This window comes from Numenius arquata, chromosome 2 (genome assembly GCF_964106895.1).
Source record: "Numenius arquata chromosome 2, bNumArq3.hap1.1, whole genome shotgun sequence".
Classification (NCBI taxonomy): Eukaryota; Metazoa; Chordata; class Aves; order Charadriiformes; family Scolopacidae; genus Numenius; species Numenius arquata.
In genome coordinates, this window is record NC_133577.1 from 659,199 (window position 1) to 779,125 (window position 119,927).

General features: G+C 47.7%; 1 protein-coding gene across 1 annotated transcript; it reads left to right on the top strand.

Moving 5' to 3' along the window:
- Positions 1-48,686: 48,686 nt before the first annotated feature.
- On the top strand, positions 48,687-108,557 carry RSPO3 (R-spondin 3). The gene is made up of 6 exons (XM_074167916.1): positions 48,687-48,774; positions 49,018-49,161; positions 83,540-83,731; positions 86,343-86,489; positions 88,771-88,968; positions 107,524-108,557. Exons 1-6 carry the CDS (start codon positions 48,687-48,689, stop codon positions 107,715-107,717), a joined length of 963 nt encoding a protein of 320 aa, XP_074024017.1. The 3' UTR covers positions 107,718-108,557.
- The last annotated feature ends 11,370 nt before the right edge of the window (positions 108,558-119,927 follow it).

The following is a 119,927-nucleotide window of genomic DNA, read 5'->3' on the forward strand; positions in this document are numbered from 1 at the left end:
ATTTCTAAGAGAAAATGCTCTAAAATTCAGTGCTGTTTGCTTTGGTATGTGATAGCTAAAGACTATTTGGTCCTAGTCCATTACAACTGACTTCTATTTCAGTCTATGATGATGCAGTCACTGCAGTCATGTAGTAACGCAGAGAGAAACAGCACTACACACAGTGAATTTAACATTCACACAGGTAAGCAGTGGGTCAGACAGCAATACATTGTGTGCTTGTCTGACAACTCTGATTGAGGCATAAGTCAAAAATACACTCAGATAAATTACCTCTGTAATTCGTTAAACTGCCTGTGCATGTAAGTCTGGAGAAGCAAGAATTTCTGAATTTAAAGACTTCAAGAGAATGCTGCAGGGCAAGCAAGTAAAGTTGTCACGATTAATGAAGACAAAGTACTTTTACTATAAATTTAATTATGCAATAAAGTGCCAGCGTGGTGTGCAAGGAATTTGTTCAAGGTTCCCAAGGTAGGCTTTCATTCATTTTGTCTTGCATTCTTGAGCACCAGCAGTCAGGCTTCTGAGAGACTAAAGTACGTATAGTACCTCCCCTCGTTATTTGTCCTTTTAAAATGTACCGGAGACAAGGTGTACAAGTTGGTTATTCAAATACAACATCTCACTTTCTTTGAATTAAGAGTATCAGTGGTTTATGTCACTGTTTACACGCTTTTCCATAAACACATTGCTCCACTTCTTTGGTACCTTGATTTAGTTATACAGATGTAGATCTCTCAGATACTTTATCCTCATGACAAATATGATCTTAAACTCAGTGATAATTCCTCAGTTTCTTGTCAGTCAGTTGCTATGAATAGAGGACGTGGGGAATGGCCATGCAGCATTTACAGAAACGCAACTGAAAGGGATGTGATTTTCCCTATTTGTGTCATTTTTAACCACAAAGAGGCTTGTATACATTTTTGGGTACAATGACCCACATTTTATACTGATATATCCTGGCAGAGCCTCACTGACTTCAGCAGAGCTCAAATTCATTTGAACTCCCAGGAAATTCAGCCCGCTTTTCCTTAGGAGCATTTGCAAATATTTCCCTGAGAAGGCAAAAGCTACAGTCTCCGCATTGTCCTTGGACACGGTCCCACGTGCTGCAGCCCCTTTGGTTGCCCATCACGTTGCTCATTCCAGAAGGCCATCAGGTGGTCTATGGGCATCCCACATTTCGTTCCGCGTTTGGCCTGCAAGCTGGTGGTGTTCTGCTGTACAATCTTGTGGCTTGCTATATACGGATTTGGGCTTGGCTTGTACTCACTGTGGTATAAAGTCATGTAGGAAGGATTAGAATCAGACTCTCAAGTAAGAAGATGGTTTAGAGCCCTGCGGAGGTTTTCTCATGGAAGGGAGAAAAAAAACCCCTCCCACAGAACCATCTCTAGAGAGGGGATTACCTGTTGTCTTTTACCACGGAAACAAACCCAAGCGTCTCTGAGCTGGTTTTGTGGGAAATGGCACAGCTGGTGGTGTGAGCAGTGCCGTAACTCCTGCAGGGCTGAATTCTCAGCAATGCCCATGTAAGGCTGAAATGAATCTGCTGAAGGAGGAATCCAGTTTTACGCTGGCATAACTGAGGGTAGGACTTACCCAAACAGTTGAATGTCTTTGTCCCAGTGAAGAGACTAAACATAGTGAAATCTAAGCAGCAAATGAGCACTACTCAGAGGTGCACTAATTGATATCGACCAAGGCGGTCCTTCATATGAGGCCATGATGACTGTGTATCACGAGCTGAAAAGGAGTTTGCAGTCAGTAATACCATGGTTCCCATCTTCCTCCATCACCAAAAGCTGGCAGTGGGATACATGACCCAAGAGCTACATGATCCACAGTGGAAGAAAGCCCAGGTATTATGGAGGCTAGAGATTGCAGTGGGCAATTTATGCAACTTTCAGGAGTCCATAAAACTAGGTAAAGGGATTACCTATGCTTTATATCTAACAAATAAATTATAATAAAGGTCTCCCTCCTTCTTTGTGTGCTTTTCCTGTTCCACATCTCTCTCTTTACAGCTGACAACATACAGAGTTTTTTAGATATATGTAATGGTCTTTTTGCATGTCTGCCTCTTTCCTTTCCCAAGCGGGCCTTACCCCTTGTGCAGATGAGCGCAGCACCGCACTGCTGGGCAGACACGCTTGCTGGGTAAGCAACAGGTTTAGTTGGGACCACGTATTTTTTCAGTTTCATACCAGGACTGCCAAGGTCAGAGATAAAGCTTGCGCACCATGTTGGTTGCAAAACATGTCCGGGTGACTAGAAATGTGCTGGAACAGCCATATCATATACCCTATGGAGTCACAAAGTTTTGCTTCTAGGAAGTGAGTCCTGCTTGGAACAAGAACTTGTACCAACTATTGTGTAGTAAATTACACAATTTTTTCCAGCGTTAGCCTCATACTTTGGTTTACCCTTGATACCTCTGATATTTTCATAGGCCGTGACCTGTTTGCGTATCTCACATAGAGGGCTAGTCTTATTGCAGATGTTAAAATGGCATCATACGGACTGGGAAGTTTCGATACGTACTCTGAAATCAGCCTTGGTAACATGTCATCGTACCTTCTTTTTTCAGCATGCACGTCGCAGCAGGGACACTCCTGGGACAGCACAGCACTGTGGTGGGATATGGTGGCTGTGCTGAAACTCTGCGGCTTTGCTACAGCATCCTTTCAAAAACCTTCACTGCCCGGCGCAAAGCCTGCTCCGGGGAATGGGAATCTTTCCAGGGCTTTGCATCAGGACACTTGGTATGATCAGGAATCACATATGTTTAGGTGAATGTGCAGTACAAGACCTTTGGGGAAAGTCAAGGTACCACAAAAGAACAGGAATTGGGCAGGGATATTAGCCACGTCTATTGGGCAGGACCAGTGAACTCAGGGGACTTTAAGGAGCTACAGTAAAGCACGATTATTTTCACATGGGTGTTTCAAGGTAAGAAACTGGCACTGTGTCTCTGTACTAGGTTCAAAGAGGAAAAAATATCACATACGAATCCAAACATTTATAAATCTGAGACATCTCTTTTCAGAATTCCCTGTCAGAAAACTGGCAAAGTCCTGTCTATGTGGATTTTTCTATATAACACAATGCAATGAGATGAAATGTTTTCTTAAGAACAGAGAGGTAGGTTCCATGAAACCTGTCTGCAGAAATATACAAGTATTTGCTTAGAAATCCATGGAATATATCACTTTGGAGCTTTTGCCTTTTTCTTTTTGCCCTACTTGGCTTTAGCACGTACTCCCAGGCACTCCAGGGCTGTTTCCATATTGCTTTTGCACTACGTTGCATCAGGAAAAAAAGGGACGGTAGTGTTGATGAATCCAGAACACATTTTCTGCAGAGAATTCCTCTCCTTCCCCTTCACGGCGAGGCAGCAGGTGGAAATTCAAGGGTGTTTGAACGGCTTTAACGGAGCTGGTGTGAAGGCAGAGGTAGAGTTTGTGTATAGTTTATATATAGCAACTTAAAGCAGGGAGGGAAAGCAGCGCGTGTGCGCCCGAGGGACAAGGACAGAGCTACTCCCAAACGTCGTAAATTAACAGCGTGTGATGACAAATGAAAAAAAGGGACCTTGTTAAGGAACCAAATTGTTATTACAAGGAATGTTTATTTTTAGAGTTGCAGGAGGTATGTTTTAGAGGCTATTAGTCAAAAAAAAAAAAAAAAAAAAAAAAAAAAAGAAGAAGAAAGGAGTGGGGATTTTGTTCAACATCTGACCCCCTGCTCTGCCCTGCGATGCCGGGGAAGGAGGGAGCGTTGGGTTTCACAGACAGCCCCTCAGACAGCCCTTACGGCCTAATCCAGGGTCACATTTCTGCCCGGCGCTGGCTAACCACCAGCCCAATTTGCTGCCTTTTCTCTCCCCGTGTTTCTTCCTTGTTTCAAGCCACGCAGAGGCTTGTCCTAATAACAGGTCAGCCCTCAGCCAAATGCGTTCAGTTGAAGGCCACCATGGGAGAATGGCAGGATATTGTCTTTCCAACAGCAAGTGAATTTCAGGCAGCTTAAGGCGGTATCCATTTCACTATAATGCTGGTTTATGTTACAGCCCTTTTCAAACTTCTAATTGCCCTGTTCTGCTGACATTTATAGACATCCCCGACTTTAAATGAAAACACAACACTGAGGTCAGGAGGAGGTTCTGGGACAGCAGAGATCCCAGGTGAGACCAACGGAGGAAATTACTTCAAAACTTCCAAATGCCAAACTTGTTGGGGTGGGGGGAGGAGGAAAGGGCCAAGAATAAAATCCCAAGGTGAGGGAGACTTTATACCAGCCGGGAGCCTGGTCTCCCTGGAGTGGGAAGGTGCTCTGCCTCTTACGGAGGAGAAAACTCCTGCATTTTCTCTCTTCTGTTCAGGCATCTTCATCTGAGGAAAACTGATTTATCAGCATCTGGTGGCAGGAGATGCTGTTACATGGGCTGGCTCTTGCGTCCGAACGTGCTGCACAACCTGCCAGCCCCAAGGTGAGGCGAGTTAAAGGGCCAAAGTGAAGAAATGAGACGTGTCTCCCATCCAGGCAGGGATCTGTCAGAGTTGTACACTTTGTCCACTTGCTTCACACCACCCCTGTGGTGTAAATGTCTCTGTTATTCCAGGGGAAAAAATACCTTGCAAGAACAAAAGTGAAGGGATGTTACTGTGTTTTTGTGGAGGGTTATTTGTTCCTTTGTATCTACAAGTATTCTTACACCTTTCCAGGGAGCCAAAACCTGGCCCTTGCTCCCCGGATGCTTGGCATCCCTGGAGCTGAGCTGGGTGGCAGAAAGCAGGGACCATACCGAGGAATGCACTTTCCTCACTCAGAGTATTCAAAGGTTGCCTATGCCTTCAAGACACCATCCCATCCTGTGCCAGGGAAAGTTGCATCAATGAGAAATGATGGAGAAGAAATTTTACACAGCTGCAGCCTCAGTATCCAGGGAGAAAAGCCACAGCTCCTGGATGGGGCACAGAAGGGGTGCATGATACCAGGGTAGCTCACAGACCTGTGGAGCACATCAAGTGGAGAAGACACGGCAGCTGCAGGGTCCCCTTGGCTCTCTATCATGAGTGCCACGGCTCCTCAAGAGGTCTTAACAGGTCATAACTTTGTCCCTGCTGAAGGATTTCCTACTGCACCAACAGGGAATGATCCCCTTCTGCTATTGGACTGAGAGAAATTCAAAGGGGAAAAGGGTAGAGAAGGGACTGCAGAGACATTCCTACTCTGTTCAGCCACATCAAGTAAAGCTGATGCCACTAAGTGATGGTATCCTGGGAATTTATTCTTTCTCTCTGATTTATCAAACACAGACAACCAAGGAATAACACATTTATAATGGAAGGAAAGACTGGGATGTGAAAGTTGGGATGCGCAGTTTGATCTGCTGCTTGGTGTTGTGCTTTACTTCCCTTTTGTCACTATCACCTTTTGATTAACAGGGTCATGAACAGGATCATCTACCCTCCATGTGATGGAGGGTAGATGATATTGGACTAGAACAATAAAACAGATTACGATTTTAGAACCAGACCAAGTTAAGATAATTGTGTATCAATTATGTGAAAAAGATGATGAATGCCAAAGTAGGCAGATGAAAAAACATGGAAAGCATGGCTTGTGTTTCAAATACATTGTTGAAAATATGTTTAAAACTTTCAGGTACATAATTCATTTTTACTTGAAATAAAGTCAGGTTTATATGTAACTATATTTCTGCAATTAGAGGTTGATATTTCTATCAAATATTTATAATGTTTTTATATTGTAATAATAAAAAAAAAAATCTTCCAAACATCCTGTGTTTTATTCTGCCCACAGATACACTTCTACACTTTTCCTGGTGTCCTGCAAATTATCTAGTAGACACGCACCAGCTCTTATGCTGGACAGGCTTGAGAGATGGGCTCGTGCAAATCGCATGAAGTTCAACCAGGCCAAGTGCAGAGTCCTGCACCTGGGACATGGCAATCCCAGGCACAAATACAGGTTGGGTGGAGAATGGCTGGAGAGCAACCCTGAGGAGAAGGACTTGGGGGTGTTGGTGCATGAGAAGCTCAACATGAGCCGGCAGTGCGCACTGGCAGCCCAGAAAGCCAACCACATCCTGGGCTGCATCAAGAGAAGTGTGGTCAACAGGTCACGGGAGGTGATTCTACCCCCCTCTACTCTGCGCTCATGAGACCCCACCTGGAATATGGTGTCCAGCTTTGGAGTCCTCAACACAGGAAGGACATGGACCTGTTGGAACAGGTCCAGCAGAGGGCCACGAAGACGATCAGAGGGATGGAGCACCTCCCCTATGAAGACAGGCTGAGAGAAGAGAAGGCTGGGGGGAGACTTCATAGCAGCCTTCCAATATCTGAAGGGAGCCTACAGGAGAGCTGGAGAGGGACTCTTTGTCAGGAAGTGTAGTGACAGAACAAGGGGTAATGGTTTTAAATTGGAAGAGGGGAGATTTAGATTAGATAATAGGAGGAAATTCTTTCCTGTGAGGGTGGTGAAGCACTGGAACAGGTTGCCTGGGGAAGCTGTGGATGCCCCATCCCTGGAAGTGTTTAAGGCCAGGCTGGATGGGGCTTTGAGCAACCTGCTGTAGTGGAGGTGTCCCTGCCCATGGCAGGGGGGTTGGAACTCGATGATCTTTAAGGTCCCTTCCAACTCTAACCATTCTATGATTCTATGATATTCAGTAGCTGCACAGTGACAGGTTAAAGTACTTTAGGCCAGGTATTTAGGTTGCTAATAATGCTAATGATCCAAATGCACCCCCAGTGGCTTTCAGTGGGAGATAAGTGACAGAACATTTTTAAAATCCTATGAAAAATGTCATGGTGGGTTTGATTCAGCTGCTCATACACATACTCAGTGTCACTCCGGAGATCTTACAACATCTGAGAGGGGATATCTGCCAGGCACAGGCAACAAGGAGACACTCAAGTTCCTTCGACTTGGTCTTTGCCCCAATTTTGAAAATACAGCTCAAGTTTTAAATAACACCTTATTAATACAGTGAAGTTTGAGAGCTAAGTGAAGTTCAGAACCTTATACAGCACATCTGGACCTAAAGTAGCTGTTTCTCCCTGTGTTTGTACCTGTCCCTGTCTCCAGGCATCAGCAAAAGATACTGAAGTTCCTCCTTAGGGAGAGGACAGTCAGGTCCGACAGGTCAGATGTGGAACTTTGTGAGGTGGGACGTAGGTGTGGGAGCAAGTTTCACTTTCTGCCTGGTCCATCCTCCTTCCACACTGTGCAGGAAACTCTGGAATTGGGGAGAAGCAGAGGGAGAGCACTGGCAAATGTATTCATGCAATATCCCATCTTTGACTCTTTTTTTCCAGAGTGGTGACAACCTGAGTCTGTGTTATTAATAGATCCACTGACTGAAAACAAACTCACCTGTTATTTTGCTTTATTTTTGTGAGTGCCAATATTTCCATTAAAAATTCTCCAGCTGAAATTTATTGCTGGAGTACAAATTACATTTTCTATTTCCTCTCTCTTTTCTTAATTTCTGCCAAGCGACAGCACTGTCTAAGGAGGAAAAATGTCATTCTCCTAATGGGATGTGTCCGTTCCCTTAAGCCCTGGTAGGATTTTATCTGATGCTTTTGTTCCTCTCTGATTCTAGCTGTTCATGAAAAAAAGGTCTCTTCAAAACAATGTTTAACATAGAGATATTTATGAATGGGAAACATTTCTAATGCAGCTCCTTGTTCTTGCACTATCATTTCTGAGCAGAAACTCTGACCTATGTTTCCACTGTTTTCAGATTTCAGCTTGTTAAAGGGAGTATTCGGTATGCAGCACAACCTTCAGCCAGCATTTCATTACGTTTTGGGATCCAATTACTCATGCAGAGGGGTTCTTTTTTGTAACTTGGTGTAAGTTTTCTTTTCCTGGGGAGGTTTTATTTTAATTCCCTTCAGTCTGCAATCTCCTACAAGTATTTAGTGATATTTTTTAAATTGTGGCAGAGCTACAAAATAAATATTTTTTTTCCTTCCTTTTTTTTTTTTTTTTTTAACAAATCTGGAAAAGAACCAAATCCAGATGAAATGCATCTCCAAGATTTTTGAGTGAAAGCAACATTAAAGGATATCTAATTAGACCTACAGTAATAACATCACCATCCCTGTTATGGGACATATATATATATATATAAAGGCTTGTGATCTGCTGAGTTAGGAAGTTAGCAAGCTGGAGGGTCTACCACAACTTCTGAGCACCCAATCAGCTACACCACATATTACACACACCATGGAAATTATAACCTACTCTATAGCTTTTGTGTAATCAATTTGGAATGACCAGATTTGCTCTCAAAACAAGACTTCCAGGATGCAAAAACCACAGATCTGAACAAAACCACAACTCCCTATATGCAAACTATCACATTTTTATATAGCACAGTGAATCTAAAGAATTTAAAACAAGATGCAGAAAATCTGAAATGCCAGCAAACTAGTTGTGCTGTTTGCCTATGACCACAGAAAATGACTCTGGATGTCCTATACAGCCTGTAACTTTTAAAGGAACATTTAATGAGTATATAGGAACCGGCTTCTATGAATCCAGGCACAGCCTCACCAAACCCCAATATAGCATCTCCTCTGCCTGCTGTTGCTTGGCTCCTGGATACCAACGCGATCCTTAAATGGCAAACCTCCTTACTGTCTGAACTGCTGATCTGTGCTTGTGAATTTTAAGTAAGATCTGTTCTTAAGAATTTGAATTCCTTTGCTTAATACTGATGTAAATGGTTGGGGGGTTTAGTTTTTTGGGGGTTTTGGTTTGTCTGTGGTTTTGTTTTTTTTTTTTTTCATTTTTTCTGCTTCTACTGCATCTATTTGCCATTTTATGCAACATTGAGTTTTGATGCTTTTATTAATCTTGGAAAAATCCAGGAAGTAGAATATCGTAAATAAGTAAATCTGGTCAATTTGGAATAGCCTGTGGCTGCCATGCATTGGAGGAGACATTATGGACCAGTATTCTAAATTCAACCAATGCACATCACACTATGAGTACCCTCAATTCCAGGACATTTTATGCTGCCATAAATATTAGAAGTTTCTTTGGGTCATGAAACTCTAAAGTCATTTGACTATAGATACCTACACAGTAAATATCAGCCCCTGAGCTGCCCACTCTTGCTTCCCTTTGTAGCTATTTGGGAGAAAAATGCAACACACAATAGCACAGCACCTCCAGATCTTTTCTGGGCTCTGGGAAAATGTTCTGCTTTCTGTTGTGCTCAGTGAAACAGATCTGGGTGCCCGAGTGAATGTTCTGAAGCTTTAAGCCGTTAGTCTGGAGTTGTTCCAATAAATATTTGCAGATAGAGCCAATAAGGAATCAGATTTACCAAGTTTTAGGAAAATACAATGGGAGGAAAGGGACAAGATTTCCTTTTGTTTTTAGTCCACAACGGGCCAAATAACGGTTAAGCCCAAATCATCTCTTCCTCCATCCTGCAGCTCTTTAGAGAAATCAACACTTTTCCTGAGCGCTAACAGGAGGTTCTGGTGGTTCACTGTTCTCAGACAAAACCCATTGCCCCGGGCTGGGGATCCAACCGTCCTGTCCTTGGGGCAGAGCTGTCAAGAGTGAAGAGAATTTGCAGAACACTTCTTTGTTTCACGGAAAGCTTCTCAAATTCATCACATTTTCTTGAAAACAAATGCACACATTACACAGAGACTGTTCTGCCACCAGGAAAATGTTGAGGGGATGTATTCACAGTAAAGAACAAAGGCATAAAGATAAACAAGACCCTGACAAAGAAAAGCATTTAAACATTTTGAAGTATGTGCTCAGAGCCAAGCATCTCCATAACCACTTTGTTGAAGCGTATCCAAAATACAAATCTAACCTACTTATTTTTCTAGAAGTGAAGGTGGAGAGTATGGTCCCGGTTTTCTCGCGTGCCCTGCTGTACTGATGACACAGCTCAGTACAGCACAACACCTCTGTCAGAGGAGAACGGCCACATTTAACATGCAGTTTCAACCCACAGAAATTATCAAGCGCAGGAAACAGTTTTTTCATGAATATATGTGTAGGGAGTCATGTACACACATAGAGTCTACCTGTGTTCACGTTACTTCCAAGGCTGTTGCAAGGCACAAAAAGGAAACCCAGCCAAGTAGCCCACCATAGCACGTCCCCCTCTCAAACAGAACGTGACAGAACTACAGACTGGGGTGTAGCTTCACACAGCTTGAGCAAACGCGTTATTTAGTTGTGAATGCCCAGGGAAGCTGTGGCTGCCCCATCCCTGGAGGGGTTCAAGGCCAGGTTGGATGGGGCTTTGAGCAACCTGGTCTGGTGGGAGGTGTCCCTGCCCAGGGCAGGGGGGTTAGAATTCGATGACCTTTAAGGTCCTTTCCAACCTAAACCATTCCATGAATTTTCTGGGAGGGCTGGTGGGGAGCAAAGGAGGTCCTAAAGTTCCCCTGGCACCAGCACCCGGGGTGGTGTTTCCCCAGGTAGCAGCCACGGCACTCACCAGCTAACTTGCTCCCACCATGTCTCACCCAGCACTGTCACATCTCCTCTATGTCCAGACAGTTCCTTTTGCCATGTTATAGTGTGTGAAGGACACTCGTGTGTGATTTTCAGTCTACAAAGCCAAGTACTCTAAGGAGATGGTCCTCATGTAAGCCATGAACTGAAGTTTTCCTGCCATGGGCCGCATCTACTTGTTGTGGACAGGGGGTGAAGCGTGAGTTGCAGCAGCCACAGCTCGGTTACACCCCGTGCAAACTGCCCTTCTATAGGAATGTATGTGGGAAGATGTGGAGGCAACAACGTGCCACCTTCCCTGTGCCTGGGAACACTTGCTCTTTCACTCATCCCCACTAACTTTAGCCACCCGCCCCTGGCAGCGATCCCCTCCCTCTTCGCTGGCACAAAAGGAAATTCAATAAGTCTCTGCCCATAATTAGGTGGGATGATCCCAGGTTTCTGTGATGACCTGCCACGGTCCACCTCCACCTAAACTTCTAGCTGCAGCTTCAGTAGTGGGACATTTTAATCACTGACATGGTCCTTGACCTGCCCGAGGTCACTGCTGTAAGCGAGCCTGGCAGGTAGTCCCACACGGCTCTTCATGGTCATGTACTTTGGCCACATATCCCAAGGCTTTCTCCTGGCTTCCCCACTGACACAGCAGCTAATTATAAAAGCAAACTGTAAGCCTATCTGTTTGCCCTTGCCTGTTGCCAAGTAATGTTCGGTTTGACGTGTGACAATAGTTTCGAGATGCTTGAACCAAGGTTGATATATAATAAGGGAATGATGTTCAGAGGAAACAATTGCAAGAAGTAACTTTCCTCATAAGGAAAAGAATCACAAAACTATACACAGTCTGAATATTTTAAATGCTTCTTCACTTTTGCAATGGCTTGTATGTTAGAGGACAAATTTCACTTCATGTATTAAAATTACAGCTGTCATTTCACTTTCTTTGATATTTATAACAAATAAAGAAATATGTAGCTCTCTTTATAGGCTTAATCCCCAATAATTTCTTGATGGCGAGACACCCAGCTCTGAAAGATCAGCTGAACCTTTTTGTATACAAAAGAGAACAAAAAGAAGAAGATAATATACTTATAATCTTTCCAAGTATGGGATCCATGACTCCAGAGCTGCCTAGTTACTTTGTCTGTGACTTTGATCCAGCCAATGTCCACAGCTACACATAATTTTATATATTCTGACCTTCATGCAGCCAATGATGAAGAAGAGGTAGTTAATGCATAACGAATTGCAAATTCACATCCTAATCGGCACCACGGCAGCAAAGACCACAGAATCACAGATTGTACATCTGTGATGTACAAACCTTTGTACATCTTTCATACATCTTTCCAAGTTGTGATAACTTGACTAAAATTAACACACTTTCTAAGGCATCGGAAAGCAAACAAAAATGAAGCCTTGCTCAGAATATGTATTCATTTCTGTCTTCAGGATTTCTGGAGAAAAACTGAATCCACCAATTCCAAAATTTCTGAAACTTTTTCCTAGTCTAGCTGTTTATTTTTATATATGTTATGTTCATTTTTATATCCTAAACCCACGGGCTTTTAAATTGAGCCACTTCGATGTATATGGGAGTGTTGAGCTGGCATTGCTATGAACGCTACTCCAGTTCTGACAAGTTCCTGACATGCAATCTTTTGCTTTTTAAATTCTATTTGGTCACCAAACCCAGGCATAGGTCAGAACAATCTGTCCATACATAAGCTTCCTAAATTCCCATTCAGTTGATAACATCATATGGTTTTGGAAGTCCTAGGAATTGAGAATAATTACCATTTTCCTTGTTCAGCAGTCGAAGGAAATCCCTGTGGCTTCTACTCAAGTGACTGAAACACAGAGGAGGAAAAGAAGTGCCACTACCCGATGTTCACATGCCTTTAATGTTAGAGGATACAGGTGTATCTGGTTTGATGAAAGAGTGGTACCAATGTCAAGGTGCTGAGTGCCCATTAATTTCTTTCAGGAAAGCAGACCTCTTCTTCATTCTTTCTAATTCATAACTGTTCCAGCCCTTTATGGCTCGCTCTTTCCATCCAACCTTCTGGAGACATTTGTGCTCCTCATGACCCTTCGGCACTTTCTCTGGAAAGGTAGGATTGGCTTTTGATTTATCAGCTAAATCCCTGATGAGAATGGAAATCCTATTCCTGTTGTGGGTGGAGAAGGAGAGCTTGCAATGGCTTGACCTGCCCTGACAGCTCTCTGTGTTTTAGGAACTTGTCTGAAACATTTATTTTGGGATGTCAGCCATTTATCTCAATCAGCGTTGAAATTTTTAATAGGAGACTACTGGAAAACAGCTTTTTGTTAGCCTTGTTCTACCTTTACACAACAAGCAACAAAACACTTAACGTTCATATGGGAAAAATCTGAAGCAAAATGAATTATATATTTTAAAACTAACTTTATGTATTATTGAGCCTTGTTTAACCACATTTCTAATTTAGATGAACATCTGGCTCCTCACTGCATCCAGAAGAAAAAAAATACTTTCACCTCCACCGTGTTGTGTACAAAGACACAACAGCAGGTTCAAGAGACAGAATAGTCTGTATCTGGATGGCAGATGCTCTGGGGTGTAATGATTATTCATTGGCTGCGAGGATTTTCAGGCAGGCTGCCAAACCACCCATGTGCCTCTGCTTATTGCCACATTTCTTAAAGGTAAGCTTTTTAATTGGAAACGGGAGAGATCGTGTGTGATTTGCTATGCAGTTCTTGACAAGCAGTTTTTAAAATTAAATGCTATGCTATTTTTTCACATGCAGGAAACTTTGGAGAATGTGATCTCCCCCCCGACAATCACACATTAAATTATGAAGCTCCATAGAACACAACTGTTGATAAGAGGAGAGGAAAATGGGAAATGATTTCCCCTGGGCTGCAGTTGGGGCCCTTAGATAAGAACATGGGGAATGTAATGCACATATCCACCATAGAGAGCATGCCATATAGTCACTAATGCTTTCCTTCTCCAGTGCAAAGTGTCCTTACCATGTACCCTTCATCTCTACCAAGACCTGTACCTTCGTCTATTCTGTGTAGAGTACACCCTTTGCATAGGGTAGTGGATAAAACACAGATCTACAGATGAGTCTAACTCCAGGACTTGACGGGTCTGACAAACATAGAGTTTGCATCTTCTAGACCCTGTCTAAGATTTTTCAGTTGTCCAGATCACTGGATCCATAGGTCTTGATCTATAGATAGAGAATGTAGCCCTACTGGGATAAAACTATAGGATTTTGCCTTAGAGGAACTAGAACGTGGTAAAAAGATGAATACATTTCCCCACTGCAAACTTGAAAGGCCCAATTTTAACATTCGAATGTCCAGAACCCATAAATCCATTTCTAGATTTTAGCTTATTTCATGTTTGTGAGACTTGATTTCAGCACCTCCAAATGAAAATGTCATCCAGATATTTACATGTCTTATTAGGCCCTAGTTGGGCTTCCTCTTACTTCACATGTGTGTCAGCAGTCTAAACGTGTAGATCTGAGCAGGTCATCTAAACTCTTCTTCCAGACAGGTAGAGGAAGAGGCTCCTGTCAGGCCATCTCATCTCTTCCTAAAGTAGATTTCTAAAGTAGATCTGTTAACCACTCCTAAAAATGCCTTTTTTTATTTTTTTTTTTTTTTTACATTGACCATAAAGAGAAGTTAAGGAACTAGACCATATCTACACGTCTGCATCATGGATGTTGCACACACCTTGTGCACTAACCCCCAGGGCTAATGAAACACAACTAAGTTTAAAAACTGGAAGGGAGAGGGACAACCCTATGAGGAAAGAGTAGAAATGTGGACACATTCATACGGCCTGGTTAAGCTGTGACACAAGGCCTCCTTCATGTTCTTCAGCATCACAAATACCAAGAAGGAAAAGGAAATTTTCCTGCTCTGGCTTGTCTTCTCCTTTTAGGAAAAGTTGCCTGACTGAAGATGTTGGTCTAAATTATGGAGACCAAATCTGCTAAACTTTCAAACAATATTTTATGAGTAGGTGTTTTCTTCCTCCCCCTTGGAGAACACCACTTTGGTTTTCTCTTGCTTTTGCACCCTGATTATCAAGGCTAAGGTATTTCTTAACAGAGATTTTTTTTAAACTATGTAAAAAATTAGGTGTGTAAAGCCTACAAAGGATGGAGGAGCTCCATTGTAGGCTATGATGCTGAACTGGCATAGGATAGATTTAAGTCTTCATGGGCAAAGGTGGGCTTCTGGGGGCTCCCGGGTGCTATTCAGCTGGCAGGGATTTTCTTGTGTACCTTACAGCAGAAAAGCATCCTACAGGTATAAGCTGGGGGGACAAAAGCTCTTTCCTATCCTTCTGAGAGCATGTTGGGGTATTGGGACTGGTGAGGTATGGAAGGGAGAAGGGGGATGGACCCATCAGTCAGGAACATCAGGAGCTCCAGGCTGCTGGCCTTGCTCCTCGGCTCCCCAGCTAAATAAGGGGTCTGAGATGTTTAAGAAGGAAGGAAAGGAGCATCTTAGAACAAAAGAGTCTACAAAATGTTCTCAAATGCCAAAGAAGTCCTGAGGGAAAACAATAAAAAGTAAAAAAAGAAAAGGTTTGGGGTCTGGTCTAGAATGATTAAGCAGCTTTTTCTGTCTCTAATTTCTATGACTTCATACTGTGTGTTAAAATCCAGACTCCACTGAAAGTGATGATGAAACTCCCACTGAATTCCAGGAGCCAGGCTTTTATCTGTAGTGTCTAAGGAGAACTTTTGCTAATTCTAAATGTCCTGAGTACAGTTTAAGGAATTTCCAGCTGCCACAAAAGCTATTGTTGTAACTGGAAGCACCAATCCATTTGAGAAGAGATCTGTACAAATAGAAGTATTTGTGTAAGCATGAGGCTGCCTTTCTGTTTCTTGTTGTCTTTAACCAGGGATGTTTCCACTGATCAGTCTGAGAGTTAAAAACTAGTTATTTTGCAGATGGGTAAATAAACGTTAATGAGACCAAAGATTGGCTCTCCAAATCTACATGGTCCATATGCTGCCCATTAACTTTTTTAGGCCAACAGTTCCTCCTACTCGCAGTTGACGGCATTGAGTGAAGATCCCAGTCTCCACCGGTCTGTAGCTACAAAGGGAATAAGGGAGATTCGCAGGGAATTTGGAAAAACCTTCACAGACGTCCCCATTGCAGCTACTATGAAATGTGGAAATCAGAATACTCTAAATGGTCCTTCTTTCTCCACACTTGACTCTCTCCTCAGCAGCACTGTGGCCCAGGTGTCCTTCTGGCTTTGGTTTCTTTCCCTGGCTGAAGAAAGGCCACACCACTTCTCCCAGGTTCCTGCAGTTCTCTCATTTTTGGGAACTAGCGACGTGGGTGCAGCATATCATTTCCCTCTAGCTGCAGTGCTTTAACATTTTGTTTGAGGAATGAAATATTCATGAGCACAGTAAGAAGGAACCAGTGTGAGTCCATGTCTGCGGTTTAGTGCCTCTCCCTTGGTGATGGAAGGAAGAGTGAGAACCTTCTCAGGAGCAGGAGGGTATTCAATACTGCTCTTGCTTCTTGAACATTGTCAGCCACAGCGTGTTCTCTGGGAAGGGTGAGAAGGGCTGTTACCTCTCCCAGTTGTCGTGAGGGGGGATGGCTAACAGCACAGACCCAATCTGTGGGGGCATTTTCTCACTTTTGGGTGGGGAAGGCAGAGAAATGTCCAGCCTGTGGGTCTCAGGATCACTCAGAGCATCAGTCACTTGGCCTTTCCAGGCTTTCTGATTTTCTCAGGACACGTATCGTTCTCATAGTGTTTCCCTTTTTACTGGAATATTTCCGGTCCATCCTCTGATGCTGGAAATGCTCAAGCTTCCAGTTCTGTAGCGAGCCAGCTGTTGGTTGGACCAACATCAGTCCTGAGAGGGAGGGCAGGCCCATGGTTCCTAATCTCTGCCCAGGTTCCCGCATCCTCCCAGGCCACGAGGGTAGTCTTAGACAAAGGGTCAATCTCAGCTCCCAAGAAGCAGCAAATGCCCAAAGCAGATACAAAAAATTAGGTGTTCTGAGTCATCTTAGTTTGTAATTTAAGGGAACGAAAAATATGTGCACAACAAGGGTGAGAGGTTGGCACAGCTCAGCCCAGCACTGCCTGGGTGTGCTCGCTGTTGGCTTTATCCAGGAATCGTCATTTGATGGGGCTCCTGCCCACATCATCTGTGCGGCTGCGCCCACAGTCCTTGGGATAATATCTGCATAGTTCCATTCCTACAAAATTCTAATGGCTCTCGTCATTGATTCTTTGCAAGACACTTTTCCAGGTCCTTTCATTTTTAATTCATTGTCTTCCTTCCCTGCCTTGGATCTTCCCATGTGGTTATAATTGCTTTTAGCGAATCCATGCGCCTTAGAAGCAGCAGACAAGTCAGTACGTTGGCACAGGCCACAACGGACAGACTGCAAAGTTGTGTCCGAGTTTGTTGATGTTTCTTTCTTTATTGACAAAACCAGAGAAGGATGTATGAAAAGAGCAAAGCCAGCTTAAGAAAATCCTGGTGACAATTGTTCTGTCCTACGAACACCAACTTAATGTGCCATTTCGTTCATCTGATGTGTAAAATGGTGAGAAAAAACAGATTTGATGAGAACCATGTGCACAGCAATATGAATAACAGATTATATGAATATCATTAATAATCTTTCTATCAAAGGGTTGGGGGATTTTTTTTCTTTAGTTTTCCATTTTATATAAATTTCCGTTATTGCCTGTTTTTTTCAGGCATCAAGGCCTCCCAAAAAATCCTTAGATAAGGATTGAATTTAGCATCCGTAAAGCAAAGCAGATACCTGTTGATGGCGAGGTAGAAGGAACAGTGCTGTGCAGAAAAGAATCTTATATGGCAGCCATCCATTCCATCTACATTTCCCAAGATAAATAACTGCAAGGCCACAGTTTCTGACACCTCTAAATTTATTCCTGGACCCTTCTTCCTCAGATATTTAACATAAGACACATGAATTGGTCAAAATGATACATATACACCAACCTTCCACGTGTTGTGAAATAATTAAACCAAAATGCATTAGATTATCATCATATAAATTAGTAGTAAGTAATTTTCTTGAATGAATTTATATCAATTTAGATGTGCTGCAAGTCTGGCCAAACAAGCAAAAATTCCCTGCTCTGAGGAAATTCCTTGGCATCAGCTCTATCCATATTCTAAGAATAAGCAATTAGATGCTTGTGTTTAAAACAGCAACGAAAAAAAATCATGGAAGCAAATAGCTCTTCCCCACAAATGCTTACAGGCTGGATATTCTGGGAGAGATGCTAACAGTAAAAAAGCATGAGAGAGAAGAAATATTTTTGACCAGAGAAATCAGCAAGAAAACAACCAAAATGATCTCTCACATGTAACAGAAGGCAGAAGTGCCAGGGAAGTTTTTTGCCATATAACAGACTGACTTCTAGCAAGAAGGAAGAGCTGAAGAATGAGAGTTTATGTAAATAAGTCATGAAAATAGACATTAATAAATTAACTTGCATTAACACAAAGTATAAATAAATCCCATGTTTATATTTGGATGCTAAAAAAAGTACTGACACTTAAATGAAAAAGTAAGAGTTTCTCCAGTGCTATCAGTGCTACAGTACCTTAGCAGATTGCCTGGAAAATCATCCAAACAAGACAGCAAAGCCTGGCTGTGCTTTCTGAATTTGCTGGAGAGACCCAGGGTCACGCTACTAAACAGAATTAAAGCTGCTCTGGTGGGTTTAGTAGCCAAACAGCAGAGAACGTGTTGGAAATGTATAGTGTATTTGTCAGCTAGACTGTGGCTTTCTGAATACTTCCAAACTATAGACATGGAAAAAAGCTTCCAGGAAATAAGATCTCACTGTACTTCCCAAAAAACCCAGACAAAATATGGAAAGATATTTATGAAAGGCTTAGATTTCCCTCTTTTTTACATTAGTGTTTGGACTCTATACCCACGAGAAGCCCCAAGGAATGTAGAGCTTACAAGCTAATATGCCATCTCTGTGTGCAATGAGTTATGGTATGGATAAATTCTGAAAATCTCTGTACAAGAAAGTGTGCTGTGATGGAATCAGGGTTGTCTGGGAGAGCACTTGGCTTCCTTTCCCATGAGATTGTCCCTTCCCCGCCATCTCCTCCCTTGTTCACTACAAACTCGCCACATTCTGCAGCGAAGGAGCCAGGAATGGATAAAACCTGTGCTCTTACCATATGATTCTGTTTCCATCTCAGCATATGTACTAGGGCACGCTTAATCTCTTAGTCTGGTTTAGCAAAAAGAGGAGGCAAGGAATGAGGAAAAATGAAAAAATCTAATAATAAAATGAAGTGAAATGAAATGAAATGAAATTAAATTAAACAAAATTAAATTAAAGAGAAAGGGAAAAATTGGAACTTCAGGTAGATTTCCCAGTGTCTTCTTTAACAAGCATCTGCTGGGAGAAAGCAGACGCATGTCTGGGAGAATTTTGGAGTTTTCTTTCCTTGTTAAGCAATTTTATTATTTTTTTTTAATTGGGATAACTTCACAGTAGCTTGATTTATAGTGTGCACCCACAAGCGGCTTTCCCTGCCCCACCTGAAGGGGTTGGATGCGGTGGTGTAATGAGAGCAGGGAAGGAAGCGCAGAGTATGCGCACACTGACTTTGCCATCAAAGCTGTTGTTCATGTAACTATCCCGAGGAAATACAATATTCTAACTACACATGTCAGAGGGCCTTAAAGGTTTTCTGAAGAAGCTGTTGTTTGCATTGTTATTTTCAGTTCCATTCTCTTGGGTATTCCCAGAGCTACAAGTAAATCCACACATGATCTTCTGGAAAACCTGGAATCACCGGTTCTAAATTATTCCCATTCTTGCTCTAGTGAATAAAGCTGAGAAAAAACCCTTGTATTTCTGCTTTATAAAAAATGTAGAAGTTCTCTTATTAGCTTTAATTTAGAATTGCGACAAACGTATTTTTCAATTTCCTATGAAATGCAGTTTTTAAGAAGTGTTGTGATGCTTACTCTGTCAGCAAGGCAAAATGTCACGTCGGAAGTGCGAGAATTTTTGAAGTCTTCACTAAAACTTGGGTTTAGGCAACACGTGATAAAGCTCAGTGGCTTCTGTAATTTGTGTAAACCTAATAGATCAGTTGTGCCATACACAACAAGTAAGACTAAGAGTGGGAACTACTTCACTGATTAAAGGAAAGATAAATGCTGAGTTCTGTTCTCAGATATGTTAACACAAATCTGGAATGATTCCAGTTAAAGTCCGTCAAATTACTTTAGCTTCCCAAAGAAGTTGCGCTGTGATGCAATTGATATCATCACTCAGTTTTCACTCGTGCGGAACATAAGAATACTCTCCACAATCTGCGAGTCTCTTCTAAAAAAATCTATTCATGCAAATCTATACACAAGCGGAAAAGATTTTTGAGGCTTGCATTTAATCATACTTCTCTCTGAATTGTGAAGTTTTGCTGCATTGTATCATGGCCATGCTTTGCATACCAAGAGATATTAGTAATGCCCGTTAAAGTATCCTGTCATTTAAAAAAAAAAAAAACCAACAAAATTACAAAACCGTCATAACATTTGACAGGATTACCATGTGCAAGAAGAGAATTACACAAATGCAAGAAGCTGAAAGGGTGATGGCTTGCTTTATTTCTTCATGTTAACTTCATTGGATATTAGTCTTCCTACGGTGTTTCCAACACAGGGAATTACCATGGGGGTGGGGGGGAACGGACTGTCAAAAGTGGTCTCTGTCTGCTATTAATTGGCTTCTGTCGGTGCCCATGAATTTAGACATTCACTTTAACAGCAGACTTTATCCAGCATGAAGCATATTTGAAAATTGCTCCTGCAAGTTAGTAGTGACTAGGAAAAAAAGTTTTCCTCAGGCTGAGCCCTTCTTTGGTTAAGTATTGTCCCAAAATAGATCCCACAGTGGGACAAATGTGTTTGCTGCCTGGATATGGTCTGCCAGATTTTCATGTGGAATATTTCAAGCCGAGGAGGGAGAATGACCTGTACCGTGCAAGTTCTTCATGGGCGTTTAACACCCACAGCTTGAAACTCTAGCTCTGTTTATTTTCTCAAATAAAAACCGAGTGCTTGTCTCTGGGTCCCAGGTCTGGCCCAGACCTCCCCGCCAGTGAGGGCTGGCAGGAACGACTGAATAAGCAACCGCTTTGGGTCAGGCTGGAGTAACCTGGGGTTACTGGCTGGGGAGAGCGGCCAGATCTCGCAGTTGCTCCTGGGCTGGCTGACAACTGAAGCCCGGTGCTGCTGGCCCTTCCCCTGAGCTCCAGCTCAGCTTTTGGCTACTGACTTTGGTTTCGTCCCTGAATCCAGGTCTTCATCCTAAACGCCGGCTTGGACCGTGTGCGTCCCATTTGCTTAAAGAAAGGTCATGGAAAGGGGTTTCTCAAGTGTGGAGAGTAAATCTGGAGAGCCTCATGTCTTCACAGAGGGTTTCAGGATATGCCACCCCTTGTGAATTTAATTTGGGGTTAGCTGAGTGTGGATGTGAACAGCTACAGCAGAAAGCCATCCTCTCATTACTGCGTCCAGATGTGCACGCCTCTGGGATGAGGTGCTAGGACTCATAAGGACGCATCCTGTGGCTCACAGCGCTGTATGAAGTGGCACCACTCTGATTTTCTTTTCATGATGTGTTAGGAGAGACCCTGCTCCTTTCCAGACGCCTCCCCTGAAGTGCTCACAGCCCACCAGCTCAGCAACATTTCCTTCCCATTTGTTATGCTCCGTATTTCTCTGCAGGATTTTTGCTCTAGCAGATGGCAAGACACAGGCTCTGCAGACCTGTTCTAGCTGTTGACACTGATCCAGCTTTGATTCTGTAGCCCCGGAGCAGATTTCATGACGTGAGGTGTTCAGCAGAGCAACCTGGCATCTGAGGAAGGCAGCTTGGCTTTGTTAGGAAGATCACAGAGATTACAAGTGGATGCAGCGGGTTTTAATAACCACAGCATTTCCTCGTGCTGATTGTCATTATGGGAACCAAGGGCCAGGACTGCACCACCCTGGTTTCTGGGGCAGCCTTTAAGAAGTTGCATGAGGGACACGCTCCAATTCAGGCAAGGACACACAACCCCGTTAAGGCACAAATGGATTCTTATTAAACATCTCCCCATAAACTGTCCTTTAAATGGCCAAAGGCTTGTGGGATACAACAGTTAACGCTGACAATTTCAGGGACTCTAATGAAAGGTGAGCTATTGCAGTGGTATTGGTATCGTTGGAGATGTCCAAAATTCCCGACAGTTTCAACCAAATCAAATACCAGGGCTTCTATCTGTTTTTTTAAGCTGGACGTTGTGAGGGAAGAGAAAATAGTGCTGACATTTGGCGGCTGAGGTGGCGCTGAAGAGCTGAACTTCGCCAAGGAGTAGGACCTTGGTAGGAGTATATCTGCCTGTGTTTGTAGACCTCTCTTGAACGTTGGCGAGCAAGTGCATTGAAAACTAAGGAAATTTGTGTGTTACAGGAAAATGCTAGAGCTCATTCTCCAACACGCTGCCTGGAAATTTCTGCTACAAAGGAAATTTCCCTGTGACCCTGTGCAGGCAGGGATTGAAATTCGGGCTAACAGGATAGGTGAAGTTGCAGGACCCTGCTCATGGCACGCTGTGGTGGGATCTGTGCACTTTGCAAGTGCTTGGGGCTTAAAATTGTCTCAGATCAGCCAGTAGACTGAAGTTACATACTGGGCTTCCAACCCAAATTTCCTCTGAAAACTCAAACTAGGTAAAAAAAACCTGACCATATGGCTCAATATATCTACGCTTGGGCATCCTGCATTTTCATCCACAAGAATTGCTGGATTTCTATCACTAATGCTCACACTGTGCCCCCTTTGATAGTGGGAACCGCTTTTTACATATCTGAAAAGGTGTTTCCTCTACTTAGAGGATGTCCTGAGTCACATCTGCTAGGGACCAAGAGTGAAATAAAGAAAATGCAGATCCTACCCTCAACTTAAGCTTTATGTGAAAAATCTCACTTTAGCCCAGGGAATATTTGACACTCCAGTAAGTGATTTGTCAGTACCAGGCAAAAGCTGGACCAGTTAATGGCCCCACAGTAAGAGTAAAGACAGCGCTCCCCGGGTTGCTGGGTGGCTGGTTTTTCTCCGCTGTGCTCTCCAGCCTGGTCTTCCTTCTTGTCCTTACTGAGGTCAAAGAACCCCGGTTTGGGGTTGTCTTGACTGAAAGCTGCTTGCATCCCTCTGGTCTCAAAGCTGCTTGTGGCTGTCTCAGCTCTTCTTGTCTTTCCGTTCCTAGGTGAGTTTTAGTAGCTCGTCTTTCCGTTCCTAGGTGAATTTAGTAGCTCTCATTTTCAAAAGAACAATGGGCTTTCTTCTTGGGGAAATGGTAAGCAATTTCTCCAGCCTATCACAGTATAGAGGGGATCTTAGTGAGCCACCAGACAAAAACACTGGTCCAGCTTACGGACACCACGAGTGTCAGGTGCAGCAGGTTTGCAGGGATGTCCTGGGGCAGCTCCAAGTGCGAGATGATGCAGAGACAGGCCATTAGGAGGAGTTCTGAGACAGTTTTGGATGAAGTTCAAATCACTGGGATGACTAATGTGTTTCAGATCTGGCTGAGAAGCGGCATTAAACCTTCATTTTCCACAGAAGGGCACCTACCGTTAAACTACGTGTTCTCCCTGACACATCGCTCCTTACCCAGTGGAGTGCTGCAGAGATTTAATCGCTGGTTGCTTTTACTGCCCAGGAGAAGTGTTGTGTGGGGTTTGTGTGCAGATAGGATGGCTCGTTTCGAACATCCAGACTGTGCTTGCTGCAGGCTGGGTTTGCTGCTAAGGAGATAAACCACATCTAAGGCACTAATGCTCTCGTAAACCGGCTTGTGCTTTCTGATCATTTCTTTTAAACACAGCTTCTACTCAGCATCAAAAAACATTAGCACTTTTCAGAGAAACCAGATCCCTCGACTCTGACACATGATTTAGCACCCCCATCATTACACAACACATGGTTTCAAAGCGGCTGTTGCAACTCTGAACATGTGTGATGCTACTTGAACTACACTGTCTTTTTCACAAACTGCCCTGGGGAGTTTATTGAACATATTTTCAGTCAGGTTTCCTGGCACTTTAAGTATAGTTTTCTCAAATAGCAGGGAGCGTTGAAGCACTAGATGAAACAAAATAATGTGGTGTGGACTAAGCAGGTGCAACCTTCATGGCAGCACTGGGAGGTGTTGTGAATTTACAAGTGTTTTGAGTTATTCCGAGTTAGTTTTGATCTGTCTTACCCCATTCTGGCATTTGGAGAGAGTCTAAAAGCAAGTATAACACAAATGGCATGACTGCTGGGAAGCAACAAGAAGTTGCTCTCCGCCACTTTAATTTCCTTCCTTACCTCCTTTTTTTTTTTCCTCCTTTTTCCTTTAAATACCTTCCCGGTCTCCTGAGCCATTTACGGGAGGCAAACTCCTCACAGAGGCAGATCGAGCACTTCCGAAGCAGCACTTGCTCATACCAACACAGAGCTTTTCACGGTCGGAGGAGCGGGTGAGAGGGTTTCGTTTGCAGCGGGATGCCCTCTTTGATCCCGCTCGCCACAGGCCCACATAAGTGCTAGTGACAGCACGAGGGAGGGATGTGGGAGTGAAAGCCTGAGCCCGCAGGACGGGATGAGACCAGCGCTTTCAGCAGCAGATGAGATTTATACCCAATTCGAATGATCCCGGAGGTGTGGGGTGAGTAATACCCACTGCTCGCAGCCGCTGGAAAACCAAAGCAGCCCGGGATGTGCTCGCTGCTGAGTCAACTCCTTCCTCACAGCTTCAGAAACACAAAGCTGTGCTCCTGCCAGCAGCAGGGAAGAGCAAAGCGTGGATCAGAGGATGGAGGAGATGAAGATGTCTGCTCTCTCTTGAGCATCACTGAGTGGGGTGCACCGGGAAGAGAAGCCTGTCGGGAGCAGAGACACTTGGTTGATGGGCGAGCGCTGGCAAGGACTTCTTGACTTGCCATGATGGCTGTCTTGTCGCCTCGTCCCTCCCAGAGACAGATTTGGTGGATCCTGCAACAACTCCCACACTGCAGACAGCTGAGATGGCAGCCTTGCATCCCTGCTCTGGCCACAGCATCTGAGGGGTCAAAAGGGACCCCAGCACCCACCTAACCCCCAGCATCAGAAGGACATGGACCTGCTGGAATGGGTCCAAAGGAGGCCACAGAGATGCTTGGAGGGCTGGAGACCCTCTGCTGTGAGGACAGGCTGAGAGAGTTGGGGGGGTTCAGCCTGGAGAAGGCTCCGGGGAGACCTTGGAGCCCCTTCCAGTCCCTCAAGGGGCTCCAGGAAAGCTGGGGAGGGACTCTGGATGAGGGAGGGGAGCCATAGGAGGAGGGGGAAGGGTTTGACACTGAAAGAGGGGAGATTGAGATGAGATCTGGGGAAGAACTTCTTTGCTGTGAGGGTGGTCAGACCCTGGCCCAGGTTGCCCAGAGAAGCTGTGGCTGCCCCATCCCTGGAGGGGTTCAAGGCCAGGTTGGAGGGGGCTTGGAGCAACCTGGTCTGGTGGGAGGTGTCCCTGCCCAGGGCAGGGGGTGGGACTGGATGATCTTTAAGGTCCCTTCCAACCCAAACCATTCCATGATTCTATGATTCAATGCCAGGCTGGGCTTCTCTGAAAGCCAGCTGGGGACTTCACAGCTGCGGATCAGGCTTTTCCAGCAGAAAAGCTCTGTTCTGTGAAGCCCCTTGATCACATCAGCCTTGCTCCCTTCAGCCAGACTAAGGAAATGATGGAGCTTCTGCAAAAAACACTTTTTTGTTGGAGTGCATTTAGTTCCCACCAACTTCACTACCAAAGTCTGTGCTAAGTGAGAGACAGAATTTAGTCCTACCTATGTTAATTTGGGCGGGTAGTATTCCCAGGGCTATTCCAAAGTAAATGGGGTACCTGCCAAAATATAAACCCCCTTCACCTTGTGATTGGTCCCTGGTGTGCCCCTGTTTCAGGAGGAGTAGTTAACAAGGAAAGAGCCCGCTGCACCACCTTAACCAGCTGTGAGGGGGATACGGTGCCCTCGGGGGTAGCTCCGGCCATCCACCTTTTCCGGCAGACACTAATTGGCCATGAAACTGTAAGACTGAAAGGTGGCTTAGTGAGGTGAGCAAATCACCATGGGCTGCTTCAAACCCGCTGTTCCAGACCTATAGACTGGTGAAGAAAAACCTCTCGCCTCCAAACAACTAAAGCAAATCTCCCCTGGTTGGTGGGAGGATGTGAGGGTATCATCGCCGCTGGTATTTTACTGGGCTGAGAGTTCTATGTTGTGGAGGCTCTGCTGGAAGACAAACACTTGCTTTTTTGGAGACTAAAATGATCTGGCTTAAAATCACACAATAATCAAAAAGTGGCAGAAAGCCGCACTATTAATTAAATCCAGAATTATCAAATACAGACGAGAGTCGTTAGTTTGCATATGCAAGTATAATATAAAGGTTTATTCTTGACTTTTTTTACCTTTTCTTAGGCAAGACATGTAAGCCAGGGATCTGCCACTGGGAAACTTTGACAAAAAATTGTATTTTGAGTCCTGACAGTAAAGGCTACAGATAAGACAAGCTCTGGCACTTTTGAAGCGTCGTCGCCTGACCCTTGGAAACACTTCTTGTCACTCTAAGACTTGCTACCCCACTGGCAGTGATTTATTCTCTTCCGCTGTTTGTCAATAAGGCACATGCCACTGTCACCCCTACACAGATGAGTTGACCTGGTATTTTGCTTCTTGTGTGGGAGAGCTGTTTCATGGTGGGCAGCCAGGGTGGTACAACATGATACAGGGTTGGTAAGACAGCAATCAAATCAATGAAATAATCATCTGGTTGAAGCAGAAAGTGAAACACATGTGAAATAAATTTTAAGCCAGCAGAAAGAAAATCCAGGGCTGTCATCGCCCCGGTAGTCTATCACCTGTACGGAAAGAGCGGGTGTGCACTGGGGGTTCTTGCCACCCACCTCCTCCAACGCTGGGCGTGCTGACTGGTCCTGTCGTGCTATCTTAACGCTGAATTTATGGGTGCTACAGAGACTGTGGCAAGATGCGAACCATCTTCATCCAACCTGCTTTCAGGGAACGTGTGGAGAAAACAATTAAAGGCGTTGGAAGGTTTGGGATCTGATTTCTGAGCAAGTGAGAAGACTTCATTCATGAGGGAAGTGTTCTTTGATATAAATAGCTTTATATCTCTGGAGTCTTCTTCCTGCCTTCATAACCACCTCTCTGCTGTTGAGGACTGTTACTTCTCTGTGAGGAATCCAGCGTCTGGGCAGTGGGTTTTAATTATGGGAGAAACACCACATAACACAGAAGCAGCTATTTTTATTACGTTTCGGTGTCAGATTTTTCTCACAAGGGGTGTCACAGGATGACTGGCTGGATGGGGGTTTGAGCACCCTGGTCTGGTGGGAGGTGTCCCTGCCCAGGGCAGGGGGGTTGGAACTCGATGATCTTTAAGGTCCCTTCCAACTCTAACCATTCTATAATTCTATGATTCTGTGATTCTATGACTGCGAGGCTGGAATTTACCCAGCTAATGTGAAAACCCTGGCTGAGTGAGGTGGAGGGCAATGGACCGACCACTGAGACCCTGACCATGGTGTCTGCCTGGAACTGGAGCCCAGCTCCTGCTCCTCCACTCCCACCCAAGCTCCTGCTGTGCCTGGCCATGGGTCCACGGTGACACCACCAGCTCTGAGCCCTCCCCACTGACCCAGATGTTTGCTCTGGATACAGTGCAGGCATGCAATCCTTCTTCCAACACAGGAACTAGCGCACATTATTTAAAATATGTTAATTTTATGCTTCCAAGGCAGCGATCGCAGGACAGACAGTGTCTGAGCCACATAAGCCCAACTGGTGGAAAGACAAGCCAGTGCAATCAACTCAATAAACTGGTGTCAGCAAAATGAGTTTATTCACTAGAAAAGTTGATCAGTACTTTACATCGTGGTTTTGTGGTACCTCTTGATCTGGTAGGAAGAGCCCTTAAGACAGGGTAGCTACGTTGGTGAACCCCAAAGCCTCAAGCAAAGTCCTGCAGTGCACACGCCTTAATAAACTCTCTGGACCCCGATTTAGATGAGGTCCAGAGAGTTTATTATGGCTTGATAATAAGAGATGAGATGAGCGGTGATATCAGCCAGGGACAAGATAACTGCAGGGAACATCTCCCATCGCAGCTCGTTCGCCGATGTCCCCTGCCATCCCGACATGGTGACGCTGCTTCTGCTCCTGGAGCAGCCTCATCCAGTGCCAGCCCAGATGTCTGGCATTGAATCCCACCACACAGGCTCCTGTTAACGGTGAAATTTATGAATGGTCATTACCAGTCCACATTTCTAATTCACTTTACTGCTTCTGTGTCCACTAAAAGCCAGGGAAGCTTAACCATGGCCCCCTGGAAGGGCTGTAGTTGGACATGTCTCTGAACCTGGAGTTTGATGCACACAGTGAAGGTTCACGTCTGTTAATGTCTCCTATATTTCTCCTCTGCCCCTCATTCCTTCTCCCAGCATATGCTGCCCAGACCTTTTCATACAGGCACCAAACCACCTGCAAGAGGCACCAATGTCATTTGCTCATGGAGTTGGCAAGGCTGCCTGTTTAGTCTGCTTCTAGACACAGCAGCACATGCAACCAACGGGGTCACCGAAACCCTCTACCAGCCTGGTCTGTCTCAGCGGCTCCGATTCCTTATCTCCGGGGTTTTAACAGCACACATTCATTTTACCAAGGCAGGTTCTTTTCTCCACGACACTCACTGAACATATGTCTGTGCCCAGTGGGATGCTCAGCACTGTTTATGCCACAAAACATGTCCCTGGAGGCTTTTGGCAGCAGTAAAGGCTTGAAAGTTGGAGGAATAGACCTACAGCATCACCTGTGTGAGAGCCTCGCTGGTTTGCTGCCTGGCTGAGGAACACAGGGGCTGCACAATGACCCAGAGGCAGCAGGAGTTTTGAGGTGGATTCTGCCACCAACGCTCTCTTTCCTCTGTTGATGGCAACATGACTTATGCGTCCGTGAACCTCAGGGCAAACAAGCTGTGAAAACCTCTGAGAAATTCGGAAGCGGAGGCAGGGTTTTGCGGCATTGAATGCCAGCACAGCGAAACCATCTCTGTAAAACGTTCCAACTTTGCAATGTTTCAACTTCACGCTACTAGAAAGCATCTAATATTAAGCCACACATCACCAGGGGCAGAGGCTTCTCATACCTTTGCTGAGAAGGCAAAAGTAGGTAACTTGCACGTGATTTATAGGGAAAACTCCAACTAGATGAGTGCAACACAGACCCGGTGCCAGCGGCAGTAAATCCAAGCCCTCCGCGCTCTCAAGGGAATGGTTCATGAAGTAGCCTGAAAAATATGTGCAATGCCTTTGAAAACCCTGTGGTTGAGTGTTGGTAGAAGATTTCTCCCCACCATCCTACATGGCTACCTGCCTGCACAGAGAGACCGCTGCAACAGCAGCAACTGCAAAAATTGCCTGGTATCAGGCCTTACGTCAGACTCACCAGATCCCTTTTGCATGTAGTCAGAAGGGTAAAACTTTTTATCTATGTTTATAAAGTCTGCCCTACAACAAAAAAATAAAAAAGAGGGAGGTGATTATATCTAGGCTTGAAAAGAGGAAAACTTTAATTGCAGGACTGCAGCGTTTAAAAGAGTTACTCCAGGACTTTGGAAAAGTCCTGTTCAAATCACCGAGAGGAGGGTAAAACATGCCCTGAGGCTGGCAGAGCACTATCAGTAAAACAAATTTTGCTCCAGCAAGGTCCTGAGAACGTGGGACCGATGAGTAAATAAAGCGGCTGGAGCAGGCAGGGAAAGGTACTCAGGAAGAGGAGGAATTCAGCTGGCTGGCATCAACTGTAAGTTCTTTTCTGTTTTTATTTATGGAAATGGGTTAAAAATATATTTTTTTAGACTCTGTGCTGCCCTGAATAAGAAAAGGAACTCATCCTTGGGATGGAGAGGCAATGGGGCAGAGCACCCGCTCATCCTTGGGATGGAGAGGCAGCGGGACAGAGCATCCTCTTATCCTCCCCAAGGGAAAGGTCTGGCCCTGCTGGGTTCAGAAGCTGCTGCCTCCGCTTCTGCCCCTGCAGCGAGGGTTTATTTCTCCCTCTGCTCAGAACAGGCTGCCCCAGGTACAGTCTCCCGGGAAGATAAAGTAGATGCCAATCTTTAAGGCAGTGGCATTTGTCCCTGCCTGGAGCAACATAACCACGGCTGCAGAGGGGAAGGAAAAATTAAAGCACTCTCAGAAATCTGGGAGATGGCAGGTGTTAGCCTCCTTAATAGCAGTAATAAAAGTAATGGCTTCTATTAATATTAGGTATCTGATTTCCAGTGTTGAACAAGAAAAGTGCAATACCTGCCATTTTAAATTACTCTGTCATGTTTTCATTCCTTCCTTTCCCCCTGAGATCTCAGAAATCTTGACGAAATGTGTACGCAGTCTTCAAATATTTCCTGAAGCCAGTGGGGTCCATATGTTCCTAGGACCAAGTTTTTCACTCTGTGGGTCATTCCTGATGACATTTAGATTTTCTGATGGGTATATATTGGCAGCACAGAGCTAAAAGATGATGGGGATTTCCCCTTGCAAATATAATGCAGTGTTTTATATAGTCTAAGGGCAGCGCAAAAATAATATGGCATTTTACAAAGATTAAGCAGAACTCTTCTCTGTTTGCCTTTTGATTGCAGCCATGGTTCCTAAATTAGAGCGTCATTGTCAAGGTAAGAATGATATTTTATTTAAACTGCCGCTGAACATATGGTGTTATTTATACCTCAGACATCCACAGCAGAAAGAATTCTCTAAGTCTAATTTATGCTGTTAGCGAGTAGCCAGCAAAAAGATGAGACCTCACTGTTTTTACTAGCTAACAGAGTGCTGGTTTAGATTAAAATAGTTAAGGCATGTTTTTTTTCTTTTTTTTTTGAAGGGGAAAAAGTTCTACACGGGCTTGTACAGAAACCATGACTAATGTAGGTGTAGATCTGTATCCTTCCCCGCTGTCAGATCTCGCCCTTGACGCCGCCTCTGGTTGTCCTCAGCTGCCCATCGTACATCCCACCCCCTGACCTTCCCCTCTCCCAGCAGTTCCTGATGAAAGTATTATGTGAACACGTTGGGGCGGGCTGTGTGTGCCTGTGTGTCAGGGGATGGACCCGTCTGTCTTCATCTGGGCACGTGCTGAGGATCCGCTGCTCTTCTGCTTAGATGGAAAATGAAACCGAAGTCGAATTTCAGATCAACCTTAGTCCCAAGCAGTGGCAAATGGTGGAGGAGGTTTTGTGAGATGGTGCACCCTGAGGAATTTTATTTTTTTTTTTAGAAAAACAGAAAATGAGAGAGCACTTTAGAAAAAGGCTTTTTTTTATAAAGAATTTAAATGTATTTTCATTTCTGAGTCCTCTCTCCCTTCCTCACCTTCCCAGTACCCAGGAAAGACTTGAGCCTGTATTTCACCTTAATGCAATTCTGAACTCAGCTTTGTAGTTGGCCTTTAGAGCCACAAAAGCTCGCTTTATTCAAAGTTTGATCCACTTAATCGCTTCCACCATAAAACAGATTTATTTTGCTTAAATGTTAGCACTTGTTCATATTAGAGAGCTAGACAGGCATCTGCAGTACAACAGAGTGTGCTACGGGAAAGCTTAATGCAAAGTTGTGACATTAGTCATTCAAAGGGTGCCAACAGGCAGGAAGAGACATCATTTTACTTTTCAGGCAGAGCTTCTAAGGATTATCTGATGTACATTTTTTTTTTGGTATTTTATTTATGTAGAAAACTTATACATTATTACATTGCTAAGCCACTCAGCAATAGATAAGTGCCCCCAGATACAGCCCTAACATCTAGAGCAACAACTTCCAGCCCTTCTCCACTTTTCCAGCCAAAGTGACTGGTGAGACAGGGTAGCTCCAGGTTTCTAAAGCACGTTTTGTCAGGAGAACCTGCTCATAAAAACCAGGCATAGCAGCGTTTCTGCCTGTTGTTTAAAAGAAAACGCAGATGTTATTGCCACTTATTTCAGCTAATCTTTGCAAAGTGCTTAAGTTTCATTTTCAAAGACATTAAGCACATGTTTATATCCGATTCAGCACCGTTATTAAGAATTTTCAACAGGATACAAGCAAAGTCAATAAATCTGGAGAGCAGCCGCCTGACAAGTCCCAGGGCTCGCAGCCAGGACAGCCGGTAACAGCAGGAACAGGGGCTGTGGTGGCGGGGAAGGCAGGGCAGGGTGACACCGGACTGCCTCAGGAGGTGGTGTCATTGCTCCAGCCACCCCGCTGGCTCCTTCTCACACCATCCAGGGGTAAGGACTTTATTCCTCAAATTACTCTGTTGAACGAGGTGACTTTGGGCAAAATTCTCCAGTCCGTTTCTTAGCAGGCTCCCAGTTCCATCACAGGTGGTTTTGCTCGGGTACCAGAACCAAGAACAGAGGGACAGGGCATCCCATCAGCTCTGAGGGTGAATCCAGACCTCACCTTCCTGCTGTTTTTTATGTTCTTGTTTTTCTGTTTCTTTCCCTGTCCTCTTAATTCTCCTTTGAAGCTTTCTAAAAGGGTCTTTTTATTTCTTTAGAAAATTATTTGTTCAAAATTCTAATGTACAGGATATGCTTTTTAAGTCATTTATCCTCAAATGCTGTGTGCAGAGACAGATGTGTGCCTGTGCACAGCCAGATGTGCACCCACAGACTTGGGCAGAGGGACTCTCAAACGGGTATTTCACGCACCGTGATCCATGTGAAATGGCCAAATTGCATCAGAATCTGCAGTTTTATTTATGCCACGGCCACTATCTTCTAAAATACTTGATTATTTTTGAACTGCAGTGTGTGATTGTATTTTTTTGTTCTCGTTTAGACTGAGGTAAACCCCGAATAACTTCACCGAGAGAGATTTTGGTGCAAATCTGGAAAAGGTGAGACCTGGCTCTGACGAACCTCCTCGGCTCTAGAGGTGAATAATGGTTTAATTCTGTCATGCGATGGGGGTTCCTCTGTCTGTTTTCCCTGCTTTGATGAGCGGGGGTGAATCCGGGGGGCTTTGTTCTGTCCCAGACACCTCCCTGGCAGATCCTGCCAATCACCACAAACGGTGTGAAATTCGTGGGGAATTCGTGATGGGGGGAAAAGTCCACGAGGGACTAATTTGACACCATCAGGTGTGATTTTCCTTTATTACCCTAAGGCAAGATTTAAACTAGTTTCCCGGGGTGAGAGGTTACTGCATTAACCCCGGGCGCCCGCTCCTGCCGGCTGCCACCCAGACAGGCTGGAGCATCCCGAACCCCATGCATTTCTCCTCTTCCCTCAGCCTTTTCTGGCGTTTTCATTGTAGGGTGGCACTGTTATGCTCAGCCTACAGATAGACATCTCTTTTCATCGTGGGAGCCTTTTCTGCAGGCTTTTTTTTTTTTACAGGAGAAAACTAAGATTTAGGCTCCGCCGTTCCAACAGTTAACCCTGTGTGGTCCAGAGAGGGGATGGGGAGTGAGGAGGGCAGGGATGCAGGGTGAAGCTCAGAATAGGAGGGAGCAGAGATGGGTGGAGGTGGATGGAGACAGGGAGCAGAGTCAGCTCAGGTCCTGCAGGGGCACTGCCAACCCCCCCAAACCTGAGCCACCTCTGCACACACCTGCCCCAGGAGAACATCGGCATCCAGCAGGAAAGCAGAGCTTTTGCATCTTCTCTGGAGGTGTTTGCCCCATCCCTGGAGGGGTTCAAGGCCAGACTGGATGGGGCTTTGAGCAACCTGGTCTAGTGGGAGGTGTCCCTGCCCAGGGCAGGGGGTTGGAACTAGGTGGTCTTAAAGGTCCCTTCCAACCCAAACCATTCTGTGATTCCATGATTCTATGATCCACCAGGCCAGGCTTCAACAGAGTATCCGCCTTCGTGTCACCTTGTGCCTGAGGCACCGCGTCCCCTGGCATCCTGGGCCAGCACCAGGCTCTCCCAGCCTCTCCAAGCCCAGCAGATCTCCAGAAGCTTGGAGCTCATCCTCAACCAAAGCAGTTGCTTTACTTCTGGATCCCAGCAGGCGCTGGAAGCGGTACAGCCCCATTCTCCTGAAATCACCCCCGAGTTTTAGCTCTGTGTTTGCTGGTGTGCCTGTTTATCCACAGCGCAGTTCCCCTGCTACCCACACAAACCCCACACCCCGCACACACACAGCAAACAACTGGGCAGATGTGAGTGCTGACCAACACCAGGTGAGATGGCAGAATCATGTCTAAAACCCATCTCATACTAACTCAGGACCCAGTTCCACCAAAGTTCACCACAAAAAGTCAATACCACAAGTAAGAATGGCATTTGCAGAAGAGCTCAGATTGCATATGCGCTTTTTTTTTTTTCCCCTCTAGTTTTTTTCAGGTTTTTTTTCCTTCTTTTTTCAACTTCAAAAAAAGTTGAGTTTAGTTCTGTGACCTTGTGCTTCCCCCCGTCACACAGCCCTGGCTGCCAGGGGACACGCTGCTCCTGTGAGATTTTGCACAGGGCAGAAGGAGAGCACCTCGGCGTTCCCAGGGATGAGTCAGAAAAAGCGAGGACAAAAAAAATGAGAACTTTCCTCTTTAAGCCTGGGGAAGAAACAGGCTCTTCTCGGGCTGCTGCGTGTCGGCGGTTTAGCTGAACTTCTGGTGCAGCGGAGGCAGGACTCCACAAATATTGCAGTGTTTGTCTTTGGCAATAATTTGGAGAAGGCGCTGCAGAGGCAGGAACAAGAATCCCCAGGAGGGCAGATGCAACATTCTCCATGGTTTTAATAGCTGGCATAAATCCCGAATGGTGAGGTAGTTCCGCCTCTCTGAAAATGCCTTTTTAATTGTCAGGAAGAGCTGTGATGTGAACCAAAATGAGCTAGTTTTAAGAAATGAAATAAAAATATTTATATAGGGGCTTGGATGGGTTTGACTTCACCTCTTTAACTAAATTAGGTGAAGGGAAAACATTGGGGATTGATGCTCATTCCAAAATAATCTGGATGAAGACTGGTTATAAATTTGAAGATAATTAGCTACCCCTAAATGGTTTTATATATACATGGACGTTCCTGTCCTGAGGCAGAGAATGCGAAAGACTCTGCAGGCTGGATCACCCGAGAGCAGAAATCGGGGCCACACTCCACTCACCGCATTTCTGCCGTTAACTGGCACCTCGTGGGTCTGACGCTACTCACTGCCCTTCGAGACCAGCCCAACAGCCCCGGGTTCTGCCACATTCCCTCTGCCTTTTCCTCCCTTCCTGTGGGAGCCAGCCCCCGTTGCCATGTACCAGTGTTTGCAACACCCTCCTCCAGGAGGGAGAACACGGGCTTGGAGGCCTCTGCTTTCAAGATCAACAATTGCTTTGGGAGAAAAATTAAAAATAAAACAAACAAACAAACAAAAAAAAAACCAACAAAAAACCAAAACAACAAAAAAACCAAAACAAAACCAACAAAAAAAAAAAAAAAAACAAACTGAAAACCAAACAGGAAAAGCCATTTAAACTGAATTACTGGCACTACTATTTTCACCTCTCCACAACCTAGCCATGACTTACAGAGCATCCTGAGCTAGGAGTTCATAACTCCAGCTGAACTTAATGGGAGTATTTACACAAGAAATGTGTTGCAATAGCTAATGGGCTTGGTGGTGGGCAGGGCTGTTTTGCTGTGGCTGTACTGATTTTCATCCAAAGGACATTCCCACTGCTGCAGTTCCACCGGCAGGTAAGAATAATCCTAAGGCTGCTGTGACTGGTCACAGCTAATTCATGGACACGTTCCTGTTCAACCTGCTCTGGGTGGCCCTGCTCTGGCAGGGGGTTGGACTAGATGGTCTCCAGAGGTCCCTTCCAACCCCATAGCATTCTGTGATTCAACAACCATGTTGTCTGACCGTGGCCAAGGGCAGACTGTGGTGTTTCACGTCCATGCTGATGGCTGCTGATGGCTTGTCCCATCGTTCATGCCACAACTTGTGGGCAGCTTGTAAGGAAAATGTGATTTTCATCAGGTCCTCTCTGTCTCTACTTTCTTCGAACTATAGCAGTAATGGTATTTCTCAAGGCTACTGTGAAGAGTAACAAGTAAATGCTTAAAAAGTGCTGTGAAGATAAAAAGTATGAAACATTCTATTTAGTTATAAAAGCACAGATGAGGCAAAGGCAGCAGCCAACCATCTAACTTAAATAAAATATCCTTTTACAACATCCTAGTGATGCTGGTTTTTGAATGTGACAGAGGGCAGTCAGTCTCTCTGCATAAACAGTGACACCAGGAGATGCACTTCCTCTTCATGAACTTTGGAAAACCCGATCCACCTCATTTAATAACGAAAAGAAAAATAAGGAAAGGAGAGAAAGAAAGAGAGAGACAGAGAAGGAAAATATGTTCTTTGAGCCAATGTGAGGTGTAGGGCGATGTTTCATATTAACCCTGGCTTCCTCTTCATCCAGCTGATTTCTTTGAAAAACACAGCCACAGTTCATCCACTGGTCCTATGGCCCGTGCGGTTCCTCACGGAGGCTCAGAGTTATGGTTAGAAAGAGCTAAAGGAAAAATGTTGCTGAGGAATTTAACTAGATTTTTCAGTCTAGCAGCTCTGTAAGAAAAGGGGATGCATTGAAGTGAAACTTTCTAATGGAAATAGAGGGGTTTTTTATTGATACTATCAGGAAAGTTTGGGCAATTTCCAGCCAGGACCAGAGAGAAACCATTGGATTGCAATGGGTTGGGTTTGGTTGGATTGGGTTGGGTAGGGTAGGATAGGGTGGGGTTATGTAGGCTAGGGGAGGGTTATGTAGGGTAGGGTAGGGTAGGGCACCTTTGGAGGATATGGGGAGCTGGAAATCAAACCCCTGCCCCTCCTGGCTCCGAGCAGGAATCTCAAGGTGGTTCTCCCCTGATGTAACCAGTGATTTCTGATCAATTGCTCCCTTTTTCCCAGATCAGCTGGGACTTTTCCCAGTGGGAAACCCTCCAGTCTGCAGTGAGAGGGATGCTCAGCTGCCATGCAGAGACCTGGTCATCCAACCCTGGTGGTGGTCAGAAGGAGTGAGAGCATCTGAGCAACGTGCTGCTCTGGGGCTCAAAAGCTGGGGAGAGCATTGATGCTGAGCTGCAGATGGTGGGCTGGAAAAGCCACCATTAGGTAAAATGTCTCATTCCATTTCTTGCTGCAGGGTCCAATAGTAAATGTAATGGCACAGAGGGACATGAGCGCAGTTTTCCCATAGAACAGTCAAGTGTCACCCAAGGAGGCACAGGCATAAGAGGGGAAGGGAGGAGCGCTTTCCAAGAGTTTCCAGGGGTCACAATTCCTCAGGTCTGTGAGAAAAAGGAAAAGGAAAAGGAAAAGGAAAAGGAAAAGGAAAAGAAAAAGAAAAAAAAGAAAAAGAAAAAGAAAAAGAAAAAGAAAAAGAAAAAGAAAAAGAAAAAGAAAAAGAAAAAGAAAAAGAAAAAGAAAAAGAAAAAGAAAAAGAAAAAGAAAAAGAAAAAGAAAAAGAAAAAGAAAAAGAAAAAGAAAAAGAAAAAGAAAAATTTTGGAAATCAGAAATATCAATGAGGATTTAATTTCCCATACTCTACCAGTTGCCTGACCTTCCCTCAGTGTGTCCCTCTGTCTACACACAACAGTACAGAAGGGAAGTTATTTCACCTAACTTCAGGCATTTACATATTTTAGGACACAATTCAACTCAGCTTTTAGACAACTATCAGGAGACAAATAGATCAGTCATAAAATACCTGTGTCTTTCCACTGACTAAAAGCAGCTGAGATGACAAGTCCATATGCAGATACGTGGTCAGATCACTTCTAACCCCATGACTCCTTCCCCCACATCCTTCCCATCTCCCCCATGAAAAAATACAGATCCCCCCCCAGCACAAGGCTCGGGGCAGGCAGGGCTCTGCTCGCAGAACCACACCGGGATGTGCTCACTGATGAGTGAAACCAGGTTGAAATTCAACTGCTGGCTCTGGCCTCCCACTCATTTATCTCCACGGGCTGTTTAGATCTCAGGGAATTTGTGGAGTTTCTGGATTTCCAGATACCAGATAGTCCTTTCTGTGAGGCAGTAGATGTAATTCCTTCAATGATTGTGGAGGAATCTCTAGAAGGGAACCTCATGAGCGTCGCGCTCTCTCCCTCTTCTAAGGGAAGAAATTGGATTCATAGTTTTCTGACAAATGCTTGTTTTCTGCGTTGTCAGAAAACCAGGAGACATTGAACAGCTGTAGCAGTGGGAGCTAAATAAGAGCAGAAAATGTCCAGCCTGCTGCTACCCTGGAGATGTTTGCAAAGTGAGGGTTAAGAGGGGCGGCTCTGCTCCAGGAGAGACTGTCACCCAGAATCATTGCTGAAGTGGCACAGCCCTCCCTCTCCTCCCTCCTCCACACAGGTTTAATCCTTAAAAACAGAGCCCCGAGACCACTGCAAAGCAAGGGGGGCTGCTTACTCCAACCACAAATCAGTGTTAAAAGGGGACTCGCTTTTTTAAATAGAGTATGTCCACAGCCTTCATCCTATCGTGTCATTGATGGGATGTTCTATCTGATGCGGTTACGTTTTTAATATACAGTTACCACGTCAAAGACGTAGCGTCTCGCCGGATACTGAAGTCCTACAAAGGGCTGTAAAAGGTGATCTTCAATGCATTCCATTTCTTTGGGATGTGAAACGCTTTCACTTTCTTTTCGTTTCCTAGGCCTCTGCTTCCTTCAGAGCTACAGCTGGCATTTGCTGGTGTCAAGGGCTATTTATTGCGGTGACAGTGACACATCACTCCAAGTAATGCTTCTTAAGTACCATTAGCACGTATCTGATCTGCAAGTGTACAAACACATTCAAACAAAAACGCTGTATTAGTAGACAGGCCTAAAATAAATAAACAGGAAGCAAACAGATCTTTTTAAAAGAAGGAACCGCAGCTGAAATACTTTAAAGATAAATAAACTTTTAGATTTGACTCCCTCTAGAGTATTTTTAAGGAAAAGCTTGATAGAGGAGATTCCTTTTTGGTTGCAGAAGCTCTCACACGGCAGTCCCGCCGGACTTCTCTCCAAATGCAAGAAGCCCTTCGTGCCCGGCAGCCCCCCTCCAGCAGAGCTCCCTGGCTGGTGCTGGTGACCAACACAGGTGGTCCCGGGGCTAACACAAGAAGATCTTCTGGTGCTGGTGACCAACACAGGTGGTCCCGGGGCTAACACAGGAAGATCTTCCGGTGCTGGTGACCAACACAGGCGATCCTGGGTCTAACACAGGAAGATCTTCTGCTTTAGTAAGAGGTGGAAGAGCCATAACATTTCCCAAAAAAGGGACCAAACCCTGCCTGTCTTCATCAACTAAAGGCAGTAGGAGGTCTTTCTAGGAGGGCTTCCACTTGGTCTGGGGTAACCAGGCAGAACACAGTGGATCCAAGGCTGTAGGGGCATGCTGTGGCACAGTTCTGTACTGTAGAACCCTCATCTTTAACCCCTGGGGACTCAAACAAACTCAGACTTCAACATCTGCAGATCCCACATGTCTATTTCTTCCTAGGAGGAGGATCAGTTACCTATTTCCAAACAAGCAGCACAAAGTTGCCAAGGTCTTCGCAGCCCTTTGAGTGAAACTCCCTCAGTCCCGTTGAGCACAACACAACAGACATCAATGTTCCCCCATGCTCTGGATCCTGGAATGCTCCCCCCGCTCCTCAGTCCGGGGGAGCTGCAAGGGATTATAAGCAGTAATGAGATATCAAACAGAAGAAAAGGGAGCACAGAAAAAGCATCTGAATTTTCAAGAAAGAGCCCAGTGGAAACAAGACACAGCATCTTCCGAAGCATTTATTGACGTTTCTAATGAAAAACAAACAGAACATCAAACACGTTCCGTAAGTTTCATATGTAATAATGAAGGGGGGATAAAGGACATGCATAATTTTTCTCCTCTCTTTGCCAGGCAATGAGATGGAAAGATATCTGGAGAAAAAAAAAAAGTAGCTGCCTGGACCTGAAAATACAGAAATTGGATTTCTTACTAACTAGCTCCATCACTTCCCAGCGTGTGATGGATTCTCAGTTACTAGCTTTCTAAAGCCACAAAAGAAAGGAAGGAAAAAACAAAAACAAAACAGAACAACAAACCAACAAAAAACTAGCATCTTTCTAGCTGCAGAAATGTGTAGATAAATTCAATCTGACTACAACTCATGTACTGCACTGCAGGCCCTCCAGGAATAAATTTGGATCAGTATGCCATAGACTCCGAGGGGTCAACATGACATATTGCATCATATCCCCCTACACGAAAAAGAATTCACTAACAAACAACACTTCCAAGAGAGCTCCTTTATTCCCCTTTCACACTATAGTTTCTTATGAAATATTTTAGTGGATGACTTTGGGGCTTTGCCACATTTCTCTCAATCTATTTATAAATGTTTGGTTGGAAAGAAAGTAAACATTGCAGGACAAACACTTTATAAACCTTTGCTATTTTCATATAATACTCGAACTGGAACTGGTTTTGCTTAAAAAAATAATCCTGGAGTGTTGTGCAGAATGACATAAAATCTCCCATGCTTGTTAAAATGCAAAAAGGGGGGAGGAGGGAATCAAAAAGCATAAACAAAATTATTTATAGCTCATCTGAGAACACAGAAATTATGTATTTTATGAGAAAAAAAAAAAAAAAAAAAGCCTGCCAGGTATGCTCCATCCTGCACAGTGTGCAGCTGGTAACAGCCCCCGGGGCAATCGCTGCTGTTTGACTATAAGCAGGATTGAGTAAAATGCCACCAGAAAAGCGGCAGCAAGGATGAGTGTCTGATCCCAACCCCCTCCTCCCCCCCGCCCCAGTAATGGATTAAACAAATGTTTCACACTTTGGGGCTCTGGCTGCCTTTGGAGAAGCACAACCGGTTTCTGAGAGGCAGCAGAGAGGAGGATGAGGAGGATGAGGAGGATGCTGCCGTCCCCCACCCCCGGCCGCCTGTTTATTTAAATGACACTGTTGTTTGAAAGGATGGGGGCTCCTTATCCTCTGGAGTCCTGCATTCTCTGTCTGCCGTCCTCTGCTCAGGCACTTTAGCACCTCATTAATTACCAACTGCAACAAAGTCGTGCTGTTTTGCAACTCCATTGCCTTTGTGAGGAAATCTCAATCCTGTGTTAGAATGTGAAAGGGGACTGTTATCTCCCACATGCCCCGCTTGGCTCCGTATTACAAAATTAGCTTTCTAGTTCCTGAAATACATATACATGTGCTCTTTATAGCCTACCCCATGGCTAAACGGCCTGACTTCTGTTAAACGGCCTGCCGGTAACAACCGTAGGAGCTACTGGTGCAGATAAAGAACACTCTCAGCTCCACACGTTATAAATAAATGTTTTATATATCCAGGAAGATACACTTTCCTAACAATGGTCCTGCTGCAAAATGCTACTTTAGATGCCTTTTTATTATGAATCCGTGGGTACTAAAACCCTCTCAAAACAGTTAACTGTTAAAGATAAGTAACAGATGAAGCAGTTGGAGATTTTATTCCGCTTTGAGTTGGCAGGCTGGTGGGACCGTGTCACCTCGGGAACCTCGACGCTCTCCCCTGCGATTTCCTGAGGGGTGTTGCTGTACGTAATTCTGCAGGCGCACGAAAGCAGGTTGGTAGGAGAAGTTTGACCCAAGCAGGGGCTTTGATGGCTGCGTAGAAAGCTGTGGTCCAAGAACCACCTTCAAGCAGCAGCTTAGCCCGGAAGCACCTAATTAAATTCTCCATGTCCTTCTTTGCTTGGGGTGGATGCTCCTCAGAGTTCAGGCCCTGCGGAGACCCCGAGCCAGCCCCGGCAGGACCCCTGGGCCAGCGGCTGGTGGGCCAAAGCTGAGGGTATTGGAGCTGAATTCATCAAGGAGCTGGACCCAGCCACCAGCGGGACTAGACCCCTCTCAGCAAGCAGCGTGCCACAGCTTCTTCGTAAAACAGGAAAAAGTAAATGGTAACGAGGATGCCTTTGCACAGTGGGTAGGATACATGCAGCCAGGAGACACACGTCTCTGCTCATAAATTTCCGTTTAATGTGAAATGTGCAAGCAATCTTTTAAAAATAGACAGAAAATAAGACTTCAGCACCTTCTTATGGTTTGACACCAGGAGTCTGGTCCCCTTTGCTGGCCGGTGGCACAGCCGCAGCCTGTGGAGCGAGCCCAGCTGAGGAACCCCCTGACCAGGAGCCTGGGCTGCGATGACTCTATAAATCACGGTTGTACTGAAGGTGCACGTGGAGCAAAGTCCACATACACCCTGTCCAAGTTTTATTGCCATTGGGCTTTTATACTAAAGGGGGCTAAAAGAGAAAGCTGACTCAGCTCTTTGAAGGAAAGGATGGGAATCTCTCCCCTGATGGCTGCCTTGGGCGTGGTGGGCGTTCAGCTGGGTGTTCCCTCATTGCCGGCTCCTGCTGGCTCTCAGCTCAGGATGAATGTTGGTTCTTGTAGCATTCTGGAGGGAGACACCCATTTCCACAGCTTATTTGGGGAGTTTAGGCACCTAAGTGTTGAGTGTTGGATGTCACTTGCGAAGTCGTATGCCTAAAATACAAGAACTGTTACTCCTAGGCTGAAGATGCCACCATTTATTCCACTAAATCTTGGCTTTCAAGCTGTAGCTGTCTGATGCCTGGTTGTCGTGGTTTCGGCATGGTGCAGCTTGTTCAATGGGGCAAATGTTGATACTGGCTTAGCAGAAGCTCCACATCACTATATCGTTGCTGTCCCACTATCAATCGTCAGCCCCACATGACCAAGAACTGAGTTCTGAATTGAAGCACAGAGTGGTTCTTCCCAGTCACGAGGAGTGGTCAGAAACAGGCTCCTGGAAGGTACACAAAAATGGTAAGACTCTGACCGAGGAGGATGTGTCTCTTTGGACGCGTGCAAGGGCTTATTTCAGTTCTGATGATGTGAGTGCAACATGTGCTTCCCCTTCATGATCTCCAGGCACAGGGACTAACATCAGCTCGGGCTTAAAAGTTCTTCTCAGCTGAGGACCCTGTCTCTGGTGCACGCAAGTCAAGCGTAGAACATCCTTCCTCAGGTCTACCATTCTGCAGTCTTTCAGGACCTTCAATTTACACCTTGAAATGCCATACGAGAGTATTTGAGTAGAGAAGTGCTTCTTGATCGCTCAGCGTTATCTGCCTCATAGAATCAGATGTTACTGGAAAACCTCATAGAATAAGTATCAGTGACATGTTTCCCACTGTTCAGGGAAGGGACCATCTCCTGTGACATTTCAAATTGCATAATAGTTGTCTTCACCTGATAAAATTCTAGTTTAGTGCCACAAAGTATGACCAGCGGGACAATTCCTCCTCTGGTGCCAACCCTGGCAGCTTGTTTTGGAGGAACAGTGCTGCTGCTTCACTATATTTATTGACATGGGCCCCAAGACCCATTTTGTACAGTTCAGCCAGATTCCTGCTGCACAGGGCAGGTCACCCCACACTGGCACTCTCTGTGCCTTGTCTTGTGACAGTCCCTCATCACAGCACGGCTACTACCAGCCCTGTAGGACCTCTTATGCCTCCAGGTCACCGGGGCTGACCTCGGGCAATGGGATGGGGTTGTTGGGGACAGCTGGAACCGCAGCACATGAGCTCCATCCACACCGAGCACCATCGTCCTTCTTCACCCACCATCATCCTTCACACGCACCCGTTCCTCTCTACGCACACCAGACAACCCACCCCCCACCTGGCGGTGAGTACCCACCTTAAGAAACAGGCTTCTTCTCTTCTCCCTGCCTTTCCAAAGGACCCCACATCTGTCATTTCACCTTCAGTAGTGAGATTGCTCCATTGACCCCTTTGAGATGCTCCCTGCCCTGACTGTTTTACCCCTTTCCTGTTTCCTCATGGTGAACCATATCTGGGAACTGAGTCTGCTGGAAAGAAACCTTTTTCTTTTTTTTGGCAGGACTTCATTTTTTTCAGCCTGATATTTCCTTACCCCAGTGTACGACTGCTAATGCTTGGGCCAGCACGGCCCAGGAAGTGGGAATGAGCAAGTGGGACCTCCTCAGGCTGATGCTACCACCAAAGAAATTCACGGGAAACACCGCCAAAGTGAGAAAACAGCTCCCAGCTTAGGTGTTGTGAGTCACCCTCCCAAAATGCTCAGATGATGGAGGAGTGGTTGCCTGGACAAATGGATGTGTCAGAGTCCTGTGAAACCTTTGTTGCTGGTTACTCACATCCTCCAGCTTTACCCAGTTACAGTCCTACCTTAGGGGCAGTGCACAAACCCATGCCTGACGTTAAACCAGGGTAATTATTGTGGTTCTGCCTCCTGGGTGGTTGAAGTCAGGCTAGACCAAAAGCCTGTTGTGTTTTTTTTAACTTAGCACACATTACAAGATCACTTATGTTAACCACTTCTGTTCTGAGTATTTACACCCAAAATACACAGATACTTCCATGGCAATGGGGAGACTTTTTTTTCCCTTGTAGGTGGAGCTGCTCTAGGCAGGGATTCTGCAAACACAGAGCGAGAAGTTGGTCTGCATCCCAAAAGTTTTACAATCTGATCGCAAGTCCAAGAGACGAACAACTGATAGATGACTACAGGGAAACAATGACTTAGCGAGGTTTGATCATCCCTGTATTAACTGCTAAAACTTCCTCCCTGCCAAAAAGTTCTCAGTTTCATTTTGAGGTCTTCCTGTTGGACTTTCTCAACTGAGCTGCATCTGGAAGGCTTGTGCTGCAGAATTTGCCCATGTGTTTTTCGCTCAAATAGCCTTTTTTTTTTTTTTTTTCTCTACGTACAATAAAACAACACTTCAGCTCTCTCCCAGTGTGATCCAGATCCAAACCTCTCCCGGATGGCCGAAGGGTCAGGCTGACAGCAGCAAGCTCTGAGCCTGGCCCAGGCAGGGGGACAGGCCAGACACACGTGCTAATTTAGGGCCTGATCCTGCAGACTTTGATTACCCTGGGATTTTATTACAATGACAGAATTGCACAAGTCGGAGATGGGAAAAATCAATTAGGTCATCTTGTCCGTTTGCTGCCAGCGTAGGATTGTTCCCTGCTGCTCATACTGTTAGTGTTCTGCCATCACATCTTTTAAATGCCCGACGCGTAAAGACGGCATTAAAGATACCAGGACTGGATCTTTGGGAAACAGTTTATTTTTGAAAAAATATTCTCGTAGGTTTTAACTCATTGCGAGTAAAGCATTTCTCACCACTCACTGCCTTTGGTTTATTCAGACTGCACAATTGTGATCTGCTGTTTGTGCTATTAACAGCTTTTGAGAATGTTCGTGGTGTTACAGGTTATCACCCTCCCAAAGTGAAGGGGACTAAAGCACAAACGGGTTATGGCAGGGAACGCAGAGAAATGTTCCAACTGCCACATTTGGAAACGTGGAAAAGAGTAGTAATACAGACAGATAGATATCTCTGTGTGTGTGTGTGTGTGTGCGCGCGTTTGGGGTAATTTCTTGTATCTCTGCGCCTCTCTGCAGGCCTTGCCCACTCCGCGCCTGCGCCTTAAGTTTGTGCAGAAATTGAAAAAAAAAAAAAAAAAGAAAAAAAATCTGGGGCAAAGACTGTCGTGATTCGGGGTCCCGCGCAGTGCCAAGAATATTATTGGTGTTTAACAAATAGTGGATGTGTCGGATTGTGCAACCTTTACTCGGGGTGACGGCTCCAGTCCCCTAGCCCTTCTCCCCTCGGCGGCCGTCACTGTCCGTGGGGATGCTCCGCGGGTCCCTCCTGGGGGTGGAGGCCTGACCGATGCCACCCGCCCCCCCAGCAGCACCCGGAAAATAAGGGTACTATCGGAGGCAGCAGGCTTCGTTTTCAAGTTATGTATCAGAGGTAATCCAAGGCCTTTATTTCTTTACTGTATTTCCCGAGTTGAAAAGGCAAATTAGTGACCCTTTTGTTCACTTACACAAACTATTTCCAGTCTAGAGAAGAATGACAAAGGGTTAGCATTCAGCTGTCCTCTCCACATGGCTAGTTTTTATGACTAGAGTGCCATTTTAAGCAAGCATAATATCAGCTATTAACTTAATATTGTTATTTTATTTTGGATATAATCTGAGCACCTTGAGCCCACCTCCTTTTTTCCCCAATTTGTTCTCTATTCTGAGAACTGAAATTAACAATTCCTAGCTATGCAAAGCTGCAGAGAGAAACCGCTGGGCGGGGATCGCAAGAGTGAAACCACCACACACTATTCCTCTTCGATCAATTTATTTTTTTAAATTAAAAATAAAAATTAAAAATCACCACCTAGCTGATTTTACAGTTTCCTGCTGCTGGTTTTAATGCCGTTCAGTGAAACAGGGGGCTCGGACATCTTCGGCTTCCTGGCAACAACACGGACCACCAGCCACCTCCCCCCTCCCCACCCTCTTTGATAAGCCCCCAAAGAGAGGGGCACAAACCCCCCCGGGAGCCTCTTCTGATCCATCCGTCTCAGTTGCGGGGAAGTCCCACATCCAGCTCCCTCTGCCGTGTGCGCTGCTGCCGGCTCCTCACGGCCCCGGGCCTGGCGAGAGGAGGGTATTTTACCAGCGGGGTGCCCCCCAATGCTGGTAGCCCCCTGGCCACTGGCCCGTGGGCAGCCAAGCAGCCCCCGCAGCCTGCCCGGCCGCTGGCTCTGCCCCCCCGGGGCTGATGTCAGCCTGAACTTTGCCACCGATATCTCATCAGGATGAGCGACATAAACAGAGCATTGCAGCCCGGAGTTTCGCGCTGGAACAGGCTCCTTCCACACATTTCAGCAATATAAATCTTCTCCTTTTATCACGCAAGGGCAGAAACTGTTTACGGGGTCGGGTTGTTATTGTTGTGGGGTGTATTTTTCTCCCCCAGTGAAGCCGGTGGGGGGGGGTAACCTGGCTCCAGTATCCTCTCACCTTCCCTCTTTTCCCATCCCATCTCCAGCCAAGGCGCAGCTTTTGTTTTCTCCCCCGTCTTCGCCTCTGTCCCTCTTCCAGGGCAAATAAGCGACCTCTCCCCCCGGTGAGGCACTCCTGCGTGCCCTGCCCTGCTGCTGGCCCTGGGCCGGCAAACACTCCACGGGTCGCTTTTGCCGGGGCTCTTGGGCGACCCGGGACCGTCTCCCAACACGTCTGCCCCCCGCATCCCCGCTGCAGCCGGGACACGGGGCAGGGAAGGGGCCGGAGAAGGAGCCGGCGGAGTTTCAGGGCCGTGCTTTGTCAGGGCGAGGAGAGGAGAGGGAGCGCACTCCCTGCTTGTTTAATGTTTTCCTTATGTTTCTGGAGGAGCGTTTATTTTTTTGACATGCTTTCTCTGCCCACTGGTGCTAACGCCGCCCGGGCCGGCGGGCTGCAGGTTGGCTCACACGCGTGTCCCGTCCGTTCCCCGCAGCCGGGTTTATTTCTGCCACTCGCTCGCCTCGCTCAGAACTTTCCGCACGGGCACCAGCGCAGCAGAAGTCTCAGCCTCCCACAAAACAAAACAGAACGCTGAGGCGACGGCACTTTCTCCGTGTCAGCGTAGCCCCTCGGCTTGTCTGCGGAATGACTTTTATTTTATGCCTCTCTGGCAATCCCACCCCATCCGGCTCGAGTAGCCTGGATTAGAAAGACTTTCCCCAGAGTCCTTTTCAAAGGGAGCCTCCCACAGACCTTTAAATCCCCCACATTTTATGGTACAGATATTTAACAGCTCTGAGAGGGGCGGCGGGGGGAGAGCCCGGGGAAGACAGTTACAAGCAGAGTGGCTGCTCCTCGGGCCGCTGGGGTTCCCGGTGCCATCAGCGCCGTCGTACCCGGCGTTCGCTCCCACCGAGACAAGAAGCGAAGCAAGAGAAGGGTTCAGCAGAGTCGCCGGTTTTGCCCTGAACCAGCCTCACCTCCCCCTTCCCAGCCCTTCCCTTCCTCCCCCACTCCCCCCAAAAAAAAGAAACCCTTGAGGAGAAAGGAGAGGCGATACCCCTCTGTCAAAGGGGCGGCCGAGCCCCGCCGAGTGCGGCTGAGCTGCCGGGGCTCCGCTGAGGGGAGGCAGTTGCGGGCACCCCCGGTTCCTCCCGCCGCCAGCCGGCCGTGGGGACAGCCCCCGGCCCCGACGGGACACACGGCTTTGCTCTGCCCGGTCCCGCCGGAGAAGCCACCCCGGCAAATCCCTGTCCCACGGGGAAAAGGCAACGAGGGAGACGATCCCGAGGAGGAGAGGCTGGGGACCCCTCACCCCCCTCCCGCCTCCCCATCTCCATTTTCAGCAGGGATGTGGGGGGCAGATGGAGGCAAAGGGGGGTGCCGCGCCGAGCGCGCCCGCGGCGGGGAAGGGGCCGAGCACGCCGCCCCGTCCCCCCGGCCAGCGGGGGGGCTCCTCCTGGCGCAGGGAGCCGGAGCGCGGGGGGCAGCGCCAGCTCCGCGGGGACCGCGGGACGGCCGGCGGCGGAGGGGAGGCGAGCGGAGACCTCCGGGCGGGGGCTGCCAGCCGGGCTGCCGAGCCCCACCGCCCACCCCCGGCCCCGGCCCGCCCCGCCCCGCCGCGGGGAGCGGCGCAGCCGCGGGGCCGGCGCGGAGCCGGCGCCCCCCGCCCGGCCCCGCCGCTGGAGGATGCTCGGGCGCCGATACTCCGGAGGGGGGGCTCGGCCGGGCGCGGGGAGCCCTCCCCCCGCCGTACCGGGGCGCCGGGGCTCGCCTCCTCCCGCCCCGCCCCGGGGCCTCTCCCCCGGGGCCCCGCTGCGGAGCAGCTCCCGCATGAAGCCCGGGGGCTCCCGTTCGGCGGGCGGGCGAGCCGGGGGCGGGGGGGGGGGGGGGAAGGGGGGGGGACAAGGACGGGGCGGGGGGGGGGGGGGGACCCGGCCCCACCTGCGCCCGGCGGCTGGCGGTGCCCGCGGCGCAGAGCGCGGCTGCTCCGGAGCGGCGGCGGGGCTGGGTCCTCCTCCTGCCCCCCCGCCGCTCCCGCCCTCGCACACTCCTCTCCCACCGCCATCCATCCTTCGGCACCTCGCCCGCCCGGCGCACACACGGCCGCGCGCAGCCGCTCGCACCCCCGGCGCCCCCACAACAACATGCTGCCGGCCACCGGCCCGGCATGGACCCCGGCGGCGGCTGCTCGGCTCCTCTCCGCGGCTGACTCCCCTCTGAGGTTCGCGGCAGGTAGCGGGGCGGGCGGCTGGAAACGGCAATAAGAAAAGCGGGGGAAAGGAAGGAAAAAAAAAAAAAAAAAAAAAAAAAAAAGAAGAAGAAGGAAAAAAAAAAAGGAAAAAAAAAAAAAAAGGCAGAAGCCATCAAGCGAGCCAAGCCCAGCTTCGGATCTCAGTGCAGGTATTTCTGCTGCTGTCTTCATCCCTTGCCGCCTGCCACCCCGGTTTATTTTTAATTGTTTTTTTTAAACGAAAGAAAGAAAAAAGGACGAAAAGGAGAAGTCGAACTCTCAAAGGGTTACTATGCAATTGCGACTGATTTCTTGGTTTTTTATCACTTTGAACTTTATGGAATACATTGGCAGCCAGCACGCCTCCAGAGTACGGCGACAGGGAAGAAGTAAGTGCGAAGAGATTTATACTTTGATAACTTCTGCTTCGGCTGGTTGTGCTGTTCACCTGTCCGGGGGGGGAGTTCTTGCGGTGGCCCCCGGTGCCTTTGCGAGTGCGCTGGGAAGCGAGTTCCGCGCCCGCGGCGCGGCCGGGCGGATCTGCGGGCGGTTTCATGGAGTCGGAGGGAGGGACGCAGGCGATTTTTGATCTCTTTCTGCTTTCCTTCCTCACCTCCCCGGGAGGAGCGGAGCCGGCTCCGGGAAGACCCGCGTCTGCTCCTTTATGTTTTAATCTCTGGTAAAGGGGAACGTCCTTTCTTAGCTCTTTCCGTTTCCGAAAGGGAAAGCGCGATGACACGACAGGTAACTTTTTGCCGCGATGCCCTGAGCTCCTTTCTCCAGCCCGCTCCCCGCGCAGCGCCCTGGGGCAGGAGGGGGAGAGAAGCCCCCGCCCCGAGAACCGGCCGCACAGATCACAGCTGTAGGTCAAGCCCGGCGCCCGGCGATGCGGGGGGGGGGGGGGGGGGGGGCTGGGGTGTCGCGGCGCTGACTCCCGGCTTTCACTCGCCACCGGTCACCCCGGCGGCACCGTTCGGGAAGCCCCCGGGTCACCCATCGGCACCGCTCCGGGGCTGTGGCCCCCGGTATTTCATCTTTGGGTTTTTTTAAATCCCATGGGATGAAGGAAGGGAGTTGGTCCCTTCTGACTTAGCCGGCCCCGACCGATGTCGCCTGGGTCCGCGGTGGCGGCAGGCGGGAGCCGGCAGGGCCGGGGCGTCCCCGCAGGGCGGGGGGCGATGGGGGGTACCCGGGGGTGCTGGCGGCAGCTCCCTGGGCGCTGCGGGAGACCAGAGGCGAGGAGAACCCCCCCCTCCCCGGCACCGGGGCGGGGAGCGAAGCCAGGCAGAAGCGATCGCCCCCTCGGGAAGGCGCCGTCCGGGTCGCGGGGGGGTTCGACGGGCGGTCGGGCTCCGGCGCGGCCGGCGGCACCGAGCAGCTCCGAGGAGCCGGGTCGGCGGGGACCCCCCCCCCCCCCCGGCAGGGCCGGCGGGCTCAGCCCGGCCGGGGCGCCGCGAGGAGCCGCCGGCGGCGGCGGGGGGCAGCGGGACGTGCCGCCGGTCCCCCCTCGCCGCCCGCCCGCCCCGGACCCGTCGCCGTTTCTGGGGAGGCATTTCCTACGCACCTACCGCGGAGGGGCCGCCGAGGGCTGTCCTCTGGCCCTGACAGCTGCGGGTTCCGGGGAAATGTCATAAACCAGGGCAGCCTGCGTTTAATCAGCGAGGAGTAACGGAGTGACTTCCTCGGGGAGGGGACGGAGGGGTAACTATTATTTTAATTTATTTTTTCTTGCTCGGCGCTCGCTCCCTTCCCCTGCTTTCCCCTTGAAAGCCTCCTTTGTATGGTTTGCCTCCCGCACACAAGGTCTGATTCACCTAAAGTGCCCCTAAAGAGGAGCCGAGGAGCGAGACCGGGGCTCCAGCCCTCCCATCCCCGCGGCCGCGGAGCGAGGGAGCGCTGAGGGCTAAGTAAAACATGTCAGGGCATCCGATTTATTATCCTTGGCAAGGGAGGGCTCCGCAGCCTCCATCACTTCCCACCCACTCCTTTAACCCCTGGCAGCCGCGGGCCCACAAGCTGCGCCCCCCCCCCCCCGCCCCTTACCCCCGCCCGCCCCCTCTTCCCCCGTGGGGGCTCCCCGGCGGGCGCGGTGGAGGGGTTCAGCCCCGGGTCGGGGGCAGAGCAGGGGTAGGAGGGCAGGACCCCCTCGCCGTGGGGTGAGGGTCGCGGAGCGGGTCCCCCCCCCCGTCCTTGCTCCGGCACCTGGTGCTCGCCGCGGCGGCCAGAGCCGGGCCGGCGGCGACCTCTGCTGTCCTCCGCCGCGGCGGGCAGCGCTCGGCGGCAGGTGCTCGGCACGGCGGCCGCCCCGCTCCCGGGGGGGGCAAAGCAGGTCTCTCCCCCCCGCCCCCGGCCCGTCCCGGTGCCGGGTGGGCGCAGGGCAGCGGCGGTTTCCCGGTACCGGGGCGTCGGTGGGGTCCTCAGGCCGGCGCCCTCCCGCCCCGGGCCGCCTTGCCCGGGCGTCCCCTTCAGCGGCGGGGTTTCTCCGAAAAAAATTTGCGTTGGCTGCAAATAATGAGGTGATGGGTACAACGTGGGGAAGGGACCGGGTACTTGCGCAAGGTTTTCTGGTTAAAACGCAGGAGTTAAGTCAAATTCACAGCCGACCAAGCGGCTGAGAAATCGCAGCTAGAAAGAGTCAGGATGGAAACCTGGCTCCTAATTTTGGCGGTGGAGACAAATAACTGTCAGAACAGCTCGCCTGGGCACGGTGTACATCGTCCACTGGCCGAGGGCTTCGAATCGGGCTGGTTGTAGAACGTGCTTTGGTGTAATTAGTGTTATTCGGTGTCAAGCAAAAAATAGAGCACGAGTGTTTGGGGAAGTTGCTATAGAAGAGGTTACAGTCACCACTTGCACTGATCAGTTGGGCTTTAAAAGTCTATGAAGCACTATTAGTGAATACGGGAACTTGAAAAAAATGGTAGTGTGCGGATAAAGACGACACCTGTCAGCTTAGTTTGGGACATGCAAGACTTTCTCGGGGTTTCCGTTTCTTTTGCCCGGATTGCCTGCTCTAGGCGTAAGTCCCAAACCCGTTGCTAGGGAAGTGTTTTCAGATTGCCATTTAACATATGCATTTTTAAGTACGGTACAAACCACTTGCCATCAGGCGGTCAGTGAGCCCACGTTACTTCTTTTTGTATAATATCCAAGCCCCCCTTTCTATGTATTGTTTTGTGGACTCCCGCATTTTAAGGATAAGGAATAACGAAGCCTGGACTGTCTAATGCAGAATATGCTGGGCCAGACTCTCAGCCGGTTTCTTTGTTAACTTACCCCATCAGAAGGACCCGGTCCCGAAGAATTACTGATTTTGTATCTATTGCCATATAAGTATTCTTTACCAGCAGAAAAGTCTGGTCTGCGCTCCTTTCACTCCTCAAACTCCCACTGAAGTTTCCCGTTTGAGCATCCTAAATTTCTGTCTCGGAAGCGGCAGTAAGCGCGGAGCTGGCTGCAGAGAGGCAAAACTCCTCCGAGGTCCCCTGCGGAGTGCCGAGGATCGGGTCCGTAATTAGACACAGCAGAGACGAGCAATGAAAGTTCGAAAGCAAACGTACCGTCAGCAAAGAGATTTGGTTTTACCCTGATAAGAGCAATTAAGATGAGCAAATTAAGTTGCTTGTTCGAGTCCTACAAGAGAGATTAATACGCAGCCGAGCATAGACCAGCTCACCAAGAAATAAGCAGTTCTATGTATCTGCCAGTGATTACAGTTTGCTTAGGAGAAAAGTAGGCTTAAGTCAATATTTTGGCTCTGCAGGCCACCACCACCCCTCAGAACTCAGTACTGGCAGTTGTGCACCTTTCTCATTGACCTTTTGACTGACGGAAATGAAGTTCTATTTGCTCTGGGCCTGTGAACGACCGGCAGACCCTCTGCCGTGACCCTGCGGACTACCAGCGAGCCACGGGCTAAATTTGGAAGTCGCTAGAATAAGCGAAGCGATAGAAAATTCTGCATTTGTACCGCAGCTCCTACGTCTGGGAATAAAACCATCGGTACGACCTAGTGGAACTGCAGGTTGGGTGCAGAGCTTCCACAGCGTATATTATCGGTAGCCCATCGGTACCGGGTGTTGGCGATCGCCTCCTCCTCCCCGTTGGCGATGCGCGGCGTTGGCTCCTCGGGTCGCTCCTCCATCGGTTCCTCTGTTGAGGTGGGACTGCTGGTCCTCCAGCATCTGCTTCTGGTCAGGGTCAGGAGCGGGGGGCTCCACGCTGCAAACCCCCTGCCTCTCTGCCTTGCCTGGCACGCAGCTACTTACTTAGGAATACTTGAATACTTGGAAATTAAGCAGCCGCGTAAAACAGAGCTACACAAAAATAAAACAAAACAGGCGAGAACTGACAAAACACAAACTAGTAAAATTATTCCTGCTTTTTATACCCTTGCGGAGAGTGTCATTTACATGGAGGTAAAATGTCAACAAAAGCAGAGGAATTACACTATTAGTTAAAGTAACACTGCATTTTGGAAGCAATTTTTTTAATAGTTCACCATCAATACGTTTATTACTGATATCTACACGGATGTTTAGGGTTGGCATGGCATAGGTCGCAATGCTACATATTCTATATAAAATACAGATTGTTACCAATGTTTTAAAAAAGAAATATTTTAATATCTGAGTGCAGTAATTTAAAGCAGAAGTCAGCCAAGCGAGCAGCCGCCAACTCCGCCGAATCTGTCCTTCCACGGGATTAAATTATATAGTGCCAGTTCTCTTTCAAAGTACTTGAACGCCTCTGATAATGTGTTTCGGTGTGACGCTTTCCTGTTAGCACTGTCAGAGTCAACACTTTGCCCGTGACAAGTGCATCTTTTGTGCAACGAAAGTATATTTCTCATTTTTGGACGAGACGATGTTTGTTTCGAAACAGCCTGAAGATTCCTCTTTGCAGTCGCGAGAAAGAGAAGCAGAGGGAGAGCTGTTTCATCGGGTTTCCACAAACTCTGGACATATTTCATAGCAGCGAGCTCTTAGACGATTAAATGGTAGAAAATGGCGCCCCATGGCTGAAAGGGTTAAAAGCACCGGCGGGTCAGGCCGGTTGCCTTGGTTTTTTATAACTCTGTGCGCGTAGATCTGTGCTTGAAGTCTCCCAGCTGCGCGGGGGACGATGCGCCTTATTATCCCAAGGGACTAAAGGAGGCTACAGACCAGATCCCGTTTCGTACCTGACATACGAAAGGGTGATAATTTCAAATTTTGTTTCTTTCGGCTCCTGAAGACATTTCTGATACTGGTTAAAATTGACCTTAAACTGCAAATACGTGTATCACCGTAACGTCTCAAAGCCATTGATGCAGGACGGTGTATCAGCAAATACAAGTCCTATTTCTCTTTGCAGGCAGAATAAATTATTGCTATTATTAAAGAGATGGTTTTAGAGCCTGAACCTGCCTCCTTCGCTTGCAGTGGAGAAAGTCCCATGGACTCCACTGGAGCTGGAGAGGGCTCTTTTTCGGCAGGACCTGAGGAAACGTTTTGGGTTGGGAAGGATTCCTCTGCTGGAGCACTTGCGGAATGGCACGACCCAAATACGTACGATACCTAGAGAGGAAAAAACAACGCCCTGTACCTTTCACAGCTGAGATATAAAGCCTGCTTGGGAGGCAGTCCCTTTTTTAAACATACAAAAAGAACAGCTATTTTTTCACCTATTGAGCCAACTGAAGTCAATAAAGTTAACTCTGCAATTAATTTCTTCTGTTTAGCTTTGTTATTAGTGTATGAAGCCTTTGCAAATCCCCGGCCTGTTTCTTCTTGCTGTAAGATTTTCACTAAAGCTAATGGAAGTTATGCCTAATAAAATCTGAGCTAGGACTTAAAAAAAATCAGAATAACTCGTTATCCCTTGCTCGGTGTGCTCATTTTGTTCCCTGGTTGCTAGAGCCAGCGTGCCGGTCTGAGCGCTGCTGGTTACCCCTGGCATTAACGAGCTGCCTAACACTTCGTATTCCATCACTTACAGACAGGGACTACAAGGAAAACTCACCCGTTAAAGCTATGGATGTTCTTAAGGACTTTTTTTCCCCAACAGTAGACTGTCCCTTTTGCTCTTGAGATTAACTGAAAAGCTGCGAAAGGCGGGTGGAGGAGATATAAAAGCTAATAAAAAAAATAATATTTTTGTCTCGTTTCTAATTTTGGAGCCTGAACTACTCAAAAGGACTTTGCCAATTTTTTTACCAAAATAACGCAGAACAAAGCAAACTTATCAGATGACAAAAGGCAGCTGAAGCCATGTACGTTTTTACACAAAAGTCTGTCTGTCTGCTACTACCGCAAACAATGCCGCAGAGCAAAACAGCCAGAGAATATTTATTCGTGCAAAACATGTTACGGATCTCGGGGAAAAAAAAAAAATAGAGAAGAGCTACAACTTTTTTATAAATAATAGAATAACTAGCTTCTGGTGATGGCAGAGCAATTACTTATTAGACGCTTTGTCATAATAAAATCCAACAGATTTTATTGATGGTTGCTTTAACCCTGTTTTTGCTGAGAGCAGTGCGATGGGCAGCGCTGCTTCGGAAGAAGGAGGGACCGTCCTGGGGTTATCCCGTGGGGTTATCCCACGGGGGTTATCCCGTGGCTGGGGAACGAACCTTGGTCTGTGTTCCCATGTCTAGAGCATGAGCTATAGACCGTGCACCTTAAAACGCTAGTATTATTTACTCGTCTGGTCAAAAATAGACCCCACTGAAGCAAAGGAGCCCAAAACTCATATTCCCCAACCCCCCCGCCCCGTGCTGGTAGGGAAGAGCCCAGCCACAGGGACCGGAGCTGAACTGGGAGAGACGTGAACCGTGGGGGTGCCCAGCTCCCACCCGCTGCGAGCAGCACCCCGACCCCGTGCCAAGGCTTCAGCCCCACACAACGGCGTCATCAGGGGGCAGAACACGAAGAAATGCGCGGGGGGACACTTCTAAATGAAAGCAAAACCCCTGGCCGCAGGCCTACGCCGAGCCCTGGTGGCGCTGGTAGAGACATTATCCTTTCAAGCCCCTGATCCCCTGTCGGTTTTACGTCCTGACACATTCCGTGTGGGAACTTGAAAGGTCCTGGATGGGGCTTCAGCCGTTTGATATTTCCTGCAGGGCAACGCAGGTTTTGGGGCACCGTGGAATGAAACAGGAGCTCATTGATGGGTGTTGGAACAGCGAGGAGGTGCGATTCCTGCGGCTGCCCGCGGCGTGGGAGGGCAGACACGGCCAGGCTGGGGTCCAGGAGCAGGGCTCGGGGGCCTGAGGTGTGTCTGGGGCAGGATTTCAACACCTGAGCCCCTCACCTCCAAAGCCCCGCTCAATTGCCCCCTCGCCCGGGAGGCAGGGGGTGTTTCTCAGCTGTTTTGTCCTTTCTGAGATGAGGCTCCGGCTTTCCTGACACCGGGTGTCCCCGGGAGGCGCCCGAGCTCAGGACCCTCCTGCAGAGACTTTGGGGTTTTTCTCTTAAAGAAGCCCTGGGTAAAAAAAGGCAATAAACAAATCACAGCAAATGATAAAAATACCAGTAGAAAGTTCTTCCACACGGGATCCTGCAGGTGATTCCATACTGACCCCGGGACACGGGCACGGAGACGCCTGCTCCCGAACACAGACCCCCTCCAGCCCCTTCCTCTCCTCTGCCACAACGGGTGCCAGCAAATGACCTGAGATTACAGGCAGACCCAGGGGATAAAACCTCAGTTTATTGGAGCAGATGCGCACCGGCTGGAGTCACGCCAGACAGCAGAACTCATTCGACTGACATTTTCAGCTCCTGGCCGAATATTTTAGCTGCTAAGGTTTCGGATGCGTTAAGGGCAGCACGGCTGCTGCTCCCTCCTCGTGTGTTTCACCGGAAAAGAGTGAGGTCTCCTTGCTTTTGTTAAAGAACATACTGGCTCGCAGGGCTGGGAAGCGGTGCCGGGGCACCTGAACCCCCCCGGACCAGAAGGGCTGGAGACCATTTCTGACCCCAGCATTTCCCCCTGAGGAGGCTGAGCGTCCCTTGCTCAGTGTCCTGGTTTTTTCTCAGGCCCTTCCGGAGGCGCCCAACTCTTCCCACCCACCGAAAGGCAACTTAAATGCCTCGCTGGGGGCTGCCGACTGCACTTGGATGGAGGCGTCGATGGAGGGCACCGCTCCACAAAGCAGGGTTGTTCAGAACAGCGTAAATCCCACACCGAGCACCAGCTCACCCAGCCCAAATTCTGGGTGAGAAACACCCAGCTTCTCTTCTGATGGAAAGTTACAGCAGAGATAGGGCTTGAGCCTTTTTCCCTCATTTTTCCCTGCAAAGTGAGCTGCTGTTTGCCGGGGAAGGCTCTCCGGAGAGGCAGGGCCGCCGGAGCAGCCGTGCCCATGGAAGAAGATCCCCGCTGCAGTTCTCCACTACCATTTACAAACATCCACACGAACCAGAGCTGCTAAAACCTGACGCTTTAATACGTTTGCAAAGTTTATGCATGTTATCAGCACATATAATACTCCCAACAGGATTTATTACAGGTTTCTTTAGCAACAACATTTTTTTATTGGTAACAGCTCGACTGGTCAGAGGGAGGAAAACAGCCAGTTTCTGCGGCGCGCGCCTCCCACGCACACTTGCCCTGCATTATTGCATTGCTTATTCATGAAGATTACAAACACCAGCGTCGGCAAGTGTTTCATAACCTTGTTTCCTTTTCCTAGAATGTTCATAATTAATTTCACTTTTTTTTTTTTTTTTTTTTCTGTGCCACTGAATAAGGAGTTGCTGGTTTTATTTTACTTTATGTTACGCTGCCAAGGGAAGAGTTTTGCCTCCGAAACAGAACCCAGTGGGACCAAGGGATATTTATTTAACACGGGAGTCACAAGATGTTAAGTGCACACATTTAGCAAATACACGGAAATGGATGAAGATTCCAGAAAGTTTTAGTGTAACACAGAACTGAAAATAGCCAACCGAGATGAGACCTCCTCGTGCCGGGCACGATGGCCACAGATGTCCTAAAACCTAATAGACAGGGTCTCGAAGGCAGGAGAGGAAAACACAGGACAGGACCCGGTGTTTTGCAGGAAAACAGCTTCTGTTCTGCAGTCCAAAATGAAGTCACACATTTGTCTTTCGTGTTTATGCTTTATGAGGAGTTGAGCAATTAAGGATTTTCAGAGCTGAGGGTGTGTTAAAAGTGAAAGTAGGACTCTGGACGAGAGCAGAATTTATAACTTATGCTGTGTCCTGGACCAGCATTTTTAAGCCCAAAGCCCTGGCTTTAGGAATGAAACAATTAAAATGTGCTATTTAAGCTGCTCATTGAGGGGAGGCTTCGGTGGTGTGAGAATTTACCAGCAGGATTCAGTTGCGAGTGAATGTCGGCAAGAGGACATCCGTGTGGCTGCTTAGGCCATGTATTATTTCCTAAGAAAAGACCAAAGTTATTTCAAGGAACAAGTAAATATAAAACCAAGTTCCCCTGGACAGATTACGGATAAAAATATTTCCCCTTTTTCTGTTGGCATCATTTATTTCTGATAACAACCTACGAAATGAGCATGATTTGAGAACGCTTGTTCTCTTCCGTGATGGGCACCGTGCTCTTTCCTCTGAGTAACTCACTGAGATACCAATCACGCTTTAAACCCCCACCTTCTTCCAAATTTATGTCTTAGAACACATTAGCCTTTACATTACTAACTTTGAGCTCACTATATTTCAGGAAATAATGTACCAGATGGTGACATATATTACGGTCGTGTGGTCTCTTCGAGGTCAAAGTGGACTCAATCACTCTATGAATGTGACAATTATGGAGGAGGTTTCAAATAGCCTTCCTTTTACAAATTTTCTGTGTGCTGTGGCTGGATGCTCTGATGAACACAAGCCTCCTCAAGCGTTTCGGAGAAGCACCGGGTGGGGAATGACCAGAGTGGGGGGGATCTTATTCCTGTTTGCCAGGATCTGGCTGGCCACGAAGGAGACTCAACTGTAGCTTTTCAGGATGAGGACAGGCCTCTATTCACCTCTTTCTGAGATCACAGCCCTTCCCAGCTGCCCCATGAGCAAAGTTCATTTCTTCCTCAGTATAAATGACACCCGAGTCCAAATCAAATAGATTAGTCAAAAGAATGGTCTTTTCTTACATTTCCATTCTTCATTGATTGTTTAAAAAAAAAGTATTCTGACCATCGCTGCCACTAGAAGACCACCAGGCATTATGAGAGTCAACCCATAATCCGTTCTGAAGCCTTGCATAACTTGTTGAAAAACAAGTTCCTTGTCTATGGGACTTGCTGGTTGAGCCTTCCACCCCAGTTCCCCCACGGACTGCGGTTACCACTGGGTGCACCAAAAAGAGCCTGTGTTTTTCAGCCGGAAACCTGCAGAGACCTCGGACACGTCTTGTCCAGAAGAGATGGGCCCCAGAAATTGCAGGTTTGCATATAAGAGAGCTTATTCAGGAGAAGAATCTTCCATTCCATACTCCCTGACTCCTACATAAGCCTTCTCTGGCTTCCGTACCTCATCCCCGGGAGCCTCCTAGGCCCACAGCCATAGTCCCAGAGCTGGAAAAGCTCCTTCACTCAAGCCCATGAGCTGCTAAAAATACCTTTTTGATAACCACCATTGTATGTAAAACTTGATAATGGTGTCAGAAAACCACAAACCTACCAAAAGTGCATTCACAAAATATTGACAAAAGTCATAACTTTGATGGAAAATTTAATAACATTTTATAAAAATATAATTTTCAAATTTAAAATACAAATGATAAATGAAATTAATATAAATGCTCATACATTTAGTCATCTCTCCTTTCTCCCCTACACATCCATATCTGTATAGATATATACATTCTATATAGATATACACACAGTCACATACATACATACAATTTCACACAGAGACAAGCAAGAACTAAAGGTCTTGATTTGTTATTAAAATATTTTAACTTTGAAATTGTCTTGAAATAGAGGTAGAAAGGACACCAATAACCCCAGATGGAAGAAATTTTATTTCAAGCCACACAAAGTCCTTTGATTTGTGTGAAAACTCCATCTCTTCTCCCACGTCTTATGGTCTGTTTGGTCATGGAAAACGAAAGCGTTAGTTTTATACAGGTTAAATCAAACACTAAATTAAAAGAAAATAATAAAAATGCACAGGAAGCTGGGTGGGGGACCCTCTGGACCCTTCCCTTTTTGGTTGTGTACAGGTGAAACCTTTATGAATTTTATTTTTTTATTTTTTAAACTCTTTTATGGTATGTATCACTCAGCTGGAAATTGTATTCAGTGAATGAGAAGGAAAATGACGTTCCTTAGGCTGGGCTCTGGGTGGGGGAAATGGGTGGTGCTGGAGAAGGAGCATCTTTCCTCGCCCCCATGACAGTCCCAGGGGATGTCCGTGCGTGTGGGTGTCTGTCTGTACCTCTGTCCGTGCATCTGCTGAGGGGCAGCAAGAAGAGTTCACGTTCCTCCCTTTATCACAGAAGCATCGTGATCACGAGGCACGTGCCCGACTGACACGAGGCTTTCAATCAGAGCCTCTGCATCGGTTTTAATAGCCTTTGGTTCAGGCAGAATAAACATCTCATAAAGGTTAAGGGATTGATTCTGCTTCTAGTTTAGAACCCGTGTCAGGAAGCAAATAACTCACAGTGTTCTGCCAGCATAAAATTTGCACGCGCTCAGAATCCAGCCTAAATGTTTACACAGGCTATTAAAAAAACCACGATAGTTGGTGGGGGATTTTTGTTCTCACTCACCAGGAAAAGGAGCCGCAACGCAATCTGAACGTCTCTCCCGAGGTGCTGGTAACGGTCCCGAGGGTATTCCACTGCCTGTTCCAAGAGAACAGCTGCCTTTTGCCACTTAAAAGTGTGGGAGGGAGATTTTTACTGCTTTCCCCATGATGTACTTATTTACCCTGCCTCGCACTGTCTGCTCATCAGCTTCCTCCTGCTTTGCCATCTGCTCAGTCGCAGTTGTTAAGCTTCTTTCTTCCCTCTTCCTCTTCCCCTTCCCTCCTCCCCTTATCTCTTTCCTCTTCCCTCTTCCCCTTCCCTCTTCCCTCTTTCCCCTTCTCTCTTCCATTTTCCCTCTTCCTTCTTCCCCTTCTCTCTTTGCTCTTTCCCCTTTCCTCTTCCCTCTTCCTTTTTTTCTCTTCCCTCTTCCCCTTCTCTCTTCCCTCTTCCCTCTTTCCCCTTCTCTCTTCCCTCTTTCCTCTTCCCTTTTGCCTCCTCCCCTTCCCTCTTACCCTTCCCACAGGTACTGGATTTGGGCACTGCAGAGCGAGCACATAGAGCAAACCCACTCTGGGGAAATGAGTGAGCGCGGGGACAGACCCAAACCGCTGGGTTCCTGAAGAGGCAGGTGGCAGAGGGGCTCTAGGTGAGCTCCATTCTGCTGCCTGACCTGATCCAGGCATGGCCCGTGTCCTCCTCGCTGTCCATAACCCACCTGCATCCAGCCCGAGCCCGCTGGAAACAGGACCCAGCAGGTGGATGTAGTGAACCAGAGCAGACACACCAGAAAGACAATCTTACGTAAGGCAGAGGATAATGTGCCCTTTGTCAAATTAATTTTTTAAATATTTTTTTTTTCTCATGGTCCTATCAATTCCCGTTCTTCCTTAGTGCCTCCCCAAAGGAGCACTCCCTTGGTGTTCCCCCTCCCTCACTCTCTGTACCTATAAGCAAGGTTCCTCCTCAGCACGCTCTTTCCCCTTGTGATGCCAAGCCTCAGTTCCTGCAACTTACGGTTCCCAGCCCAGGGTTTGGGGGAGAAGCGGTGGGAAGAGAGCGGACGCCCTTGAGCTGTGGCGTGAGGAGCTGACGATAGCAGTGGGTTTCCTGGTGAGAGGAACGCAGCGGCGAACAGCTTCTTTGATTTACAAAGGCAGACTGTAAAAACAAAGCTATGAATCTTTGCGTGTACAAAAAAAAGCTGTGACTCCCCGGAGCCTTTGTCAGCCGTGGCCCGGTAGAAGTTAGGAAGGAGATGGAAAAGTCTGCACACTGGAACAGAGCACATAGATATACCCTGAGGTCCATCAAACACAACAGTACGAGGGGTGGAGTGTGGAAAGTGCTGAACTATTCTAAATGTGTCAGTGGACATCAAACACGATACCAAAATATTCACCCAGCTGGTCTTCTGCCCTCCGAGCGGCAGTGCGGGACCCTTCAGGGACTGGTGGAAAAAGTCCTGTTTGCAAAAATATTGGGGATGGGGGGAAGGAAAGTCCTCTCTGTAACGTTTTCCATGTCCCCACAACTTGGGGAGGGCCACGATGGCTGGCAGGGCAACTGGCTCCCATCTCCTATAACTGAGAAGGTCCTTCTCCTCAGCTGAGAGTGACGTGGTGTTGGAGGAGGGATGGGTGGTGGAGTTCCTCAGCCCAACTGCAACCAGCAGCACCTCTCGCCACACTCCACAAGGCATTTCTAGCCTTTGTAACGCCTGATGGCCCCAACACATTTAATTCCTCAAGGCTCTGCACATCTCTATTCTCTCTTGTGACAGCGGTTGAATAATGTCTACAGATGGAAATATCTACTCCTCCTCTTGGCTTGCACTGGAGCCATAACCCCCTCCCCCAAAAGATCCCGTCTAAGTGGATTTACAGAGTTAGTCTGGCAGTTTCTGAAACAGAAACCCTCTGGTTAAGAGCGGGGTCCGGGCGCTGCTCTCTCCGCGGGCTCTTTGAGATGGGGACGTGGGGACGGGGGAGATCCCACACCCCGTCCAGCCGCCAGCCTCTCGCTGAGACAGCCCTCACGGCTGCCAGTTCTTCCTGAAGGTTTTACAATGTGCACAGTTTCAAACAAACATCAGATGAAAGCAATTTTGAGTCTAAACCAAGCAGGGCCAGGCTTGCGCTGGTGATTTATTGGTGAAAGTCATCAGGCCCTATTACCTATTTCTCGAGCCATCCAGTCCTTTGGCTTCCAGCCATCTCTGGGGCCTGATTCTGTTCTTATTGAAGTTAATGGGAGGTTTTGTCACCGATTTCAATAGGAGGCCTTTAGCTTTCCAACTTTCTGCCTATGGAGGCTTGAAGTGCTTCCAGGTTTCCACCACAGTCTGCGGTTCCTCTCTGTAAGTCAGGTGGACGTTAACGAAGTGCCCGAGCTGAGGAGAGCTCTGGGTCTCCCTCGCCCACCAGCTTCACACCCTGCTGGAGTCAGTCCCCCCTGATTTACCCTGGCAGGAGAGTGGGGTCCTGGGTCACTGCCAGCAGGGTGTGGGGGGAGCTCCAGTCACTTGTCACCCCCTCCCCTGCACCTCTCCATCACGGCGTATACGTATGTGTATACGCGGATATATTAGAATCATCTGGACTCTTTTAAGTCATTCACCATCGAAACCGACTTCAAATTCAAGTTTTAAAGTTGAAATAACAAAGAAGGAAAAAAAGAGCCAGAAGGGAGCCAGCTGCAAGGGTACTCACAATTTTCATCAGTCTACAGGACACTCCTAATAACATATTTTACTACTTTGTAGTGAACTTTCTTTGCTTCTGCCATAAATATATTCCCTATGCTGTAAATGAATAGCTTGCAAGCTCAGTAAAGTTAATATAGAAGAATAAATCTTAACTACCTAATGTCAGGTCAGAAATATAAATCTTATCTAATATGCCAGGTCAGAAGGAAAGAATACTTTTAGCTGAAAATAGCAAATACTTTCCAGTGCGGAGTAGGAACTTATTTTTCTCTTTAAAAAAATACGCTGCCCCTAATAAGATGAGTTGAACAGTCTCCTTTTAGAATCTCCAAAAGAAAAATAAACACATCGAGCAGAGTTAATTTATAAAATGCTCCAAAGTTTATCTTGGCAGAACAGTTCTAGGCAGTGAGATTTCTCTCCCTCTCGCACAAGCATTCACACACACACACACGTCTCAAAATTAGGACAGGCCCTTACAATAGCAAATACTACAGGAAACTTCTATATCTGGATAAATTCAGAGATCCTTACTCAGACAAAGCTTTCGTTTTCACATCAATGGCAATCTTTCCAAAGCAAGACAACGATCCTTCAAGCCTTCGAGCCCCACCAGTGCCCCCCGTCTCAGGTCCCCTCCTGTGCCCTGGGAAATAGCGATGCCCTTGCCGTCCCCTCCTGCCCCGGGGCCCACCTCGTTGGGCAGAGCTGGGAGGTGACCTGTCAGCCACCCTGCCACCGCTGCCCATCCTCTTCTTCCTCCTCCACACGTCTTGTCCAGGCAACTTCAGAGGCTGTGGAGGTGAAGCCCATCAAAGGCTTTCCTTCAGCCTAATGGGCTTAGATTTATTTTATTTTTATGGTCCATATGGCTGCAATCAGCCCGTGCTGGGAAGCCTCAACACCAGGGGGATGCTGGGGGTTCCACCAAGAGACTGCCCAAGTGCAGGGCACAACGCAGCCACCGTGCCCCACGGCGACACCCCCAAGGAGCTGGGAGCTCCTCCACCACTCTGTGGAGCAGCCCCCGGCCTTTCAGGCAGTTTATTGGCTTCGGGGTCAGCAAAGCAAAGAGTCACCTCCCTCCAGATGGGCAAGAAGAGCGGCATTTTCACGTGGCCAAAGCCCAGCCTGGGGCTGGTGCCCACACCGTTCCCTGGACCACCTCAGTGCCACCAGGTTACAGCCCCTGACTCACCAAAACCCCACAGCAGAAGGCAACAACGAGCGGGTTCTCTCTCACTTCTCTTTTTCCTTTCTGGCTGCTGGGGAGCTGCCAGTAATTTCCAGCATTTGGTCTGACAACTGTTCTACTGTAAATATTTAGAAGAATCCATTAGAGATTAAACAAAGTGTAAGTAACTGCTCCTAAGTGATGGCTCTCACTAATGTTTGCAGCAACAGGCGCTTTACAAGCACGTATGAAGGTCCTACCTCCAGGCTGCTGGTAGGAAAGGGCAGGAGAGGAGGCAGCAGCCGGAGCGCGGGGTGATCTGAGCATCGGTGTGTTATCCCGGGAAATAATCAGCGCAGGGCCAGCCCTCTGCAGATCTCCCGGACAGCGCTGGGCAGAGCGCGCCGTCCCCACCAGTGGATTTTACATGATCTCCATCAGGCTGAAAAAGTACCCACAGCCCCAGCTTGGACTTCTTTGCCTTCATCTGGTCTGCCCCAAATATATATATATTAAAAAAACCAACCCAAACCAATCCAAAATTGCCAGGTCCCCTCCTACCCCAAAATGTATCAAGAATTGTGATGTTTACAACAAACGGAGATGAATGAAGATGTATAAGTGTATCTACACTATGGCCAATTTATTTGCTGAAAAAATACATGATAGTCTAGGAACAGAGTCTATATGTTTTTTATATATACATAAAATACATATACATATGCAGGTATATGTCTGTGCATGTACATAGCAGAATAGCAAAATATTCATATTCATATTCATATTCATATTCATATTCATATTCATATTCATATTCATATATTCATACCACAGCAGAATTTTCTCTCCCAACAAATGATGCTGATTTTTTTTCTCCCATTTAAATTACATTATATATTGTCAGTTTGTGGTGAGTAGAGTGTGCTGGTTCCAATGCAGAAGAGATAAAAAATGGATCCCAGGGTTTGGCTCCGGTGCCTACCTTGCACTGGTCAAGAAAAAAGGCCTGGGGCATCTCCAGGCCACCCCTGGTGCTGTGCTGGGGTGGTGGGTCTGATACTCGGGAACAAAGCATGGAAGGCATCATTTCTAGTCTTTTAAGCTGGCAGCCCCCTTCCACTTTCCTGTCCCCTGCCTGGAACTTGATGTCTAGAGGGTCTCTAGGGGCTACCCGTGTTGTTCATCCTCTCATTGTAGTTCCATTGCCACATTTTCAAACTTAAGAGTCAACATTTTCTGCAGACGAATTCAGCTCTCTGCTGAAGGAATGCATAAAGTCAAGCTGGGTAACTGGGAGAGTGGGGTGTGAGCTGCTGAGCAGGAACACGCTGAGTCCCATCACTGCTCCTGGTGGCTTATGGAGTGCCTGGACTGGGTGTCACGGCAGGGAGGAAGGATGAAACTTGTTTAGGTAGTTTGGCGCTGCAGGTTTCCCAGAGAAGTAAAATGGGAAGATACAATGCTTGTCATCACCTGAAGCAAGTTAAACAGCAACGGTGGTGGCAAAGGGAGTTATTGAAGCCTCCCCACTAGTTCAGATGGTGGGCTGGTGTCAAGGGTGAAGAGGAGGGTAACACCTCCAGCTTCCCCTCTGCACGGTCAACTCATACCCAGCACAAATGAAGTGAACTTGCCACCATCCTGTGGCAAGTTCCTGTGCCTGAGATGGACTCAAAGCAGAGCAGATGTGCCTGGCTCCAGATTAGATGAGATCTGAGGAAGAAATTCTTTGCTGTGAGGGTGGTGAGACCCTGGCCCAGGTTGCCCAGAGAAGCTGTGGCTGCCCCATCCCTGGAGGGGTTCAAGGCCAGGTTGGACAGGACTTTGAGCAACCTGGTCTGGAGGGAGGTGTCCCTGCCCAGGGCAGGGGGCTGGAACTCAATGATCTTTAAGGTCCCTTCCAATCCAAACCATTCTATGGTTCTATGATTCTATGATCCTGAGTTTCTTGACAGTGGCAAGGATGGTGAATGCCAGGTAGGATGTAAGGTGATTTATCTTCTTCTCTACCTCCATCTGTTCATATGTGGGAGCTTCAGGAACTCAGGTAGAGGAGATGCTCATGCCTAGAGAAACTACAAAGAGGCAGAGTAGACGGTCTCTTCAAGGAAGAGGGACATTGGTGAGGAGTATCTCTAAGGTAGTGGGCTGGGACAGCTGAGAGCAACTGGAGTTGTTCTGCACAAAACTCCCCTAAGTGAATGTATTCACCTTAAAATGATAACAGTAAGAAGCAGCAGCAAGAATGCACCTTTCAAAACCTGTACAAATATCAGTTCATTTTCCATATTAATCCTCTTGACAGAGGGCATTGTCATAATTTTTCAAAAAGTGGAAAGGAGGTGGTAAGTTGCCGTCCAAGACAAGCCAACAGCTGCCATCTCATTTTCAGACGCACCGATCACCTGCAAATCTTGCTGAACTCCAGCTGGACATAACTCTTACGTCCCTCCAGGAACAAACCTCCCCCTGCATACTTTGGCAGGGCTCTGTTGATTTTTACAGGACAGTGTAAATAAATAATTTGACCCTCCCTCTTGGCCGCAGGCACTGAAAGCACAAACACCAACAACTGGGCTAGTCCTTGGCCACAAGGTGGCAATTCCCAGGCCATCTCAATCCTTAGGCAGAGGTTTGAGATAGTTGGGATGGACTGAGCCCTAGAAGTGCCCGTTTGCTTCCAATGACTACGAAACCTGATGTCCCCAAGCCCAGAGGATCTTCCCCTCTCTGTCCACAGAAAAGTTAAACCCAACAAGACCCATGTTGACCTTTGAGGAGCCTGGACAGCTGGGTCAATCAGGAATGTCCAAACCTTCAGTGCCTACAACCAGGGGAGGATAATCCCAGCATGGGTCCCTAAGTGCAAGCATCTTAATTTTTAAAATTAGATAAAAATCTTTCAGAGGTGCAGTTGAAAGGGAACTGAACCTCTAGAGCTCTTAATTCCTACTCTGGAGTCACGCCTGAATGTTCCAGGGCAGCAGATATTTTGATTACACAGAACAGGAGCCAAGGAGCCACAGTGCAACGTGAAGGAAAGAAATGTGTAAAAAGAGAGGTTATAATTGTTAAGGCAAAGGTAATTTTTCTTCTTTTGCTCACAGCCATGTGGCTGAGGGAACGGGCTGTTTAAGTAATAGTATCTCCAAGCTCAGTATAAGACACCTTAAGTATAAGCACCTCAAACACCCCTCGCAGATGCTCGTCTGAAGAAACAAAGTGGAATGTACGCTGCGGCTCAGAAAAGACAGGAACAGTAAATAACTTGGCTTGTTACTCCTTCTGCTTTTTGAAAGAGGAGAAGCGTTCCGTCGTTTCACTCCGTTTTCACACGAAACAACATTCCATCTTTACTTCCTCTTTAAATTACTAATTTACTAGTGCTGTCTTAATTTCCTCTGATATAAAGAATAAACAAACTGAGGAAGAGCCCATAGTGCTGAGGGATTTTAGATACATGTTTACGTTGCAGAAAATGAAGAGGTGTGTTGCCAGTAATTTCACATGAACGTTAAACCGCGTTAGACAAGTGGCTTAAGGCACAGCAAGAGAAAACGATGTGAAACCAAAAGGATACTTTCTTGAGATTCTCCCCTTCTCTGTCCTGCACAAATACAATCGCGGTAAAACCAACAAGTCTCCTGCCATCTGTTTGCTGACATGATGCCTCATCCCGCAGATGCGCTACACTGAAACCTTAGGAGACATAAAAATCCAATTTTGTTCATAAGGCAACAACGTGGAGTTTGTTTTAAGGAAACTGAAGTTTATTTTAGTTCTGAAGACTCCTGTGAAGCCAGTAGTTCTCAAATCACAAAGAAAATATTGGATCACCACCCTATATTAAAAACACGGCATTTTTATTTGCTTTTATCCACAATTATTTCATTCTCCTTTTTTTTTTTTTTTTTAATGTCATCAGAATCAGATTGATGAGCATCATACACCTCACCACGAGCGAGCCAACAATGGTGTTGCTGATGCTATCACAGATACCCGGCCCCTGACCTGGGATGCAGGGGTGAGGGACGTCTGAAGGAGCTGGGCAAACACTGCAGGAAACTCAGTGGCCCCTTTCTGGGGCACAGTAATTGATGGTGAAGCTACAGCCTGCTCTTAGAAAGACGCCTGAGCTCTTCTCGAGGCACACGTGTGACTGGGGTTACACTGCCTCCCTGAGACTCTTGCAGTGATTGAACCACCAAGGCTTTCTGAAACTTGCCTTGGACAATGCAGCTGAGACTCCCCGATGTCCATTGTCCTGTTGTACCTTTTAATTCTAGCAGCAGAGAGCTTTACAGCACCGGGTATTTCAGGGGCAACCCTCAATTCCAGACTGACTTCTTTCCCACCTAGAGAAGGAGGTGCTGGTTGTGGAGAAAACACTTCGCAAAGCCAGATGCAGTTTTTACTACTCTTTTTTATCTCCAAGACCAGGCATGACCGAGGCTTTAACACACCTGATCTCAGCCCTGTCCTGTGCCACTCTTTTGGTGTTACACTTTCACGGAGCTGGTTTTTGCTTATAAAGCCATAGGAGAAGGATTGGAGCAGGGTCTACAACAGCACTGCTCCTATGCTGTGACCAAGCAACTCAAGGCCATGGAGACATCCCAGTGCCACTTTCCCTCATGGCTGTGTCCCACCTGCCGCCAGCAGCTCCCGGGCATTAGGTAGCGTCAAGACACTTCAAAGCTTAGAGATCTTCTGAGGAAGAAACCAACAGGGAGGTGATGCACTGACCCTTCTGAGTCCTGAGTAGTGGACCATTGCTTCAGCAAGGGCTTTGGGATGGCAAGAGCTGTCAAGCCTTGGAAGAGGCTGCCCAGGGCAGTGGTGGAGTCACCATCCCTGGAGGTATTTAAAAGCTGAGCAGACGTGGTGCTGAGGGACATGGGTTAGTGGTGGTTTGGTCAGTGTTGGGTTGATGGTTGGACTTGATCTGAAAGGTCCACTCCAACCCAGATGATTCTATGAGTCTATGATTCCATTCTATGCTGGGTTTGCTGGTAAAAGCCACGGTTTCAACCCCGGAGGTTCCTCAAACGCCTCAGTTCAGACTGGGTACAGCAGCCGTCAAACAGGTGGTGCATTCCCTGTCTTCTCCGAACTCGTGTTGTCAAAGAGCTGGTGCAGGCACCCCAGAGAAAGGCAATGACACCACCACCCCCACCGCCAAAGGCTTTTCCTACACGATGGAGCTGCATCTCACTTGATCGCTATGAAGTGCCTCGAGGACCAGAGGGTGGAAGGTCCTATGGAACCACACATGTATTTGGAGTCCTACTGCTATTGCTGCTGTTGCCATCTGATTCTGCTACCTTCGTGGGGTTTTTTTAAGGATGGCTGAAATCACAACAGAGTTTGCAAAAACTGTATTTATTCTCTTTTTCACATGCCCGTGAAAATCTCCGCAATCCTTTTCCCCAATCATTTGGCATCCTTTTCACTTGGCTGCCCTTTGAACACCCCTTTCTAATTTTCTGTGAGAACACCTTTCTGCGCTGGCTTTTTTCCATATGGAGCGTTACATGTGCTGTGGGTATGGAAAGTATTACACAGTAAACAGCAGATTTAAGCTGAAAAAGATACTTTAGAGATTAATGAAGGGGCTTTGAGTCTCTCCTTTTATAGGACACCAGTTTGATTCTTCCTGAAATCAAAGCAATGCTTTTCTTCCCATCAGGATATAGTTTAGTAGCCCCTTATGAAATTATTTAATAACCTCAAAGTTGAAAATCTTTATATTAAAAAAGCAATGAAATGATCATGTGTGTTGGGTCTCCCGTCGAGACACAAAGAAACAGGGCTGCTAACTCCAAGCCTTGTAGAAATCTGACTCCCCAATCTAATGGCTGTGATTTAAAATGCATGAACATTAATTTTAAAAAGTTAATACATTAAAGTAGTACTTTTCAATTCACATAGCTATGCTTTTCTCTGCAGAATTAGGGAAGAGAATTTATTTTTTTTAATCTTTTAACAAAGGAGAAAAGAATAATGGTTTTGTTCTCTGGAACACCATGAAAACATGGTCATTATGCTGAAAACCTTTGATATTTCATTTTCTCCACTACGAAATTACCTAAAAATGCTGAAAAGTTAAAAAATGAAAAATAGTTTAAACTTTTAATTAGTTAATGGTTGAGAAGTTCAAGGCATTATTTTCAAAGTTAGTATGTTAAGAATTAGGCTTTTGCCCTCTTTGGGAAGATACGTGTCTGCTCCAAGCACAAGAGCCTCTATTCAAGAATGTGTCCTTAATTTTAATCAGGTATTTGAGTCTAATTGAAGTCAAGGGGTCTGTAACACATGTGTGGAGGTAACCAGATGCTGATGTGCTTTTTCGAATGGGAAGGAATCGAAGCCCGGGTTTACGTGGTAATTGTTGAGGGGTTTTTCTCTTGGGTCTGGGTCTGCAGAAAGCAGCATAAAAGGGATCAACATTAAAGCTTGTGAAGGTGGTGCTCAGCACAGAGCAGAAAAAGGGCTTTTGATTTCCCTGAAATTTCTGACCTTTTTTGCTATTTTTCTTCTCCCCGGTGCTCTTTGCTCACCAGCCACAGCTCTCATTTGCTGTGGACAACTCCCAACACAGGGAACATTCCTTGCTAGAGGAACTTCCCCGGCTCTTTTCCTGGATCCACAGCGAGCCCAGCACTCCTGGCGGAAGGCAGGGCAGCCCCTCTGGCCGCCAGCCAGCCCCAATAGCGTGTTTCCCAATAACCTCATCTCTCCAGAGCAGAAATCAGAGAGTTAAAAGAACTGGCTTCTCCACTCCTCTGGGTCTCCCTCTGAAATCTGGGCAAGGAAAGGGTGCGCGGGTGACTACAATAACTTGGTGCCTCACTGGCACCCGGGGCTCGGTAGTTGTGCTCACAACAACCTGATGTATATGAGAAAAATCCCATGTAAAGCAAGGTTTAAAGCGGTGCCAGGGACAGAATCGCGCGTGAAGGCTTTACATGAGCAAAAAAGGCAGGAATTTCAGCCAAAGCTGAGGACAGATTGCAAACAGCCGTGACTTAAACACCTCAGCACTCCGAAGAGCCAGGTACCATTCCTCCGCTGCAGATAAGAAACTGATGCCCAAAAATGACAAGGCCAAAACTTTAAGTGTGGCTCTAGAAGTGAAGCAGCAGCCCTTTGACTGGGCTCCTAAATAAATAGCTGCATTTTCAGTCCTCTGACCATCTGCCTCTTCCACGGGCACTCTGAAACCCGGGTTATACATGTAGGAAAAAAGCAGATTAGTTGTCTCGCTGGGTTTAAAAAATGTGGGTGCTGACACTTTTAGCTTTCCAGTGCGAGAAGGAGACCACAAACTGGCAACGTCACCAGCCCTCACATCCAAGAGCCCCTAGGTTTCCCCAAAAGCATGTAACTCGGTGGTGATTTGAGGCGGGGGGGGGTTCGAAGGTAGGAGAAGACAAAGTGAGGAGGTGTTGAAAGTTCATCTACTGCTTTTATTTCCTTCCACGCTGTTTGTTCCTTTTCCATCTGTGCCGGGCTGTGTATGTGTTTGCTTTGGGGGTGAGGAACCCACACCGCCACGAAACACAGACCTCTGCAGATGGCAGGATGGTAACTGGGTCCATTGCTCTGCCCCAGCACAGAACCCCCTTTTTGTACAATTTTGCCTCCTCTTGCCGGGGGCACGTGCGTGTGGGGAACCGCTTCCTCTCCGGGAAAGCAAATCACTTCCCTTGCTTCGTGCAGCTCTGCGAGGTCAAGCTAAGAGGGATGTTTTCATACCAGGGCACAGTTCAACCTTTCCTTCTGCTCACTCCATTTTGGCACCCGTTTGTGGCATTTTTTTTTAAATCACAGTAATTGCTGCAGCCGCCCAGCATTTGGAATGATGCTGTTGCGGTCGCCCCACATCCGCGCCCCGTCTCAGGGCAGCCCGACCAAGGGGTGCCACAAGCCACCAGCCACTGGCCAAAGATTCCTCCTATTGGGTGCTTTAAAAATAACTGCCGTCATTTCATGTTTTTCTAATATCTAGGGGATGCTTGGTTTTCACCGAAGCCTAACTAATTGTCAGTGTAACTTCTATTAGACGGTTCCATTTGCAGGAACGGGTTCTATTTCTATCATTTATTCTGCATCAGCTTAACTTAATTATTTTATGGCGTGACAGAACTGAACTGAACAGAACTCTCCTCCTCCTTCCTGCCGCTATTAGAGAAATGTTCTTCAAGGCAGCGCTGCTGTGAAGTGCCAGGGATATTTTGGAAGCTGGCTGAAGCATCTGGCACCTGAAAAACCAACTCTCGGGCCACCAAACAGCAAATGGGTCATCCCGAAAAGTTAGAATTCTGGGGATCCCAGTCATCCCTAAAAGTTATAATTCACAGATTAACCATTAATCCTTCCAAATGCTTTTGTCTTCAGTTTAGGGTAAACGGCTTTCAAAGACACATTTTTTTTCCCATATTTTTTTGCTGTTGTAGAAACGCATTAAATTGGCTTCCAAACCTTTGACTTTATTGTTCTTACTATATAATGTTTAATAACACTCATAACACTAACCCTATATTTCCTAGACATTTCATTCTTGGCTTTATATTACATAACTTTGTTTGTTTTTCTTTACCTAGTATCGTCAATAGGTGGCCTCAGTTTATTTATTTTCTTACTTTGGAATTTCCTTTTAAATTAAATTTCTCTATCTTACCATACCTTATCACCTTTACGTGGTTACTATCATTATTTCCAGCTAAAGGCACTCGGGGAACCATTGACAGAACAAAATCCCGTGAGAACATGTCACTCCTTAAAAATAGAAATATTTTATAAAAAAGCTTTGACATAATTTTGTCAAAATCTTTTTCAAATAACTGAAAGCCACTATTCCCAACAAAGTGAAACAGGTTATCTTTTAACCTTTTGTAGGATTGCTGCCGGCAAACTAGTTTCAGAGGGAAAGCTGTGATTGATTGATTGATTGATGGTGAATGATTGCTGAGGTCATAATGGCCATTTACTTGCGCAACAACCGGCTACAACAGCCACCAACAACCCCGCACAGTCAGCAGCTTCTGCCTTCTAATACAGTCTGTGCATAAGCTTTCAATTAATTTAACTATCTGGAAAGTTTGATGTGTCAGTGTTACACTGTTAATTTATTTTTAGGATGAAGAACATACTTTTACAGATAGAATCATAGAATCATAGAATTCTGTGATTCTACGATTCTATCTTTAGGATAAAGAACATACTTTTACAGATGTTACATTAAAAAAAAAACCAACCACAACACAATAATCAGTTTTAATTAATTTTAATTCATTTTCTCTTGCGATCAGCTGAGCTGATTGGTGCGCAGATCCCTGGAGAAGTGGTGGTACAGCACCATATTAAAAATGGACAATAGTCTTGATTTCATCTCCAGCACCCCAATAATTCACCTCAAAACTTTCCTAGCGTGGCTTTAGCTGGGCTGTAAACTGTATCGCTGTATCGCGGCAGTGATGTTAGAGGTGTCAGGGCTTTGGGGAAGGGAACGATGCTGGGTGCAAGCTCTAAATCTCTTTCATGTGGGAGGGGAGGGCTCAGACTTCAAAGGGAGGGCAGCGGCAGAAGGGGCGATGGAACCAGCCCTCACTGCGTGCCATTCATAGCTCCTGCACAAGGAGAACCAGGCACGCGGAGCCTGAGTCCACTTCTCAGGAATCAGATGCCTCCTTAAATCTTGCCTGTCCTATTACTTAACCCCAATCCAAACCAGCTACCCCATCACACCACCCTCTAATAATCATAGAATCGCAGAATTGCCCGGGTTGGAAGGGACCTTTCAGATCATCCAGTCCAACCATCAACCCAACACTGACAAACCCACCACTGATCCATGTCCCTCAGCACCACGTCTGCCCGGCTTTTAAATACCTCCAGGGGTGGGGACTCCACCACTGCCCTGGGCAGCCTCTTCCAAGGTTTGCCCAGGGAAGTGGTGGAGTCACCATCCCTGGCGGCACCTAAAAGACTGATCACTGAGTTAAAAATCAGATCACTGTACTCTGAACCACGGACTGCCCTAATGTTGATTAACAAATTAGTGAAATCCTAACCCCCATCTTCTCGCTGTTGACTCTGATGGGCTGGGACTTCCACCAGAGCTGACCGGTGATGAAGTCTCCTGTCTGTTTTCTATCAGAGTCGAACTCAATTTTGTATTACACCGTTCACTCTTTGCTCTCAAAAACCTTTGACTTCTGTTTTTTTTCCAGCCTGGCAGGGGTCCCAGTGGCATGAGGGAAAAGTCAAAAATAGTTGGGTCATGCTTTGCTGAGTGTTGATGGCACGTACCTCATTACACAGCCCTGCAGCGGAGAAGCAGTAACTAGTGCTAATATTTTAATCATTAATTTCAACCTGGAATTTTGGGCAGTATTTTGTGTCACTGACAGATGGATGGTGCGGTCAGCCTGGAGAATTTACCCTTTCTCCTGTATGAAAACTTCAGATCAGAGTTTCCCCTTGTTACAAATGGTAGAAAACAATTATTAGAGACCTTCCAGCACTGCAATACTCCTTAATACCGACCCTCTGGGTTCAAATCTTGACACGAGACTTGAATTTAAAGAGACCGGTTCCGCTTCAGTGTGTGTGCAGGCAGCAGTCCAGAAGAGTTCCACTGCAAACAGCCTGCTTCTGGGCTGCTCATTAGCCCCAGTATGGTATGAATTTAATCGTTACACAGGAAAAATTATTTCATTCAGCACAAACTTCCGATCAGTTCCACTTAGGAATATACACAGAATGGAGAGGATATTAAGTAATTGACCAAAGGCACATCTGAGCCACGCCAAGGCAGTGGGCTGGCTCGCTCTCCGCCTTATTAATTTTTTAACGCTGTAAACATGGTAGTAGAAAATCATACCTCCGACACGGGATTACAGGCTTTTGCCGTCTAAACCCTTCTCCCCAGTCCCCAGCATGGAAAGTCAAATCTGTTACATCCTGCTGTTCTTTCTGTGGTTTCTGAAACAAAACTTTGCGAGAAAAACTCCGGTCTCCAAAGACCCTGTGGGAAACGAGAGACTGGCGAATGCTGCCGCAGTTGTGTAATGCTGACAGCGGGAGCCGAGCGAGCCTTACACAGCCTGGACGTGCCCGGCAGCGGTGCAGCACGCCACGGGGAGAGTCTCCGGTGTGTTAAAGGAGGAAATAAGAGATGCAAACGGGATTGGAGGGGGGACACACAGGCTCTGCTGCCACCAGAACAAGCTGAGCACCAGCAAGAACACAGGAACGGTAGTTGGACACCAGTGTCAGGCAGAAAATCGTAGAATGATAGAATTGTCTGGGTTGGAAGGGACCAACCATCAACCTAACTCTGATAAAAACTGTCACTAAACCATGTCTCTAAGCACTATGTCAGCCTGGCTTTTAAATACCTCCAGGGATGGTGCCTCCACCACTGCCCTGGGCAGCCCATTCCAAGGCTTCATAACCCTTTCTGTGTAGAAATTTTCCGCAATATCCATCCTAAAGCTCCCCTGGCGCAACTTGAGGCCGTTTCCTCTTGTCCCATCCCCTGTTCCTTGGGCGAAGAGACCGACCCCCCCTGGCTACACCCTCCTTTCAGGGAGTTGTAGAGAGCGAAATCAAGCAGAAAGATGCATATTTCAAAGCATGAGCGTGTCCGATACACAGCTGTGCTTTTTTACTTGACAGAAGTGTGTGTGTCTTGTAGGGAAGAGACCCGGGAGTCACAGGGACGTCGACAACTTGGTTTTTCGAGTTCTATGTGCCTAGGAGCAGTGTAAAATCAACCAGGGAGCTTCACACCAGGCTCTTGCAGGATGAGGGTGTTAAAATACTGTCTAAATATACAGATGCGCATCAAATAGAATCTCTTTCTAAAACTCACGCCTCCTTTCTTCATCTCAGCACAGATGAGTCTGACAAGTGTCACACACATGGGTTACACAGCTATTAGGTCATATAGCTGTGGGGCTACTACTCTCTATAGACCCCACACCTTCCCTTCTGTGACAGGTCTTCCTATCTGGACAATGAGGAGGAGATAACATAATTCAGTTTTCCATTTCCAGAGAAGATTCATAAGGTATAGTCTTGAAGGCTGGGTGTTCAGAAACAGCTACAGCTGACTCTAAAAGTAAGATCTGTAGTTGCTTATAGGACGTAGAAGTTGGTAGGAGAAGGTCTTGTGTGACCCGGTCCTACCTTTGCGATCCCTACCGAGGTGCGTCAGGCAACCTGCCTCGGGGATCCTCTTTGGTTCCCATACCGGTTAAACTTTCTGGACCCCTGAGTTTTGGTGGTGCTCCGTAGTACGTGGGAAAAAAAAAGCCAATTTCCCTTCTCTCTCCATGAAAAGAATTTTTCAGTTTATTTACAAAACTCCCTGGAATGAGAAGGAGCCATTTGTGGTCGCTGTGGCTGGTTTCTGTTGTGCCGGAGATGCTAGGAGACTGCACAAAACTCCGCACCCCCGGCGAGAGTTTTCAGCCTGTTGATGCTCTTTCTAACCAAATTCAGGGGAAATGTGTTCTGGCAGCCAGTATGCTTCATTTTCGGGATCGCTTTGCCAGACGTGTTTAGTAATGATGAGGCATTCCCCAGTGAGACCTTGGCCGTTTGGCCAGAGGGCCTCCTTGCTTGTAGGCATCACTACAGAAGGGTTCTGGATACTCCCTTGGACTGAGGGACAGGCCCATCCTCATGTTTCTGTTGCTCTCTGGAACTGCTGACATTTGGTGAACAAAATAGGTTGGTTTCTTTTCCCTCAGATGGGAAGTGCCTATTGAGGAGGAAAATACTCTGTCAAGCCAGGCAGATGGCTGAGGAAATTTTTTTTCAGTCCTTATGGGATCTTTCTCCTTCAAAAACACAGGAGGACACTTGAGGATCTCCTTTATTATGTGTTTTGTACCACAGAAGGCAGCAAAGCTCTGAAGTAGAATTGAAGTCAGGCAAACCTCTGGAGGAGTTACCTTCCTTTTAGACAGAAATCTTAAAAGTATTTGTGAAGCACAAATTGCAAAGAGAAATGGAAGGCGTTAAGCCTTTAACAGTTGACTTTTACACTGATTTTTCCTCATTGCTCACTTTGCGGCTGCTTCTCCTTTCAAGGCCAACTCAGAGTCCTGTCGACCCACGGGAGGCTGGACGGAGAGTCCCCATTCCTCACCTGCCACCACTGGTTTGGCTGCACCCCAGAAAAATTATGGCCAACCCAATGCGGCAATTGCTGTGGATGGGTCTGTCTTCCCCACAGGCCCCAGCTGCTGCCCCATCGCGACATGTCAAGTCCCTTGGGTGATTTAAGGCCACGCAATCAAGGGAAGCTTTGCCTGCAAGATTGAGCTCAGGCTCCATCTTGGCCCAAGCTGGCCATCGATTTAGCAGCAATAACACAAACTCATCAAACCCATGTGTCCTCGCTCTCCCAGTGCTGTCCCACCACCCTCAGGCCTTCTCCTTGCTCCACACTGCATGTTGTCCATGTCGGGTCAGTGGTTCTGCCCCACCATTGTATTCCCACACCGAGAAATGCTGTCTGAGAAGGAGTCTGAGGAAATACGCTGTGGTTTGCAAACAGAATTCCTTAATGATTTTCTCATTAGAAGAGCTCACTGCCCAATGCTGTTTGCCTTTGCCTACAGGATGGTCCGCGTGATTAAGAGGAGCTCTGCTCCACATGAATTGTTGTTCTCAGGCCATGGCCACAGGTGGCTGCTTCACACCAGGCCAGAGAGAGGGAAACAAACGCCAGAGGAGGCACCGAGTGACAGAAGAACCCATGGGACATCCCATCCCAGGTCCCCACCACAACAAGGGCCAGGATGGTGGGTAAAGCCAAGGCAGGGCCTGGGTCTCCTGGCAAGGGCCAGCCCAGCTGGGGGGGTGAATTCCAGAGCAGCTCTGCTGTGAAAATATCTCCTGTGAGAACCCAGGAGCAGCAGCAGCCGCTCTCCAGCAGGGATGGACTTCATTTATCTACACATCCATGTCAGGAGCAAGCCTCTAAATGGACATCTTGTTGTTGAAGAGTAGTGATGGGATGGGGCACCTCAGCTGCAGGGAACAGGCATGGAGTCTTCTGCCCCGAGCTTTTCCCTCGACTGTCAGAACACACCCCCCTCTGGATTCCTCCTGCATTTTCTTATTTTATTTTTTTTTTATCCCATATATAAAGTAAAACTCATAGAAAAACTTCATTGCAAAGGCTTTAGAATTTATTTGATGCACGCCGTCAAAATCTCCTGTCGTCTCGTCATTGAAAGTTCAGGTTTTAATTCAGCTCCTTGTCCCTAACTTTCTATTTTTAACAGAGACCACAACTCATTGTTTCCAGAGAAGTCCTTGGAAAATATTCTGAGAAAGGAAAATCCCCAGTGATTTCATTTGCTAATAGGGCTTAAAACTAATATCTGGACAAACAGCTTCTACAAGAAACGGCCTCCGAGCCAAAAAGGGCTTAAAGCCAGGCGGGGGAAGAAAATAGTTCAAGATAAACTTAGTGTCTTCTCTGATCTCCAGTATTTAGGTTTTATAAAAAGAAAAATGGAGGGATGGATTGTGGACCTAAAGCCAGTCATGAGCCTTCCCACACACACTCTGGACCTGATGAGTCAGTGGGTCTGGCTGATGCTGGCTGACGCTGGTGTAAGGAATCATGGAATTGCCCGGGTTGGAAGGGACCTTCCAGATCATCGAGTCCAACCACCAACCCAACACTGACAACAGCACCACGTCTGCCCGGCTTTTAAATACCTCAAGGGATGGTGCCTCCACCACTGCCGTGGGCAGCCCATTCCAAGGCTTCATAACCCTTTCCGTGTCAAAATTCTTCCTAATATCCAATCTGAATCTCCCCTGGTGCAACTTGAGGCCGTTCCCTCTTGTCCCATCGCCTGTTCCTTGGGCGAAGAGACCAACCCCCCCTGGCTACACCCTCCTTTCAGGGAGTTGTAGAGAGCGAGAAGGTCTCCCCTCAGCCTCCTTTTCTCCAGGCTGAACACCCCCAGCTCCCTCAGCCTCTCCTCACAAGACTTGTGCTCCAGACCCCTGGGGAAGAACTTGTCTGTGGGTCTCCGTGCTCCCACCACTTGCTCTGCCCATGGCAGCGCTGTCCTTTGCATCCTTGAGAGCCTGGGATTTCACTGTGCTCAAAGAGTGTTTGAACACAAGAGGGCAGGCTCGCCATGGCTGGCAGGGTCATCTCTGATGGCAGACATTGCTCCTCACAGCCCATGCATAGAATACGTCATCCCCATGGAACTCAGTTCTGAGGGTTGTGGAGAATATTTTGTATTTCATTCTATTTGTCTTTATAATGGAGCAGGTGGCACCAAAGACCAAGTGGTTACAAGCGAGAACATTTCTTGGACCTATTTGCAGTGCTAAAGCCCAGACCTGCTGGTTCTGCAGCCAGAGTCTAATCCAGGAGGCCATGGTGCCGGTCCCTTTGCCAAGAGCCTGGACCTCTCTCTGCCCCAGTGACCACATCTAAAACTCATGGCCAACAGGAGTGGTCTGCACCCTCCTGGTGCTTTTTCACCTGTAGACTTCAAAGCGTCTCCTAAAGTGGAAATACATTTAAAGGCTGAGGGACTTGGATCTTTTTAGTCTGTAGAAGAGAAGGCTGAGGGGGGATCTGATCAACGCCTATAAATACCTAAAGGGTGGGTGTCAGGAGGATGGGGCCGGTCTTTTTTCAGTGGTGCCCAGGGACAGAACAAGAGGGAATGGGCACAAGCTGGAACAGAGGAAGTTCCATCTAAATGTGAGGAGGAACTTCTTTCCTGTGAGGGTGGCAGAGCCCTGGAAGAGGCTGCCCAGAGAGGTGGTGGAGTCTCCATCTCTGGAGACATTCCAAACCCCCCTGGACACGTTCCTGTGGGACCTGCTCTGGGTGGACCTGCTCTGGCAGGGGGTTGGATTGGATGACCTCCAGAGGTCCCTTCCAACCCCATAGCATTCTGTGATTCTGTGATTTCTTGCCCATTTCTGCTGTTGACCTAAGTACAGAAACTGGAAGTAACGCTGACAGCAGGTGTGCTGTGGCTGGATTTCCCCAGGTGGGGTTTCTGTTCCCAGTTTGTTGCAGCACATCACTTACATGATGAGCTCACCGTGTCTGAAAAAAAAAAGGGGTAAAACTTGTTGCCTCCTCACGGTTACGGCGTGCAGTGGCCGAAGTGCTCGGGGTCTGCAGACACCGGCCCTTTGCTGCAATGAGGGAGGAACGGGAAGGGCCAGGTCTGTAGCTGGCAGCGATGGGTTCCCTCCCTGTGGCACAAAGATGCTTCAGAGCCTGAGTTTTCTCCATTTCCCTCTGGAATAAGAGTCTACCAAACACTCAGGGCAAGCACAACGAGAGGCTACATAGACGCAGGGCTCAAAGAAATGCCAGGCACAACAGGAGACAATCAAAGGAAGATCCCTCTAATAGCTTTCAAGAGAAAAAAAAGTCTTTCTTCATTTAAAGTGTCAGTTCTGACATTCCAAGGAGACTTTTGCTCTATCCATTTCCAAGAACAAGAGCTTTTATTTTAGCTTCACACATTGTGTTATAACATGGCATGAAATCAACCTTTAAATGGATTTTGATTTACATATTTTAACTTATTCCGTGCTCCGTAACACTAACAATATGATTCTCCATTTGGAACCACAGGCTTTCCTCTTTTGCTGTGTTATTTGTATGAGATGTCTCCGGAATGCATGAAAGGCAGCAGAAATTGTGAAAATGGCTAGGAATATGCTTTATTTCATACTTAATGCTTCTGGAGTTAAAAGGGAGGTGGAAATTGGCCATGAGATGGATTTTAGCTGTAGAGGCTGATCATCTTTGGGTAATAAAGCATCACCTGTCTCAAGGGCTCGCACACACAGCTCGACCCCAGAGCACGTAGTGTTCTCTCTGCTGAGGGAGCCTGTTCACAAGGACGTGTCACAGGTGCTCGCACAAAATGTGCTTCCTGTCAAAAGCCATCATCCAGAGCATACACAGCATATATATCCGGAGCATATACAGCAGCTTTGATGACAAATATGTTGCACTTCAGCTGCTTTTTCTTCCCTCTGTCAGACTGAATGAAGGGAAGTCACGGTAAGTTTTTAAATAACGTCAGCTTCTCAGCTCATGTTCCTGTGTCTGCCTTTGAAAGCAGTTTCATACAAGAGCCATGGGACAGGGGAGAGAGAAACAAGGACATTTTCTTTTACTTAACTTTAAAAAGAAAGCTGATTTTTCTGGCTCTCAATTTCAAAATCAATATACTCTGTATGTTTGGAATCTGCTCAGAAAAAAATAGGCTATACTTATCCAGCACTCGGTGCTTTGGGAGTCCAGTGAAGGCACATCTGATCACTGCCTTGGGGCTGCAGGTCCCCACTGTGCAGAACGCTGTTCATTCTCATGGTAGCGGTGTGTTCTGGGGGTAAAAACACTTCCCCCCAGGTTGCTCTACAAAGCGAGCGCCTCGGGTGGGCACGGAGAACTGGGTACCTATATTCTCTTTGAAATTGTCTGTCCTAGGGCCAAAGTTTGCTCTTCTCTTGTTCAGCCCCAGGGAGAGAAATGACCCTCATTCCCCATTCTAGTAATGAAGGGGGAAAAGCGAACTGGAACTCCCCTTGAGGTTTCTCAGGTTGCGGGGCTGGCCATGGAAACCTCAGAGCAGGGAGAAGTGCTTTCCCCATCCCTGGGCTGTGTCTTTTCTGCCAAAACTGCAAGTGAACACAGCACAGAGGCGTTCCTGAGCTTCTTGGCTGCTGGGCAACCTCCCCTGCGCCAGCAGAGAGCGGTGGGTGGCCTCCAACCTGGAACCAGTGATCCACGGGGGCTTCTGCTCCACCAGATCTGCCCTGCCTGGATCCACTGAAGGGGGCTGGCAAAAGCAAGCTCATTGTGTGGGAGAACTATTCAGCAGTGTCTGCAGGTAAAAATAAAATCAAAACGCTAATATAGGTAATCAAAGTATTGATGAAATTATCACTGGCCCAACGATAAGGCAGAAGGAAGCCAACAGTATTTACAAACAGGATTTGCAACTGTAAACGAGGACTGGGTTTCTCTCACATATGAAGTGTAACCAGATGGCTCAGGTTCAGAGATGAAAGCTTGCACTTAGAAAAAGGCCTGGGTTTTTCATACAAGACGAGGCCAAAAAAAAGAGGGGGCACAGGATCTGGAGCTATTTGATGCTAAATTATTTTTCATATCCAACTCCTATTTAGGAATGCAATCAAGAAGGAACTAAAAGTAGGTAACAACTTCTATAGTATAGGAGGACGCAAAACATTATTCCCTACCTCTGAGAAGCAATACACTGATTAATGCCCGCTGCTGGAAAGACAGCCTGCGATAGCATCCTCTTCCTGCTGCCCCCAAGCTCCTAGAGAAGAACTGAGCAGCCTTAAGCAGTGAGGGTAATAAGTTTTCCTTTCCTTGTCTGAAGAATTAGAACAATTCAATTTAAAGGCAAATATAATCCTACCTACGCTCCATGCTGGGACTGGGGCAGGGTAAATGCCACAGTTAAGTCTGAACATCAGGTTGTAATTGTTAGAGATTAAAAACACGCCAGAGAGAACATTCCAGGGAAAGGAGGAGGGTGAGAAGGATGGCTCTCCTCTGTCTTTTTATTAAGGCGAATTCGCGTCAGATCTTACAAGGGCATATTCCTGCCCAGCAGAACTCAATCAAAAGGCATTTAGTCAATGAAGGAAATTATACACTAAGTTGATTTTTAATCATCCAGCCAGGAAAAGCAGAGATAAAGGAACGTGTATTTATCTGCTGAGCCAAATGCATACAAGGCAGGAAAGCCGCTGAAAATAACTAACAGAAAAATAACTGTTCTGTAGGGCGCTGCTGTTCCATAAAATCTATTTCAGACATAATTTGCTGTGAGCTGTCTCTGCAAGACGTGAGCACATCAGCTGAGCTTCTCGTTTCTACGCATATGAAATAACCCCTGAAATGAAACGCCAGATCATAAAAGACACAAGGAAAAAAACTAAGGGATCTTTCGGAGCTGTCAGGGAGGTGGACAGCCCACCCTTCCAAGTACGGAAGAACCATTATTTCATGGTCTTGTCTAATATCTTGTTCTCTCACTGGGATTTTTTTTTGTGTTTTTTTTTTTTTCTTTTTTTTTTTTTTAAATGCTTGTCTTCTCAGTGCATCCTAACGTGAGCCAGGGTTGCCAAGGAGGGTGTGCGACATGCTCTGACTACAACGGGTGCCTGTCCTGTAAGCCCAGGCTCTTCTTCGTGCTGGAGAGGATCGGCATGAAACAGATCGGCGTCTGCCTCTCCTCCTGTCCCAGCGGATACTACGGGACACGGTACCCCGACATTAATAAGTGTGCGAGTAAGTGCTGGGGAAAAGGGGAAACGCGTGGGTTCCTGTGTTCTCTCCCGAGTGCTGTGTCCCCGTAGGAGTCAAGCCAACAGAGGAGCCAACACACCTTCATTTGTTCCGTTCCTGCATGGTAGTGCAGTAAATATTAACCCCCACAAAGAGGTTAAGGTGAAAAGATCACAAAATGGCCTTCCTTCAGTGCAGGAAGGACATGGAGCTGTTGGAGCGGGGCCAGAGGAGGCCACGGAGATGCTGGGAGGGCTGGAGCCCCTCTGCTGTGAGGACAGGCTGAGAGAGTTGGGGGGGTTCAGTCTGGAGAAGAGAAGGCTCCGGGGAGACCTTAGAGCCCCTTCCAGTCCCTCAAGGGGCTCCAGGAAAGCTGGGGAGGGACTCTTGATGAGGGAGGGGGAAGGGTTTGACACTGAAAGAGGGGAGATTGAGATGAGATCTGGGGAAGAACTTCTTTGCTGTGAGGGTGGTGAGAGCCTGGCCCAGGTTGCCCAGAGAAGCTGTGGCTGCCCCATCCCTGGAGGGGTTCAAGGCCAGGTTGGAGGGGGCTTGGAGCAACCTGGTGTGTTGGGAGGTGTCCCTGCCCAGGGCAGGGGGGCTGGAACTTGATGCTCTTTAAGGTCCCTTCCCACCCAAACCATTCTATGATTCTATGATTCTATAAAGCTCAGGGATCCCGGCTCTGTGTGAGTGACCAGCCCAGGACTCAGGTGAGGGTGTCCTCCAAGTGCCGGTGGACACCAGGCACTGCCCCCCAGCAGTGGTGGCTCCAGAGAGCAGGGATGAAGAGATGCTCAATCTCGGTGGCTGGAGCCCTTTAACCCACTGGCCAGGTGTCAGCCGGCCCGTTTTCAGCCTGATTTGGGGGAAGTTACCAATTTGTGTTGCCTTCAGGCTGGGGGACAGACAACCCCACTCTGTTCTTCACCGCTCGGGCAACATTTTGACCCCATTATGTGTTTTGAGCCACAAATGAACAGGAAAAGCTCTCAATGTCCTCCCCAGTCCTCTCATTGCTGTTGAATTCACTGGGTTTTGATCCCGCAGGTGATACAAAAACATAAGAGCCGTGGCCAAGCAAGTGTCCCAGTTTTAACCTGGTAATAGAAGTTATTTAATGAATGGAGCCCAGAGTAAAATCTTACAGAATAACTTGACGCTGTGAAGGATTTGCTCACTTTTTAGCACTGTGTGGCCTTGCACGTCAGGCATGAGCTCTGCCATACACAGGTTTGCATGTATTTCTCTTAAAAATATCTGAGACCTGCGAAATACACCACACCTAGTGCCAGTTTGGGTAGTCCCACAGAGAACACGTGAAATACGACAGGACATCCGACTGAACATCAGGGAGTCATTTAAAATAGAAAAAGATGTTGATGCAAAACAGTCTTAAAGAGATTCTAAAATCTGGCATCTTTTTCTTTCTCCTGGACGGATAGCGTGGAGCTGGGCCCGTACTCCTGCCCGGTGGGGTTAATGAGTCCCTGTGCCGTGTGGCTGCAGGGACAGGAGGAGTTTGTCGTTGTTCTGAGGGGCTCTGCTCTGCCTTCTGCCTGCAGAGGTTCCGCAGGGAGACAAGCCCTGCGAGGCCCTTCAGCAGCATCCTCATTAAACCCTCACTCGTGCCAAGGTCACGGAATCACAGAATCTTCACGGTTGGAAGGGGCCTTTGAGATCATCGAGTCCAAACACAAAAAAATCAAACCAAATCAAAACGAAACAAAACAAAAAAAAAAAACCCATACCAAAAAAACCCCACAAACAGACACAATCCAACAATCTTGGGCATTAGAGCATGCCCTAAAGTGCCACGTCTACACGTTTCTTAAATACCTCCAGGGATGGCGACTCCACCACCTCCCTGGGCAGGCTGTTCCAGTGCCTGACCACTCTCTCAGGAAAGTAATTCTTCCTAATATCCAATCTAAACCTCCCCTGCCCCAACTTCAGACCATTTCCTCTGCTCCTGTCATTATTCCCTTGGGAGAAGAGGCCAACAGCCACCTCTCTACACCCTCCTTTCAGGGAGTTGTAGAGGGCAATGAGGTCCCCCCTCAGCCTCCTCCAAACTAAACATGCCCAGTTCCCTCAGCCTCTCCTCATAGGACTTGTTCTCCAGACCCCTCACCAGCTTGGTGGCTCTCCTCTGGACACGCTCCAGCAGCTCAATGTCCTTCCTGTAGTGAGGGGCCCAGAACTGAACACAGCACTCGAGGTGAGGCCTCACCGGTGCCCAGTACAGAGGCACCATCACTGCCCTGCTCCTGCTGGCCACGCTGTTCCTGAGACAGGCCAGGATGCCGTTGGCCTTCTTGGCCACCTGGGCACACCGCTGGCTCATGTTCAGCCGGCTGGCCACCAACACCCCCAGGTCCTTTTCTGCCGGTCAGCTTTCCAGCCACTCTGCCCCAAGCCTGTAGCGTTGCCTGGGGTTGGTGTGACCGAAAGGTGATGGCATCAGGGTGTACAGGCCACAAGGAAGATCTGAATGGAATCTGCTCCCTTTGCCGACTGTGTAACGTTGCTACAACTGTGTGATTCTGGTGCGTGAGAGGGACCCCGCGGTGGCAGAGAGCACCAATGCTGCTGTCTACTGTTTGCGTTGCAGAATGCAAAGCTGACTGTGACACCTGCTTCACCAGAAACTTCTGCACAAAGTGTAAAAGTGGGTTTTACTTGTACAGCGGAAAGTGCCTTGAAAAGTGCCCCGACGGGCTGGAAGCCAACAACCACACCATGGAGTGCACCAGCATCGGTGAGTCCCGTCCCCCCGGGTCTCGAGGGGTTTTCTCACAAGAGGTGGGAGGTCTGAGGAGGGGCAAGACGGGATACCCCCACCAGGCAGGGGCAGCTTCAAATGGAGACGTTCTGCATCGCCAGCCGTGTCCCCTAGCACACCAAACTCGAGGTATCCCCCAAATCTGCCGTTTCCCAAGGGGCACGAGCGTGGTCGAGCCCCACAAACGTAGCCCTGACGCTGAGGGGCATCCTGCCTCAGGAGACAGGGGCCGTTTGGTCTACCCTGAGGCAGAACGACACCCATCTCTTCCTCACCGCGTCCCGCAGCATGGCTGCCACGGAAGGTTCACAGACCCCGAGCCAGGCCCCACACGCAGCTGAAAGATTAAAGCACTAACTGCTTTGCTTTGGCTCCCTCTTCTACCCCCGCCTGTGCCAGCCTCGGGAAGGGGACCCTCACACAGGTGAAGGCTAGGAACCGAAACAGGGGGAAAAAAAAAAAACCCACCAAAACCCCCAAAATGGTGTATGCGCACGATCACCTGACTCCAGAGACTGAGGATTAAAATAAGACACGGAATAGTGCGGCCCTGTGACCGAAGGGATGGTCCCGTGACTCACCGGCTGCGGAGGAGAGACCTCCTTTTGTACCTCCCCAGCCTCTGACTCGCAGGCGCCGATGACTCCCGCCGGGGCAGTTCTGGAGGCCACCACACCTAAGAGTCTGCTCCATCCCTCCGGCCCAGAGCAGAACCAGAGACGGACCTGCCTCCGGGCACCCCCTGCCCTGGGCACGCCGAGGCTGTGGCCGGGCTGGCCTTGTTTGGCTAGGGCGGCTGTGGATTGTGGTGGCCCAGGGCTGGGGACTGCGGTGGCAGAGGTGACCTCCTCGGCCACCAGCGACCAGGGAGCACTTAGGCACGGTCCAGCCGTAACGGAGATCTCCCCACACATAGCCCTCCCTGGTTTACAGGGGAAACAATGCAGGAATTAAAAATATGATAGAGTAGTTTGGCATTTTCCTTCTCAAATCCGTATTAGTTCAGGTGGCAGTGATGGTTTTTACGGTTTTATTTTCAAGCAAAGATTTTCATATCAGAAAGAAACTGAAGGGATCGTTTTTGTTTCTCGATGGCCATTTCCAAGCGCTGTAGCCTCAGCTGCTCTGACAATGACTCAGTCTCGACGAGGAAAAGCCATTTAGAGCTGCGGAGGGGAAACAGAACCTTTTTGTGCACGTGAAGGCCAATTAATTTTAACAGGAGAGCTCCAGGGTAACAAAGTGACCCACATGACAATCCACTGGAGGAAGGCTCAGGGATTGCCTGAGGTCAGTTCTATTTTTAGGTTTTGAAAAATTTGGAAGTAAATTCTGGAGCTGGAAAAATGTTGACTTCCAAATTCCTCCCTGTAAAGCAGCTGGAAGCCTCTCCTTCGTCAGCCGCGCTCTATAGCCTTAAACATAAAGTAAATATAAATGTTTACTCTCTTTTTGCAAGAGAAGGATACTGAGGAGACGGCACAGGAGAAGGATAGTTATTAACAGCAGGTTGTTAAGCTTCCAAGGTCCCTCCCATTTCCACCCACCCGGTTTGGGCAGCGTTCGGCCGCACGCCTCCGGAGTCGCCGGTGGCCCGGGAGGCATGGTCACCTCCTGGGGTCCATGAACACTAACCCGTGCTTTTCTGTAAAGCCGGCACCCGCCTGCCCCAAGTTCTCCCCTGCTTTGCCTACTGACAACTTGCACACGCTGCAGGCGATGGCTCCTTCACTGTTTCTGTTGAACACCAAGCAGGAGACCACCAAAGATACTTGATTATTAATGTACAGCCTTCTGGTATCAGTCGGTCCTTTATAATTCTATTTAGTTTTCTAAATTCAACACCTTTGAGAGCAGCGGCAGCAGCCTCTCCCCGTGACTTCCCCCCCCTTTCACATGAGCAAAGTTTAATTCCACTGAAGCTACAAGGATTTATCCCTCCACAAAACCAGAGCACCCTCAGAACAAGCCCCAGTAACTGGTTCCATTGAGACCAGTTGTGTTGGTGTTGCCCCATTTCAGGAACGGAATTACGAAACAGCGAGCACAAAATAGTCACCCACATAATTATTTGACGTTATTTTGTGCGGTATATCCTCAGCAGCCCCATTTCTGTCCATTCACTGCTGTAAATCCTGATTAATTTCATTAGTTTTTGCCACCCTTTGGCTGATGCAGAATGAGATCAATGTACCGTACGCGTTGTGTGTACAAACCAGCGACCGGCCGGGCTCAGCTTGTCCTATGTTTGTTGCAGTGCACTGTGAAGCTAGTGAGTGGAGTCCCTGGAGCCCTTGCACAAAGAAAGGAAAAACATGTGGTTTCAAAAGAGGAAATGAAGTGAGGGTCAGAGAGATCGTACAGCACCCGTCAGCAAGGGGCAGTCCTTGCCCAGCCACAAGCGAGAGCAGAAAATGTATTGTACAAAGAAAGAGATGTCAGAAGGAAGGAAAAGGTACCACGTTATCGTCATCATAATAATGAGATTGATGTTGTGCTTGTTTAATAATAACTCACCTCTGAATCCCCAGGCCTCGCCTGCAGGCTCCCCCCAAAGCTCCCGTTGATGTGGTGGTCTCTGGGCTGGGGAGAACTGTGCCCGCAGTAAATAAAGTCCTAACGCTGCTCAAAAACCGGGCTTTGTGTGGTGTAGAGAGGACCAGGGTGGGCTGGATGGGAAGGCACGTTCTCGCCAGGTTCTCCTGAAAGGGCTGCCGAGGTGAGGGGCTGCATGTGGAACTCGGGACAAAAAGGTCCAGCATAAAAGCATGTCGTGGTGGGAGCTGTTTGCTGGGCATCAGGCAGCCAACTTCCACCCCTCAACCACGGGACCCCCCCAAACTGATTCCTGTTCCACGATCCCCTCCAGGTAAGACCAAAACTCTTGCAATCGCAGCGCTGTGGCCTCTCTCCCACCCTGAGACCCTTCTCCCAGCTCTGACTGAACAGTGTGGCCTCATCCCGCCATCTGCTTCTGGCTCGTGGTGTCCCAGCGTGGGAGAAAGCCCCCAGCGCTGCCTGGCAGCCAGGGGAAGCCCCGCTTGGTTTCCCCCATAAGCAAGAGTGCTAGGAGAACCACCCCTCCATGGACCCACCTTATCGGACCCATTCCCCACCACGGCAGCCAGTGAATGCCACCCCGCATGTTAAGAATGGGAGATGCTTAAGGAGTCTATGAAATAATAATTGATACAAATTCCACCCAGCAGAGACTGTAGTTGTGTTGTTCCCTTTTCTCCCCTTCGCGCCACAGGGGAGTTCCTTGCTCTGTCCCCGGGGCAGTCGCTCTGCTTGGCACAGGAGTGGCGATGGAATATCTCCTTTTCCCCATCCCCTCCCATTTCCTTCCCATTTCTCTATCCCTTCTGTTCCCCCCTTTACCTCCCACCTCAAAGGCAAGGTTTCCCCCCTTTTGAGGATGGGTGGAAGAGATGGAGCAGTTGCCCTCTGTGTGAACATCCATGAGCCAGCACGAGCTGCTGGTACCCAGCAGTAACTCACTGGTTCATTGCGAAATCATAGAATCATGGAATGGTTTGGGTTGGAAGGGACCTTAAAGACCATCCAGTCCCACCCCCTGCCCTGGGCAGGGACACCTCCCACCAGAACAGCTTGTTCAAAGCCCTGTCCAGCCTGGCCTTGAAGCGTCCTCTTTTTTCTTCCTACCAAAGTTAACTTTGTCAGAGTGAAAAATATAGCACTGAACTGTAATTTGGGAACTGTGAAACTGGGTTTTTTTTGAGGTGATGATGATGATGTGTATTTGCTCATGGCAATTTGGCAGCCTCTGCAGATTGGACATTTCTCTCTGAGAAATGCCTGCTGCTACTGCCTAGTAAGTATTTTAGAAGAGACTACTCACATATTTACTGTCATTTCTTATTTTATGGGATATGAGTCAAACGGTACTTGAAAAATATTGCACACCACAAGAATTCACTCACAATCATGAATCTTTTCCTTTCTTTTTCTGCAATGTGCATACAGGTGGGGGGTCTTCTTCCTTTGGAGCAAGTCCCAGACTATATTTGAGCCTGTTTTACACTCAGTAGACAATTCCCTGGAAACCAATGCAGGCAGGTGGAACCTGTGTCCCAGCTCTGCCTGCACCCTGGGGATTTGTATGTCCATGTCTGAGAGCTGTTGGTTTAACGTTCTGAAATCCACCACTACATACTCCTCAGGAGACACAAAAGTCTGTCCCATTTACTTTCATACACCTTCAAAGGGAGATGAATTTAAAATTTTTTGAAAAACGATAATTTTTGGTAAAACTGAGGGAATTCACACATAAAACATTAGATTAAAACATCTTTAAGGGATGGATTATGGTGACAAGCCAGGAAACAGAATTAAGAAAAAAGTTTTCTTTCTGTTCCTACTGGAACGACAAAATGAAGCTTTCCAACTCAATCCCCAGGTAACTTCTCTTTCCTACTGCCCCAGTCCCTTGTTGCCCAGAGGAAAACTGATCTGCTTTGAACAACAGAATAATTGCACAAGAAACCAAGCCGGGCTCTGCTCTTATGGCTGGTTGCGTCCACTTGTAGAATCATAGAGTTGCCTGGGTGGGAAGGGACCTTTCAGATCATCGAGTCCAACCATCAACCCAACACTGACAAAACCTACCACTGAACCATGTCCCTCAGCACCACGTCTGCCCGGCTTTTAAATCCCTCCAGGGATGGGGACTCCACCACTGCCCTGGGCAGCCCATTCCAAGGCTTCACAACCCTTTCAGTGAAGAAATTTTTCCTAATAACCATCCTAAAGCTCCCCTGGCGCAACTTGAGGCCGTTTCCTCTTGTCCCATCCCCTGTTCCTTGGGAGACCGACCCCCCCTGGCTACACCCTCCTTTCAGGGAGTTGCAGAGAGCGAGAAGGTCTCCCCTCAGCCTCCTTTTCTCCAGGCTGAACATCCCCAGCTCCCTCAGCCAGTGAGACAAGGAGGAGGCAACAACAAAAACACCTTGGGAAAGGGAAGGGGAAGTAAATACGTTTGTATTTACTGTTAAGAAATATCACAAATGCTCTTTTGTACTGTATGGCTCCCCATTGCCGCCCGGGCGTTGCTCTGGAGTTTCACTTTCTGGCTTTTGAAGCCCAGCAGCAGCCCCAGCAGCCACCAACAGCACTGCTGATGGTTCCTCCGTGGCCATGAAGGAGTGAGCTGGGTCAGCTCTGCCGTTTCTGCGCTGAATTGGTGTCTGTGGCCCAGGGAGCCGGGGCAAAGACCACATGATGATGGGGGATGCTCGTCACAGATGCCTCCGTGCCTTTGCTGGAGAAGCCGAGGTCAGAGACAGGATGTTAGTCAGTGAGTTGCCGCTATCACACAGAAGCAAGGACGGGCTTCTGGGATGGCTGCACATAACGAGATAAAACGGATGAAGATGGGGTTTTTTTTTCCTTTCCATCCACTGGTGTGTCATTAAAGCTGGTGAGGTCTATTACAACTCTTTTTTTGCCCCCTCACTGGCTATAAAATGAAGTTTTACTGGGAGAAGGTGCTAGTGTTTTCAGAATGAATGCAAACAAATGGGAATAATGAGGATACAAATAGCCCAACTAGCCTAAAAGGTTCTTTTAACTCATTTTAGCACTAAATTGGTTGATCCTAGTGTGTTCGATGCAGTAATTCCCATGTGTTTCAGATACAGGCTCCTTTTATAGCACAGTCCCATCCAAACCTTACTGGATTTTATTTCACAATTCTCCCCGTTTAATCCCATGATGGTGAGTTCATTCTAGTCTGTGTGACTGTATGATTTTAAGTTCCAGCTTCCTCTTCCCTTCTTTCTCTCACACTTTCTGTCTTGTTCCCCCAGTGCAGGGCACTGTTACTTTTACCTTCCCACACTGAACATCTTCTGGGCTCCCACCTTTCCCTGATGGATGTCCCTTGAGGCAGATGTTCCCTGTAGCCATGTCCATCAATGGCAAATAGATGTACTCGGAAAGCATAACTTTCAGGGCTCTTCAAACACCGCAAATTATCTATCAGTGTTATTTCTTTGCCTTAAGTCCCTTTGGACTGCTGTCAGCAAACGTGTGAGATATTGACTTTTACTGGCCAAATATCTGAATTGCACACAAAAGGATCTGTGGGGAAGGGATTGCATGATTTCAGGCATGAGCAATCCTGCCAAGAGGAGAAGATTCACCGTATGACTTTCTGCTGAGTCCCAAGCAGTTCTGCTGAACCCCCTGGAGAGCAGAGGGTTCTAAGTGCTTTCAGAGAACATGCTCTGACCAGAGCACTCACCAACAGCCTAAGGGTGTAGTTATGGACAAGAAAAACACCTTAGAAAGCTGGGTGTTGTGCAAGCCAACAGACAGGCTATATTGGTGCACACTTGTATTGTTGTAAAGAAATAAATAATACATTTCAGTTGTTGCTTCTTCACATCTTGACTCATTTGCATGCTGCTGGCATTCAGATGTTCAAAGGGAAGAACCAACATTAACTGCGTCCAGTCCTGTGCAACCACAGGCCAAAGAAAGCTCCTGTTCCTAGAGGCAATAACTCAGGTGTCAGCCATGGGGAGATGGTGGGATGGATGTAGAACAGCAGAGTTCCTTCTCCCTGTGGAGTGTAGGAACTGGCACCTTGCAGAGCCTGGAAGCAGGAAGGGGCAATTTTAGTCAAAATTCACCAGACCGCGACCCCCTGAAGGCAGGGCAGTTTGTCAGGTAGTGGTTTATGCTGTAGGGAGAATACAGATATTATGCTATTTTTTTTTAGTGTACAGCGAGAATAAGAGAGAAAGCAGCGTCTTTGAGAGGAGGAGCTGAATTCTAGATACAGAGTGGCGAACAGAAGGGATCCAAGGGAACAGGACTTGTTGAGCAGTTTTAATAAGGCAGAGCATATAATTTGGGGAAATAAAATAAAATATGCCCTGAGTATTTTCACTTAATCACATTTAAGTCCTAAGCATTGCTACGTGGGAAATTAAGATATGCCAGTGCCAGCTCATCCCCAAAGTGGCACGCTCTCCCTCACGTGCAGCTCGGTGGCATCCAGAGCCAGGGGGCTGGAGCGTGTGAGCCGGGGAGACCTCCCCATGCAGGGAGATGGGGTGTCCTGTGCGGGGGTCATTGGTGTGGTTATGGGTAATGACCTTACTCCACGGTGGGCCACGGGACTTCTGAAGCCTCAAAACGAGCACAGAGCTAATTACTGCATCCCTGTGTTTACATACTGCATACGCCGGCGGGTCATCACTCCGGCCCCAGTTACTATAATTGAGGAATCTGAGTTTGGTTGTTTATTTTCTGTTTGTCGCTGCCAAGGGGACCTCTCATTTCCTGTCCTTGCAGGGGTTTTGACTCTTTAACTTTAACACATTTCCAGCCCGCGAGAGTAAGGCTGTTGGGGACCGGGAATCTGCTAATTGCGACACAAAGAGGAATGGTGTCCTGGGGATGCCTTGGGCAAGACGGGGCAGGGACAGCATGGGGCTGGCCACAGCTGCGGCATCCAGAAAAGAGACGTGGGTGAGAGGGGTTAAGAGGGGAATAATAGGATTGATACGACTCGGAGCAATTTGTGAATCCAAAATAGTAGAGGATGTTCTGGTTCAAAGGTTGGAAAAAGCCATTTTTAAGCTTTAATCGTAGCGTGCTCAAAACTTAATCACAGCAGGCAGTTTTGAAAGTCTTATTAGATTACTACCAGCAAACCAAGACCTTAAAATCTGAACAAATTCATGGTAATATCACGTTTTGCCACATATGATAAACAGCATCAACCTCACATCAACAGGAATGGTGTCAAATCTGAGCAAGAAGAGTGTGGTCAATGGCTCCCGTAAGGAAAGAGAATGGGAAAAAAGCAGATTGCATTCTTCCATTAAAATGTGAACGATGTGAGGGCTGTGATCCTCGGATCACTAAACCAAATAAGGGATAGAAATCAGCTCCTTTTCTCTTTCTGATCTTCCCTTCTGGTGCCTCCTTGTGCTCCAGAGTTGGCTGGCTGACTGTCTTTTGGATGCCTGAGCTCTGTAGGAAAAACAGAAGGGAATATAGACCTCTCAGGAACCCCTCTCCCTCCCCTTTCCAAAGTGTGTTCCATCAAGGTGTTCATTCAGCACCAAATTCCCACCACATACCTAAAACCTTCCCTCTTGATTAAAAATGTTTGTGATGATTGAAAGGAGCAGCTCCAGCTTGAGAAGGTGAAATCCCCAGCTATGTCTATGTTTCTACAGAGGAGCAGACAAAGGTCCGCTCCTTGGCCACAAGGCCAAGGGCCTCCTCCTGGCTTGCACCCAGAGGAGCTGGGGCTGTTCCCTCCATAGCGGACTGGCCTGGGGGAGAGACGGCTGTTGCAGGTCAAACAGAGTCCTAAAACAATCTACCAGGGGTCTGCCTGGTCCCTGGCCTTCTTCCCCGGTACAGATGTGCTTTACTTATCCTTCACCTTCAGCAAATTCACACCGTTGAGTTTCAGGCAAAGGCAAATAGGAAACTATTTGTGGCTTCTCCTCCCGCCCACCACAGGGCAGGGACCATGTGCAAAAGAGCAGAATAGCGTCCTCTTCCTTGCCCTGCACAACCTTGCTTGTCTGTCTTTCTCTCCATCACTTCTCGCAGCTGATGCTTCCAAAGCCCTTGCCCCAACTTCCAATGCTTTAAAGAGCTCCTTCTGAGGGAGGGACATTTGTGTCGCAGCTGGAAGAGGAAATGAGCCTCTTCCAGGCCACATGCCACAGCAAGATATCTCAACAACTTAGAGTCATAGAACCATAGAATGGTTTGGGTTGGAAGGGACCTTAAAGACCAGCCAGTGCCACCCCCTGCCCTGGGCAGGGACACCTCCCACCAGACCAGGTTGCTCCAAGCCCCCTCCAACCTGGCCTTGAACCCCTCCAGGGATGGGGCAGCCACAGCTTCTCTGGGCAACCTGGGCCAGGGTCTCACCACCCTCACAGCAAAGAAGTTCTTCCCCAGATCTCATCTCCATCTCCCCTCTTTCAGTGTCAAACCCTTCCCCCTCCTCCTATGGCTCCCCTCCCTGATCCAGAGTCCCTCCCCAGCTTTCCTGGAGCCCCTTGAGGGACTGGAAGGGGCTCTAAGGTCTCCCTGGAGCCTTCTCTTCTCCAGACTGAACCCCCCCAACTCTCTCAGCCTGTCCTCACAGCAGAGGGTCTCCAGCCCTCCCAGCATCTCCATGGCCTCCTCTGGCCCCAACAGGTCCATGTCCTTCTGATGTTGAGGACTCCAGAGCTGGACACATTTCTCGAGGTGGGGTCTCATGAGAGCAGAGCAGAGGGACAGATTTCCCCCCCTTGCCCTGCTGGCCATGCTGCTGGGGATGCAGCCCAGGGTGCAGTTGGCTTTCTTTCTCTTGGACTTCTTTCTCTTGACTCTCCAGAAGGCCACAGCAAGCTGTTTTCTCACCTTTGGGCAGTATGACCACAAGGGACAGGCGAAGGGAAGGGGCTGCTGACTGCAGGGCTCACCCAGCCCATGCCACCTGCAGAGCTAAACCCCTCACAGTTTTGACCTGTGTGTCCTGGAAGGAAGAACAAACTCAAGAGAGAAGTTTGCTGGTACATCTATCAAATTTAGCCCAAGAATGCAAACCATGTGGGGCATGTGAGCTGCAGAGCATGTCCAGCAGTGGGTGTTTGGAGTCCAGTGGTGACATGGGCAGCACTATTTAATGGGCTCAACCTGGGCTGTGGAACACTTCCATGTATAGCAGCGTGTCAGAGCACTGCCAGCCCCACACAGCAAGGGCGCCCATCCGCCGTTGTATCACAGCTCCCTTCCTTCCAAGGGCCTCATCCAAGACCCACTAAAACCCCATTGGCCTCAGAGTACTTTGGATCTAGCTGTCAAGAAGGGATTTTCAGCATTCCTTTGGAACAAAGTGAAAACAAAGGAGCACTTTTTGGCTGCTGCTTCTCCTCTCGCTGGGTATTTGTCTGTTCTTCCCCACCCAGGCGGCTCTGTTTGCTTTTCCCCACCCAGGTCTCTGCATCTCCAGCCTTGGCGTCTCTTCTCAGTTGGCTCTTCCCGCCAGCTCTGAGACCTGATGTAGCCTTTGGTGGGCTTGGGCTGCCACCTCCGGGCTCTCTTCCAGCCTCAGAGCTCTGGAAAAGAAAATGCTGGCTGCCATAACTTCCTTTTGCAAAGGTCCAAAGGAGCATCAGAGCGTTCCCAATGAGATCACAGAATCACAGAATCACAGAATGGTGGGGATTGGAAGGGACCTCTGGAGATCATCCAGTCCAACCCCCCAGCCAGAGCAGGGTGATACAGAGCAGTTGGACAGGAACATGTCCAGGGGGGTTTGGAATATCTCCAGAGGACACTCCACCACCTCTCTGGGCAGCCTGTTCCACGGCTCTGCCACCCCCAAAGGAAAGAAGTTCCTCCTCATGTTGAGACGGAACTTTTCGTGTTCCAGTCTCTGCCCGTTGCCCCTTGTACTGTGACCGGGCACCACTGGGAAGAGCCTGATCCCGTCCTCTTGACATCCCCTTTAGATATTGCTCAGCATCAATGAGGTCCCCTCTCAGTCTGCCCCTTCTCCAGCTGAACAGCTCCAGGTGTCTCACCCTTTCTTCATCAGAGAGACGCTCCATCCCCTTGATCATCTTCATAGAGATGGTGACATCCACTGTTATTATCCGAGATGGTAAAGATCAGAAGAGAAGTTGTGGGAATGTCCATCATAGAAGGTTTTTAAGGAGGTTAGACAAACATCCATCAGAGACAGTCTATAGTAGTCCAGCTTCACAGCCTAGTAGGGGACCAGATAATGCTTTGATAAGCATTCCTAAAATTGTTACAAAATTTCCGCAAAATTTTTTCTTGCTGGCTGCCTTCTGTAAGACTTCCTCAGAGAGACAGCGTACTGCACATTTACAGAGACAAATCACAGAATCATAGATTTGCCTATGGTTGAAGGGACCTTTCAGATCATCCAGTCCAACTATGATCATCTAGTCCAACCATAATCCAAATCCAAGTATCTCTATCCATTGCCATGGTTATAGGGCCTCCTGCTGTCTTTACCAGCTCAGACTTTTATTTGGGCCCGAGTCAAGGAACTGAAACCAATTTTCCTTTCATTTTGTCCACTTCAGTCACCTGCATTGCTGAGATATCTGTTCACCTTCCTCCCTGCATTCATCAGCGTTGACTCATCGGTATAGGAAGAGCGTAGGGCTGGATTTTTTTACAGACAATTTCAGCGAATTCGTTACAGAAATTCACCACAGCTAGAAGCTTGCACCTCTCTGCCAATGGAGCTATGTCTTTTTTAAGAGCAGATGAAGATTTGTCCCATGAGGGCCATATTGCTGTATGCTTAGGCTGAAAAGAAACGGGCTAATTTTAAGGACTGATGCAAAGAAATATTATTTTTCAGCAATTTTTGTTGAAGCAATTTTGCAGTGGCAAGAAGTTAAAGGGGAGGATACCCCCCCTTTATCATTTAAGGATGCGGCGGCCATGCAAAATTGAGAAAAAGCATTTCCTACATTTTCTATTGCTAGTTCCTTGAAATCCAAAATGGTAGCAAAAGAATTAACCGGCGGTCCATGAGTGAAACTCATCTACAGGTGATATTAAGGCTAGAATTTAAGAATTAACTGTGGGGATTTTTCTATCACTTTTTGGTTTACAAGCAAAATGACGCAGTAATGAAATTTCTCAATTCTAGTCTAATCCTCCTCGATATCTCTGGCAAACAGTAGCCCCAGCATAAAGATTTACAGCTCCAGTTATGCCTCCGCTTTGTTCTCAAGCATGTATTTACTTCTGCCCCTTCGCTGTCTGAAATTCTCCCTCCCATTTGTCATCCAAAGGGCTCCATTTAAAAGGAAACCAGGCTTCAGACATGAAACACAGCTACATTCCTGAAACATGAGATGAACAACCTTTAATTCATGCAACCTTTCATTTACAGTAAGGTTTAATGGAGGGGCCGGTTTCGCTACTGACAACGCCCCCCCCCTGCCATTAGCCTGCAGAAAGGTCTACAACTCTTAAGCTTAAAGGCAGTCTGTTTTGGGCTCTGCTCCCCCCTTTCCCCCCCCCCCCCATCACCCCTCCTGACCGCCCTCGCTCTAAGTGCATAATCTAAACGCTGCTCTCCACAAATTGCACTTATGGTTGGCTTCGAGCTCCAAAGGACCCTTCTGAACACTTTTTATACAAACCCTAACAAGGTCAGGGCTGGAAAAATCTCAGCTGGTGGACTTGGATCCCATGAGCTAGTGGCCATTTATAATTAATATTAATGAATGGCAGCCGACAGATGTTTATTGCTTAAGTAGAAATGTGCATTGCTAAACCAGAAGGATTTAGTTTAAAGCCAGAGGAACTGACTTTATTTCTTGTAGGGACGTGGGTGGTGGGAGGGAAGGCCAGCGGGTGATCCAGCCCCTGCTACCTTCGAGCATGAGCAAGGACATGAAAAAATGAAACTCTGTAAAAAAGGGTCCCGGGCTCTCTGTGTGACTGAAGCGTGAGGTCTGGTCCTTCAAAATATTAACTGAAGTGAGGAGAGCTCTCTGCTCACTTCAGTGGCTCTGATTTGCAGCAGCAGTGGTTTTTATCCACAGATCCCAAAGCCCTTACCAAAATTAAGGAACTCTTATCTCCATTTCACAGTTTGGGAACCTGGGGAAGTCACGTGTAGGTCATATTATAAAGAGAAAAGGGGTTTGTCACTGAGACGAAGGGTCACATTCCCAGCCACAGCAGATTTTATGTTGCTGGATTTTTTTCTGCATAGTTTTAAATCAAACTAAAGCTGTTATGGCTAAATCTCTTAATTTTAAATGTGACTGAGTGGAAGACACAATATGGAGAGGGAAGAGTCCCTGTGAATCCCTCGATACCACAGGCTAAAGGCTGACAGAAAATCTCCGTTTTCTAACTGAGAGCAACTCACCCTTTCAGAGCACATCAATTACCTTCCCGGACACAGAGACATCTTGGGTAACACTTTCAAAAGTACTTTTTTAAAGTAACTTCTTAGAGTTCCTGGTTGAGGTTGGCACAAGGGTCTATTTGCTCTGGATTCTTTGGACAAAGCATCCCACTCCTTGTGATCTCTTACTGCAATACGCCTGCACCGACGGTTTGCTGGTCTCATGCCCCTGAGGTCTCTCCCCTTCGGTGTGACTGTCTGTGACATGGTCCTGAGCCTGTCACGCTAGACCTTTGCCAAATGTTGTTGGGTTTAGTGGCTGCGGGGCTGGTCCCAGATGTCTTCGAAAAGTGCCTAAGGAGCTGCTCGTTAAAGCAGGTGGTGCTCGGATCTGTAGAAATAGTAAGTAGTTTCTCCTTTTGACTAATACAACAGTTCCTGGACCAAGCAGTAGGTGAGAAAAACTCTTCAGAAACACAGAGAGACGCCAAAGTGAAATGTCACATCACCCTTTTTTGAAAGGGGACCTTTGGAGTCCCTGATCTGTATGAAATTTAGATCATTAAAATGTCATTTTAGTCAGTGTGAAAATGTTCTTTGGAAATAGTGGCCCTACCTAGAGAGGGGAGGACCAATGCTTTGGCCAGCAGCTGGTGGAGAAGGGGACTAGGATCACCAAGGCTCTTGGGCTGCCTCTGAAAAAGTCTCAGGAAGTTTTTATGCCAAAGTGACTCGGAGCTGAGCCCTAGGAAGCCCGGGGAGCTGGGGTGACCAAAGTGCTGTCAAAGGGATCTCAGGTCCTCGACCTCTCAAGTCCTTGTCACCCTGCCAGGTGGGCGCCAAAGGCCAACCCAATGGAGAAGCTGGCAGGAACCTAACACAAAGGCAAAGCGGCTTCAAAACCTGCCTCCTTTCCCCTGGGACTTAGTTGAAATCGGCAAGTTTCTGGGAAATGTGATGATTTTGATAATCTGGTATTTTCCATTCCTTTGGAAAACGCAGCCCTATAAAATATTAAAAAAAAAAAAATAGATTTCTAAGTAGGGGTCATAGAGGACACAGATGAAAAAACTTGAATGCAAATATTTTAACATTGCCCGTAAGTCTTCAATTTAAAATGAATCACAGATAGAAATTGTCCATGTAAATTTTATCCAGGCTGTCTTGTCTTCTTTTCTATTTTTTTCCAAGAATGTGATAAGTTTATTCTTTTAAAATCCCTCTGGGAATGAGCTGTGTGTTCAGAGATGTTTGTAGTAACACAGCTTTGCCCACTGAAGTGAGCAGCCGGCTTTATGAGTAGTTGGAGGCGGAATGTGGAGAATGAGGATGCCGTGGGACAGCACATCGCTGGAGTCTGCTCTACTTAAAGTACGCTTTATAAACTGACCGCCACGCCACTTCGGTGGAATACGAACGAGGTCGCATGGCTCAAAGATGAGAGGAGATCATAGAACCATAGGAGGGTTTGGGTTGGAAGGGACCTTAAAGACCCTGAACCCCCTCATCTCTCTCAGCCTCTCCTCACAGCAGAGGGGCTCCAGCCCTCACAGCATCTCCATGGCCTCCTCTGGCCTCGCTCCAACAGGTCCATCTCCTTCTGATGCTGGGGACTCCAGAGCTGGACACAGTGCTCCAGGTGGGGTCTCCCCAGAGCAGAGTAGAGGGACAGAGTCCCCTCCCTGGCCCTGGTGGCCACACTGCTTTTGAAGCAGTCCAGCCCAGCTCCAAGCCATGGTCGCTTTGGGAAAAAGACATTCCTACAGATGCATCCAAACATTGGGGTCATACGAGTATCTTCTGCGTTGGCAGGTGACACTACTGCGATCGGTTTAAGTAAAGCCAAGGAAAATTACTTTTGTCATTTATCCCTCCCTTTGGAGCACTCCGAGTACAAATCTGAGTCCTAAAGAAAAAAGTTCCTTTGGGTGTTTTCTCCTTTTCGCTATTGTACTAGAAAGAGTTCAGATGTCTGCCGCGGCACTAGCATCTGTCTCTTATCATGTATAACTTTTCTTGATTATTTCTAGAGAGGCAGACTAAACACGCGGCTCTGACATAATGCAGCATCACATTTTTATTTCTGGTTTGCTCAAAAGCCTGCACCAGCTGAACTAAGTCTCTAAAAAGGACTATATTTATGACCTCAATTTGGGCTAATGGGAGGGCTCGGGTTATTGGTGCCTAGAAGGAAAACAAGCTACTATACATTTCTGCCAATATGCTGACGCTCCAACAGCAGGGTAAGGGCTTTCGGTACCAGTCACTCCTACCGCCCATGTTTGTATTGGCCTCTGACTCCGTTAGCCATAAAAGGGGCTTATAAGGTGGGTTTGGACACTCATCTACCTTTTTGCCACTTTTAGGAGAGCTGTAAAAATTAAATCCCATTCAGAAGCCACCGCTAATAATCTCAGATCAAGCTCGGCAAGAAAACGCCACTTTCTTGACGACCAGCCCGGTGTGTGTCGCTTCCCGCCCCGAGCCACGTGGGGTGGTTCTCTGCTCCGCTAAAGAGCCATCACCTCCCTGCCTTTGGAAGCTGCGTTCGGAGTTTGTAAGCTGCAGGTTCTTATGAGATGAAAACTGTTCCATAATTAAAAAATTGCTGCTGTTAGCACAATGCTAGTCCCGATGAAAACAAGGCTGCTAACAAATTCCCTTAGTCCAAGCAGACAAGTGCAAAGGAAATAAGTCCCCCCAGGCTCTGGTTTGAAGAGACAGCAGTAATGTCTCCACAAACAGCAAACACAACTCGTTAGCGAAATCCTCCTCCTCTGGCTGCCCCTTTGACTGGAGGACGGATATTCTCCTATTTTCAGGCACTGGCAATGTCTTTTCTATGGCCCAGGAAAGGCAGATCCAACCCATTTCTGTTGCGAAGAAGCCAGCACAAAACAGTTAAGGCAGGGACTTTCCATAGGCCTTGCTGTGAGCTCAGGAGTGTGGCAGTGGCATTTCCCAAGCAGCCCGCAGAAGAAACGGTGCCTTCCTACTCCCCACGCACCTACTGGGATGCAACCGGCTCTTTACCTGCCACAGCAGCAAAGCCTGGCCTCTCCTGTCCCGGCACGGCCGACCTGTTCAGCCTCCTCTCCTCCCTCTCCGCCCGCTCTACACAAACAGCAATTCTGCTGCCCTGACCCATTCCTCTGTTCAGATACAACGTCCTCGGTCCTCTAACGTGCCCACCTCAGCATCGTCCTCTTCCAGCAAGGACAGGCTGGCACAAACAACAGAAACAAGAACATTTTTGAAGCGAATGCAATCTAGTGCTCCAGATCCTGTCCTCAGGGGCAAATGACACTCAGGGATCCTAAATCCCACAGGAAAACTTCTGTAGGTCTCAGGCTCCAACACTGCTTGGAGTCTACATCTAAAGAAGCATTTCCATTTTCAAGAGGAGACAGGGAACGCAGGAACAAGTTAGTCCCTAAGTCCCCCAATGCCATTGGGCAACCATAAGTGCCGATATCATTTGAGGTATCTTGGGTTATCTCAGATCACCACATTGGGCTGTGGGTATGTTCAAGGCCAGGTTGGACGGGGCTTTGAGCAACCTGGTCCGGTGGGAGGTGTCCCTGCCCAGGGCAGGGGGTGGGACTGGATGGTCTTTAAGGTCCCTTCCAACCCAAACCATTCTATGGTTGTGTGACTCTATGATATGACACATACCTTAAGACCTGCATCCATCTGGACTGGTATGCGAGAGCCAGGTAGGCTTTTCTCATGCACCTCAACAGCAGGAAAACCTATGTTTGGCCAAATCCTTGGATGCCTTTGGACCTTAGCGCCTTTAAATTTTTTACCCATGTTCACTTCAGCAGCTGATGCATCTTCAAGAGTAAGCAAGGCCAGGAACTGCCCGGAGTCGAGTAGCCCCCGGGCAGCTCTGAGGCTGTTGACTCTCACCACTCTGGTCACCTGAAAAATTAGCCATTATAAAATACGGCCACTGTCACTAGGAAAGCAATGATCCCTGCTAAGAAAGTTATGCTGTTTAAACATCAAAAAGAAAAGGGTTATTAAAAGGCTTATTGCACATTGGAATGGGCTGCCCAGGGAAGTGGTGGAGTCACCATCCCTGGAGGGATTTAAAAGCCGGGTTGACATGGTGCTTAGAGACATGGTTTGGGATGGTTTTTGTCAGAGTTAGGTTGATGGTTGGACTCGATGATCTGAAAGGTCCCTTCCAACCCAGACAGTTCTATGATTCTATGATTCTAAGACATGGGAGATGAATCAGCCGCTTGTAGGCTGTGAATAAAAGGAGAATGTCCTCTGCATCACTGGGCAGCTGGGTGTTTGGAGCCTTGTTATCTTGGCAAGCAGTGTGAGTACATGCTGCAGCCCGTGTTCCAGAAAAAACTGTGTCACTTTTCTTGAAAATGAGTGTGATCGACTCATTTGTATAATACGACACAACTATATTGCAGACTGAGCTGTAGTAAGGGGGTTTAAAGCCTGGAACACTCTCCTCTTACTGGTATCTTCGCTCAGCGCATCATGCTGTTGTTGTCCAGGTGGTGTCACGAGGAAAAGGGGATGGATTTTCAGTCTAAGAACACTGAAAAAAGTCTCTGAGAAGGGTTTGGGAAGGAGGGTGACAGAGAGTGGTGGCACTTAGCCCCCAGGTGTTGTCCCCGTACCAGGTGGGGTAGAGGGGAGGAGGTCTTGGGGCACTGGGACCAGAGCACCGGAGCTGACATTGCTCCAGCAGCCGGGGAAGCACCGAGGGGTCAGCCGAGGCTGCCAGGGGTGCGAAAGAACACTGTGGCACGTCACGGCTGTGGCTTGTGGGCTTTTATTATAGCTCTTCAGCTTATTACAGTGTAGTGGGGAGGATTTTGTGGTCCGTGGTGACATGCACAGTAGAACTGCCAGGAGCCAGGCTGAGAGAGTTGGGGGGGTTCAGCCTGGAGAAGAGAAGGCTCCGGGGAGACCTTGGAGCCCCTTCCAGTCCCTCAAGGGGCTCCAGGAAAGCTGGAGAGGGACTCTGGATCAGGGAGGGGAGCCCTAGGAGGAGGGGGAAGGGTTTGACACTGAAAGAGGGGAGATTGAGATGAGATCTGGGGAAGAACTTCTTTGCTGTGAGGGTGGTGAGAGCCTGGCCCAGGTTGCCCAGAGAAGCTGTGGCTGCCCCATCCCTGGAGGGGTTCAAGGCCAGGTTGGAGGGGGCTTTGAGCAACCTGGTCTGGTGGGAGGTGTCCCTGCCCAGGGACAGGCTGGGACTGGCCGGTCTTTAAGGTCCCTTCCAACCCAAACCATTCTGTGATTCTATGACCCTTCCAGAGAAGGGCCCTATTGTGTTGGCCCCTCCAACCCCAAGGGGCGCAGTGCAAGGACTCCTCTTGTTCCTCCTGCTCTCCCAGGGGAAATTTCTTCATGGGAGTGGTCTCTCCAAAAGAAATACAAACATCCTAAATGCCTGACGCCAGATTCTCGTCCCTCAGGTGTTTCCATGAGACCTACCTTGTCACACCCCCCCCCCCCCCCCCCAAAGTGAAGCAGTCCACACAATCAGATTTGGTGCCTTCCTGCGGTGGTTTGGGGTTTCAGTGCCCTCAGAAGGGAGAAGAGAACAAATACACTGCTCTGAGTTCCCTGCAGTAATTACAGCTGAATATAATAGGGTGGGACTAAGTGACAACGACTAAAGGAGGTGAAATCTGGAACCTGTGGTAGTTAATCCAGCCGTGATTTTTTCAGTAAGTAAAACTCTCTCGCATGGTGTTCTTAAGTAGCAAGTTCTCCCGAGCCATGACCAACTCTTCCTCCCTCCACTCTGTAGAATATGGCTACAGGAACAGCGGAAAAACCGCATCTGATGCAATAATGCAAAGACTTCTCTGAAATACCCCGGGTTGCTCACTTACAGATGTATTCAGGCATGGATTGCAGAAATACAGATGCAGGGACTTCTTTGACCCAGGGGCTATAAATTAGATTAACAAGAACTCAGCACCTCTAAGTTGATTGGACATGTAATTATATTGTTGTCTGAATTAATTTCATGCCTGCATTTAATGGGAACTACTGCACTTCTCATAATTACAGCATGCCTGTAGATTTCCTTCAATATACAAAGTTCCTACTATTAGGAGTCGTAAAGTATCCCCTGCCTACAAGAAAATTCACCGGACAGTGCCTCCAGACGAACTCTTCCAGTAGAGCTGGCTGTACGAGGTGTCCCTTCTGGAAGAAAAGCTATTTTAATGCCAAGTAGGGACTTCCCAGAACCGTCAGACTCTCCTGAATCCACAGCTTCACCGGCGAAACATTCTCGTGCAAAAAGATTTAATATCTCCTGGCTAAAAACACTGATCCTCTGCTTTCTTTGGGTTTTTTCCCCCCTTTTTTTTTTTTTAGTTTTGGGGGGTTTTTTTGGTAATTTGGAAAGGTTTTATGGGAGCCCCCGCCCCGCTGCCGCAGGGGCCTGGCGCGGCACCGCGGCGCCCCCTGGCGGCCGAGGGGAGGGAGACCCCGGTGAAACGCGGGACAGGCGCCTGAAAAAGGCACATACATACAGATATATATATATCTACCTCTGTATCTGCATCAAACGTGGCATGTTCAAACACCAAAGGGCTTTCCAACCAAACCAACATTCTTCACAAGGGAAACAGAAATTTGGGGAGAATATTGTCTTAGAATCACAGAATCACAGAGTTGGGGTTGGAAGGGACCTTAAAGATATTATCACACCGTTTGCTTCTTTGGTGACCTTCAGTTTTAACGCTGTCCCTGCCTTTTCCTCTGCTTCTTCAAGCAGCTCAGAGATGAACTTGTAAACGTAACGGCCCGTGACATTTTTGCACTTTTAATTTCACAGATATAAGCCAAATGCCCCAATTCCCAATGACTCTCCACAGCTTCTGGTATCCCAGTTCAAGGTGCTGGTGTGAAGTGGGCTCGGGCAAGTGGTAGAAGAAGGAAGAATATTCAGGAAGGAGTGTCTGGGAAGAAGAGAGCGGGGCTATGAGCGGGGAGGGAGACGCACGCGGGGATGGGGATCCCACTGCACCCCAGTGCCTGCAGACACACACAGAGAACATCTCATCTCCTTTGGGCTTGTGTGTGCACACACATCTCATCCTATGTCACCCCTGCGCTGGCTTGGATAGTAGATAGAAGGAAAAGAATCATGGAATCACGGAATGGTTTGGGTGGGAAGGGACCTTAAAGCCCATCCACCTGCCCTGAGCAGGGACACCTCCCAACACACCAGGTTGCTCCAAGCCCCGTCCAACCTGGCCTTGAACCCCTCCAGGGATGGGGCAGCCACAGCTTCTCTGGGCAACCTGGGCCAGGGTCTCACCACCCTCACAGCAAAGAAGTTCTTCCTTAGGCCCAAGCATAAATGCACGACACAATTCCCCCTCCACAGCTGACACACAAAGTCATCATGTTCCTACGGGGACGGGAAGCTTCACTGGAGAGGTCTGTGGCAGTAATAAAATCCTCAACATCTCACCTTTATAAGAATTTAAAGCAATAAAATGCTTGAATACCTGATTTTGTAACAATGGTCTAAGGCTTGAGACCTGGAAGAGCACTTTTTGGTCTGAGGTGGGTGACATCCCTGTGCCGGAGCTGACACTTGGTCACGGGATTCATGTTGGAAACCCAAGAATTGTCCGGGACGTGGGTGTGGTGGGGGTGAAGGGAGGGGAGGGAGCTGTTTAAAAGACATAGAGGCTGAGCACTGGCAGCGAAGGGCAGTAACACGGTGGCCAGTTCCCAGCCCAAGATAAATTTAGACCAGTTAACACTACCCGGCTTCAGCCGTAGGCGTCCCCAGAGCAGTTGTGTGGTGGTGGAGCCCGCGGAGCTGTGCCCCGGGCTGTGGGAGTGTGAGATGTTTGTACCAGCCCCAAAGCACCGGGACTCCCCGGGGAGCTCCCGGCTCCTAGCTCAGGCTCGGACCGGCGGGAGTCGCTAGTCCAGTGCCCCAATTTAGTAGTCTGATGGAGTTGGAGACTTCCAAACACCAGCACTGGCGTCCAGCTTCAACGGGAGGTGCTAATCCCGGCTGGGGCGAAGCGAGGGAGTCGGGAATTGCAGCAGCCTGAGCAAATCTTCTCACCTGCCCTCGTTTTTGTTCTATTTCAGGGAAAAAAAATAGGGAGGAGAAAAGAAAAAAATCCAACAAAGAGGAAAGCAAGGAGACGAGGCAGGAAAGCAAAGGGCGAGCGGCCCGAAGGCAAAACCGGGAACAGAGGGAAAACAACAACAAAACGCAGCCGAAGAAGAGAAAAGCCCCCAATAAAGGCGAGAGCCTGGCACCCGGGGGGGCTGCACACTAAGAGCCCCCCGGGATTGCTGAAGTCTTATGATGCTGCTATCTCCACCTGACCGCCCCGGCAGGAGCTCCAACTGCCCCGGCCCCACACGGACAATGCTACCAGTTATTATCAAACTTTAAACAACATTCCAAATACTTCCTATATTCTCCAAGCAACCATAGTTTATTAAAGAGATTGACATGAGCCAAGGGAAAAAAAAATAATCTAAAAATGGGATACTTTAAAACTGTTATATTATATGCTTCCATGCATCTGTAAAAGGCAATTAAGAAATTTTGTATATATTAATAATAGGGTATAAAATATAGCAATATAATAATGAATGACATTCAGATGAACGGTGTTCTTTTTCTTTGTAAAATATTTTTCAAGTTATTGTTTAAGTATGAGGCAAGAGATATGTCTAAATCAAAGGGGCAAATCGTATCCCTTCATATATTGTACATAAATATTACGAGAAGGAGGAAAACGTTTCTGAAGAGCCAGTAGGAACCCCGGGTTGTCCAGCCTCTGGTGGAGCAGGATGGGACTGCCCTGCGGTTCCCCAGCCGCGGGTGAGGAACACCAGGGGAAGCTGTTGGGGCTTCACCGGCCGAGGGAAACGGAGCAGAAGCACCTGCAGCTTGGCAGAGGGAACCCCCGAGGCCGAAGGCGACGGAGCCGAGCTCCACTGGGGCTCTCCTCTGTGGGACACCGCGGTGTTGTCCGGTGGGAACGGTGGTACCCTGTGTGCTGTTTCATGCTTTTTATACCTATGTGTAACTTAAGTCTACATTTCAAATCTTCTGGTGAATGACAAATCGTATTTGTAGGAGACAATGTTGAGTTAATAAAAGCCAGAAAAGCAGACCGTGTAAGGATGTGTTTTTCACAGCGATGGTGTGGCTTTTTCTCCTGGGGGAGGGACCCACTTCATAGCTCCACAGACAGAAGAGGACACAACTTGCATCCACAATGTGCATCCAGTGAGAGTATCCATGATGATAAATCTATTGAAGGACAGAAATTATAAACTTCTGTCCAATTTTGCTTAAATTCTTGTTGTAGTTCTGCCCAGCGCGGTGCCTGGACCAGAAAACATGACCAGCCAGCCTTCACAGAACCATAGAAGGGTTGGGGTTAGAAGGGACCTTAAAGATCATCACGTTCCAACCCCCTGGGCAAGGGACACCTCCCACCAGACCAGGTTGCTCAAAGCCCCGTCCAGTCCCCATCCCTATTCACTATTTCTGTTCCTCACAGTGAGTTTGACCTTGGAAAAGCCTCTGCCCAACACCGAAGCTGGTCTCTCGGGCTGAGGAAGCAGGAGTGATGAGCGTCAGTGACTTCTGGAGGAATATTCTAATCATTCAGGCAGGGATGTAGGAGGTTTTCCTACATTTTGCTTTGTAAGAGCTTCGTCTCCATGATAGGTGTACAGATGCAGCAGTAAAACAACACGGGGGTTTAAGACTCCTGCAGCTTGCCTCCAACTTCCATAAGAACTAGTCAGAACTTGCTGGAACCAGCCCCTTTTATGTGCATATACTGTATTTTTGCTGGCGAGAAGACCTAAGTGCTAAAGGCTGAATTGTACAGAGATGAGCATCACATGCCTGTAACACTCATCACACACACTGAAGTCTGAAGGGGTGAGAGGGCAAAGCGGGGTGTTGCTGGAGGCCTGTGAGAGGTACCAAACAGCAGGACACTGGAGTAGGGGCTTCCTGTGGGCTCCCAGCTCCATTGTGGCACTCGTCTACACCCTCCTCCAGAGCGAGCTGGTCCCAGTCTCCCACTGCCGGTCCTGGCAGCAGCAGTCATCATCCTCCACCACCATCTTCCCCCCTTCTTCGCAGCAGCAGCTGAGGAGAATCTGTTCTCAGAGAAGTCTCTTTTCCCAAGGACAAGAGGAAATGGCCTCAAGTTGCGCCAGGGAAGGTTTAGGATGGATATTGGGAAAATTTTTTACACTGAAAGGGTTATTAATCATCGGAAGAGGCTGCCCAGGGCAGTGGTGGAGTCCCCATCCCTGGAGGTATTTAAAAGCCAGGCAGACATGGTGCTGAGGGACATGGGTTAGTGATGGGTTTTATCAGTGTTGGGTTGATGGTTGGACTCGATGACCTGAAAGGTCCCTTCCAACCCGGGCAATTCCATGAGTCTGTGATTCCAAGTGGGAATGTGCAGGACCTGTGCTGATGCCAAAAGTAGGAGAGAGATGAAAGAAGCTCAGAAGCACTGAAAGATGGTAGTTCTGGGGTTGGCACCACCACAGAGAGCAGCACTCAGGGCTGTCACCCTTCTGCTGGGGGCGCGGTGGGCAGACAGGGATGTTCAGCTCCTCAGGAAGATTCACCCCTCACTTCACTTCCCCCCAGGGACAGGCTGTTGGCCAGATGAAGTGGCCCTAGTTGGATTCAGCAAACCAGACCCCCAGCTGGACCACACGGGTCACTGAACCCAGGGAAGCTTCGTCTGCAACTTAAAACCAAGCAGTAGGACGGTGTCTTTTCCCTGCCTTAATTCAATACAATACAGGAGTGAAACGGCAAGGGGGGTTCAGACAGAAGAATGGCTCTTGATAAAAGCACAAGCAAAAACTATAAGAATGAACAAGAGCATTCAGAGGGGAACTGAAAAGAGGAAAAAGCCAAAACCAAGGAGCTAAACCCTCCAGAATGTCCCTGATCTCAGTTATTCTCTGCGGCAACACTTGGAGGAGTCAAAGGAACGCCATTTGTCTGGCACAGACAGACGGAAGGCTGGAAAAGCAGTACCCAGGAGTAGCTCAAGAGCTACAGACTGAAGGGAAAAAGAGGGTGAAAGGAAAAGAAGAGAATTTAGGATACAAATGTGAGATTTGTTATGCACTGCCACATAAACCTTTATTACAAAGGCCAGTGTGCCTCTCCCCGCTCACTCGTGTGGCAGCAACAAGAGAGATGGTTTGTCCTACCAAGAGCAGGGCTGGGAACACGATCACCTTTCAGCAGGGGATAAAAATCTAAAAGGAATTTGGCTGGTGGCAGTAACAATTCACAGCAATAGTACCTGAAAAAAACATGACACAACTTTTCCTGGAGATGAGGAAGGAAGCTGCCGTCAGGGTGCTCCCTGCCCCACAGGATAATATTTGATAACATTGCCCGTAGCCATGGCGAGACACTGAAAAGCACGCCCTGCTCCTCTGGGCAACTAAAATCCCACCCTGGCACTGAGCGCAGGCTGCTGGGATGGAGTGAACTACTGCCCTGGGGACTCCCACGAAACTGAAGAAGAATATGGACCTTTGCAAGTCAAATATATATATTGAGCGACACTTTTTGCCCACCTAGTAATAAATACATAAAATGGCGAGTCCATGACCTTACATGCTGAGTAAGAGCTAACGGGGACCCCCCAGCAGAACGGGACCATCATCAGCCACCCCCCACCATGAAATTCTTGTGTCATACCCTCTCCCAGCTGCCTCTGGATACTGGTGGCTGACATGCTGATGGCAGAGCAGCACACGAATATTGTTATTAATTCAGAAATATTCCTCTATAGCCCCCATGACTCACTGTTTTTTTTGTTTGTTTGTTTCTGTGGTTTTAGGCTCTGAAACTTATTGAAGGCTTAACTTTGAGATGCAGCAGGAATGTACCACGACTCAGTGCTTAATTGCTACGCATCGCTGTTTGCAGAGACAGCACTGGGTTCACATGAAGTTACAAGAATTTGAACAAAAATATTCTGCATGGGGTGACACAACCGCTGATCCTGGGAGCCCCCCTGGAGTGGCAAAGGGAGTGGATTTGACTTCTGAGTCTCCTCTTTTTCCTTCTCTGCCCACCTTTCCCATGCTTATCTGACTTCAGTTGTTTCTTCTCACGCAGGCTGTGAAGTAGACGGAAGCCGAGCTGTTTTACCACCTCATGGGCACTCAGGGACCTCTGCCTGGGGAAGGGTGAGCAGCCTCTCCTGGATAAAACTGCCAGCACAGCTTCTCCTGCCTGGAGGCAGGAGAAATTCCGCAGGTACCACAAAACCAGAATGCAATATAACAGGGACGGGAGGGGAAAGCATTGTCAGCTGCTCCGCTGCCTTTACAAGGATGATGTGAACAAAATTAAACCAGCAACAGCAATCACTTCTTCATGTATAAAGGAAATAAAGCACTAGGATAAATGTTCCCAGAATGAAAGCAATAGGTTTCAGTTTATTTAGTTCTTCATGTGCCTTCAGGAGGAACGCAGAGATGAAATAAATGAATGCAGAGGTGAGACCAGAGAGCTGGCTGGCTGCAGATAAGCAAGAAGCTGACAAACACACCATCACTATTATTTAATAATATGAAATAATTATGAAATAACCTCTACTCATCCATAGGCTGCTCCAGTGTTTGCACCTATGGCTAAACAGGTCAATAAAGTCTTACAGATGTTGGCACAGCCATCATCCCGGGAGCTGGTGCAGCAGCCAGTGCCTTGCACTACTGGAACAGGGATTTTCCCACAGCAGGAGATTAAGGACACGCTTTTGTGATTTTGGGGTTGTTTTTTGTGTGACTGAAAAACAGGAGGGCAGTTCCCCTTTCTACTTTATGCCATTGCACAAAATACCCAGTTTCAAAAATGGTTTGATCCCCACTATAGTATCAATGCAGCGTATAAACACACATCAGTCCCTAAAATAGGCTTCTATGAAAAAGGGAAATGTGCTTAAAAATTCTTAGGCAAATCAACACAACCTGTTCAAGGGTATGTTCCTTTTGTACAAGAAATGACATTGTTTTATTCTGCTGTCAAAGTTGAACAATGGTAGAAACTTTGAAAAACATCTTACAACAGAAGCATAATTCAACATGATAAAGGAAGTTATTTTTCATGGGGATGCTTTGTTCATAAAAGAAACCTCCAGTGAGTAAATGACAACAAAATCTGTCCTACGGCTACTCTAACAATCCTGTTCTCGGCAAACAGGAGTTACAGTTTCAGAGACCAAGAGGGGACTAAAAAATGGGTAAATTATCCCCACGTGACACTGCCAGACACCAGTGTACCCCTGCTACTTATTGGAAAAGTAAAGTCCAAAATAATACATAAACCCAAGGTCATCCTTTTCCCACCCCTTTCTCCCCTCTGTTGCAAGAGCATCCTATTTTGCAGGGCAGACAGTGAAGAGCTGGGCAAGGAGCCATTGCTCACTCTGTGTTTAACCCAGGAGATTTCTGGAACAGTGGCGGAAGCGGTGGCATCACTTTTGGTGACGATGCCTCCATGTCTCGCTGTCATGCTGTCATGCTGTTCACTACCAGCATGGGAGATTTTACTGTTCTTCCAATGTCTCCCCTCCATTACAGAATGGCTTTGACTACTCCCAGAGTGTGACGAGCTTCCATTTTTTCCAGATTCAGGTTTGGTCCATTCCTGCATGTTTGCAATAAATCATGTTATTCCTGTGGCATTCTCCTCAGCACGGATGCTCAGCTCACTTCCTAATGGGATTTGTAATAAATGAACAGTCTCCCTGAATGATAATTAGGCTGTTTACATTATTGTTAATGAATAGTGAGTACTAAGCCACTCATGGTTCTCCATCCTGACAAATCCTCTTTGGAGTACCTTTTGGGGACAGCTCTCCAGAACATCTGAAGCAGAAGTACATATTCTACCCCTTATGAGTCCTTTTACCTTACTGGCGTTATCTGAGCTCCAGTAGCACATCAAACGATGTCATTAGCGTCATTAACATCATTAGCATCTCTCATCTGTGGTTTCTTCTCATATCCCGTTTCCCACAACCTTACATTGGCTGTGCCTAATGCATTTCTGAATTCTAGACATACTGCGCTTGCTGCTGGGAGGGCAGGAGAACAGAGACCCAAGTATTCTCATGGCAGTGGAAATCTTGCTTGAGAGATCAACTTCTTGGTTTGCTTTGCTTTGCTTTTTTATACAAGGGAGAAATGTCAACACAAGACAATTTCTTAAGCGCACACACCCTGAGACTTACATTTTCAAAATTAATCCCAGGGGAAAGAAAAGAATAGTAATTAAAAGTGAGTATTTGAAAGCCAGCTGGGCACCTTCAGCTGAGATCCTGGTGCACCATTAGGGGGCCATCTCAATATGAGATCTTAAGAATGAAGCTTTTAGAAAGACTTTGGAGTTTTATTCAGCCGAGACACACTTGCTCAGGGATAAGTAAAAATTCTTTGCAATTTTCTCATGGGTCCTGCAGAATCCTAGGAGCAATTTCATACCTCAGGAAATGCAGGTTCGCTGCACTCTAGTGACTGTCAGTGGGTGGCTAAAAAGCACAATGTCTACATTGTGCCCAAGCTGTAATTAAAGAGGTATCAACTATTTTTCAATATAGAAAGCTTTGTCTTCTGACTACAAGAATAAATAAGTCATCGGTCAGGAATGCTGGATAGTCATAATTTCAGGCCTATAAATCATACTTAGTGTGTTTTGTAACCAGCTTTTACTGAAATGTTACTTCATAACAAACCACCCCAGCAGCACCAAGCGTGGCTTTATTTATTACTAGGAGTGGGAGCTGCAGAGCATCCTCATCCTCATCATCCTTCAGCTGTCCCACCCCGCGGGAGAGCAATAACTGCCACGGTTTGAAAAATAGGGGACAGTATCATAAGGAATTTCAATATCCATTTGAAAAGTGGACACTCTTGGCTTGCTGTAAGGCAACAGTCAATGTAAGGCATCTAGATAAAGTGGCTTATTTAGAGGGTGCGTTGACACCACTGCGTGTGTTCTTAAACAGCTTTTAACTTGATTTTTTAATGCAGTGTCAGTAGTAAAAGTGTCTTTGCACATCATTTTTTGTGTAAGCAATGACGATGGCTTATAATTTCGTAGAGAGCTGTGGGCACAAACGCTGCTCTCAGGCAGTCTCTTTGCTCGGTGAAGCACAAGAGCGAGTCTCCCTGAAGCTGCAGCCAAAGGCTGAGAAGGTTCCCATGGGCGTCCGTGATGAAATCTAAAAGGTGAAACTCAAAAGGGAGGATGCAGAGCACTGCACGAGGGCAGGAATATACAAATCCACAGGGAGATAAGAAAAGGCCCCTCGGGCGCAGTGGGAATCCACAGCTGAATGCAAGCAGTGCCGTGATCCCACAAACAAAGCCAACATCACACTGGGAGACACACGCAGGAAACCATCCCGCAATAGGTATGAAGCCATTCCTCTGCTCTGCTCTGCACCCCAGGAGTCTCAGCTGAAGCGCAGTGTCCCCTGGAGGTGCCACAGTTCAGAAAAGAGCTGCTCTGACTACAAAGAGTTCAGGCAAAAGGCAAAATAGGCCAGGCTGGATGGGGCTTTGAGCACCCTGCTCCTGTGGGAGGTGTCCCTGCCCAGGGCAGGGGGTGGGACTCTGTGGTCTTTAAGGTCCCTTCCAACCTGAACCGTTCTATGATTCTATGAAAAGCCCTGAGAACGGTCAAAGCTCCAGAGAAACGTTCCCAGCCCTCACCAGACCCATGAAGCAGATGAGAGACAGACTGACATACAGACAGCAGCACTGCCAGGGGTGAGAGGGATACAGCGACAACGGGAATCGGCTGGAGGACAACTGAGGGAGAGCTAAGGAATCCTTTATCTGTATAAATTTCCCCCTTTCTGGATACAATAAACAATAACAATCACTGAAGGCAGGGAGTAAAAATAAAAAAGCAGCACATGGCAAACACACTGAAAATTCTAGGCAGGTAAAACTGAAATATCCCATCCATCCCAGCTGCAGCCAGTTCAGAATCTCACCCCTTCCCAGGATGCACAGTGCCTGCTTTCCTCGCTCCTTTCCTTCTCACTCATTTATTGTCTAGAGAGGCTCAGGCGATACCGAAGACCTTACCAAGGGACATCTTACCAAACTTTTACTGCTTGTCACAGTGTCCAGATGATCTGAGCGATGTCTTCTTCTTAAATTCAATGACACGTTAATAACACACATGAAACATAAGGTTTATGAAGATCTTGGCCTTAACACCTGATGATAATAAAGATATGGACAAATACATACATACACACCTCCCTGTATACTCTCAGTTGGAATTTAGAGGGCCTGCTTTGTCGTAGAAACCTTGAAAGCTCACCTTTGTCTTTTTTTACTCTATTTTCCGTGATTCCCTTTAGACACAGTGACCGAGACTCCCAGCCTCACCCAAAGGAAAGGGAAATGTAACCCTGCAGAACAGCACAAGAAGTGATTTCAGCCTATTTTTATTAGCTCACCAGAGGCCTCCTGTACAGTTTTCTGGTTTCCAGCAGCCAGCAAAGCCTAAGTCACTTCCCAGGGTATTTGAAGTCCATCCCAATGAGACTTTGTCCCTCCTGGCAATGTCCCGCCTGGCAGGTGGGCCATGGGAGAAGCACTACCGTGGCTCAGCCCATGGAGTGACGTCTCCGTGACTGACAGAGCCAGGCAAGGCCATCCTTACGTGGGAAAAATCTGAACCACTCATTCAGGGGTTGCTAATTGGGGATCTGAGGCTCAGAGGGGCCTAGCACTATCATTTTCTTCATTCTTGTGCTGTGGACTCATAATAATAGCTTAATTATGGTTTTAATTTTTGAAATACAGATTATTGTTCTTCAACGCACAAGCCAGACAGATAATGATTTCTTTGTTGCAAGCCTGGCAGAAGACAATGCTTCTTGTTTAGAACAGCAAGCGGGTAATTTATTTGCATGCAGGAGGTATTTTGTTCCACTGGACACCCTTTACCCTTTACTTCTCTACTGTACAGAAATAACACAGTATATCACAATTACAATTATATTATAATAAGCCTTCAATTATGGGGTAAAGCAATTTAATCAAACAAGAGCAGGGCTCCTACACAGCTGCAATTACCTGCAAAGTTGTGGGTTCAGGCAGGTAACCATCCTGCCTTTCACTGCATCACGAGAAATGGCATCTCCTAATTTAAATATGCTCAGCTACCAGCGAGACTTCCAGTGTTAAAAATGTTATGGTAATTATTCTATTACGGTATTATTCCACCTTACTTAGTACCCACAGACGCACAGTGGAAAGAGGAAAACTTTCGTGTCCCTTGTGGACGTTGTACAGTCCCCTCACTGCCATCACCCAGCAGAAATTTTTACGTACAGCTCATTATATATGAAAAAGATCCTGAGTGGAAGCTCATGTGATGCACAAAAGCCCTGGAGCCCTGCCCAGGGCAGCAGCCACCAGCCCTGTCAGCAACAGCCTCTCTCTTGCTAAAGCCTGTCCTGAAGACCTTTGGCTTCTTCCAGATGCACCTACTGGGGCACGGGCAAGTGTAATTCCCAGCAGAAAGGACAGTCGCAGGAGCAGGAGCTGGTGATTTACTGGGGCACAACCTGCTGGCCAAGTCTCTGTGGAGATGTCTGCACAGGTTCGGTGTCTAAAGTCCTGTTACTGTCAATGGAGAACTGCTCCTCCTGCAGAGTTCTGCAATTTACCCCTCCTGATGCCATTTTGCAGCACACTAGAAACTGCAGCGGGAGTGATGAGCTACAATACGCCAGATAATGCAAAGAATCGCTCCATCAATGCAATCAGTCGACATCACATCAAGCTGAGCCGAAACCACTAGCGCTTATTTACCTGAACCTGCCCAGAATGTCTGCTTCACTGGGCCTGAGCATCACACAGATTTTGCCACGGAACCCAAAACGTGAAGCATCTACATCGGTGCACGTGAGGATGTACACAACCGCACACGCTCCTTACAAACCCAGGGGTACTTTCCATGCCATGGAAATGCAAAGCGCAGGCCCATTCATCACCTTCTCTCAAACCGAGCACACTATGTGCTGTGCATATAACACGTTGACATCTACAGCCCCGCGGATTCTGTAATACAAATCACAAGTTAATGCATTCATCCACATCCTCTCACCTCTGCCAGCCCTGCTCTTTAAGGTGTTACAGTCTGACTCAGCTCTGTTTCACTACCTGATGGTGTTGGAGTCCTGGATGAAATCACAGGAATGAATCCGCAGCAGCTGTAAACCAGTGTCACTTCACTGGAACTCAGGGAGTTGTATGTTCTTACGACAGGAATGAATTTAATCCACGGAATAACAGAGTTGCAGCATCCTGCTCCAAATGAATAACGTGGGCAGCTTGGAGGCCCCAGGTCAAGAGATGCCATAAATTCAGCCCTCATATAAATCCAGGAATTCATACAGAGGCTGGATGGGACCTAGACATCCTGCTGTTCACACGCTCTGTACTTTAAAGGCTGATTTTCATTATTCATCGCTGATGTGAGTCGCTGAAAGCCTGCTGAACGCCAGGGAATGGCACTGAGCTGTGAGCGTGTCCCTGTGGCATCACCCAACACCCGGCTAAAGTCAGCGATGCCCAAGGGTGACACAAAATGGAGACATGCACAACGAGATTTTTCAGAGCTCATTTCAAAGTGAATGGAAATTGTGCAGCCACTTCCTTTACCTGAATTTGAAGACGCCTGTCACATCTCTCTTGGAGAGAGGACAGCAGCAGCGGGAGAAGGGATCATTGTACCTTTGAATGAATTAACTGAAATTGGTGAAACTAATTCCAGAGTAAAGCGCTCTCCAGCAGGAACTAGGGCCAGAACTAGGTCCAAAGTAACGTCCTGCTCAAACCCAGGAAGCGTGGTGGGCTGGGACTCCTCATCCGTTCCTAGTATGAACCCCTCACGGCTTTTATCAGCACTGCTGGGATTCAAGAAGCACAAACACCTTATTTCATTGCTCTTTCCCCCAGCTTTCAATGCCCCACATAATTAGAACACTTCTAAATATGCAGCTCATGTGAGAACTTCGAAAAAAAATAACCCAACGCCTAATCTATTTACCTTAGCCCTTCAAAAGAATACACAGTCTTTCATATTAACAACACATTAATACTTCAGAAGCTTTTCAGGATTATTAAAACCAACCTAAAACCTCAAACAAACTCCAAGCTAACATTACAGATGCACCGAGAGACCCAATTCACACAGCAAGGAGCCCTGGAATAGAGCTCTTTATCTCATTTTAATTCCAGCGAGACCAATCATAATGAACTGATGCGCGCCAAGGCTCAGGTGTAGCGATCCCCAGGGCAGCACCACCACAGACCGAGCAAATGAACTTCACCTTGAGATCCCGTCAGCCCTACTGAGGAGAAAAAAATGCAGCAGAGAAAATTCAAGTATCTATAAACTATAAACATAATAGACAATAAATGGTCAGTAACCAGTGTGAAACAACTTCCTTTCCGGGAGGGTCCTCTGGTGGCACTTAAGGACCTGGAGAGGGTTAGGGTGCCCACAGACACTCTGCGGTCTCCATCTCCAAAGGACTGTAGCTAATGGATCCTCATGGGGCCGCATTGGGACAGGTAAGGATTATAACTCAGCTCATGGCAGAGAAGTTGGCTACTGGTTTGGTAAAGCTGATGCCGGAGTGGAGATGAGAAAGCTGTGCTTCCTGAGCTTGGGATCCCAAAGGCACTTCCTCTCCCTGCCTCCCACTTTCTGTTGCCACCCTCTTACTCTGGGTCTGGAGACGGAATACGGTGCTGCTGCAGCTAATTTTTGCCATTCAATGAAACCCCTAGTACTGCTGTGCACTTCCTCAGAGCCATCAGGGCCACCAGAGCAGACCCTACGCGTAGGGAACGGCCGAAGTTAAGGCATGAGGTGTGCAGAAGGAAAGGGCATCGCACTCTAGGCCACAGAAAACACATCTGTTCCCTGGAGATGTCATTGATCTTCTCCCGGAGCTCCCCTTCCTGAGAAACGGTGCTACCAGGGCTGCCTGCTCACGTCTAAACCTGCTCATTTCTCAACCAATTTGTCAGCGAACTCCACCAGGATGCAGATTTGTCCCTCCCCTCCCCTCGGGGAAGATCTACCCAGGGGTTAATCGCACTCTTGTGTTTTTAAACCCTTTCTTGTTCCCTTCTGTAGAAGGCACAAACCCTTCATACACGCCCTGGGCCAGCCCAAGCCGATCGCTGGCAGCGGGCAGTTAAACACACACAGGCGTTCTCCTGCTGCACCTCCCCAAACTACCCGCACAACGTACGGTTGTGTGTAAGTACCGGCTTGAGGGTTACGGGGTAGTCAGAATTATTCGCTTCTGACTTAGTTCTTTTTACCATTCAAAGGGTTATTCTGCAAGCTATGCTGAACACCCCCTTATCGCGGCTGATGGATGCTATTCCCCTTCACTGAAATTGTTAATTAAACTCTA

Excerpts from the sequence above, each read along its gene's own strand:
- RSPO3 (XM_074167916.1), top strand. The coding sequence starts at position 48,687 with ATGCTGCCGGCCACCGGCCCGGCATGGACCCCGGCGGCGGCTGCTCGG. Across the intron at positions 48,775-49,017 it reads CCCTCTGAGGTTCGCGGCAG|AAAGAAAAAAGGACGAAAAG; the intron begins GTAGCGGGGCGG and ends TTTAAACGAAAG. Across the intron at positions 86,490-88,770 it reads CATGGAGTGCACCAGCATCG|TGCACTGTGAAGCTAGTGAG; the intron begins GTGAGTCCCGTC and ends TGTTTGTTGCAG.